A 144179-nucleotide genomic window follows, 5' to 3' on the forward strand; every position below is an offset into this window, starting at 1 on the left:
GCTGAATAAAAAAAAGGTAAAAATGACTGTGAAAAAAGGATCTTCGTACTGTTGCTGATAACGCTAAATGTAGAGGGGTGTTTTCACACTAGCAATTTTTGGTCCACACCCGGGTTCATTTGACGTCAAAGTATGGTACATTTAGCTAGTGTGAATGTGTCTTCTGAACTCGGGTGTGCACCCATGAACCATGAACCGTACCCGAGTCCACCTGAAAGAGATGGTCTGGGGTGAGGTTCGCTTCTGATAGGAATTCAATTGAACCAAATACAGAAGTGAACCGCTGTTTGATGACGTATAATTTGATTGACGTGTCGCGATAGACAATTCCAAGATGAGTGGGAAGAGTGGACATCGGAAGAAACGAAGCTTTAATAGAATTATAGGCAGACGATACACTACAAATGCAACTGGAAAACACGCAAATGCAGAGATTTAAAAATATTTTGTGATCATCTCAATCTAAGGGTTATACTCGAACAACGGTTATCAATGCCGCCTGAAGATAAGAAGCCCCAACAACAATCTAACATTATAATCTTGTACAACACAGTCTCATTTCCAAGTATTGATTCAATAATTCACTCATAAAACTTCATGTTTCATAAATAGATGTATCATTTTGACTAACTATTCAGTGACATATTTTTGATAGTTTGTTTGTCGCCACCTATTGGATAAACAGTGTACCTGCTACAACTATCAACAGCGTCAAGTAGCAATTAACAGGGATTTGAATCTTTATCTGTGATTTGAATCTTTTATCTGTGTTTATGTTTTAATAACAAAGTGTTATGCCCGTACTTCTGTGCTATTTGATTCTTTTTAACTTTGTAACAAACTGAAAAGTGCAAAAACTAAATCTCACTCGATCAAGCGCAGATTTGAATGCAGCACATGGAAGGAATAACAAACATATGCAAATCATCATCATTTATAATTTATGTTGCGTGGATCCCAATCTTTTAATTGTGCACCTACACTTATCAATCGTGATCCGTTACACCACCTACTATCACGCAAAATTAATTTTATATTGATATTTGGTGCCGGTTTATCTGAAAGTGACGATTTTGGTTCTCTTTGATTGGATGGAAACACTGCTTTATTCGCAAACATTTTATGCAATATTCCAGTTTTGCGCGTCTTTGGATGGAAACATAGCTATTTATCATTTATGCATATTAATGCACATTCACCTTTATCGTGCATGCTAGTCAAGAGGTCATCAAAGTCTTCCATTGTTCCAAAAAGAGGGTCAACATCTCTGAAATCCTCCACATCGTATCCAAAGTCCCCTCATAGGAGACTTGTAGAAAGGACTGATCCAGATCGCCTTAATGTTCAGGTACTCGAAATGACCCAGTTTCTCCTTAATTCCTAGAGTCAAAACATTGAATTATAAAAACATTAGCTACACATTTGTGCACCTTTGATCTGACGCTCAACAACCCACACTGATATTATCTTGACCAACCCCACTTTTATCATCTCAATCTTTTGATATCTACATGCGATCATTTATTATACTGCATGTAGAAGATAAGCATGTTTTTGACCTATCCACAGTGTTTGCTTTGTGATGAACATGTTTTAAAGTAAAACACTAACAGCCCTGTAATGTACCACAGTAAAATCTCATCATGGCATGTGTAGAGCCAATTACAGCCATTATATAAGAGCAATTAAATAACCTCCTCCACTTGCATGAAACTAAATATACAGCAATACAGAGCCATTATGAACGGAAAACATGGCTTTTGTGTGTCTGTCCAAGCCATCAACCAAGATACACGTCTCTCCAAGATACACTCACTTCTCAAATATCACTACAGCTTGGCTCAGTTATTAAGCAAGACTTTAGTCCTTGTTGTTTTTGATTTAGGCTCATTTTCTTATACATAATCTTTAAAACAACTGAAAGTATTATTTTTATTACATGATTACGCTTACTTTTACAGTATCCACCACCTAAGACAGTAATAATTCATATCAGGTTACTACATCGGTTTAGTAACTAGTCATTTAGCCAGTTAGTATAGTTGCTAGTATTTACATGTGGAAAAGAAATGTAAATATAGAACTAGCATTCATACTATGTACACTATACACTGCTCAGCATAACCGAGTACACCCCATTTTGAAAATGAATATTATTATCCATCTCTCAATGAACATAGGCAATGTTTTTTGGTGCATTTAAACAAAACAGATTTATTAAACAGATATATTTATTAAAATAATACTTAAGTCACAGAACATCTTTAGAAATTAAAAGATAGAATTAAATTCAAGCTAAATATTGCAAAAAAGAAATTACAACCTACAAAATTTCAACTAATTTGTTTAATTTTTTGATTCTCTTGATTTTTCCTCTTTTATAAATTTGTATTTAATATTTTTCTATAACATAAATTTGGGTGTACTAGTTTTTGGACCGTTATCGTAAGTTATTTTGCTAGATAAGCTCCAGATTTGTCTTCAGTACTGACTAATCTAATGTATATGCACAAATATAATGTTGTATAGCTTCCTATTAAAAATATTAATTTAAAAGAGAGATTTGTGAGGGATGTACTTGTATATGCTGAGCACTGTATGTATAGGGTCCGAAATGACACTAATAAAACAATCCAAACCATACACAAAAGTTCTCAATTATATTATGTCTATCTAGGACTAGAGACACATTTCCTTATTATAGAATTTTCCGTAAACATGCACAAAATAATGTTTATTGCTAAATGGATGTAGTATTTTAAAACTAAGTATATGCTACAAGAAAAAAGATAATAAATACACATATCTATATACACATTATATATATATATATATATAAAGGCATATCTCATTGTCGGCGCCATCTTGGATAATGTTATGACAGCTGTTTTAACATTAAGTTATGATTAAATTACCTCTTGTTACAGTTTGATAACAATCTGGAAATGTTCATAGGCCAATGATATCACCACATTGAAGTGGTCTATATATATAATTTTAAACTTAATCATTACTTACATTACTGAACTAAAGCCAAAATTAAAATAAAATAATTAATTGAATTCATGTTTTGGGGGCATTATTTAATATAAAATGCATAACAACAATTAATTAATTTTATCTAAAACAATTATTTTTTAGATAAAAGTATTATAATAAATAATAGATAATATACATATTCAAAAACATAATATTTAAAAACTTTTGACTAGACACCTAACTGCAATTAAGTATGCCACATAATTAATTGCCAATTTGCATATGTTTTGGGGGCATCTTAATACCAATTAATACGTAATACCAAGTACATAATACAAAAAATATTAATCAGTGTGTTTCTTCCTGAAAAACATGCATATTGAAACAGAAATGCTGCTTCGGCAAAATACATATAGTCACCATGCATGGGGCGATAACCGGTTCCAAGGTTTACCGCGGTTTCGAAAAGTCAAGGTTTTAAAACCGCCATTTTACATGTTTTTTAAAACTATTTTATTTCATTTTTAGAGCAACAGAACCCGCAGCAGGAAAAGAACCTCGTCATCAAAAGTTACTGGTCCAAAATATTTTAAATGTTTCTTAAAAATTAAATATATTGTTTTCAATGGGGGAAATTTTGTTTTTACCCAGACATTTGAAAAGAACTTAAAAAAGAAATGCATCAAGGCAATAATCATAATACCATGATACCGTGATATTTTCATCCAAGGTTATCATACTGTCGGAATCTTATACTGGCCCATGCCTAATAGTGACTGAAACTTCAGGAACCAGAATTTAAGTAAATAAAAGCTAAATAGACATATAAAAGAAGCAAGCGACATATGAAAAATAACTAACCACTAATCATATTTAAATATCTTTATTTAAAGCTTTTTGGAGTCTCTCCATAATTAAAACATACCTCTTAGATCTCCAACCCCATCAGCATTTGAGTCTTTAAATGAGCGTGGGTAAACCTGATAGACGGGCGACAGCTGCCACCAGCTCATGCACCGAGGCGACAGTGCCACAATAGCCGCAGTCATCGCAATGAGAGCCAGAGTGCAGGCGATGACCAGCCAGAAGATGACCTCGCGAGGGATCCGATAGCAGGGCCTGTTGGAGTACAACATCAGCACCTCTTTAGGCATCCCAGCATACGGCTTGATCTGCGTGTATTCGCTCTCCTCTGGCTGGCTGGAGACCCGCTGAATACACACAATATCACCATTATCATCATCATCCTCCTGAAAGGCTGCGTTCTGGATGCCTTCTTGCAGCTCCACCGCATCGATGTTGGTACTTCTGCTCATACTCATATTTCTTCAGCGCTCCTTGTGAGAACAGAAACAGTCGGAGTCCTGTTAAACAGAGGCATTCACAGGTTCATAGTGCACAATAGTCATTCAGTCTCCATCCCTCTCTCTCCCACACACACAATAAACCCCCACCCAGAGGAATGTGGTGGAGATTAGCAAAGCCAATCACACACTGCCTTGGCTACATATTATTGAAAAGGTAACTCATCATAGCTTTTACTGAAACAGTTTACAAGGTTTCAGTGTTGCTGACAACAGTATACATTTACACAGGATTGTCACAGCCCTCTAAAAGTGACTGTTAGAAATGATCAGTTAGTTCGGAAGCTAAAATAAAGAGATTTTCACTATATGACAAATGTGTTTGAAGGAATCTGGTGTACTATTAGGATGTACTCATTCATTCATTTTATTTTCGGTTTAGTCCCTTTATTAATTTATGCTGTAAAACCCAAAAAGTTAAGGTAACTCAAACCATTTGAGGAAACCGATTGCAACAAACCATTTAAGTTCAAAAACTAATACTAATGAGTACTGAACTTAATCCATTTGAGTAAATGAAGCAATTGGAGCACAGTAAAACCCAATAAATGAAGAGAACTCAAACCAACAGAGTACTGTAAAACCCAATAAGTTAAGGCAACTCAAACCGTTTGAGGAAACTGATTGCTGCAAACCATTTGAGTTCAACTAATCTATAGGAGTACTGTGAACTTACTCCATTTAAGCTGAAGTAATGAGGTATTAAATTAACTCTTTACCTTCATCACTGAGTTCAAAACTCTTCAAATGAGTAGAATTAACTTTCAGTAAATTTTGAGTTAACTACACTCATTTCATTTTATAAAGTTGACTGTTGGGTTTTACTGTGTAGGGTTGCCACAGTGGAATGAACCGCCAATTTAACCAGCATATGTTTCACGTGGCGGATGCCCCTCCAGCTGCAACCCATCATTAGGAAACATTCACATATAGACTCATTCACACACATACACTATGGTCAATTAAGTTTACACAATTCACCTATACCACATGTCTTTGGACTTGTGGGGTAAACCGAACACAGGGAGAACATGCAAGCTTCACACAGAAATGACCCAGCGACTTTCTTGCTGTGAGGCGATTGTGCTACCTACTGCGCTTCCGTGACGCCTCTTATAAGGTTGGACTCTGCAAGAATTTTTAATTATTTTATTTTATACATATTATTAACATGTGAATGGAAGTTGCTGAGACTTTTATTTCAGTATGTTGATGAACTTCTAAATATTGTGTAGGGGGGCGAGGCTTTCCTGCTTCGCTACTGTTCGGACTTCTTTGCCTACTGCTCCGCTCTCTACCCACCTGCTTTTATATCTTATACCCTAATTTTAACTTGAGCCTATCAGCACAGTGCTCAAACGACACAGCTCGAAGATCAGCATCGATTCTACAAACTTTCTGGAATATAGCTTTACTATCAAGAGGGGAATTATCGTCTAAACAATCCTCCCGCTACCAGCTATCAGCTGCTCACATTCCTGAGACGGGAAAACACGGCTGTGAAAATGCCTCTGGATCGGATTCATTCAGATTCTCACTGCTGTACAAACTGCCACAAACTTCTACAAAAGATTGCAGTTGTTGAAACAAAGTTACTTGCGATCCGACCAGAACTGCAGCGTCATTGTGGCACAGCAAATAGCCGGTGAGTACCATAAATCTATTCCTACCACTGTTTCGAGCACAGAAAAACAGAATAAAACTGTTGAAAATGAGCATTGGCATAAACAAGGTGCGAAACCAAAGGGTACTCATGGGGTCAGATCATACGCTGCCGCATTAGCGTCTTCTACCCCAAATACAGCTCGGACTCAAATACAGCTTGAGAACAGATATGAAGTTTTCAGTAATATGGGTGAAGAATCCCCAAATGCAGTCAGACAGAGATCACATGACTCAGCAGCTAACTCTGCATGGAACAGAGGCTCAAGGCTGACTAGACAGCGGCATTCTGCTCCGATCGCACCTGAGATAAGAACACTAGTTGTAGGAGATTCAATAATCAGGAATTTTAGGAGCAAATCTACAATGACATACTGCTTCCCACATGCAACAGTTTCTGATTTAAACAAAGAACTTGAGAAAATTCTGAAGAAGCACAAGACTGCAAAATGGATTATCATCCATGTGATGAAGAATGATATTCGGAAGGAGCAGTCAGAACTGCTCAAGAAAGATTTCTGCAAGCTCTTGGAAACAGTTGAAAGATTGAAAATTCAGCCGTTCATCAGTGGACCACAGAGGGACAAATATGTTTTCACGGCTTCTTGCTCTCATCACTCAAAAATTACTGTAACGATTACTGTAACGGCCTCCTCGCTGGCCTTCCCAAAAAGACAGTCAGACACTTACAGCTCATCCAGAATGCTGCGGCCAGAATTCTGACCAGAACCAGGAAATCAGAGCACATCACACCTGTCCTCAGGTCTTTACACTGGCTCCCAGTTACATTCAGAATAGATTTTAAAGTATTATTACTGGTCTATAAATCACTAAATGGCCTAGAACCTCAATACAATTTAGATATGCTTACTGAATACAAACCTAACAGATCACTCAGATCTTTAGGATCATATAAACTAGAAATTCCAAGAGTTCAGTCGAAGCAGGGTGAATCGGCTTTCAGCTACTGCACCCCTCACTGCTGGAATCAGCTTCCAGAAATGATCAGATGTGCTCCAACATTAGGCACATTCAAATCAAGACTGAAAACACATCTGTTTAGCTGTGCCTTTACTAAATGAGCACTGTGCTACATCCAACAGTTCGCACTATTATGTTTTTCTCTTCTTTTTTTCTCTTCTTTTTCATTCTTTTATAACACATTTTATCTGTTTTTCTTATTTATTTTATTTTATTTATTTACATTTTTATTATTTGTTTGTTTTTATTTCTCTTATACTTGTTAGGGACCGAGCACCAAACAGTGCAAGGCCCTATTGGAATTGCTCCGTTTCTTCTTATTTCTTTTATTCCTGTTTATGTAAAGCACTTTGAATTGCCACTGTGTATGAAATGTGCTATATAAATAAACTTCACTTGCCTTGTTGCATATTATTTCCTTGTAGAAAATTAACAGTAAGAGGGGCATACTTGCCAACATTCAGATCTACAAATCTGGGAAATTTTATGTGGGGGTGCGCTTGGGGACTGAACCAAAAGGCTAGCTGGACTGTACCAAAAAGCTGTGGGGGGGGGTGGAATTCCGGGAGTTTTCCGGGAGACAGAATACAAGAGATGGGTCTAAAATACGGGAGACTCCCGAGAAAAACAGGAGTGTTGGCAAGTATGAAGAGGGGTGTGGTTACGAATATTGTGGCTGAAGACAAACTGATTTCAACAAGAGTACCTCCATTAGAAACCCAGAAGACTTTGAAGATTACCAAAACAAACTTTTTTTTTTTGTGGACTTAATTGTTCACCTAAAGCAGGGGTGCCCAAACTCGGGAGTTAGAGGGCTGGTATTTTTTTGTGGATTAACTTCTATGGGTTAATTGTTTACCAAACGAATAACTTTAGCCCCGTTTCAGAAAGGAGATTAAGTGAAAACTCAGAGTATGTTAACCCTGAAATGAAAGAAATTCTAAGTTTTCCGTTTCAAAATGTCGGTTTTATCAAACTTGAGAAAGCAGGTAAGTCAAGCCTTTTTCTAAAAGAGAGGTAACTTTAACTCGGAGTCAGCTACTGTGGTGAACCTTACCTGGTCAGGAGCAGATTTTATTCTCTAAACTCTGAGTTTCTGTCGGTGCCTTTTTTAAAGACGAAGCGGTATTTCTTGCCTTAGTCTTACGTTTCCACCCACCTATTTTTATGTGTATTTTGGAGATGCGCATAAAAAACGATGAGATGCGCATAAGAAACGCCAAGATGCACATGACTTTTGAAAACACATAAAAAAACATGCGCATAACTGAGTAAGTTAACTTTTATTCGTTAAGGAAAAATGTGCATAAAATGAGATGGTAACAATGGAACAAATTCCAGTATGTGTATTAGAAAAGGTCATGTGATTTTGTTGTAAGTAATTAAACGTGTGTAAATGAGCACATTGTAAAACATCTGAAATGTTTTGGTCATTCTAAAATGCCTGAACCATTTCAGTATTAGTGTTATTATATTAATAACGAACCCCAGAGTTGTCAAGAGCGTCTGTGGTCCGATGACTTCAAACAGCACCACGCGTTCATTGAATGTCATCATCGTCTTCTGAGGCGCAAGTCATTTATTAAATAAAGAAAAGATTCATGCAGCTTCTTCTTTTCAGTTTTTACTGTTTATTTTTGGCGCCAGTTAATAAGGAAGTGATGTTTTTGTTCTCTTTGCCTCGTTAGATGGAAACCCTGCTTTATTTGCACATCTTTATGCTATATTCCAGTTTGGCACATACATTTAATTAGCATATTTCGATGTAAACAGCTGTCATCTACATTTCAGTCACACAAAGAACAAAGTCACGTACGAAAATGGCTTGCCCTTTTTTAATGAACAATTAGCTTAAATTCACCAACCTTCAACAGGGACGCAGGGGCGTAGCAACAGGGGGGATCCGTCCCCCTCACTTTTAGAGACAGACCATTTAGAAACAGGTGATTAATAATTATATGAACATATGATCTCATACAGCCGTCCCCCCACTTTTAAATGACTGCTACGCCCCTGGGGACATGTACTGTAATAATGGGATTATTACTCGTTCTAAAAACTATATTATAGTACTGCTTACATTCTAACTGTCATATCAACCTCCACTTGATCAATAAAAAGGCAGACGTACAAGTGCATTTTTAAATCTATTAAAAACTCAATTTTAGAAATTTTATCTTAAACTGATCAATGTGTGTAAAAATGGGAACCTTAAATTAAACATTTCCACTAAACATTAAGGTTATATTCATTCTTGTTTTGTCAAATATGCTGTAGAAACTTTATGCAGTAGCATATTTTATGTAATTTAATGCAATTACATCTGAAATAGCTTCAAAATTACGGCCAATTCCGCATTTTTTCAAGTGAAAAGTCTATAAACGACACGCATTACATAACCTATTTTATACTTAAATATTTTAAATGTAAACTTACACAGTAACTTGAGCAGCTGTTTTCCCATGCTGTCTCTGGTTCACTGATGCAATAGTGTTGCTTTTTTAAATATATGGTCATATTTGCTATAAATTTGCATGATCACATCACGTTCAGCTGGAGAAAGAAATGCTAATCTCTGTTTCATAATGACTCTTAATATCCGCGCTCCATTGATAATGCCTTTTTATAGTCGCGGTGTGCGCGTTTAACTCTGAGTTAGTCTACTCAACGTTGATTGACCAAACACAGTTCTGCTATTCAGTTTAGTGGCTAATTCGTATGAATTTGTACGAGTTGAGTCGTACGATTTTAAAAAGGAGGCGTGGCACCTAACCCCACCCCTAAACCCAACCGTCATTGGCGGATGAGCAAATCGTACTAAATTGTATGAATTAGATCGTACGAATTCGTACGAATTAGCCACTAAATCAAAAAGTTACGAATTGCCGTGAGATTGTGTTGGCTATTCTGAAACCGAAAATCAACATTAAATGCTAACAATTGATCAAAAAACAAAAACACACCTATAGACCATTTTGAGGGATGTAAACAATAACAGTGGTCCTAATGTATTTCCGGTTTTACATTTTTAATTTCTATAGCTTCCGAGAATCCAAAAAGAGCCACATATTGATAATGTTATGATAGCTGTTTTAATTACGATTGAATCGCCTCTTTACAGTTATGAAATTGTAATGAAATCAAGCAGGAAGTATTCATGGACCAATGACATCACCAAATTAAAATGATCTATATTACTAATTTCTTATTATTACTAGTGTACGCATTGTACACCATTGTTTATATTATAAATAATTATTTTACTTTTATTATAAAATTATTATAATATTTACCAACAGTACAAGAACAAAACTAGCACCCATGTCTTCTTTTGTCTCTTTGCTCACAAAACTTTTATTTATAACCACTGGCATAGGAGTTTAAAAAAATACTCCTTTGTTGACAAAAAAAACCTCATTCTTACTGTAAAATGGTAAGATGTTTAGTGTATGTTGCACATAGGCTACTCCAATACTGATTTGTCACTTTACAGGCAGTGTAAAATAAGCACAGAATAATACAAGATGAAACATCAAGTGTGTTGCCTACTCAAAGTGTTTTTGTCAGAATGATTGAACATGAAGAGCACGTCAGCGTTTTTTCCCCCCGTTTGTTTATTGTTCTGCTCAATATCACCTTTCAGGCTCTTGGGCCAATGATTGTGGTTATCCGCTGAAAATATATTAGAGCAAAACCAACATTAAACTTGCATGATGAATCCAAAAATCAGTTGTGAATTCATCACAAAGCTAGCATTCTCATGATCAGCTAACCAAAACAAACACAAAATAACCACCACTTTACAATATACTCTAAAGTAGGGCTGAACGGTTAGAATTGCAATTTGAACTTTCATTAGCTAGCTGCAAAGACTGCCATATGAATGCAATTTAATGTACAGTATACACATATGTATTCACTCCGTTAGAGCAAATGCCTGAGTGTCAGTGTTACTAGCCAATGGAGTGAGCGCACCTTCGTTCACATCCAGTCAACATAGTCCAAACCATCCAAAAATACTAACGCTCACCATTACTAACATAAAACAGGCAGCGGGATCATAAAAACTGTTTTACTAGCCACTGACTAGGGTTCCAATATTCTGTAAATTTTCCAAGATGGAAACTTTCCATGGGAATTAAAGGGAATACACTGGAAATGCAGATTGGTCTATAACTGGAAACGTAATCGTATATGCTTGAAATAAATCTTGAGGGACAATCTGGGTTAAAACAACCACATTTAATTCAATTTCAGTTCAATTTAATGCACATTCATCAATCAAATGCCCGTGGGAAGGAAAATTCTACTTCATAGCGAAGCCACATTCATTCTAAAGAAACTTCTATACACTTATTTTAAAGAAAAGTGCCAACATATCCCATTTGTGGATATATTTCATCTCAGAAAGTTTAAAATTCCAAATCGCAATTAAATCAAATAGAAAATGTCATTTTTAAAACCTTACAAACACAGATTTGTTAAATCTGTATAAGTTTGCATGCATGTCAGCTTATAACCAAACAAAATACAAGTACATATACAAAATACAGTTTATATACACACACATTTCCCCAATTTTCTAAATAATTACCATAAAAGCATGTAAATTCCCATAAACTCCTGGTAAGTTTCCACAATGGAAAATTTCCAAAATTTTCCAGATTTTTTTTTACTAGAAATAAGAATAAGTTTGGCACAGATACATTAAAACTCATCTACTCTTGAACAGACTGACTTGGGATTCTCATCACATCGCAGCTCATATCAGTGGATGTGCAGTGGTGAAGTCGGGTTTTTGCAGGGTGGGATGTCGGCAGACAATGTGATAAATATTCAGACACCCGACAGGTTATCGGTTTTTAGCAATAATAATCAAAAATATGTCAAGCTTTACAAAGCTGTCTCATAAGAAGAAAAAGTAGATTGGTTTGGTTGATAACATGTTAACGGTTTAGTTTTTATAATACTATAATATACATGTCAATCCCAAAATTGTTCAAACCCTTGGCAATATACATACACACAGACTATTTATAAAGTGCCCAGCATAAATGAGTACACCCTTCACATCTTTTAAACTTAAATGTTCTATAGGATGCAACACAATATTTTATTTGAGCATATCCATTAGATTAGTCAGTACCAGAACAAAATCTGGAGCAAATAAAACTAAATAACTTATGATAAATGTCAGAAACGTGTGTAAACCCAAATTAATGTTACAGAAAAATATTAAAGCAAATTTGAATAACGAGAATTTTTTTTTTTTAAAAATCAAGAGGCACAAAGTTTTTTGTTTTCAATATTTTTGAATATATATTTATTTAAATGTCATCTTTCTATGCCTAAAGATGTTAGGTGAACACTCAATTTGTTTAATAAAACTAATATATATTATCTATATTCACTGAAAGATGGATAAAAAATATTCAGAATTATGGTGTGTACTATATATAGTATGTATACTGTATGAGTGTGTTGTCATTCTATACATTGTGTGTTTGGAATCATAAAAATAAAATTATTAACATATTATCAACCAAACAATCAACCATGTAGTTTCTAAGCTTCGTATTTCTTTGTATTTCAAGTGTGTGCTGCAAAATTGAGCTGAAGCTTAGCTTTACAAAATCAAAATCGCATCGAAAGTCAGCAAAATCTCAATTAGATATTTTCCGCAAATCGTCCAGCCCTACTCTGGAGGAAAAAAAGAAGAAAGGACAGAAAGAAGAAAAAGGCATGTTTGCTGTAAGTTCACATCAGCGTTGTGAAAGTGAGAGAAGACTGGGATATAATACAAACAGGGAGTTGAGAAAAGCAGCGTGGCTTTGGCGGGCAGTTACAATCCCTTTTAGCCAACATCGCCCACAAATCCTGGGTGGCTGGGAAACACGAGTACATGAACAATCTCAGTAATTCACACAACGTGGCACGCTCATCCATTAGTCGCCACCAACGCAACTCTATTGCTTCACACGTTAAGCCACAAGAACGTCAAACTTGGGAAAAATAAAAAATATATATATATGAATTTATATATATATTTATCTCTATATATTCTATATTCTCTAAAACAGCAGGATTAAAAAGCTTTTTGACAACCACTCAAGTGATAACCTGCAAAACGAAGTCCGAGGTTCTACCTAAAGGTCAGTCAGAGCACGAGGAGGAAGGGAAGCTGCAAAAAAGCCGACAAGCTTCAATCCTCTCCACGCAGGTTATGTAGTAATGAAGCAATTTATGTTCCACACGCATTTGTCAGTCAATTATATTCCTCCATTAAACCCAGTGATGATTCGTAACCCCAGATGAGGGGCTGCAGTGGTCTTGCAATGCCAAGTTTTCAATTGTATCCTGGGCTCTGCGTATCCGACATTAGCAAACCACACTCAAATTCGCAGCCAACTTGAAAAGGCACCACAGCACATACATGGGTTCCGTCCCACAAAACATCCTCCGCAGTTTCAAAATGAACACCCACAGCCACCACAAAAAAAGTGAGAAAATTATTTTTTTCCTTTTTTTTTTTAATGTACAGTGTGTAGTTTTGTTATTTTTGTGTTTTGTTTTTAAAACAGGAATTCCCGTTCATTCCCTCATGTATTAGAAAAAAAGTTTAATGCTTTTGGTTGTACTGTGTTTTCATTGGGTTGTGACTCTTGAAAGACTGTCCGCTGAATCTCCTGCTTTCACTGGAACAAAAGAAAGACTGATGTCTTGTGTAGAAGCGCGGCTCTTTCCTCAGGTGGAATTGACTACCAGGGGTCCTCCAGATCAGCACCGCTCTGAAGAAAGAAAGAGACCACATAGAAAGCACAAACAGCTGGATTAGACATTAAATAAGCTCTGGAGAGTCTTTATACACCTAGAACTAATAACCGGATGTTAAAAGCTCAAATGTAACACTGTGATCCTTTAAAACTTTTTTATATACACTACCATTTAAAACCTTTATTCTTAAGTGTGCTCTGAAATTGGCAGAGATCAAAATACTTATTCATATTTAAATCAATCATTACAGAACTGCAATGATTCTGTAGCTGTGTACATCTGCATAAAATCTAATAAACATTCAAATCATGGATTAATACAATAAAGAAGAAAATTAATAATTCAAAAACTAATTATTACTAAGGGTACAATTCCTTATGCCAAATGCTTTTAAAATTCTCATGCAGTCACAGGCCTCAATCAATACAAATGATAAATTACAGTACAATGTAGATTTAACATTGCATGTCCTATTATGTGACTATTGCGAATGTTCACATTGCTAAAACAAAATATTGTGCTGTGCAGCTCTAATTATAATAATAAATATAAAATAAATTCGTGAGCACCAAATCAGCATATTGGAATAGTTCTTAAGGATCATGTGACAGTGAAGACTGGAATAAAGGGGCTCAAAACTTTGATTAGTCCTGTAGATTTGCTTCATGCCTAAATATTTTAAGATATTCTAAAAATTCTAATTATTCTAAAAATGTAACATTTCATACCACGATAAATATTGTACAAAAAATGTTACAGTGTGCGGAAGGAATAAAACTTCAAACCTTTAATGTAAACACTTTAAAAATACAGAATAGTTCAATACATGATTTATACTTGCCAAACTAAAACATTAAGTTAATCTCCAAGTCGTAATAAAAAGCTGAAGACTAGCTACAAGTGACAGTGTTCACACAAAAAGAAACCAACACCACTTGGACAAAGTGAACTCTTATTTAAATTGCCCCTGGTCTCCCATACTCCATTACAGTTAAGCATTGCCAAATCCATTGCCAAATCCACATAACACTAATATGTATCTGCCTGTCTGACAAGCCGTAAACTGTTTTGTGCAATCTTGTGACTGAATAATGTGGAAGTTAGTGTATACTCCATCAACCGTTTTCGTTTCTGTCAGCTTTGCGTTTAGTTACAGTATTAACTAGAGGCTCATATTCTTTTGTTTAGTGGGAAGTATCAGTGCAATAAGGGACAAAAATTAAATCCAGGTTGTTTTCAGAAGAAAGCTTTCAGTCTTATAGAATAGCCCTCCATTTTGCGCCGGGCAGATAAGTCTGTCAAGCTTTATTCTGCGATAACAACCTCCATGATGCACTTTATCCCACAAAGTCCCTGGCCGCAATACCATATTTCGAATGCATGGAATAAAAAAAATGTCGCAATTTGTGCAAAATGAAATGTGGCACCTTAAAGTTCTACGTTATAAAAAACACTAAGGCTATTACTAGGGATGCACGTAACTTTTTACGTGCTCAACGTTGCCTTTAGAACAACAATCACTTCATAATTTAAGAATCGCAGTGAAGCTTCAAAATATTATTTAATTTTTAATCCTCATACTTGTCCATTACTTTTCAAATCACTTGATTTTTTACATTCTTACTGATTTAAAAGACAACAAAGTTTATGATCACTAACTATTGTGTATGTTCAATAAGGTCAGAATAACTTGATTTTATTTTTTCATAAATGCATTTTACATTTCTTTTCACAAATTATGTCAAACAAGTAATCCGATTTCTATGCATATAAACCACATTGTAAGTTTAATTTGAAGCACTTGCCAAATGGAACATCTCATCTTTGAACCATGTGCAAAGTAGGCTTGCCACAATAGATGGTGTTGACGGTGTTACCGGTTTTAAGACGGAACACCGGCGACAGCACTTTTCCACCATGACACAGTCCCCAAATTTTTTTTTTTTTTAACTATTAGTTTTTTTATTAAATATTTATTTGAATTAAACGGAAAATATCATTCTAAAAAATTTACTTAAGACGAGAACATGCACTATTATTAAAATCTGAACATAGCTTCAATGCGTCATATTTCATTTATCACGTGAGGAGAACGACAGGAGTCGAATTTACAGAAAGAGAATGGCCGACGATTTAGTGTCAAAACGCAAAATGCAAAAGCGCCTATTTGGCAATAGTTTGGGTTCAACCAAATGCAAAAAGAGAACATGAAAACGTTAATGAGACAATCTGCAAGCTTTGCCTGACAAAGGTGGCAGCATCTGGAGGAAACACAACTCATTTTTACACGCACCTTGATGTTTAACTATGGGTGGGTCACGGGTAGATTCGATCAATAGCCATAAATACGCAACGCATACTCTCATTTTAAAAATCACGCGACCATCATCTCACAATGTTTAATAATGAATAATCTTATTTTTTATTAAAACAATAGTGATTTAGCAATGCTGCGCCAGTAATAAACCAACTGCAGGGAAACAAAGTAACCATCGCGGCAATCACAGTGATTACTTTTTTTCGAAGTTCAGCTGTTCTTTTTTGCACTTGATTATTATGCGTTTAATGTTAAAAAAAAACAATAATGAATAGGCCGACATGTGTATCCTGTGTGTGTGTGTGTGTGTGTGTGTGTGTGTGTGTGCGTGTGTGTGTGCGTATTTTATCACTTTTATCTATCTGGCAATATTTCGGCTTTTAATCAAATGAAAAGTTAATTTAGATGAGCCAATATTAAAAAAGTGCAGTAAAGTAACTGTGACGTGTGGCCACAAATCGAATCTGAGGTCTGATCTCCTCTCTCTCTCTCTCTCTCTCTCTCTCTCATCCAGACATTGATACAGACGCCACACAAGTCAAGTCACAAAACTGAGGCTAGTACCAGCTGTAAGGTAGAATAGCTGAAGCCTTTGCGAAATCTGTCAAAGTACAGCACTGAAATTAACAGGCATAAATGTCTTTGAGCCAAAAGTCTATCTGTAGGATATCTGTATAAACGCAATCAGAGCCAATATTATGTAGAAGTTGTATAACCTAATAATTATATCAATTCAAATAAAATGAAAACCAAAATAAACAATTCATTGCATTTTTTGTTTCACAATAATATACGGAAAAAATAATAAATTAAAAAAAAAAATCAAAGGGTGGCTAGTTTGTATTAATGTGTTTTAATATTGATAAAAATATGCTTAGCCTATTCAAGCTTAACGGTTGTATAAGCTGCCAATAGGCAAGCCATTCAAAAATATTATTTTACTGTGTACCGAGTTATAATGTAAATTGTACAATAAAAACTAAATGTATCATGTATCGCTGTCATTTAAACATGCAATTCATAACACTCCAGAAGTTAGTCTATGCAGTGTGTAAACTTACAGGAAGGTGTTGGTCAATAGTCATACTTCGCACCACATTATTGAACTCCAATATCTCGGAGGAAGATTATGTTACCAGATAGCCAATATTAACTTGAGATTTTACAAATAAAATGTATTTTAAAAAGGAACAACACGCAAATAACAAAACAAATAAAACTGGTCTCGTGGAGTTCAGCACTTGACATCTTGCCAGTGTATGAATATACCGATTAAACCAGTGACAAGATCTCATCTTGGTACTACAAATCAATTTGACCATAAAGTATTTTTTTTAATTTAAGACCTGCACACAGTCACATACATCTTTATCTTAACGGCTTTAGATATTCAAAGGCTACGTTCACACTGCAGCCAAATGTGGCCCGAATCTGATTTTTTTGCCTACATTTGACTCTGTAATGACAGTCTGAACAGCCCAAACCGCATGGAATCTGATCTTTTCAGTTCAGATTTGTGCCACTTTCATATGTAGTATTAAATCAGACACAGATCTGATGTTTTGCAATGTGACTGCAGTGTGAACGGTTTATGTCGGATTTCATGTGACTTTTACACAATCTTTAAGCGACATGCGTCATCATTCTGTGCTGCAAATATCATCTCCTCAGCTGTATAGTAGAATGGCACACAGGGCAAATACTTTACCACAGAAAGTTGGTTATTTATTTTGAAAAAAAAATAACAATAATAATAAAGGCAAAACTGGTGCTTGTTAACCAATCTGGTTAAAGATGGGCCTCCGGTTGATCGTGAAGCTAAAGACGGGGGTGTTGCAGATAGGGGATCCATTCGCAAAGGAGGGGGGGCACTATCCTTTTAAGGACAAACTTTCTCTCTGAGAGAAAAAAAGGGCAGGTGCTCAAACACCCAAAGCCACCTTCTGCACGTGCCTGCTGTTCATCACGAAGTAAATAAAAATTACTCTGCAAACAGAGATAAATCAACTCCGCCTTCACAGTTCAGTCTGTGGCTGCGCATTAACCTTGGATGAGTTGACTACACCAGTGGTCAGAAAGACACGCACTGCGGTTGTCATAAATCACAAATGATCAGTGTTTTTTTATCACAAGAGACTTATTTTAGGTTTCGAATGGCGAAATACACATTAGTAATAGCAGGACAACCTTTACAGTTCATGAAATACACCACGGTTTGTCTGTGAAAAGGGCAATAATCATATTAGCATAATCTGACAATGTGCTTCGTCCAGTGGCACGCATTGTATGCAGCAATTAGACATTTTGTGCTGTCCGTAACTGTACTTTGCGCATGCGGGGTCAGTTGATCTATGATCTGTTCACATTGCAAATCTGATATGGCCCATTTATAACAACAATGTGAACAGCTATGCAAAAAAATCTGATCTTGAGGAAAAAATCTGATTTGAGCACTAAGCCTTGCAGTGTGAATGTAGGCAAAGGTGTTTAGAAGTAAACCTTATGTGGTTTGGTCAGTTTTAGCGTGATCAACATGAAAGATAACCTAGTCTTGTAATGAGGTGTTGTTTGACAGTCTTTGCAATGTGCATGCACACGTTTACTAACATTATTCCTTTTCAAGAACACATCTAGGCAAGTCATATTTAAAGACATGAATTCAACTGCATTCATTGACAGAAACAATGCTGCTTTGTTAATGCAACACGCAAATAAAAAGTGAATTATCAACAGGGCTTGAATATTTAACAGGTAAACAGTTATGTAGTACTACTTCGACAATTTGGTCATAGTGCAAATCGCAAAAAAAAACTTACCAGCAAATAAACAACTGGATAATTCCTGTATTACTTCTGATACATTTATGAAATCAATATATATGGGATGTATGAAGTGAGATTCTGCCACAATGTTTTTAAAAAAAATCTCTAGTCTCTTCAAGAAATATTGGAAAAAATTAGTAATAAACTTACCAAATGAAACAGGTGGGCTGCATTAATCAAAGGGTGAACACATTTTGTTAATATCTTAACTATGTTTGTTCTGGATATGAACACCATCCTTATATTTGTATGTGCAAAAGTTCATACATTTATTTATAAACATATACTCCATAATACCTCCCAAAAAATGTTCATCTGGCTACGAAAAACATGTTTTGGTGTTTAAAAAAGAATTATTAACAAAAAAGAAAAAAAAAGTGGGATTTGGGATGGATTGATAATTTTATCATCACATATGGTCACTGGCTATCAGTGAGAAACACAAGGATATAGTCTACTCCTCACAACAAGCCAAGAAAACATCACACAAGTGATTAGACCTGGGAATGTCAAAAGTACTAAGTTACTAAAATCTAACTCAAATTAGAAATTACTCCAACAGAAATGACACTGTGTACAATAGTAAATAACTAACAGCAAAAGCTTTGTGTTTTCCTTCATTAATAAACAGTAACTTTACTAATATTCAACTAAAATACTGTTATTTTTTTAGATCATTATAGATCAAGAAGAATCATTGAAGAATTTGCCCTCTCCTGTGGTTTGTAATATAATGGGCCGCACAAATGTCTTGATACCTCTGGCTGAGTGCCATACACTCTGCAGATCTCTTGCACTCCCCATACTGAATATAACCCCAAACCATGATTTATCCTTAACCAAACTTGACTGATTTCTATGAGAATCTTGGGTCCATACAGGTTCCAATAGGTCTTCTGCAGTATTTGTGACAATTGGGATGCATTCAACAGATGATTCATCGGAAAAATCTACCTTCTGCTACTTTTCCAAATGATAAATCAAGTTATTGTTTGTTGTTCTTACAACCAACTGGGATCAACGACAAGACTTTTGTCAGATAGTGTATATCGTATGAACAAAATAAAGTCTATAGTTTCATATTATCCTTATGAGCGCAATATTACATGCCATTATGGGAAGTTTGCTATTTTTTTTTTCGCTACTTTATACACTGAAAAAAGTTGAAAGTACTATGACCCATTTAAATAAAATTAAATGTTCTATATTATAAAAAGTATTAACAATTCTGAAATCCCACGGCATTAGTATCAACAACTGGAACTTTTGGTATCATGACAAGCCTAATGAGGAGAGCCCAAGGGCATAACGTAACACACAACCCAGGACAATCTCCAGGATGTCCAGTTGGGGAGAGGGGAACATTTGGATCAAAACTTTAGCTTTGTCCAACTGGCATTCAGACCAACACTTGAGAATGTGTGACACTAATTAAACATACAAACCTAACCGACACGTTCTCTTGAGCTGTTGGTCCTCACACAAATTATTCTATTTATAGTAACAATCACAAGACAGATATTCAAACTGCAGGCTTTACAACATGCAGCGCGCACTTTCACCAGATCACACGCTGTGCAGTGACATCGTCAACATGAGACGTGGCTGAACATTTGATAATGGTATCTACTTATATGCGATTATATTCATTTAGTTATCAAAAACTGATGTTTAGCCGAGGAGTGTTTGTGAGGGGGTGATCTCAACCGCTGTGCTTTGGGGAAGAGGATGATTGGAATGAGCTCATTACAGCTGTGATTTGAGCAGGATGTTTTACTCTCAGCAGAAAATAAGTGAGAGAAGCTGCCAGGTGGCATGGGATGGAGAGAGCAAACGCACTGTGAGAAAATAATACTTGCTTGATGAACGCTAATACCAGGTATAAACAAGTCCATTAAGTGAGGTGGCAAACGCAAGGCAACGTCTCATGATGAGATGAACCCAACAGGTCAAGGGGAAGGTTATATTTCTACATTTTTATGGTAAGACCAGGGTCTAAACGCACACATGTCATTCTTCTAGGAGGTTCTAGACCAGTGGTTCTCAACTGGTTTGGCCACGGGACCCACATTTTTACATGGTCACCAAGCCGCGACCCAAATTTTTAGGAACTATAATATAATTTTAGAAATTATAAATAATTTTTTACTTTATTTGTTAACATACACAAGTAGTGACAGATAAATCATAGGAAAATCACCAAGACTTACAATTAAACAATATTTTATTGCTGTCATTTAACAAAATGTATGCACTTTTGTGATGCCCTCAGCTCTTGGAGTCGTGTTTGAAAATAGTCCACAGGTTTGTCCCTGCAACTGGGATGTTTGGTTTTTGGATGTTTTTGGTTCTTGTGAGAGCACCTCACTACATATGACACACTGAGGTTTTAAGCCTTTTTGTCATCTATACATGTAATTCCATACTTTAAATATTCGGGGTCATACTTGCGCTTCGACATATTTGTTGCTGTAATTAAATGTAATTTCACATGTCAAAAGGTATGGTTGTCGCGTGCATTACAAAATAAAAGTCCGGTATAAGCAAAATTTTACTTTTGCTGTTTTTTTGACCACACACTCCGCGACCCACTGAAATTGTTCCCGTGACCCAGTTTTGGGTCGCGACCCACCAGTTGAGAAACACTGTCCTAGACAATTAAAAGCATAACTCTGTTCATACTTACACCATCCTCTTCTCTTTGGGGGTTCAACCGGTTGTACACTGTCTCAATAACACTGTGTCTGTGAAGAAAATAAGATAAAAACTTTTTTTTTTTTGTGAACTGGTGTACAGGTTATAGAGCAAGATTCAAAGTCAAGATGGAATCTGTGAACTTTATAGCATTATAGATCATTAAAACCTAAGGAATAAAACAAGGACCAAAATCTTGCATTTGGCCAATGACCTGAGCAACTGTATGAGCTATTAACCATGAAACTGCATTATTTTAATTTAAAAAAGATCATTTTCTGCATATTAAATAACCCATTTTCACATTAGCCTGGGCAATAATCAAATTATATGTGTTCTCTGAGAGATTTTTCACTTGCTATATGGTGTTAGTGTTAATTTTATGAACAGCATGTAACCCAGGGGTCTCAAGCCCGCCCTCCTCCTCCCTCTGGCCAGCAACTGACGTCAAAAATACAACAAGATTCAACCTGCCAAAACATATTTCTGAACCACTATCATTGTTGTGCAGTTGCATGTAGCCACTTATGGTTTGGACCCGCCACCTAGTCGACATTTAAAGTACTGCATTCGGATTAGTTTTACTTTCATTTTCTCTCAGTGTACGGTCGAGAGTAGCACACATGCGTTTTAATTCTGTGGCTGATTTAAACGTTGAAATATATGTCGGTAAGTGCTCTTTTTACTAAAGCTATATTTTTGTAAATATTCAAGAGTCGTTTGATCACTATCAATTTTATACCACCTGTATTTTACTCTACAAACAATTCTATATGGCTTAAACATTATGCTAGCGGTGTTATGCTAATATTCGATTCAAATGGTCTCATTTAATAGATTTTCCTCATATGCTTATTAAGGTTTGCATAAAACTATGTACATTAGTAAGATTGTTCTGCTAGTTGAATTGAACATGTTATAATAGATGTGAATATGTACATACTCTCACCTCTTTGTTGTAGTTTTACAAAAAAAAGAAAGATATTGAGGAAAAAAAATTGCCAGTAAAGTCACTAAATTTTCCCTAACTGCTTTCAGCTGTTCTTACGCTAAAGTTACAATACAATTGGTTGAAACAGAATAATATTTATTATGCCTATTATTTGTAGTATTTTCATAGCAATTTAATATGTACAACAAGAAACAAAAAGCTAGTTTTGACTGCATATACTCTGTGGAAGAATGACTAAATGCTCGGGCATACACACAACAACCACAGATATATTTCTGTAGCTGATGTGTGACACAGTAAACATGCTTATTTGTATCATCACTGGTGACAGGTAATGCTTTAAATATAAACATCATTTCTGCTGTCCTAAGATGCATCAGTTACGTCAGGTTTCCACTTTGTTAATGTTAAAACGGCCCTCCTATGAATTGTCAGTCACTGAAATGGCCCCCGCCATTTGAGCCCCCTGATGTAACCCTTTACATTTGTGCACGTGTATAGATTTCGACTATAATTTTTAATTACTTGCTGGCAAGGCCACCCCCTGGTGGGAGGTTAGGGATGTTTTCTTGGGACAAGCTGCTCATGACATGTGCCAGTTCAGGCACACCATCTTCCCTGCTTTCTCTACGAGTTCTGAGAAAGAAATGACAAACCACAGGTTAAACCTTGTTAAATATTTAATAAACTAATTCACAATAAACAGAATACCATGCAGTAGGGCTTTATGTAAATGAGACCTCCTGTGCACGTGTACTGAGAAACAGGCAATACATTACTAGAGCACTGGTGTCCAATTGTATTCTTTTGTAAAAGAAAACTGCAAAGTAAAGACATATGAAGAAAGAAACAGAGACGCTGAGAGACAAAAGTGAGACTCTAGAAGAAAAGTCTGTGGCCCAGTTGGGCTGCACTGGGCTGCTCTGGGCCTGTTGCCAGTTAGATGTTCAGCCAGAACATTCCTCAACAGAGCAGCAGTGCTGATGACTCCCTCAGGCTCTCACAGCACCCAGCCAAACATTACAACAACGTTACCCCAACCTTTGCCCAAAGCTCAAGGCCAAGAGTTTACATAACCCCCAAATCCACACAAAACTAACAACCACTTGCCGGAATATGTTCAATGTCCAATAGAGAAAGGAAAGGCCAGTGGAGTTATAAAAAAAAAAAAAAAAAAGGAAAGAAAGAAAAAAACAGTGTCAGGCAATCGAGACATTCAACTAAGTAAAAAGAATAAACATTGGCAAAAGGATAGTAGGTGTAATTATTACTCTGGATTTGTATATGACAGCACAAAAGTAAATAAAGATATGGGCATCTGTCTGGTTTTCTCTCAGGCCCAGGTATAATTGTGCATGCATTCTAAAGCAGGGCTATCAAAATCACCCAAACTCACTTTCACTTTCCTAATTAAAAACACCTAATCAAAATAACGGTGTTCTTCAGGCATTTCAAAACCAGCCGGTAAAGTTTGTTGAGGCAGGGTTAGAACAACATCCTGCAGGGCTGCGGTTTGACACCCATGTTCTAAAGTGTCCATATGATAATTTTGTGACATGTTTTAAGAAAGCACACCAAAACAAAGCATTTGTACTTCAAACCACAACACAAAGATTAGTTGCCATCCACATCCTTGTTAGTTGCCTGCTTTACCGCTCTCAAGTGGTCGTAAGAGATGCAATATAAATAGAATTTTAGGGGCCGTTCACATAATCGCACTAGAAAGCTCAAGTTCACTATTTCAAAAGGAGAAGAGAAGCAAATGAGCAAGTGGTGCGTTGCACTAGCTTTATTCAGACACAACTACAACACAAGGAGGGGAAATACCCCAACTTTTTAAAATGCTGCATGAACCAACCAATCAGCTTCACCCTTATGCATTAGACTAATCACATCAGACGAACACAGAGCACCTAAACACTATAGCACGGTTTCCTTTTCTCTCTAAATCAAACCTTAATTAATTACATGCTTGCTTGAAACCTACAGATAACTATGATGAAGCAGGTTATGAGAAAAACTGCTGGGCTGCGGCCCTCCAGGAACTAAGTTTGTCATGCCTGCTGTAAATAAAACTTGTATCAGAGCTACAGCAAGAGTTTGTCAGGGGTGATTCCATGGAGTGCAGCTGATGGTACCTTAGCAATAACAGATGCCATATATATATATATATATTATATATATTATATATATATATATATATATATATATATAATATATTATATATATATATAATATTGTGTGTGTGTGTGTGTGTGTGCGTGTGTGTGTGCTTGGTTTCAAAGTTAAACAAGGGATTGGCATGCTCAGTGACACATATAAATGCTTTCAAAATTATGTAATGTAATGTGTATTTATATAGTGTATTTATCGTGTATGGCCATACACTTAAAGTGCTTCACAATCATGAACCATTACCAGTGTGCAGCATCCACTTGGATGATGTGACGTAGCCACAGGACAACAGCGCCAGTGCGCTCACCACACCCAGCTATTGGTGGAGTGGAGAGACAGTGATAGAGCCAATTTGGTGGATAGGGATGATTAGGAGGCAATGAGCTGTAGGAATTTGGCTAGGACACCAGAGTTACACCCCTACTCTTTACGAGAAGTGTTATGAGATTTCTAATGACCACAGAGAGTCAGGACCTCGGTTTATCGTCTCATCCGGCGCCCATTGACACTATAGTGTCCCCTTCACTTTACTGGGGCATTAGGACTCAAACAGGCCACAGGTTGAGTGCCCACTGCTAGCCTCACTAACACCACTTCCAACAGCAACCTAGTTTTCCCATGTGATCTCACATCCAGGTATGACCAGCCTCTGCCCAGCTTAGCTTCAGTGAGTAACCAGTCTTAGGCTGCAAGGTGATATGGCGTGATGGTGCAGAGACTGTTATTATGCGTTTAGCCAATGACCTTCTCTTTCTTACCTTCCACACGTGACTCAAGATACTTGTCCAACTCTGCATCTCTCTTTACTGCATCCTCTGACACCTTGGGTGCATTTGGCAAACAAACTAATACAATACTCATATTATCTCGACTTCCCTGAAAAAAGAAAGAACAACAGCAATTTCATTGGGAATAAAGTATTCAAGTCACATAAAAGTCACACACAATAGTGAGCGCTAGAAACTGTACCTTGTGTAGACTGGTATCCACCACTTCATTGCACACTCTCTCCAAGTCGTTCGTTACCTCCAGCCTCGATCGCACAAAAGCACACAGATCTTCGTTAGTCATCACATCCCAGATACCGTCACATGCCAGCACAACAAATTCATCCTCCGAATCCGACCGAGCAATCTCAAATACTTCAGGCTCTGGTGACACGAGCTGCTCCGTAGGGCCCTTGCCTTCTACACACTTGTAGTCATAGTCCCCCAGTGCTCGGGATACAGCCAGTGATCCGTTAACCCTCTGGATCATCACAGAGCCACCTGCATTCTGTATACGCTCCTCCTTCTCCCGAGGGTCGCAGGGCTTATGGTCCATGGTGGAGAAGCAGACGTGAGCGCTGCGGCAGAGAAGGGCCCGTGAGTCCCCGCAGTTAATGAAGTACAGATGTTCACGAGACAGCAGCACAGCCACTGCAGTTGAGCCGCTTCTGTCCATGCCATTCCGCAGGTCCGTGAAGCTGCGCATGTGTTCGTCAATTCTCAGGAAGCCGGCGCGGATGCCTCTTTTCACTGCCTCTATGGCTAGCGTCTCAGGTGCTGGAGCTCCGGCCTTACGCAGTTCATCTGCTGATCCTGCAGCGATGATGTGTTCCAATAAGTGTTTGGAGCAGTAGTTAGCGACACGCGAGCCAGCATGACCATCATAGACGCCAAAGAAAGACCAGTCGTCCAGACCATGTGGTAGGCCTACAGCAGCAGTGTGTGCATCTTCCATCTCCACCCTCCATCCCTGCATGCTGCTGAGGCCAAACCGCAGGCCGTTCCCCTCTCCGTGAGCATTGTGCTTTTCAGTTTTGGGCTTATCCAAAAACGCCCCCATGGCTCAGGCCACCTTCTGCAGAGATAGAGAAACAACCACTGAGTGACAGTATGAAAAAGACAAGTGGGTTGAAACACAAAAACAGCCATAAAACATAATCGGTTTCATTTAAAAGCTAAAAATATGATAGTGGTAGCTTAAATGAGTAAGCTAACATTCTAGTAAGCATTCCATTATATTGCATCAGTGTAGCTCCATACCAGCTGCTTTAGGCATGAAGATTAAAAATAAAGGGGGGGGGGAAGCCCAGCATATACAGTCTAAAAACTCTCACTGCAGAGTGAACACAAATGTGGATGGTTTAGTCTTAGTGCTCAATAGACGGATTTCTATTAACAACAAACTTTGAGTGAAATAAACATGTAGAGATTCTTGGCCCTAAAGCCAGAGAGTGGGCGTAGCATCTGAAAATCAACAAACTGCAGCCCAGATAATCCAACCGCTTCTACAGGGCTACTTTACTGCTATTGCAGCTCATTTTGCACTGCTATTGGAGTATTAGCCACCGAAAACTATATATTACACTGCTCTATGAGAAAAAAAATGTAGTGCAGCTTCTTTGCTGAAATAAATCAAAGGTCACACTTTATTTTGATGGTTGTTGAATTTTAGTTACATTGCAACTAACTCTCATTAGATTATAAGTAGACTGTTAGGTTGGGGTTGGGGTTGGTGTAAGTTGACATGTACTTGAAAAGTTTCTTAAAGTCCGTAAATGTCTGTTCAAGGAGCAGTATCAACATCTATCAAAATAAAGAGTTACCAAATGAAACAGCTGATTGATTGGATTCTTGTGCCTTAATAGTCACATTTTGTACCAGTTTTATGCACTTTATATTATTTCATCAGCATTATTTGTACATTTGGCATAAGCACAGACTAAAATTTTTGCTTCACAAGACATGTACAGATATGAGCAAAGTTGCTTTTGTTTTGACTGTATACGATTCAAATTGTCTTTGACTTGCATGAATGTGTAATCAAGTACAATGGTTTCAACTAAAACATCTACATTTTTTATTAAGTCACCGACACCATGGAGTAGGGCAGGGTGATTATCTGAAAAGTAATCAAAATCAACATTCAGAATCTACGTGAAAAAAATACTATAGTAATTTATAGAAAACATTGTGTTTTTGAACATTTTTTTTCCATATTAGTTATGAAGTCATTATTGGTTTCAGTCATTATGCGTTTTAATTTCAGTTGTTCAACGTTGATGTTCAATAAATAATCATAAATAGTAGATAGTGTGTTTCCTTCAAATGTTTTAAAATCACTTATTATTATTTTCAGTAATGCGCCGTTCATTCAAAAAATCTCTCACTTATATGTGAGCATATTTACTGTACAAAACTTGTCCGTGAACTATATATATGTAAATAAAATAATCGTTCATTAACTTAATAGAGTTAAAATGGTCATCAATTGAGATTGACTTTAGGCCATATCGCACAACCCTACCATGGAGAGTAACAGCAAATTAAATATTCTGTTGAACCATCCCTTTAAAGTAACCAAAATTAATCTGTGTATTTTGAAGGACTATTGAGAATTACCACAGGGTAGAATACTGGCACAAGCTTACCTGAATGCAAATCAAAATAGTCTAACCTCAGACACAGGAATTACACTTAAAATCTAGAGAAACTGTAAATACAATTCATTATATTCAGTTGCTAAAATAACTGGGTTCAAACCTTACCTTTTACTTCAACACAAATACTACAAATCTAACAACAAGTAAAGCATTTGGGATCCTTTTTCTGTGATGTCACTGTTCTGTGACAGTATAAATTCATTCATCACATCAGTAGCGTAAATGCAACTGAAGCAAAAGTACGGATTAAACTTCTCACCCAGCAGAAAGACAGGATTTGTTCTCCCCAGATGAACTCTCTTAAGACTTGAAGTCAAGCTGTGACATTCTGTCTGGGCTATTTTGAAGTGTCTTTAAGGAAAGTAATTTCACTCGGCGGGCATCATTGAAATGCATCTCGGCCATGCAAATGTGGCTCCTATCTCTTTAAATAGGGAAACATTTAATTCTCTAAAACTGTTTGCCAAAATAGAGATTCAATTTCATATTTGAAATCAATGAAATTCAACAACGTGTGTTTCTAAACATTAAAATGAAAAATACTAATTTTACATGTTGTTCAAGCTAATGCGCATACACACTCAAAGGTAATAAGATCATGACAGCATTTCATTGTCGTGCAATTGTTATAATATATAACAATCAACTATCCAGCCCCTGGTTTACGTTTAATTTCAACATTAATGAGTGCTGGGAAAAGTTACTTTTAAAAGTAGTGCATTACAATATTGACTTACTTAGTTACTTTTTATGGTAAGTAATGCGTTACGTTACTTTTGCATTACTTTTTATTACCTGGCTGAGGCTTGATCTCTTTCAGAACTTTTTTTTCCCTTTTTTTAAATACAGGAGCTTTGTAATTAACACACTATACAACCTTGATTTATCTTTAAAAAAATTGTACACATTTACAAAAAGAAAAATTAAGATAACGTTATCTGAGAACTTCCTGACCTCAGAGCTATACATGCTATATATACAGATTATTAAAAGTTTAAAGCAATGTGTTTGCTATTTTTGTACTATTTGTCTTACGTAAAATCACTGTCCATTGAGACAATCCCCTTTTCCTTTTCTTCCATGCCGAGAGCTGTTTGTAATCATGCCACAGTGGAGAAACAACTGTAACCGTACCGAAATGTTCCTAAAACGGTTTGGCACGATAGTGGAAAAGCAGCTTATGTTTAGAATTCTAAAATGCATGTCGCGTTGCCGAGCAGAGCATCCAGTGTGTGCGACCTCCTTAGGTGTCATACTTAAGGGAAAAAAGGTGCTTTATGCAACTGGGCACAAGGATTCCATTGCTAGAGTTACCAAACTGACTATTACTGTTTCCGCCATTCAAAACAATGAGTGACATATTGTGTGATTTATAGTCCTTTGGCCATTTCACCTCAACAATTGTTAAACACTCTGACCACTGGCCTTGTTCTGCTCCCACAGCTGTTACCACCAAGCCGACCCATCACAGATCTTGCCCTCAGCATGCTGACGTGTGGTTACATTTTTTGAGAGGTACGCGTCATGGTACAAGTAAAGTATATATTGGCTTTAACAAGAAAAAGGAAGCTCTGTGAAACCATACAGTTCTACATGAACTAGGAAACAGGTCAAATTCAGTTTAAAAGGAAACAAATCCAAGGATTGACAGGGTTGAGTGAAAGTGACCGTTCTCGTGGTGACCTCAGTGTCACGGGTTTAATCCAACAGTGCTAGTAGAGTTCTGGAACTCAGACCTCACAGCCAGCCAACAGTGAAATAAGGGTCAGCTGCACTGCCAGATCAGTCACATGACAGCTCCACTGGTTAAATTAGTTATTCAATTCTCAGCAAACACTACATGAGTACACAAATAAATGTATAACAATTCCAGGTCCTTTCGAAATGAGGACAAATAGGTTACTTCAATGGTGAAAATGTGACAACTTGTTCTGGAAAATAAGACTTTCAAGTACAGACTAATCAAACTAACATGCAAGAATTGCTTTTTCAACAGAGCAAACAACCTTTTATAAGGTAAAGCTTTAACAGCATGGTGTCCTTTGAATAAGCAGTCAGTAATTTAATTGATTTAAGCCTAACAAGCTTTAACAAAACACAGTTACAGCTCTCAAATTATGTCTAACATGACAAGGCAAAGGCTTACAGTGCATTCAGTTCATTCAATGATTTGTGAGACAGTAATCCTACATGAGACTTTTAGATTAAACAATTGGCTTTCAGAGTACTTTTTTTTTTTTTGTTTAACACAGGTGTTTCTTATCTTATCACACTCAGACATATCTGAATCTGTTTGTAAGGGGTGGAGGTGAGCGTGGTTTCACCTGGCATCGAGCAGGATCTGTCCTGCAGAAGCAGAAAGGAGTGGAAGATCTTGCTGCTTGCATTCAGACTCTTCATCATTTAGGAGTGTCTGGTCCTGATCTGACTGCCCTCACCGCTCGCAGTGCTGGAGCCATCCTAGCGGGGGCGCTGTGCAACCAGAACCCACAGCTTATCAGAGCTCTAGTTCTACAGGTAGATATATAATGCATACTTGAGTACTCATTGTGTGAGCAGCAGTCTTTCTATTGTGTTGGTCTTTTTTGACAGGCACCTTTTCTGGATGTACTCGGCACAATGCAAGACATTTCCCTGCCGCTAACTTTAGAGGAGAGAGGGGAGTGGGGAGACCCCCTTATAAGGGAACACAGAGATAACATAGCTTCTTACTGTCCCTGCCACAACATTCAACCTCAGGTAAATCACTCAGATGTTTCATATAGTACTGATGAAATGTCAGTACTTTTTAAAAAAGTATTATTTCAACATTTATAAACCATGAATCGTTCCTAAAGCATATTAGAATGATTTCTGAAGGATCATGGGACACTTAAGACTTCAGTACTGGCTAATTAAAATTAAGCATTCCAACACAGAAATAAATTACATTATAAAATGTTTACATAAATATGTTCTAAATATTAATATTTCACTATATTTTCAGCATTTTTGCTCGAAATTAATGCAGACTTGCTGAGTGTAGGAGTGTAAGTTTTTAAAGACCACAACAAGTGTGATAAGTAGTGTGTTTTATGATTCAGGGAGAATTTTGTAATAGTTTTTTTTCACAGCTTTACCCATCCATGCTGATCACCGCATACTCAGAGGACCACAGAGTTCCTGTATCTGGAGTCATAAAGTACGCGGAAAGACTAAAGAAGGCAATCCAAATGTGTACCACTCAGGTTGATGTTAACGGTGAGTGCATAAATGCTCCATTAAGCGTTTTTAATCATCTTTACACTTCTCAGATTCTCCTAGAACATAAAATAGAGCAATCTGTCCACAGTAGGAAGTATTCCTGGACACAAAGTGGACAATTACAAATCAATGTAGCACACAACACTGAATGGCATTTTGCCCCGTAATGATTTAAAAATCTCTATTATATTATTTCACATCTTTTTCTAAAACAAATCTCTCTTAAGGAAGACAAAAAAAGCTATCTTGACCTTGTAAAAATCATTTATTAGGTAAACAAGAATAGGATAACATACTTAAATGTTTCCAGTCTGTCTGAAACTAAAAAGCCAAGAATGTTTTGATTGTGGGGCAAGCACGGTGGGCGCAGTGGGTAGCACGATCGCCTCACAGCAAGAAGGTTGCTGGTTGAGCCCTGGCTGGGTCAGTTGGCATTCCTGTGTGCAGTTTGCATGTTCTCCCCAGTTCTTGTGTGTTTCCTCCGGGTGCTCTCGGTTTACCCTACAGTTTCAAAGACATGCGCTATAGGTGAATTGAATAAACTAAACTGGGCGTAGTGTATGTAATTGTGAGTTCATTTCGCTTGTGGCGACCCCTGATTAATAAAGGGACTAGCCGAAAAGGAAATGAAAGAATGTTTTGATTGTCCTGTGCATTGTGATTGGCCAAACACTTCAACAGTGTTGTAAATGTTGTTATTGTTTTTGCCATGTCAGTTTGAGCCCTTAACATGGCTAACATGAATTAGCATGTTTTAGAGTGTTTCAAAACATTGCTAACTTTTTTTTTTATTATCGTTATTTTTAAATATGGCTAACACATATTAGCAAGTTTTTAAAAACATGGCTAACTTGTTTGCTTGATTTTAACACATAAGCTGCGTCCCAAATCGCATACTTATGCACTATTCTACACCATTTTGTTGTATAATAGTAGTGCATTCACACTGAAATCTCTAAAAAGAATGAGTGCACTTTAATTACCCGGATGATGCACTCATTCAACCGGTAAAATGAAGTGTGTAATGATGGACAATTCACGCACTCAACAACCGCAGTTTTGCTCGCGTAGCGGAAGGGGCAGAGCTATCGGGTGCACATGTTGGATAACTTTATTCATTTTGGATGGTAAAAGAAAAATTCTCCTATGAGAGGGATTATAGCGCCTCCTGATGGTGAATGCGGTTATACTCATCACAGGTATTCTTTGGTAGTTTGGTCATTTTTTTCACTAATTTGGCAATCATGGAAACGGGTTGAATTTCCGATTAGTAAAAAACCATTAGTGTTCCATTTTGGACGACACTACATTGGAATACTATGCTGTTGAGTGTGTAAATGCATAAGTACATAGGCTAATGCATAAGTGCATAGTGTATAGAGTGTCATTTGGGACGCAGCTGTTGCTTACATGAATTAGCATGTTTTAGCATTTTCAAAACATGGCTAACTTTTTTAATTTTAGCACATAGCTAACATGATTTAACATGTTTTTAGCATTTTTTAAATGTGGCTACCTGTTTTTTTTAACCAAGCTAACATGAATTAGCATGTTTCAAAGTGTAGCTAACTTGAAACTTTCATTTTAAACGCATAGTCATGTTTCAAAACATAGCTGACTTGTTTTCTTTATTTTAACACATAGCTCACATAAATTAGCATGTTTTTAGCAATTTCAAAACGTGGCTAACATCTTTAATTTTAATACATGGCTACCATGAATTAGCATGTTTTTAGCATTTTCCAAATGTGGCTACCTGTTTTTTAACCAAGCTAACATGAATTAGCATGTTTCGAAACATGGTTAACTTGTTTCCTTTTTTAAAACATAGCTCACATGAATTAGCATGTTTTTAGCATGTTAAAAACGTGACTAACATCTGTAATTTTAAAACATAGCTCACATGAATTATGGGTGACACGGTGGCGCAATGAGTAGTGCTGTCACATCACAACAAGAAGGTTGCTGGTTCGAGTCCTGACTGGATCAGTTGGCATTTCTGTGTGGAGTTTGATTGTTCTCCCCGTGTTCGCGTGGGTTTCCTCAGGGTGCTCCGGTTTCCCCCACAGTCCAAAAACATGTGGTATAGGTGAATTGGGTAAGCTAAATTGTCCGTAGTGTATGTCCTGGTCCTCCAGGTTGAAGGTTAAGCTAACAATTCACCTCATAAAAACTAGATGTTATGAAACACCAAAATGGTGCGGCTAAATATCAACCTCGATATAAATGGTCCTGGGAGTAAGTAAGCTAACCTGAATTAGCTTGTTTTAACATGATATATTTAACATTATCTTAATATTAGTACTTAATAGGGCGTTTTACACTTATTAGGTTATCCTAAACCCTGTATTAACAGAATCATGGGTTATCTGTAATCAAGTTTCTCACTGCTCATACTATACCTGGGGTTAAGGAATAATCATGGGTAGTTAACAACTATAACAACTTCTTATATACAGTGCATATTTGTGGTGTCACTGATTGGACGAACAGCAGGCCATATTATATATATAATAATTATAGTCAGTTGCATAAAATATCGCCACATAGGTCTTTAGCTAAGCTTCACAAGATGAGCAAAGGCAGGAAATCAAAGACAAAATGTACAAATGAATGACAACAAGGAGCAAAGTAAGTAACCTTAGCATCTCCTGATCACTCCAGCTTACACGCTTTCCATATTTTAATATTTACTTACTTTCTCTCGCCGACTGATCAGTAGGTTAGCTTGAAAAAATTATTCAAGAATCCTAATAAATACGTTTATCACCAAGCAGACAGAAAACATGAAGCGTAATGGATAGATGAACATCAAACTATTCATAATTAATATCAGAAATGAATTGTTGACCATCCGTGTGTTTGATGAAGAGCGTTTTACAACATGACAGCTGTAATATGAAAAACTCCTCCTGATTCACGAGTGAAGTATAATGGAAATGAACTTGGAGGTCAGTGGCTGTAATCCCAGCTCTCAAACAAACCCGCAGGCTCAAGAGAAGCACTTACACTCTCTCTCTTTCTCTCTCCTTCCTCTGGAGAGAAGAGCACTGATCTGGAAACAGGTGATGTGCAGCGATTCCTCTCCATATCAGGCCGAGGTCATCTTGCATTGGAGCCACTCCGTGAGATATCCGCCATCAGCACGTCTTAAAGCAGCCTCCATCTGTCTGCCATTAATTACCTTTATTATATTAAATTCACCAACACCACACACACACACACACACACACTTAAAAAGAGAAAAAAAAACAAGGAAAGTTCCTCTAATCTCTCCCGTTCCTCTCCAGCAGATAAAACGCTGATCACACACGCTGGCAGCTCAGACGATTAACATGTTTATGAGATAGCGTATCAGGCGAGGAGATAAGAAACAATACACTGGGCAGTGCCAAGGTCAGGAGGAGGCTTGTGAAACACCGGCGGCCGCTCTGCAGATAACAGGCAGATGACAGAGTTTGTAGGATTAGACGTATGATTTTTTTTTTTTTTACACTCAGCTTCACTTCAGAGAGATCTCATCACCGTGGGGAAGCAAGGCAGCCAAGTCCACCTCCGCAGCAGCCTCTCATCGGCCACTCTGTTTCAAGAGCGCTCACTTTAAAGTGCTGCTGCTTACGCTGATGGATGTGATGTGATGCTCAGGTGTTGTGATGGAGAGCCAGTGTAACGGATTAGGCTTGGATGTTGTCCGCGTAGGCTTTCTTATTCAGTGGGTTTTGCCTTGTGATAAACTTGAGCTAGTATACTCGTGCTTTATTTATCTAGCTACTTTACTGTTTTTTGGGTTGTTTGCTGTATTAATAATAGTTTTTACTTAAATGAAACTAAATTATAGATTTTAGAATTGTTTTTAATTTTGGTAATGACCAAACTGAAATAAATATAGACACTAAAGCTAAAAGACACACAAAAAAATAATAATAATGTAAAGCTAAATTGAAATATCAAAAAAATGTACGTCAAACCCCATTAAAAATACAAATAAAATTGAAATGAAACTGAAAATCCATTAAAAGAAAAGCTCATCCAACATGTTATTTAAAAATTGTAAAATCAGTGTTTCCTCTAGGATTTTTTCCAGCTGTGGCGGCAGGCCTTTTTTTACACAGATCTACCAACTACCTGTGGCGTTATTTCAATGACAAATGTCGTGAGCGCAGTATTAGAAGTCGAGATCGCATTTATATAATAGCCTACGAGCATGCGGATCTCTTTGCTTGCGCGCCGATTTTTCTGCTCGTGCACAAAACTTCTTGCACGCCCACTCAAATATAAGCCGCTTTCAGAGCGCACAGATCTTCTTGTGCGCTCTCAAATAAACGCTGCTGAGGTGCGATTTAGTGCGTTTATGTAACGAGTACGTTTCCAGCATTTATTAGATATGCTAGGAATATTTCTGAATGGCTCTGGTATTAATGCGTCCTGAAATAAAGTAAAACGGCTATACGTCGTGTTTTCTGGCCTCACGCATCACAAAACAAATGACGCACAGCACTACTACGGTTACAGAAAAGTTTGCGCTGTTATAATTCACTTACCTTTTAATACGTTTTGCTGCGGTTATCACCCGCTTTAAAAAAATAGAATGTTTTGAATGAGAAGCTGCACCCCGCCATGGAAGAATGAATGTAGGGGAAACCATGTAAAATGTATTAAAGTACACTACTAGTTGATCATTTGGTATCAGAAGAGGTTTATATGAAAGGCAAACGCCTCTTGATTATGCTTACTTTACCAAAATAAAATATGATCATGCATTGATTTTTAATAATTTAATTAGGACAGTAAGGTTTGACTTTGATTGGACAAAAGTCTTGTCGCTTAACAGAAATAATGTACAGTTTAGAATATAAAGTCATGGTGCAGTGGAAAAAGAATTAATATTGTGTATGACTCCCATGAGCTTTGAGGACTGCATCCATTCATCTCTGCAATGACTCAAAATAACTCATTAATAAAGTGATCTGGAATGGCAAACAAAGGGTTCTTGCAGGACTCCCAGAGTCATGTAAGGGGATACAAGATCAGGTCGTTCTCGAGAGCTAAGTGAATTTGTTCGGCCTATTCCTTGATTATCAGGGGCAGCCCTAGAGGAATAGACTGCCAACCACACCAGCACATACCCACACGGTGAAAGCTCAGAGCTAAAGTATTCATATACTCTTCCTATTAGTTTATTTAATTCACGTATGTCGCATGGTTTTGGACTGTGGAAGGAAACCGGAGTACCCACGTGAGCACGGGGAGAACATGTAAACTCTGCACAGAAATGCCAACTGGTCCAGCCTAGGATTTGAACCAGCGACCTTCTTGCTGTGAGGCAAGAGGCCTAGCCACTTTGCCACTATGTCGCCCAATCCTGGATTAATCAAGAAAAGAGGAGGGAGATGGGGTGGATGGAGGGGGGTTTTTCAAAAAACATATATAAAATTTTCTACATTCTAAATTTCTAAATTTAGTCTTGTTTTAACCAAGACGTCTTTCAGACATCTATTAGACGTCTATTTAACACAAAATTGCTTGGTGGAAAAGCTTAAGATAATCTGCCAAGTGTCAAGATCTAGCTCTCAGAAGATGAAATCTATGAAGTTCTATGTGGACATAGCAAACTTTCATAATTAAGCACCTCTCAGAATGCTGAGAAACGCTGAATGAATTGTGACAGATGTGACTGACTTTAAACTCCATACGAAGCCTTGTATGATTAATTGACACTTACCTCCTTTCCTGTTGAACACCAGCACGTGTCCCATCGGTCGTTCTGGACATCCAGCCTGGAGCTGATCACTTCGGCCCTGAGGATTTTCATCTGTCCTTGAATGAGGTACATAAACAGTGATATTCATTACACACATTGCCAAACTGTTATGTCACTGCAGTGCTTGTGCTATAACAACTAACATTTGAGCATACTAGGTATTATTTGCATTAATCATTAAGGCTGTAATTATGATCATTTATGATCAAATGAGTGTATTTATAGCATTATAAAAATACTTTATCTGCATCAGAAGCTTCTCTCTTGGTTCGGCATCATTGACTTGTATTGTACTGTTATTATTGTGACTAACAACATATGGTATTTACAAATTTCAGAGCTATCATTTAGTTGCTACTTTATTGGGTTCAACGGTTCAATTGCTTGACAACGTAAAAATATTTCGTCAGCCAATCACATGGCAAGAACTTAATGCATACAGTAATGTGGAAGTGATCTAAGATGATTTGCTGAAGTTCAAATTGAGCATCAGAATGAACACACAAATATTTAAATTGATTCCCCCTTAAGTTGTTCTAAACCTTTACGCCTTTCTGTTCAATGCAAAGTAAGATATTTTGAAGAATGTTGGAAACCAGTAAAGTCTTTCAGCAACACAAGTCATCATAGCTGGGTAAACTTAAAGAGCACAGTTATTGTAATGTACCACTATTTGCATTCCAATTTGCTCAAACAAAACTCGACAACAGTGTTTTTTTGTTTTTGTTTTTTTTTACGACTTTTAAAGAGGGAAAAGAATAGTGTGTGACTGATAATGGCTGCCAGAGGAGAGAACAATGTCAAATTCGATTCAAAGATGATTTATTACAAACTAGTTCAGCTTTATAATTGTATGTACAGTTTTTCTACCTCTCAAACTCTGCGTATCCTGTACCAATTCCGTGACGTCATTTATTTCCGCATTCTTTTAATTTTAAAGGTCAGTACTGGCCCAATACCCCCATAAGTGGTTCCGTTCTCTTATCAGTTGGAATAGAATAACTTTTGAATAGATTATAAGAGACATTTTTTCCCTATGATTACTGACATGTGCAGGAACCACCAAAATTAATTACAGCAACCTAGACCACACAGAACCTAAAAGGTACACTTTCAAATTTGAGTTAGCAAAAAAGCGCCTCTTTTTTTGGAGGGGTTTATTATAACACAGACAACATGTAGAATTAATTTAATCACTTTCAACTGTGTTTTAGGAAAATTCTAATGGTTTTCTTTAAATGATACCAAACTTTAATATTTACACCTCTGCATGTGGGTTTGGGAAGCTTTTGAATTTGGGTAGGCAAATCCATTTGGAAACCCCAAAATAGCACTTGACTTTAAGTATAAGTATACTTTAAGTACTCTAAATATTAAAAGAAGGGTCCGTGGTTACAGGTTTTTAACATTTTTCAAGATAACTTCTTTTGTGTTCAACAGAAAAAAAAAGTCAAACAGGTTTGTGACAAGTAAAGGGTGAGTTAACGATTACAGAATTTTCAGTTTTGGGTGAACTAGAACTTTAGGTAAATGTACGGTGGCGGAGAGAGAGCTTAATGTGTGGTAATTTAATAAAGCACATGCAATGACAAAAAAAACACCAGCAAGTTAAGAAAAGATCTTTATCGGTTTGACAGCATACGTGCTGCTAATTCTCACAACACAAACAAATAAAGAAAACACCTGCATTTTCCTAAAACTCATGCAAATAGCATGGAATGAAACCGAACAGAAATGTTTCTGAGGGGAACCAAAAACATGACAGACCCGGATGGGATTTGCATATTGTGCCGTGACTATTGCTCAGTTAAGTTGTAGATTTAACATCCTGATTACACGATTCCCATGTCATTTGTAAATTATTAGCCTCGATAACCATAACCTAAAGTTCATCACATTTTCAAGTCTCCTTGAAAATATTTAGCATGTGTATAATATTGTGTTATTTTGCATGTGTTGTGAGAAAAAGCAGCACATATTTTTTATTTGTTTATGTTGTGAGAAATTGCAGTGCATTTTATTTATTTGTTTGTGTTGACAACATTTATGCTGTCAAACTGCCGAAGATCTTTTCTTATTTGCTGTTTTTTTTGTAATTGCATGTGCTTTCTTAAATTGCAGTACATTAAGCTCTTTTGGCCATCATAAAAATTGCCAGTGAGTGTGTATATTACAAGTGATTTCTTATTTTAATAATGTGCTGTTGGTTTTTCTCTTCCAGAGTGCCCGACAGTTAGCCTTCCTTTATAAAGAACTTGGACTGTCACTGAACCAGCTAAAAACTCGACGGAGAAGAAAATAAAAGTCTAATAAGCTGACTAGCGAGTCCCAAACATTGCTAGACTAAATTGGGTGAGGGGGGGGAAAAAACATCATGTTATCTGGTCATTTGAGGAAAAACAAGTGTGACTTTGCAAATATTTCTGAACATAAAGTTTACACTGAATACAAACGATATGACAGAAAAAGAAAGAATTGATAGCCTTTATCACTTAATATTTATTTTATTAGATAACACTAAACAAATTGAGACATTATCAAAGCAATTCAGAAAAAAAAAACATTTGGAGTCACCATTTTGTAGCAATGCTATTTTAAAGTGGACAGGACTAGCACAGAAAGATAAACCCAGGAGAGATAACCTTTATAGATTAACTGTGTCGGTCTGGTTGCTAAAAATAATCCTCAACACTGGTAAAGGATATCTAGTGCGGGTAGGTAGCAGGCTTTCTCAGACACATAGCACTGAGATTGATGGTTGGGGTGAAACTTCTGACTGCTGGAATACTCCAGAAGCAAACCCTGCCCTTGAGATGTTGGGATTCTTGATTTAGGGAACTTGGTCTGGCTTATTGACACTGTACTTAAATGCAGAGTGAGGGAGTCTGGCAACTCTTTAACTGAAGACAGGTCTGTTGTTGTGTCCTTGCCGAAGTTTAGAACCACCAGGAAGCCTTTATTGAGTCCGTCCAGCTCGCGCAAATAAGCGAACACATTGACATCACTCCAAACGTAGCAGAACCAGCCTCGGGACAGTATCATATTGGAACTTCTGAGCAAACTCAGAGCTCGGTACTGGGAAATGGTGGAGCTTGTATCGTCCTGCTGAACCTGAAGACAAAATCGTCTGGATGAGATGATTCTCTAATTTGTTGTTGTTGATATGGTGGTGTAAATGAGTGTACTGTACCTCCACATTGACCGTTCTGTAGTCAGAAGCAATGTCCAGCCATGTGCCATTCAGACTCTCGCTAAAACCAGCATTGAGCTCATTATTCCACTGCATTGGTGTTCGCTGCGGGTCCCGACTCTTGCTCTGGATGTTAGTTAATGCAAAAGACAAGATAACGCAGTAAATACGAGACAAAACGATAACGATAAATACGATAACGCAGTAAAAGCGATACAAAAATTGGTTTCGGTTTCAAATAAACGTGATAAATGTTCTTTTAAAACAGAATCCTGAAGAAAAATCACAAATCAGACATATTATTTCTATTTATTTTAGTTTTAAATCAAACTAAAATGTAAAAAAATTAATTCATGCAACTACAAGAGTTTTTAAATATCTAGTAAAATATTATTTACTGTCATCATAACAAAAATAAAATAAATCAGTTATTAGAAATTATTTATTAAAACTATTAGGTTTAAAAATGTGTTGAAAAAAACTTCTCCCCATTAAACAGAGATTGAGGGAAAAATATACAGGTGGACTAATAATTCAGGAGGGCTAATCAAAAAAATACAGTGGGTACCAAATTGTATGGCCAAGCCAGAGCCCTGATTTAAACCCAATTGAGCATCTCTAGAGAGACCTAAAAATAGCTGTCCACCAGCGTTTACCATCCAACCTCATAGAACTGGAGAGGATCTGCAAAGAGGAATGGCAGAGGATCCCCAAATCCAGGTGTAAAAAACGTATGGCATCTTTCCCAAAACTGCTCATAACTGTTTTAGACCAAAAGTGTGCTTCTACTAAATACTGAGAAAAATGCCTGAATACTTAGGACAATGTGCTATTTCAGTTTTTCTTTTTTAATAAATCTGCAAATATGTCAACAATTCTGTGTTTTTCTGTCAATATGGGGTGCTGTGTGTACATTGAAGTAAACAAACTGAAATGATTTTAGCAAATGGCTGCAATATAACAAAGGAAAAATTTAATGGGGTCTATATACTTTCAATACTCACTGTATGCATGTATATTTATAATGTATTTATATACAGTGCTTACAGAAAGTATTCATAGCTCTTCATTTTTTCCACATTAATTATGTTACAGCCTGATTCCAAAATGGATTAAATTCATTTACTTCCACTAAATTCTATGCACAATACCCCATAATAACAATGTGAAAAAAGAGTTTTTGAAATTGTTGCAAATTTATTAAAAATAAAAAAAATCACATGTACATAAGTATTCACAGACTTTGCTCAATACTATGTTGATGCACCTTTGGCAGCAATTACAGCCTCAAGTCTTTTTGAGTATGATGCCACAAGCTTGGCACACCTGTCTTTGGAAATGTTTGCCCATTCCACTTTGCAGTATCAGGTTGGATGGGAAGCGATGGTGTACAGCCATTTTCATATCTCTCCAGAGATTTTCAATAGAATTTAGGTCTGGGCTCTGGCTGGGCCACTCAAGAATAGTATTCACCGAGCCACTCCATTAATATTTTGGTCATTGTCCTGCTGGAAGATGAACCATCGCCCCAGTCTGAGGTCAAGAGCATTCTGAAGCAGGTTTTCATTCAGGTTGTCTCTGTACATTGCTGCATTCATCTTTCCCTCTATCCTGACTAGTCTTCCAGTTCCTGCTGCTAAAAAACATCCCCTTAGCATGATGCTGTTACCAACCATGCTTCACTGTAGGGATGGTATTAGCCTGGTGATGAACGGTGCCTGGTTCTCTCCTACATAACGCCTGGCATTCACTCCAATGAGTTCAATTTTAGTCTCATCAGACCAGAGAATTTTGTCTCTTATGGTCTGAGAGTCCTTCAGATGCCTTTTGGCAAATTCCTGGCAGGGTGTGGCTTCCGTCTGGCCACTCTACCATACAGACCTGATTGGTGGATTTCTGCACAGATGGTTGTCTTTCTGTAAGGTTCTCCTCTCTCCCAAGAAGAATGCTGGAGCTCAGACAGTGTGACCATCGGGTTATTGATCAACTACTTGACTAAGGCCCTTCTCCCCCGATCACTCAGCTTAGAAGGCCGGCCAGCTCTAGGAAGAGTCCTGATAGTTCCAAACATCTTCCACTTACGGATGATGGAGGCCACTGTGCTCAGAACTTTCAGAGCAGCAGAAATGTTTCTGTAACCTTCCCCAGCCTTGTGCCTCGAGACAATCCTGTGTCGAAGGTCTACAGACAATTGCTTTGTCTTCATGCTTGGTTTGTGCTTTGACATGCACTGTCAACCCTGGGACCTTATATAGACAGGTGTATGCCTTTTCAAATCATGTCCAATCAACTGAATTTACCAAAGGTGAACTCCAATTAAGCTGCTGTAACATCTCAAGAATGATCAGTGGAAACTGAATGTACTTGAGCTCAATTTAGAGCTTCACTGCAAAGGCTGTGAATACTTATTTACATGAGATTTGTCAGGTTTTTTATTTTTAATAAATTTGCAACAATTTCAAAAAATCTTTTCACATTGTTATTATGGGATATTATGTGTAGAAATTTGAGGAAATAAATGAATTTAATCCATTTTGGAATAAGGCTTTAACAAAGAAATGTGGAAAAAGTGAAGAGCTATGAATACTTTTCAGATGCACTGTATATATATATATATATATATATATAATGTTTCCCCATTCAGTTAGTTTTTTTTTTTTCATTCATTTAAATGCTGTAAATTTTGTTTTATGGCTTTAGTAACTAATTTAACTATTATTATAAAATCAGTCAAACACTCATCTTTAACTTACTGGATCATACTGTCCAGCGGGATCCTGAATGACAGATATGTTGACATCCACCATGCCGATCTCTTCTCCATAGTATGTTGTGGGAGTTCCAGGCAGTGTGAGCAGCAGCATGTTTATAGCGCGCACATATTCCTTACCAGCACTTGAGCCAATACGCGGCTTATCATGGTTTCCTACCTGTTGATGACAAACAGACACAGATTTATTAGTTCAAGGAACAAACCAAAGAAAATGCATTTGAAACTTTATATTTTACAATTCAAAATCATTTTAGAAAAGGTGCAGGGGGGGTTTGGGGGTGGGTTTTTAAAAAAAAACATTTTTAAAAATTACTTTTTTCCCCATTTAATTATTCTGAAGTGACACATTTGAGTTTTAGTACTATCTGACAAAGCTCCTAGAGGTTATCAAGATTCTTTGGATTCATCTTCAATGCCTCCTCCTCCATCTTACCCCAGACATGTTCAATAATGTTCATGTCTGGTGACTGGGCTGGCCAATCCTGGAGCACTTTGACCTTCTTTGCTTTCAGGAACTTTGATGTGGAGACTGAAGTATGAGCAGAAGCGCTATCCTGCTGAAGAATTGACCCTCTCCTGTGGTTTGTAATGTAATGGACAGCACAAATGTATTGGTGCCTCAGGCTGTTGATGTTGCCATCCACTCAGCAGATCTCTCGCACCCCCCATACTGACTGTAACCACAAACCATGATTTTTCCTTTACCAAACTTGACTGATTTCTATGAGAATCTTGGGTCCATGTGGGTTCCAGTAGGTCTTCTGCAGTATTCATGATGATTGAGACGCAGTTCAACATTGGAAAAATCTACCTTCTGCCACTTTTCCAAATGATCAACTAGAAGTCAAGTTATTGTTTGTTTCTCTTACAACTGGGATCGATGACAAGACTTTTGTCAGGTAGTGTATGTTAACACACAACATACTTTTCAATCAGATTTGTTGGGCTAGTGATTTCGTGAGCCCTGTGATGGATGATTGATATCCTGGGTGAATGTTGTTTCTTCAGTTGGCTCAACAACATAGTTGATGACTTTAATTAATGACTCTAGACATAACTTTGTGAAGATAATGCAGTGACATCATACATTTTAACTATATTAAAATTTTACCCACTGGAGGTTTTAATGTAAAACAATGTGATTCTTAATAAACAGACAAGCATCTGGTCCTTACCACCCAGTTTGGCCATTTTCCTTTCGGCATGTTCGACATCCATAAGTCAACTAGGCCTTTGGCATGATTTCCAGACAGAAGGTCAGGAAGGTAAAGTAGATAGAAGTTAAACGGGAAGTCGCTTTCTTTGGCGTAGTTTGTCCCGTAGTACCTCATGGTTTTATCGATCTCTTCATAGTCGTAACATTCTGTCACCATAAACCTGCGTGGGGAAAAAAGGGAGTTGTTATTGTGACAGAAGCACAGAGATGTTTAGTGTAGAAGTGGGTGAAGTGGAAAGACCTGTATCGGCCAGGCTCTCGGCTGTAGGTGTCCATCTGTATCCTCCAGTCTGTCAGAATCTCATGGAGTCCCTGCTTGTGTGTATGTGTAGTCATGAAACAGCTCAAACTCGGTGTCCACTGTCGACTGAACAAAGAAGGAATGTATTACATTTTAGTCACGCTGCACACACTAAAGGATCACCACTTTTATTTTATTAAGAATTAAGTTAGATATAACTTTCAAAAGATTTGTTTTTAACGTGGTTTTTTATTAACTAGCATTTGAATACATAAATAAAAAAATCTAAAAACAGCATTTTTTAGATGCTTCCTAAAAAAATGGAAGGAAACTTTGAGAGAGATTAAGGACATTCAAAATACATTTACTTTACTTCTGATTATGAACAATATTTTACAAACATTTTTCATGTTCAGATAATTTTGGAACCAGCAATGTATAAAGTAAAACTAGGTGTCAAAAAGTGTTTTTTTATTATTATTATTTATTTATTTTTTTAAACAAAGCTTAAATTTATGAACAGCAGTCTATTTAAACCTTTCTTAAGAAAAGTTTTTACAACATAAAAAAATTTAAAACAAGGTGAAGAAGAATAAAAAGAAATGAAGAAAAATCTAACAGAATTGAATGCATTATGTCCGTCTACTAACAACAGTAATACAACAGTATACAAGTGCATCCGGAAAGTATTCATAGCGCTTCACTTTTTCCAATTTGTTTTATGTAATAGCCTTATTTCAAAATGGATTACATTCATATATTTCCTTAAAATTTTACACACAATAACCCATAATGACAATGTCTTAAATTTTTTGAAATTGTTGCAAATTTATTAAAAATAAAAAAGCAGAAAAATCACATGTACATAAGTATTCACAGCCTTTGCTCAATACTTTGTTGATGCACCTTTGGCAGCAATTACAGTCTCAAGACTTTTTAAATATGATGCCACAAGCTTGGCACACCTGTCTTTAGGAATTTTTGCCCATTCCTCTTTGCAGTACCTCTCAAGCTCTATCAGGTTGGATGGGAAGCGATGGTGTACAGCCATTTTCAGATCTCTCCAGAGATGTTCAATAGGATTTAGTTCTGGGCTCTGGCTGGGCCACTCAAGGACATTCACAGAGTTGTTGTGAAGCCACTCCATTGATATTTTGGCGGTGTGCTTTGGGTCATTGTCCTGCTGGAAGATAAACTGTCGCCATGTCTGAGGTCAAGAGCACTCTGAAGCAGGTTTTCATTCAGGATGTCTCTGTACATTGCTGCATTCATCTTTCCCTCTATCCTGACTAGTCTTCCAGTTCCTGCTGCTGAAAAACATCCCCACAGCATGATGCTGCCATCACCATGCTGGTGATGAGTGGTGCCTGGCATTCACTCCAAAGAGTTAAATTTTAGTCTCATCAGACCAGAGAATTTTGTTTCTTATGGTCTGAAAGTCCTTCAGATGCCTTTTGGCAAATTCCAGGTAACGAGGGGTTTCCGTCTGGCCACTCTACCATACAGGCCTGATTGGTGGATTTTTGCACAGATAGTTGTCCTACTGTAAGGTTCTCCTCTCTCCACAGAAGAATGCTGGCGCTAAGACAGAGTGATCATCGGGTTGTTGATCACCTCCCTAACTAAGGCCATTCTCCCTGATCACTCAGCTTAGACGGCCGGCCAGTTCTAGGAAGAGTCCTGATGGTTCCAAACATCTTCCACTTATGGATGATGGAGGCCACTGTGCTTATTGGAACTTTCAGAGCAGCAGAAATGTTTCTGTAACCTTCCCCAGCCTTGTGCCTCGAGACAATCCTGTCTCAGAGGTCTACAGACAATTCCTTTGTCTTCATGCTTGGTTTGTGCTTTGACATGCACCGTCAACCCTGGGACCTTATATAGACAGGTGTATGCCTTTTCAAATCATGTCCAATCAACTGAATTTACCAAAGGTGAACTCCAATTAGGCTGCTGAAACATCTCAAGAATGATCAGTGGAAACAGAATGTACTTGAGCTCATATTAGAGCTTCACTGCAAAGGCTGTGAATACTTATGTTCAGGTTTTTTATTTTTAATAAATTTGCAACAATTTCAAAAACTCTTTTTTCACATTGTTATTATGGGATATTATGTGTAGAAATTTGAGGAAATAAATGAATTTAATCCATTTTGGAATAAGGCTGTAACAAAGAAATGTGGAAAAAGTGAAGCACTATCAATACTTTCCGGATGCATTGTAGTTGTATTTTTAAAGACCACTAAACTCAATTGATACATATTTTTGTAGTGAATTAATTTGAAAATTTAACAAGCTGCACATTTCTTTACATCTATTAGGAACACCTTTTGCCTTAGATACATCCTCTGGTGTATTAAATTAATAAATATTTCATGGCAATCTTACAAAATGAGGGACAAAATTTGTTAAAACCAGTTTTCAACAGTAATCGCCATCATTTAACAATTGAGAAAACTTGTTTATCCTGCCCCCCGGCTTTGGAACTCACTACCACCTGCCATCAGAAACATAGACTCTCTTACATTATTCAAAACAAGACTCAAAACTCACTTATTTAGGTGGCTTTTAATAATTAATTGTATTTATTTATTGCTCCTGTTGCCACCCCAATATGATTTTGCTGTACTTACATAAATTCACAATATTTCAATAAATAAATAAAATGCAGCGACTAAATTATTGTGGATGGATTGGCGCCACCGACATTGCTGATTCACTGCCCTTCACCCTTTAAGCATGCGCTAAATAGATGTTTTACGGTTATGCTATTCTGGCTGCACCTGGGGGATGAACCGCTGACATTCAACCGCAGCAGATAAGTTGACTTTACCACAACAGTTTCAAGTTTGCGTTATTTATTTATTTATTCAATTAAAGATAAAGTCCTTATACCATAATTAATTTAATATTGTTTGATGATGAGAGATGAAACACGACTTTGGGTTCTAAACCACATACTTCCATACTATATAGTACTCTAAAATCAGTATGCGAGCCGAGTAGTATGTCCGAATTCATAGAATTCGAAAATGCGAGAAGTACCCAGATGACCTACTACTTTCGGCGAGATTCTGAAGTGTGCATCCTATGCACCTTTCACTATCCTATGATGCCCCATTAGAGAATTCATGAATGGGAGTGAAGTGACGCAACAGACGCAGGTACTGTAGGTCACGTGACTATGACAAAACGGTGGATGTAGTACGTCCGAATTCCATTCATAGTGCTCATATTCATACTGTTTAGAACATACTATTCTAACGGCCGATGTAGTACATTTAAATTCAAATGCAGTACCTACTAATAGGCGGTTTCGGGCGCAGCCAGCATGGAAAATTGAGCTATTCTGAACCTTGATCGTGGCTTTCATGCTCTGCTGCTCTTGTGTTTTGATCAGTGCAACAACAAACCAGCAATTAAATGTTTCTATAAACTGAATGGGTTTCATAGCGCAGAGATTTCCACGTCTGATATGAAAGCCACTTCACATTGTGCAATGACTATAGCTGCATGGAGAGTGAAACTAGCACACTAAAGCAGTGCTGGTCACTGCGGTTCAACGTAAACTTTTTTGGCTCATATTGTAGGGCTCTCGACGATCGTCATGTGCTTTGGGTCATGACCAAAAGATAAGAAGATCTCAGATACAAGCGACTGAAATGTGTTTCCTTTTCAAGGTGGCAGGGCACACCCTTAAGATACTGCGTGGGGAGCTTGGAGCAGAACTGTTGCTCCTTGACATCGAGAGAAACCATTTAAGGTGGCTTGGGTATTTGTTTCGGGTTGGCTCCTGGACGCCTACCCAGGGAGGTGTTCCAGGCTTGTCCCATCGGGAGGAGGCCCAGGGAAAGACCCAGGGTATGCTAGACACAAGATTGTAAACTTTTTATTTAGATTTTGTGTTATATCTGTTTGAAAATCACAAATACTTCCTCTGGTGTATCAAATTAATAAATATTTCATGGCATTCTTACAAAATGAGGGACAAAATATGTTAAAACCAGTTTTCAACAGTAATCGCCATCATTTCACAATTGAGAAAATTCAACTTGTGTTGATCCTGCCCCCCGGCTTTGGAAGTCACTACCACCTGCCGTCAGAAACATAGACTGTCTTACATTATTCAAAACAATTTAAGGTGGCTTTTAATACTTTATTGTATCTGAACTATTGTTGCGTATACTTTTATATTATTTCTGTTGTTGTTTTATTGCTTCTGTTTTATTGTACCGTATCCTTGTGCTGCCAGAAAGGCGCCTTTAAATAAAATGTATTATTATTATCCTATAAAATTCCTAGATTAGTTAGTGCCAACAAGCACCAAAAGAGAATATGAGAATGTGTCAAAGAAAATGGCCATAAAGACAACAGAGTCATTCAACTGCCTTCGCTAAATCTACAATGACTTTGAAATCATCTAGAATTAGGATAATCATAATGACTTGCCAGTAAATCCAGAGAAATATGCACTAGTAATCCCTAAATGGCATAGTGAGAACAATGAAAAACACCCCTGAATGATATCAAATGATACTTTTGTATGAAATGTTTCAGTACGTCAGTGTGTAATGCAGTGTTTTTGTGAGGAAATATGATTGTCTTACTGGATCTTGCTCAGGGTCAACCTGAGGTTCGTCTCTCAAATGCGTGGCCTCCAGCATGTGCTTCACAGCGTCCATGCGAAACCCGTCCACCCCTTTCTTCAGCCAGAAGTGGATTACGTCCTGTTACACAGACATAAAAACGAAGATCAAAGAGGTCCCTGTTTGTGGTGAAACACGATATGCTATGGTGAATCGCAGATCTGCATGAAGGGCCTTTTTGTTAAAGAGCTTCAAGGCTAATGTTTCTGCTACATGTTATTTAAAAGATTGAACATCATTTTGGCAGGAGTTTACACCTGGAATCAAGATGGGTTATGTTAGGGAGGGACTGAATTTCTGGGCAGAAATAGAATTTCCTGCATGCACTTGGCTGAAAACTAAAACAAAAATGCTTTGTAATAATTATTCATTATTTTATTCAATAATATATTTTTGCAAGACTTAACTTAAATTATACTAATTTTAAAAAACACAAGTCCATAAAATAATCACATTTTATCTACAGTGAACGAGTTGAGAGGCATAATATTACCAGCGTTGCTGTGACTGCACAGTATCGCTTTTCAGAAACAAAAAATGTCTTGTCAGTGGCGACACATTATTCATGTGACTTAGCTTTTTCTGGACAGTGTGTGGTTCATGCATAGAGAAGTGTATAGGTTTATGAACGGAATAAACACAGAGGCTGCGTCCTAAACCACATACTTCCATACTATATAGTACTCTAAAATCAGTATGCGAGCCGAGTAGTATGTCCAAATTCATAGAATTCGAAAATGCGAGAAGTACCCAGATGACCTACTACTTTCGGCGAGATTCTGAAGTGTGCATCCCATGCACCTTTCACTATCCTATGATGCCCCATTAGAGAATTCATGAATGGGAGTGAAGTGACGCAACAGACGCAGGTACTGTAGGTCACGTGACTACGACAAAACGGTGGATGTAGTAGGTCCGAATTCCATTCATAGTGCTCATATTCATACTGTTTAGAACATACTATTCTAACGGCAGAGTAGTACGTTTAAATTCAGATGCAGTACCTACTGAGTAATAGGCGGTTTTGGGCGCAGCCAGCATGGAAAATTAAGCTATTCTGAACCTTGATCGTGTCTTTCATGCTCTGCTGCTCTTGTGTTTTGATCAGTGCAACAACAAACCAGCAATTAAATGTTTCTATAAACTGAATGGGTTTCATAGCACAGAGATTTCCGCGTCTGGTATGAAAGCCACTTCACATTGTGCTATGACTATAGCTGCATGGAGAGTGAAACTAGCACACTAAAGCAGTGCTGGTCACTGCGGTTCAACGTAAACTTTTTTGGCTCATATTGTAGGGCTCTCGACTATCGTCATGTGCTTTGGGTCATGACCAAAAGAACAAGATCTCAGATACAAGCGACTGAAATGTGTTTCCTTTTCAAGGTGGCAGGGCACACCCTTAAGATACTGCGTGGGGAGCTTGGAGCAGAACTGTTGCTCCTTCACATCGAGAGAAACCATTTAAGGTGGCTTGGGCATTTGTTTCGGGTTGGCTCCTGGACACCTACCCAGGGAGGTGTTCCAGGCTTGTCCCATCGGGAGGAGGCCCAGGGAAAGACCCAGGGCACGCTAGAGGGATGACAGTTGCATCCCAATTTGCATACTGTCCGTCCTAAATAGTATTTGAAAATACAGGGTGGGCCATTTATATGGATACGCCTTAATAAAATGGGAAATGTTGGTGATATTAACATTCTGTTTGAGGCACATTAGTATATGTGAGGGGCAAACTTTTCAAGATGGGTGGTGATCATGGTGGCCATTTTGAAGTTGGCCATCTTAGATCCAACATTTGTTTTTTCAATAGGAGGATGGTCATGTGACACATCAAACTTATTGGGAATTTCACAAGAAAAACAATGGTGTGCTTGGTTTTAAAGTAACTTTATTCTTTCATGAGCCCCCTCACATACACTAATGTGCCACAAACAGGACGTTAATATCACCAACCATTCCCATTTTATTAAGGTGTATCCACAGAAATGGCCCACCCTGTAGAATTGTCCCAAATCGTAGTATGTTGAAAAGACTATGCTAAAGATTCCCAGATGGTTTATTATTTCCAGTAAAATTTTAAGTGTAGAACCATCTATACTCTAACCGCTGATATTGCCCACAATACATTGCGTGTTACACGTGAATTTGATTAGAACTACAAATGCGGGTGATAAGTGTAAATAAAATACAAACATGACGGACACGCAAGTTTAACCATCAAGTAGAGAGACTTCGGTAAAGATGTTTGTATGACTGTTAATTAATATCTTGCCAACTGGAAAATGTTTTAATCACATTTTTTGTGTTACATTTCATCTACAATAACAGTACGGAACTTATATAAAGACGTGTTTGGACATCAACATCTGAATGCAGAATTATCCAAAGACCTGAGGAGATTTCTCTGCATGAAAGACTCATGGATGGAAGATTAACCTGCTGCTGCTTCTCCAACAAGGTAGGAAATTAAATATGAAAAAATTGTGGATGATGTGTGGATGATTAACAGGGCTCTTAACTAAGCAACACAACGATCTGTTAACGAAGAAGTAGTATTGTATGTCCCAAAGATTGCATACTCTTCTGTTACACACTCAAAAGTACATACTTTTATGGCGTGGTATAAATATGTTAATTGGCACGTAACTGGCTTGTGAACACCTCGAGATCCCCGCTGAGAAGCTGAAGAAATTGTTTGGGGAGAAGGAAGTCTGGGTTTCTTGTCTGAGAATACTGTCCCCATGACCCAGCCCTAGGTAAGTGGTTGAAGATTTGTCAATCCAAACATGAGTGGATGATGGTAAATATAGTTGTAAAAAAAATGTAAAACACATTTGAGTGAAATGAAAGTTTGAAAGTGAAACGAAAAAAGGTATTGTACAAAAACAGGTAGATTACGATCAACATTGGAAATATTTCCAAACACAAGTGTTTACAAGAGACGCGTTTGAACTCAATAGCAGATGGTAATGCATCTCATCTATACCTGGTGTTTTTCCTCACTAGAACAGGATTTCAACGTCCTGTGCAAATGAAAATTTTTGAATCCTCTCTAACTTTCTGCAAATGCATAACTTTTGGTTACCCAGGAGTTACGCTTTTACCAACTGCAGAACAGGACAGTTTAACCAGTCAAAAAACGTATTAGATCTCTTTATATAATAATTTTTTAAAAAACTATAGTGTTTAGATTGGTGATGACGTCATTTCCAGGTGGTCTAAAACCCTCTTGGATAAGATGTACATTCAAAAACAAGGTCAGCCATTTTGTGGCTGTTTAAACACATTCAACCACTTGAGCAGTTATACCACCATCCATTTTCAACTGCCTCTGCAAGTGGTCAAACATGAGTAAGTTAAAAACATAGAAAGACTTCAATTGCACTTGTATTTTAGTAAAGTTCAGTTGTGATCAAATTCACAACATGCATCTAATACAAAGGATAAACAAGGCCTAAAAGTTCACTATTGAAAATATGGCTCCAATAAAGTATAGGTTTGTACACATTAGATTGCATTATGAAATTTAGTGGGTTATTCCAATAGGAATTGGATCAATTGGGAGATTGAATGTGACAAATTTTACCACTCAGATATCTCTCTCAGTGTTGCTTGGTTTATAAGTGACCTATCTACTGTGTTATCTACTCTTTATGCATCTTGACAATGTGACATTTTGGACACAATCCATCGTTTTAGGAATGATTTACATTTTTTGTGGAATCTAAAATCGTTCTTCTGTGGCATCACTGCAAAACCCAACCTTTTGGAACCTCATGTTCATCTTCAGTGCTGCAGGTAACATCTTGTTTTTATTGATAATACCAATGCTTATTATCCGTCATACTGTATTAATGTAAGAACAGCATAAAAGTCTCATAGGACCATTTTCATAGTTCTTATAACTACTGCTCACACCACAGGAACTGGGAATTATTTTGAAAGAACAAAATGATCTACTACTTCAGAGTAGGCTGATCTCACACATCAACTACAGAACTACCAGTTCCTAAGTGTACAATGATTGACTGAACACCATACACTATACAACACTCTGGCACCTGATATTTTTAAAAGTTGTGTAACCACAAAAGGCATGGTTTATAGTCATAATGATTAGCCAAATCTTACCGTCATCTCCTGTAAGACCAGGGGGTTACGATAGTTCAGGTCTGGCTGTTCCTTGAGGAACTGATGGAAATAGCACTGCTGCCGTACTTCATCATACTCCCATGTGGAATTCCCGAAAACACTCACCTGACAAATTAAATAATTTGAGACTTGTCAACCAGAAGCTACCGGTTGCATGTTGATAATCAGTTTAATGAACTCAATAACCATAACAAAATGTGCAGAACATACAGTATTGGATCATTTATTAAATTTGTGGACAAACATATAGAAATGGCACTGATGTTGAACCAGAACAGGATGTCCGTGAATCCTTAAGTCTTAAATTCTTTAGTATAAAAATAAGGTCTTAATTAGTCTTAAATCTCATTCTGGGGTGCGTTTCCGAAAACCATCGTTAGCCAACTAAGGTCACAAGTTCTGTCGTTTCAAACATAGTTCGTTGATTTAGTGTTTCCCAAATCCATTGTTCCAATGAACATTCGCAAACTATATCGCAAACGTGTATGCTTGCAACTACACCTCAGGAGCTGTAGTTAGAAACATAGTTCCTGGTAGTGTTCTATTCCCAGTTATCCCCCTTATGCCCTATTTATTTTTAACATTCTAACATTTAAACTTGGAATTATTTTTGAAAAAAGTCATCTCTCTTAGGTGTAATTTGCTTTCAAACTATTTTTACAGTTCAGTTTTAGCGATCTTCATGTTTACAATTGCGTTCCCTTCGCAGTGCACTTTGAAAACATTGATGTCATTTTGAACACAGCCGTGGCTCATGACGAAATCTATAGGTGACCTATTATTTAAAAGCAGAATTTACCTTATGTCTCCAAAGCTTGTGAAAACAAAAATTATAACATACGTTAATGCTTTTAATTTATAGTAGGTTATTTATTAAGTATCTGTACGGTATATGACATGGGCCTGTTGGTGAGAAAATTTCTGCAGTGGTTTGCATGTGTCAAATTGTTGTAAAATAGACTTTTCAAAAAAGTAAATAAACAATATCCTACTTAATAATAATCATCATCATTATTAATATTATTATTAAAATAGGATTTTCTTCATTTTCTAATAAATAATAAATAATAAATTTAATTTCTTAATAAATAACCTCATTATTTATTTATTTATATATGATATTAGAATATATGTTAGCTTTTGTAAGTGATTTTATGTTTTAGAATAGAATATGTAATGTTCTCAATAATATTTGTAAAGGAAACACAGGCCCTATATGTGCCATTTACATATTTCAATAATATGGAAAACAAGTGCATGTTTTACCAAAACTAATGTAAGGATGGCTATATCTCTCCATAATATTAAACCCTGAAAACGGTTATGGAGCTCCACACGAGACAAGACCACGAGAATGGTCAAGCACTAAAACAATAAACTTTCTAATCTGAGTAGAAGATCAGCTAGAAAACCAGTTGTTCGGGTTGTCTCGATCATGCATCCTGAGCCCCCGTCTTTGCCCTGGACTTTACCTTCTCCACCAGAGCAGCTCACTCACATTCCACACAGAATGTCCAAGTTTTTAATATGGTGTATCTTGTGGCTTTATATTCATGTTTGGTGTCATTTTAAATGTCTCTGTGTGATTGGTAAAGTGGTCCTAATTTCAATGTAATATTTTACAATCTCCCTTATATCAGTTAATTTGGGTTTTGACTTTGATAAAATCTTTGCCAGATGCTCCACTCCAGGGAAAATGGTCTTTACATCAACTCATGACCAGGCAAGGGTCTTGGTGAAGCTTTTATTGTCTTGAATTTATGATGATTTGAGTATTTAGGCAAAGGGTGCAGAAGTGTCTGTGGGATTCTGTAGGCAGGATACCCCAATGCAGTTTGTGAGTCTCTGAGCTCTGCATCAGGACTTATATGCTGCAATGTATTTCTACACGGTCAGGTATTAATCTCTAACTTAAATGTATCTTCGAATAATTGATGTTGTACAATCTTGATTGGCTTATTTTGTTTAGTTATGTGAATTGGAATGGAAAATCTTTGCCTGACAAATAAATGTAAAATTCTTGTTTAACTCTAATATCTCCTAAAATCATTTAAATCTAGTAGATTGTTTAGGCTGATGTTTCCGCAGCCTACGACCAGGATTTGTCATACATTCAGGATCAATGGATGGAGCATGGGCACAGCATTAGAGACCTGATGATTTCTGACAATCACTGACTTAGTATGATATAATCTAGGGGGCTAAATCAAACTTCCTTTAAGTATGAGCAAGCATGGGGCAGCCTATTATTACTTAAAGGAAATTAGCTTATCGGCTAAGAATCGGAACTGGCGAGGATGTGTCCGTGAGCAGATGTAACTGGCCAGCATACTGACTCTAAGCGACTTCGGGTAAACGATGAACCATTACTTGAGAATAAGGATTTATTAGGTTAATCAATCTAAATTAGACCGAATCACAACCTATAAGGTGATCAGCATGAATTAGATAAATCTAAAATTATTATAAATTGGAGTCAGATTAAAATTCGGAGTTGGAAACAAATTAAAATAAATCTTAATGAATAAAAATATTTCTTTTCACATGTGCTAAAAGGCTTACATGCATTTACCCTTCACCCATGCTGTTAGTTCCGTCATAGGAAAAATAGATGGGCCCTTACACTAATATTGGATTTTTTTTTTAATGCGTTTGTGTAAAACAATATAATTTGCACAGATAAATTATGGGGTTCTTCTCTGAAGAAGTTGTTACCACCCTGTTTGGAGCATCATTATGGCTGGTTTATGTTATAACTAGCGTGGTTCAAATGATGGTATTTGCGACAGAGAAACTACAGGTTTTGGGAAACACTCGTCACTACATTGTTCTTTTCCTAAACGATGCATCATACTATGATAGTTCAGCTGCGAGTTACGTCATTGTTTGGGAAACGCACTCCAGTCTGGTATAAAAATATCTTTAAAAATCCTAACTATGACTCTTAGAAATCTTCAGATACCCTGCATAAAATTCAATATGCATGTAGATAACAGTAAAGCAAGTGTCACTATTTACTGATTTCTTTGCAGTGTGTGAATGGACATTCGTACCCAGTTGTTTGGAGGTTTATCTGCTGTGCAGTTAACCCAGATGTAATAGTCTGTGTAGGGCTCTACGGAATTACGGCTAAGCTGAAACCAGATGTGCTTGTCACTGGTGTGGTTCGGGATGTAGTCCATGATCAGCTTTAAACCTGGGTCAAAAAAAGCTGTTATCAAGCAGAGTGTTTTATTGTGTCATGACATTACAATAACAGGGTTATAACATTGTAAAAAGCTTGGAACGTTAATGATTAACAATCATGTTATTCATGAAGCTCATAACATGCTAAAATTCAAACTTTAGCCATAAATGCAGCGAGCAAATGATGACTGGAAAAGTTTGTCAGTTATTGGTTGGCAACAATGTTGATTGAAATAGCAGTAGCTATTTTTCCATCCATGTTTAGCAGATTTTGAAATATTGCATAATAAGCGCTTGATGGAAATGCCAAGGTGCACGTACATTTTGATAATCTGCATAACAAAAAGTCAATAGCATCTGGATGCAGCCTTGATGATGCAAGTTGAAACTGCTTATGTTAGTAATGCAATGTCAGATGTAATGCACTCAGTGGAGCTAGTGACGTCACTGTGAAGGATAGGGTTAGGTGAGCACATTAAAAAGCATTGGACAACTCCAATAGTATCTGGATGCTGCCGTTATGATGCAAGCGGAGATTGCATCACTCAGCGATGCAATGTCAGACACAATGCACTCAATGGAGTGAGTGACGTCACTGTAATGGATAGGGTTAGGGGTGGGGTTAGGTGAGTGCATTAAAAAGCATTGGATGCAGCTCAGATCGCACTGCACCAGGTCTGCATCCAGACCCCTCTCCACAACTCAGATTGCACTGCACCAGGTCTGCATCCAGACCCCTCTCCACAACTCAGATTGCGCTGCACCAGGTCTGCATCCAGAACCCTCTCAAAAAAGTAGGCGTACAATCACTGATCTACTAAGATGGAAACACATTTACAGATTAAACTCCAGCATGCGCATCAAAAGTCCTGTGGTTTTGTTTTAACAGATCATGAATTAACAAATATAGGCAGGATAAGATGCCATTAATAGATAAACCACTAGACTGGTCAAATGTTAATTTGGTCATCCTAAAATCCCCTAGCTAAAGTAGTATGTCAAAGTGGTTTGGTATTATTACCCCCCCTAAACTGTCCCAAAGAGTAGTCTCGCAACTCCATTCAATGGATTTCACCGCATTCTTCTGAGGCTTAGGTAATTTGTTATATACGGGAAAAAAAAAGACCCACAGTGGTTTCTTCTATCCAGTAGTGGTGTAACGGATCCCAAATCTCATGTTTTGGATCACACTGTGGTTTTTGAGTCATGGATAGGATCATTTTTCGCATAAGCAAAAAAGGATGCAAACAAATGTAATTTGCTTTCCATTTATTACAAAAACAGCACTGCAAGAAACTTTTGGTTTTAACAAACAGAACAGCGGAATGAACTGCCAACTTATCCAGCACATGTTTTACACAGCGGATGCCCTTCCAGCTGCAACCCATGTCTGGGAAACATCCATACACTCATTCAATACATACTCATTCAATACAGACAATTTAGCCTATCCAATTCACCTATAGCGCATGTCTTTGGATTGTGGGGGAAACCAGAGCACCCAGAGGAAACCCACGCTAACACGGGGAGAACATGCAAACTCCACACAGAAATGCCAACTGACCCAGCCGAGGCTCGAACCAGCGACCTTCTTGCTGTGAGGCGACAGCACTGCCTACTTTTTTTAAATAAAAATTAAAAATAAAGAAATAACCAGCTGAATAAAAAAAAGGTAAAAATGACTGTGAAAAAGGATCTTCGTACTGTTGCTGATAACGCTAAATGTAGAGGGGTGTTTTCACACTAGCAATTTTTGGTCCACACCCGGGTTCATTTGACGTCAAAGTATGGTACATTTAGCTAGTGTGAATGTGTCTTCTGAACTCGGGTGTGCACCCATGAACCATGAACCGTACCCGAGTCCACCTGAAAGAGATGGTCTGGGGTGAGGTTCGCTTCTGATAGGAATTCAATTGAACCAAATAACAGAAGTGAACCGCTGTTGATGACGTATAATTTGATTGACGTGTCGCGATAGACAATTCCAAGATGAGTGGGAAGAGTGGACATCGGAAGAAACCGAAGCTTTAATAGAATTATAGGCAGACGATAACATACAAATGCAACTGGAAAACACGCAAATGCAGAGATTTAAAAAATATTTTGTGATCATCTCAAATCTAAGGGTTATACTCGAACAACGGTTATCAATGCCGCCTGAAGATAAAGAAGCCCCAACAACAATCTAACATTATAATCTTGTACAACACAGTCTCATTTCCAAGTATTGATTCAATAATTCACTCATAAAACTTCATGTTTCATAAATAGATGTATCATTTTGACTAACTATTCAGTGACATATTTTTGATAGTTGTTTGTCGCCACCTATTGGATAAACAGTGTACCTGCTACAACTATCAACAGCGTCAAGTAGCAATTAACAGGGATTTGAATCTTTATCTGTGATTTGAATCTTTTATCTGTGTTTATGTTTTAATAACAAAGTGTTATGCCCGTACTTCTGTGCTATTTGATTCTTTTTAACTTTGTAACAAACTGAAAAGTGCAAAAACTAAATCTCACTCGATCAAGCGCAGATTTGAATGCAGCACATGGAAGGAATAACAAACATATGCAAATCATCATCATTTATAATTTATGTTGCGTGGATCCCAATCTTTTAATTGTGCACCTACACTTATCAATCGTGATCCGTTACACCACCTACTATCACGCAAAATTAATTTTTATATTTGATATTTGGTGCCGGTTTATCTGAAAGTGACGATTTTGTTCTCTTTGATTGGATGGAAACACTGCTTTATTCGCAAACATTTTATGCAATATTCCAGTTTTGCGCGTCTTTGGATGGAAACATAGCTATTTATCATTTATGCATATTAATGCACATTCACCTTTATCGTGCATGCTAGTCAAGAGGTCATCAAAGTCTTCCATTGTTCCAAAAAGAGGGTCAACATCTCTGAAATCCTCCACATCGTATCCAAAGTCCCTCATAGGAGACTTGTAGAAAGGACTGATCCAGATCGCCTTAATGTTCAGGTACTCGAAATGACCCAGTTTCTCCTTAATTCCTAGAGTCAAACATTGAATTATAAAAACATTAGCTACACATTTGTGCACCTTTGATCTGACGCTCAACAACCCACACTGATATTATCTTGACCAACCCAACTTTTATCATCTCAATCTTTTGATATCTACATGCGATCATTTTATTATACTGCATGTAGAAGATAAGCATGTTTTTGACCTATCCACAGTGTTTGCTTTGTGATGAACATGTTTTAAAGTAAAACACTAACAGCCCTGTAATGTACCACAGTAAAATCTCATCATGGCATGTGTAGAGCCAATTACAGCCATTATATAAGAGCAATTAAATAACCTCCTCCACTTGCATGAAACTAAATATACAGCAATACAGAGCCATTATGAACGGAAAACATGGCTTTTGTGTGTCTGTCCAAGCCATCAACCAAGATACACGTCTCTCCAAGATACACTCACTTCTCAAATATCACTACAGCTTGGCTCAGTTTATTAAGCAAGACTTTAGTCCTTGTTGTTTTTGATTTAGGCTCATTTTCTTATACATAATCTTAAAACAACTGAAAGTATTATTTTTATTACATGATTACGCTTACTTTTACAGTATCCACCAACCTAAGACAGTAATAATTCATATCAGGTTACTACATCGGTTTAGTAACTAGTCATTTAGCCAGTTAGTATAGTTGCTAGTATTTACATGTGGAAAAGAAATGTAAATATAGAACTAGCATTCATACTATGTACACTATACACTGCTCAGCATAACCGAGTACACCCCATTTTGAAAATGAATATTATTATCCATCTCTCAATGAACATAGGCAATGTTTTTTGGTGCATTTAAACAAAACAGATTTATTAAACAGATATATTTATTAAAATAATACTTAAGTCACAGAACATCTTTAGAAATTAAAAGATAGAATTAAATTCAAGCTAAATATTGCAAAAAAGAAATTACAACCTACAAAATTTCAACTAATTTGTTTAATTTTTTGATTCTCTTGATTTTTCCTCTTTTATAAATTTGTATTTAATATTTTTCTATAACATAAATTTGGGTGTACTAGTTTTTGGACCGTTATCGTAAGTTATTTTGCTAGATAAGCTCCAGATTTGTCTTCAGTACTGACTAATCTAATGTATATGCACAAATATAATGTTGTATAGCTTCCTATTAAAAATATTAATTTAAAAGAGAGATTTGTGAGGGATGTACTTGTATATGCTGAGCACTGTATGTATAGGGTCCGAAATGACACTAATAAAACAATCCAAACCATACACAAAAGTTCTCAATTATATTATGTCTATCTAGGACTAGAGACACATTTCCTTATTATAGAATTTTCCGTAAACATGCACAAAATAATGTTATTGCTAAAATGGATGTAGTATTTTAAAACTAAGTATATGCTACAAGAAAAAAGATAATAAATACACATATCTATATACACATTATATATATATATATATATATAAAGGCATATCTCATTGTCGGCGCCATCTTGGATAATGTTATGACAGCTGTTTTAACATTAAGTTATGATTAAATTACCTCTTGTTACAGTTTGATAACAATCTGGAAATGTTCATAGGCCAATGATATCACCACATTGAAGTGGTCTATATATATAATTTTAACTTAATCATTACTTACATTACTGAACTAAAGCCAAAATTAAAATAAAATAATTAATTGAATTCATGTTTTGGGGGCATTATTTAATATAAAATGCATAACAACAATTAATTAATTTTATCTAAAACAATTATTTTTTAGATAAAAGTATTATAATAAATAATAGATAATATACATATTCAAAAACATAATATTTAAAAACTTTTGACTAGACACCTAACTGCAATTAAGTATGCCACATAATTAATTGCCAATTTGCATATGTTTTGGGGGCATCTTAATACCAATTAATACGTAATACCAAGTACATAATACAAAAAATATTAATCAGTGTGTTTCTTCCTGAAAAACATGCATATTGAAACAGAAATGCTGCTTCGGCAAAATACATATAGTCACCATGCATGGGGCGATAACCGGTTCCAAGGTTTACCGCGGTTTCGAAAAGTCAAGGTTTTAAAACCGCCATTTTACATGTTTTTTAAAACTATTTTATTTCATTTTTAGAGCAACAGAACCCGCAGCAGGAAAAGAACCTCGTCATCAAAAGTTATGGTCCAAAATATTTTAAAATGTTTCTTAAAAATTAAATATATTGTTTTCAATGGGGGAAATTTTGTTTTACCCAGACATTTGAAAAGAACTTAAAAAAGAAATGCATAAGGCAATAATCATAATACCATGATACCGTGATATTTTCATCCAGGTTATCATACTGTCGGAATCTTATACTGGCCCATGCCTAATAGTGACTGAAACTTCAGGAACCAGAATTTAAGTAAATAAAAGCTAAATAGACATATAAAAGAAGCAAGCGACATATGAAAAATAACTAACCACTAATCATATTTAAATATCTTTATTTAAAAGCTTTTTGAGAGTCTCTCCATAATTAAACATACCTCTTAGATCTCCAACCCCATCAGCATTTGAGTCTTTAAATGAGCGTGGGTAACCTGATAGACGGGCGACAGCTGCCACCAGCTCATGCACCGAGGCGACAGTGCCACAATAGCCGCAGTCATCGCAATGAGAGCCAGAGTGCAGGCGATGACCAGCCAGAAGATGACCTCGCGAGGGATCCGATAGCAGGGCCTGTTGGAGTACAACATCAGCACCTCTTTAGGCATCCCAGCATACGGCTTGATCTGCGTGTATTCGCTCTCCTCTGGCTGGCTGGAGACCCGCTGAATACACACAATATCACCATTATCATCATCATCCTCCTGAAAGGCTGCGTTCTGGATGCCTTCTTGCAGCTCCACCGCATCGATGTTGGTACTTTCTGCTCATACTCATATTTCTTCAGCGCTCCTTGTGAGAACAGAAACAGTCGGAGTCCTGTTAAACAGAGGCATTCACAGGTTCATAGTGCACAATAGTCATTCAGTCTCCATCCCTCTCTCTCCCACACACACAATAAACCCCCACCCAGAGGAATGTGGTGGAGATTAGCAAAGCCAATCACACACTGCCTTGGCTACATATTATTGAAAAGGTAACTCATCATAGCTTTTACTGAAACAGTTTACAAGGTTTCAGTGTTGCTGACAACAGTATACATTTACACAGGATTGTCACAGCCCTCTAAAAGTGACTGTTAGAAATGATCAGTTAGTTCGGAAGCTAAAATAAAGAGATTTTCACTATATGACAAATGTGTTTGAAGGAATCTGGTGTACTATTAGGATGTACTCATTCATTCATTTTATTTTCGGTTTAGTCCCTTTATTAATTTATGCTGTAAAACCCAAAAAGTTAAGGTAACTCAAACCATTTGAGGAAACCGATTGCAACAAACCATTTAAGTTCAAAAACTAATACTAATGAGTACTGAACTTAATCCATTTGAGTAAATGAAGCAATTGGAGCACAGTAAACCCAATAAATGAAGAGAACTCAAACCAACAGAGTACTGTAAAACCCAATAAGTTAAGGCAACTCAAACCGTTTGAGGAAACTGATTGCTGCAAACCATTTGAGTTCAACTAATCTATAGGAGTACTGTGAACTTACTCCATTTAAGCTGAAGTAATGAGGTATTAAATTAACTCTTTACCTTCATCACTGAGTTCAAAACTCTTCAAATGAGTAGAATTAACTTTCAGTAAATTTTGAGTTAACTACACTCATTTCATTTTATAAAGTTGACTGTTGGGTTTTACTGTGTAGGGTTGCCACAGTGGAATGAACCGCCAATTTAACCAGCATATGTTTCACGTGGCGGATGCCCCTCCAGCTGCAACCCATCATTAGGAAACATTCACATATAGACTCATTCACACACATACACTATGGTCAATTAAGTTTACACAATTCACCTATACCACATGTCTTTGGACTTGTGGGGTAAAACCGAACACAGGGAGAACATGCAAGCTTCACACAGAAATGACCCAGCGACTTTCTTGCTGTGAGGCGATTGTGCTACCTACTGCGCTTCCGTGACGCCTCTTATAAGGTGGACTCTGCAAGAATTTTAATTATTTTATTTTATACATATTATTAACATGTGAATGGAAGTTGCTGAGACTTTTATTTCAGTATGTTGATGAACTTCTAAATATTGTGTAGGGGGGCGAGGCTTTCCTGCTTCGCTACTGTTCGGACTTCTTTGCCTACTGCTCCGCTCTCTACCCACCTGCTTTTATATCTTATACCCTAATTTTAACTTGAGCCTATCAGCACAGTGCTCAAACGACACAGCTCGAAGATCAGCATCGATTCTACAAACTTTCTGGAATATAGCTTTACTATCAAGAGGGGAATTATCGTCTAAACAATCCTCCCGCTACCAGCTATCAGCTGCTCACATTCCTGAGACGGGAAAACACGGCTGTGAAAATGCCTCTGGATCGGATTCATTCAGATTCTCACTGCTGTACAAACTGCCACAAACTTCTACAAAAGATTGCAGTTGTTGAAACAAAGTTACTTGCGATCCGACCAGAACTGCAGCGTCATTGTGGCACAGCAAATAGCCGGTGAGTACCATAAATCTATTCCTACCACTGTTTCGAGCACAGAAAAACAGAATAAAACTGTTGAAAATGAGCATTGGCATAAACAAGGTGCGAAACCAAAGGGTACTCATGGGGTCAGATCATACGCTGCCGCATTAGCGTCTTCTACCCCAAATACAGCTCGGACTCAAATACAGCTTGAGAACAGATATGAAGTTTTCAGTAATATGGGTGAAGAATCCCCAAATGCAGTCAGACAGAGATCACATGACTCAGCAGCTAACTCTGCATGGAACAGAGGCTCAAGGCTGACTAGACAGCGGCATTCTGCTCCGATCGCACCTGAGATAAGAACACTAGTTGTAGGAGATTCAATAATCAGGAATTTTAGGAGCAAATCTACAATGACATACTGCTTCCCTCATGCAACAGTTTCTGATGTAAACAAAGAACTTAAGAAAATTCTGAAGAAGCACAAGACTGCAAAACGGATTATCATCCATGTGGGGAAGAATGATATTCGGAAAGAACAGTCAGAACTGCTCAAGAGAGATTTCTGCAAGCTCTTGGAAACAGTTGAAAGATTGAAAATTCAGCCGTTCATCAGTGGACCACAGAGGGACAAATATGTTTTCACGGCTTCTTGCTCTCATCACTCAAAAATTACTGTAACGATTACTGTAACGGCCTCCTCGCTGGCCTTCCCAAAAAGACAGTCAGACACTTACAGCTCATCCAGAATGCTGCGGCCAGAATTCTGACCAGAACCAGGAAATCAGAGCACATCACACCTGTCCTCAGGTCTTTACACTGGCTCCCAGTTACATTCAGAATAGATTTTAAAGTATTATTACTGGTCTATAAATCACTAAATGGCCTAGAACCTCAATACAATTTAGATATGCTTACTGAATACAAACCTAACAGATCACTCAGATCTTTAGGATCATATAAACTAGAAATTCCAAGAGTTCAGTCGAAGCAGGGTGAATCGGCTTTCAGCTACTGCACCCCTCACTGCTGGAATCAGCTTCCAGAAATGATCAGATGTGCTCCAACATTAGGCACATTCAAATCAAGACTGAAAACACATCTGTTTAGCTGTGCCTTTACTAAATGAGCACTGTGCTACATCCAACAGTTCGCACTATTATGTTTTTCTCTTCTTTTTTTCTCTTCTTTTTCATTCTTTTATAACACATTTTATCTGTTTTTCTTATTTATTTATTTTATTTATTTACATTTTTATTATTTGTTTGTTTTTATTTCTCTTATACTTGTTAGGGACCGAGCACCAAACAGTGCAAGGCCCTATTGGAATTGCTCCGTTTCTTCTTATTTCTTTTATTCCTGTTTATGTAAAGCACTTTGAATTGCCACTGTGTATGAAATGTGCTATATAAATAAACTTCACTTGCCTTGTTGCATATTATTTCCTTGTAGAAAATTAACAGTAAGAGGGGCATACTTGCCAACATTCAGATCTACAAATCTGGGAAATTTTATGTGGGGGTGCGCTTGGGGACTGAACCAAAAGGCTAGCTGGACTGTACCAAAAAGCTGTGGGGGGGGGTGGAATTCCGGGAGTTTTCCGGGAGACAGAATACAAGAGATGGGTCTAAAATACGGGAGACTCCCGAGAAAAACAGGAGTGTTGGCAAGTATGAAGAGGGGTGTGGTTACGAATATTGTGGCTGAAGACAAACTGATTTCAACAAGAGTACCTCCATTAGAAACCCAGAAGACTTTGAAGATTACCAAAACAAACTTTTTTTTTTGTGGACTTAATTGTTCACCTAAAGCAGGGGTGCCCAAACTCGGGAGTTAGAGGGCTGGTATTTTTTTGTGGATTAACTTCTATGGGTTAATTGTTTACCAAACGAATAACTTTAGCCCCGTTTCAGAAAGGAGATTAAGTGAAAACTCAGAGTATGTTAACCCTGAAATGAAAGAAATTCTAAGTTTTCCGTTTCAAAATGTCGGTTTTATCAAACTTGAGAAAGCAGGTAAGTCAAGCCTTTTTCTAAAAGAGAGGTAACTTTAACTCGGAGTCAGCTACTGTGGTGAACCTTACCTGGTCAGGAGCAGATTTTATTCTCTAAACTCTGAGTTTCTGTCGGTGCCTTTTTTAAAGACGAAGCGGTATTTCTTGCCTTAGTCTTACGTTTCCACCCACCTATTTTTATGTGTATTTTGGAGATGCGCATAAAAAACGATGAGATGCGCATAAGAAACGCCAAGATGCACATGACTTTTGAAAACACATAAAAAAACATGCGCATAACTGAGTAAGTTAACTTTTATTCGTTAAGGAAAAATGTGCATAAAATGAGATGGTAACAATGGAACAAATTCCAGTATGTGTATTAGAAAAGGTCATGTGATTTTGTTGTAAGTAATTAAAACGTGTGTAAATGAGCACATTGTAAAACATCTGAAATGTTTTGGTCATTCTAAAATGCCTGAACCATTTCAGTATTAGTGTTATTATATTAATAACGAACCCCAGAGTTGTCAAGAGCGTCTGTGGTCCGATGACTTCAAACAGCACCACGCGTTCATTGAATGTCATCATCGTCTTCTGAGGCGCAAGTCATTTATTAAATAAAGAAAAGATTCATGCAGCTTCTTCTTTTCAGTTTTTACTGTTTATTTTTGGCGCCAGTTAATAAGGAAGTGATGTTTTTGTTCTCTTTGCCTCGTTAGATGGAAACCCTGCTTTATTTGCACATCTTTTATGCTATATTCCAGTTTGGCACATACATTTAATTAGCATATTTCGATGTAAACAGCTGTCATCTACATTTCAGTCACACAAAGAACAAAGTCACGTACGAAAATGGCTTGCCCTTTTTTAATGAACAATTAGCTTAAATTCACCAACCTTCAACAGGGACGCAGGGGCGTAGCAACAGGGGGGATCCGTCCCCCTCACTTTTAGAGACAGACCATTTAGAAACAGGTGATTAATAATTATATGAACATATGATCTCATACAGCCGTCCCCCCACTTTTAAATGACTGCTACGCCCCTGGGGACATGTACTGTAATAATGGGATTATTACTCGTTCTAAAAACTATATTATAGTACTGCTTACATTCTAACTGTCATATCAACCTCCACTTGATCAATAAAAAGGCAGACGTACAAGTGCATTTTTAAATCTATTAAAAACTCAATTTTAGAAATTTTATCTTAAACTGATCAATGTGTGTAAAAATGGGAACCTTAAATTAAACATTTCCACTAAACATTAAGGTTATATTCATTCTTGTTTTGTCAAATATGCTGTAGAAACTTTATGCAGTAGCATATTTTATGTAATTTAATGCAATTACATCTGAAATAGCTTCAAAATTACGGCCAATTCCGCATTTTTTCAAGTGAAAAGTCTATAAACGACACGCATTACATAACCTATTTTATACTTAAATATTTTAAATGTAAACTTACACAGTAACTTGAGCAGCTGTTTTCCCATGCTGTCTCTGGTTCACTGATGCAATAGTGTTGCTTTTTTAAATATATGGTCATATTTGCTATAAATTTGCATGATCACATCACGTTCAGCTGGAGAAAGAAATGCTAATCTCTGTTTCATAATGACTCTTAATATCCGCGCTCCATTGATAATGCCTTTTATAGTCGCGGTGTGCGCGTTTAACTCTGAGTTAGTCTACTCAACGTTGATTGACCAAACACAGTTCTGCTATTCAGTTTAGTGGCTAATTCGTATGAATTTGTACGAGTTGAGTCGTACGATTTTAAAAAGGAGGCGTGGCACCTAACCCCACCCCTAAACCCAACCGTCATTGGCGGATGAGCAAATCGTACTAAATTGTATGAATTAGATCGTACGAATTCGTACGAATTAGCCACTAAATCAAAAAGTTACGAATTGCCGTGAGATTGTGTTGGCTATTCTGAAACCGAAAATCAACATTAAATGCTAACAATTGATCAAAAAACAAAAACACACCTATAGACCATTTTGAGGGATGTAAACAATAACAGTGGTCCTAATGTATTTCCGGTTTTACATTTTTAATTTCTATAGCTTCCGAGAATCCAAAAAGAGCCACATATTGATAATGTTATGATAGCTGTTTTAATTACGATTGAATCGCCTCTTTACAGTTATGAAATTGTAATGAAATCAAGCAGGAAGTATTCATGGACCAATGACATCACCAAATTAAAATGATCTATATTACTAATTTCTTATTATTACTAGTGTACGCATTGTACACCATTGTTTATATTATAAATAATTATTTTACTTTTATTATAAAATTATTATAATATTTACCAACAGTACAAGAACAAAACTAGCACCCATGTCTTCTTTTGTCTCTTTGCTCACAAAACTTTTATTTTATAACCACTGGCATAGGAGTTTAAAAAAATACTCCTTTGTTGACAAAAAAAAACCTCATTCTTACTGTAAAAATGGTAAGATGTTTAGTGTATGTTGCACATAGGCTACTCCAATACTGATTTGTCACTTTACAGGCAGTGTAAAATAAGCACAGAATAATACAAGATGAAACATCAAGTGTGTTGCCTACTCAAAGTGTTTTTGTCAGAATGATTGAACATGAAGAGCACGTCAGCGTTTTTTCCCCCCGTTTGTTTATTGTTCTGCTCAATATCACCTTTCAGGCTCTTGGGCCAATGATTGTGGTTATCCGCTGAAAATATATTAGAGCAAAACCAACATTAAACTTGCATGATGAATCCAAAAATCAGTTGTGAATTCATCACAAAGCTAGCATTCTCATGATCAGCTAACCAAAACAAACACAAAATAACCACCACTTTACAATATACTCTAAAGTAGGGCTGAACGGTTAGAATTGCAATTTGAACTTTCATTAGCTAGCTGCAAAGACTGCCATATGAATGCAATTTAATGTACAGTATACACATATGTATTCACTCCGTTAGAGCAAATGCCTGAGTGTCAGTGTTACTAGCCAATGGAGTGAGCGCACCTTCGTTCACATCCAGTCAACATAGTCCAAACCATCCAAAAATACTAACGCTCACCATTACTAACATAAAACAGGCAGCGGGATCATAAAAACTGTTTTACTAGCCACTGACTAGGGTTCCAATATTCTGTAAATTTTCCAAGATGGAAACTTTCCATGGGAATTAAAGGGAATACACTGGAAATGCAGATTGGTCTATAACTGGAAACGTAATCGTATATGCTTGAAATAAATCTTGAGGGACATCTGGGTTAAAACAACCACATTTAATTCAATTTCAGTTCAATTTAATGCACATTCATCAATCAAATGCCCGTGGGAAGGAAAATTCTACTTCATAGCGAAGCCACATTCATTCTAAAGAAACTTCTATACACTTATTTTAAAGAAAAGTGCCAACATATCCCATTTGTGGATATATTTCATCTCAGAAAGTTTAAAATTCCAAATCGCAATTAAATCAAATAGAAAAATGTCATTTTTAAAACCTTACAAACACAGATTTGTTAAATCTGTATAAGTTTGCATGCATGTCAGCTTATAACCAAACAAAATACAAGTACATATACAAAATACAGTTTATATACACACACATTTCCCCAATTTTCTAAATAATTACCATAAAAGCATGTAAATTCCCATAAACTCCTGGTAAGTTTCCACAATGGAAAATTTCCAAAATTTTCCAGATTTTTTTTTACTAGAAATAAGAATAAGTTTGGCACAGATACATTAAAACTCATCTACTCTTGAACAGACTGACTTGGGATTCTCATCACATCGCAGCTCATATCAGTGGATGTGCAGTGGTGAAGTCGGGTTTTTGCAGGGTGGGATGTCGGCAGACAATGTGATAAATATTCAGACACCCGACAGGTTATCGGTTTTTAGCAATAATAATCAAAAATATGTCAAGCTTTACAAAGCTGTCTCATAAGAAGAAAAAGTAGATTGGTTTGGTTGATAACATGTTAACGGTTTAGTTTTTATAATACTATAATATACATGTCAATCCCAAAATTGTTCAAACCCTTGGCAATATACATACACACAGACTATTTATAAAGTGCCCAGCATAAATGAGTACACCCTTCACATCTTTTAAACTTAAATGTTCTATAGGATGCAACACAATATTTTATTTGAGCATATCCATTAGATTAGTCAGTACCAGAACAAAATCTGGAGCAAATAAAACTAAATAACTTATGATAAATGTCAGAAACGTGTGTAAACCCAAATTAATGTTACAGAAAAATATTAAAGCAAATTTGAATAACGAGAATTTTTTTTTTTTAAAAATCAAGAGGCACAAAGTTTTTTGTTTTCAATATTTTTGAATATATATTTATTTAAATGTCATCTTTCTATGCCTAAAGATGTTAGGTGAACACTCAATTTGTTTAATAAAACTAATATATATTATCTATATTCACTGAAAGATGGATAAAAAATATTCAGAATTATGGTGTGTACTATATATAGTATGTATACTGTATGAGTGTGTTGTCATTCTATACATTGTGTGTTTGGAATCATAAAAATAAAATTATTAACATATTATCAACCAAACAATCAACCATGTAGTTTCTAAAGCTTCGTATTTCTTTGTATTTCAAGTGTGTGCTGCAAAATTGAGCTGAAGCTTAGCTTTACAAAATCAAAATCGCATCGAAAGTCAGCAAAATCTCAATTAGATATTTTCCGCAAATCGTCCAGCCCTACTCTGGAGGAAAAAAAGAAGAAAGGACAGAAAGAAGAAAAAGGCATGTTTGCTGTAAGTTCACATCAGCGTTGTGAAAGTGAGAGAAGACTGGGATATAATACAAACAGGGAGTTGAGAAAAGCAGCGTGGCTTTGGCGGGCAGTTACAATCCCTTTTAGCCAACATCGCCCACAAATCCTGGGTGGCTGGGAAACACGAGTACATGAACAATCTCAGTAATTCACACAACGTGGCACGCTCATCCATTAGTCGCCACCAACGCAACTCTATTGCTTCACACGTTAAGCCACAAGAACGTCAAACTTGGGAAAAATAAAAAATATATATATATGAATTTATATATATATTTATCTCTATATATTCTATATTCTCTAAAACAGCAGGATTAAAAAGCTTTTTGACAACCACTCAAGTGATAACCTGCAAAAACGAAGTCCGAGGTTCTACCTAAAGGTCAGTCAGAGCACGAGGAGGAAGGGAAGCTGCAAAAAAGCCGACAAGCTTCAATCCTCTCCACGCAGGTTATGTAGTAATGAAGCAATTTATGTTCCACACGCATTTGTCAGTCAATTATATTCCTCCATTAAACCCAGTGATGATTCGTAACCCCAGATGAGGGGCTGCAGTGGTCTTGCAATGCCAAGTTTTCAATTGTATCCTGGGCTCTGCGTATCCGACATTAGCAAACCACACTCAAATTCGCAGCCAACTTGAAAAGGCACCACAGCACATACATGGGTTCCGTCCCACAAAACATCCTCCGCAGTTTCAAAATGAACACCCACAGCCACCACAAAAAAAGTGAGAAAATTATTTTTTTCCTTTTTTTTTTTAATGTACAGTGTGTAGTTTTGTTATTTTTGTGTTTTGTTTTTAAAACAGGAATTCCCGTTCATTCCCTCATGTATTAGAAAAAAAGTTTAATGCTTTTGGTTGTACTGTGTTTTCATTGGGTTGTGACTCTTGAAAGACTGTCCGCTGAATCTCCTGCTTTCACTGGAACAAAAGAAAGACTGATGTCTTGTGTAGAAGCGCGGCTCTTTCCTCAGGTGGAATTGACTACCAGGGGTCCTCCAGATCAGCACCGCTCTGAAGAAAGAAAGAGACCACATAGAAAGCACAAACAGCTGGATTAGACATTAAATAAGCTCTGGAGAGTCTTTATACACCTAGAACTAATAACCGGATGTTAAAAGCTCAAATGTAACACTGTGATCCTTTAAAACTTTTTTTATATACACTACCATTTAAAACCTTTATTCTTAAGTGTGCTCTGAAATTGGCAGAGATCAAAATACTTATTCATATTTAAATCAATCATTACAGAACTGCAATGATTCTGTAGCTGTGTACATCTGCATAAAATCTAATAAACATTCAAATCATGGATTAATACAATAAAGAAGAAAATTAATAATTCAAAAAACTAATTATTACTAAGGGTACAATTCCTTATGCCAAATGCTTTTAAAATTCTCATGCAGTCACAGGCCTCAATCAATACAAATGATAAATTACAGTACAATGTAGATTTAACATTGCATGTCCTATTATGTGACTATTGCGAATGTTCACATTGCTAAAACAAAATATTGTGCTGTGCAGCTCTAATTATAATAATAAAATATAAAATAAATTCGTGAGCACCAAATCAGCATATTGGAATAGTTCTTAAGGATCATGTGACAGTGAAGACTGGAATAAAGGGGCTCAAAACTTTGATTAGTCCTGTAGATTTGCTTCATGCCTAAATATTTTAAGATATTCTAAAAATTCTAATTATTCTAAAAATGTAACATTTCATACCACGATAAATATTGTACAAAAAATGTTACAGTGTGCGGAAGGAATAAAACTTCAAACCTTTAATGTAAACACTTTAAAAATACAGAATAGTTCAATACATGATTTATACTTGCCAAACTAAAACATTAAGTTAATCTCCAAGTCGTAATAAAAAGCTGAAGACTAGCTACAAGTGACAGTGTTCACACAAAAAGAAACCAACACCACTTGGACAAAGTGAACTCTTATTTAAATTGCCCCTGGTCTCCCATACTCCATTACAGTTAAGCATTGCCAAATCCATTGCCAAATCCACATAACACTAATATGTATCTGCCTGTCTGACAAGCCGTAAACTGTTTTGTGCAATCTTGTGACTGAATAATGTGGAAGTTAGTGTATACTCCATCAACCGTTTTCGTTTCTGTCAGCTTTGCGTTTAGTTACAGTATTAACTAGAGGCTCATATTCTTTTGTTTAGTGGGAAGTATCAGTGCAATAAGGGACAAAAATTAAATCCAGGTTGTTTTCAGAAGAAAGCTTTCAGTCTTATAGAATAGCCCTCCATTTTGCGCCGGGCAGATAAGTCTGTCAAGCTTTATTCTGCGATAACAACCTCCATGATGCACTTTATCCCACAAAGTCCCTGGCCGCAATACCATATTTCGAATGCATGGAATAAAAAAAATGTCGCAATTTGTGCAAAATGAAATGTGGCACCTTAAAGTTCTACGTTATAAAAAACACTAAGGCTATTACTAGGGATGCACGTAACTTTTTACGTGCTCAACGTTGCCTTTAGAACAACAATCACTTCATAATTTAAGAATCGCAGTGAAGCTTCAAAATATTATTTTAATTTTTAATCCTCATACTTGTCCATTACTTTTCAAATCACTTGATTTTTTACATTCTTACTGATTTAAAAGACAACAAAGTTTATGATCACTAACTATTGTGTATGTTCAATAAGGTCAGAATAACTTGATTTTATTTTTTCATAAATGCATTTTACATTTCTTTTCACAAATTATGTCAAACAAGTAATCCGATTTCTATGCATATAAACCACATTGTAAGTTTAATTTGAAGCACTTGCCAAATGGAACATCTCATCTTTGAACCATGTGCAAAGTAGGCTTGCCACAATAGATGGTGTTGACGGTGTTACCGGTTTTAAGACGGAACACCGGCGACAGCACTTTTCCACCATGACACAGTCCCCAAATTTTTTTTTTTTTAACTATTAGTTTTTTTATTAAATATTTATTTGAATTAAACGGAAAATATCATTCTAAAAAATTTACTTAAGACGAGAACATGCACTATTATTAAAATCTGAACATAGCTTCAATGCGTCATATTTCATTTATCACGTGAGGAGAACGACAGGAGTCGAATTTACAGAAAGAGAATGGCCGACGATTTAGTGTCAAAACGCAAAATGCAAAAGCGCCTATTTGGCAATAGTTTGGGTTCAAACCAAATGCAAAAAGAGAACATGAAAACGTTAATGAGACAATCTGCAAGCTTTGCCTGACAAAGGTGGCAGCATCTGGAGGAAACACAACTCATTTTTACACGCACCTTGATGTTTAACTATGGGTGGGTCACGGGTAGATTCGATCAATAGCCATAAATACGCAACGCATACTCTCATTTTAAAAATCACGCGACCATCATCTCACAATGTTTAATAATGAATAATCTTATTTTTTATTAAAACAATAGTGATTTAGCAATGCTGCGCCAGTAATAAACCAACTGCAGGGAAACAAAGTAACCATCGCGGCAATCACAGTGATTACTTTTTTTCGAAGTTCAGCTGTTCTTTTTTGCACTTGATTATTATGCGTTTAATGTTAAAAAAAAAACAATAATGAATAGGCCGACATGTGTATCCTGTGTGTGTGTGTGTGTGTGTGTGTGTGTGTGTGTGTGCGTGTGTGTGTGCGTATTTTATCACTTTTATCTATCTGGCAATATTTCGGCTTTTAATCAAATGAAAAGTTAATTTAGATGAGCCAATATTAAAAAAGTGCAGTAAAGTAACTGTGACGTGTGGCCACAAATCGAATCTGAGGTCTGATCTCCTCTCTCTCTCTCTCTCTCTCTCTCTCATCCAGACATTGATACAGACGCCACACAAGTCAAGTCACAAAACTGAGGCTAGTACCAGCTGTAAGGTAGAATAGCTGAAGCCTTTGCGAAATCTGTCAAAGTACAGCACTGAAATTAACAGGCATAAATGTCTTTGAGCCAAAAAGTCTATCTGTAGGATATCTGTATAAACGCAATCAGAGCCAATATTATGTAGAAGTTGTATAACCTAATAATTATATCAATTCAAATAAAATGAAAACCAAAATAAACAATTCATTGCATTTTTTGTTTCACAATAATATACGGAAAAAATAAATAAATTAAAAAAAAAAATCAAAGGGTGGCTAGTTTGTATTAATGTGTTTTAATATTAATAAAAATATGCTTAGCCTATTTAAGCTTAACGGTTGTATAAGCTGCCAATAGGCAAGCCATTCAAAAATATTATTTTACTGTGTACCGAGTTATAATGTAAATTGTACAATAAAAACTAAATGTATCATGTATCGCTGTCATTTAAAACATGCAATTCATAACACTCCAGAAGTTAGTCTATGCAGTGTGTAAACTTACAGGAAGGTGTTGGTCAATAGTCATACTTCGCACCACATTATTGAACTCCAATATCTCGGAGGAAGATTATGTTACCAGATAGCCAATATTAACTTGAGATTTTACAAATAAAATGTATTTTAAAAAGGAACAACACGCAAATAACAAAACAAATAAAACTGGTCTCGTGGAGTTCAGCACTTGACATCTTGCCAGTGTATGAATATACCGATTAAACCAGTGACAAGATCTCATCTTGGTACTACAAATCAATTTGACCATAAAGTATTTTTTTTAATTTAAGACCTGCACACAGTCACATACATCTTTATCTTAACGGCTTTAGATATTCAAAGGCTACGTTCACACTGCAGCCAAATGTGGCCCGAATCTGATTTTTTTGCCTACATTTGACTCTGTAATGACAGTCTGAACAGCCCAAACCGCATGGAATCTGATCTTTTCAGTTCAGATTTGTGCCACTTTCATATGTAGTATTAAATCAGACACAGATCTGATGTTTTGCAATGTGACTGCAGTGTGAACGGTTATGTCGGATTTCATGTGACTTTTACACAATCTTTAAGCGACATGCGTCATCATTCTGTGCTGCAAATATCATCTCCTCAGCTGTATAGTAGAATGGCACACAGGGCAAATACTTTACCACAGAAAGTTGGTTATTTATTTTGAAAAAAAAATAACAATAATAATAAAGGCAAAACTGGTGCTTGTTAACCAATCTGGTTAAAGATTGGGCCTCCGGTTGATCGTGAAGCTAAAGACGGGGGTGTTGCAGATAGGGGATCCATTCGCAAAGGAGGGGGCACTATCCTTTTAAGGACAAACTTTCTCTCTGAGAGAAAAAAAGGGCAGGTGCTCAAACACCCAAAGCCACCTTCTGCACGTGCCTGCTGTTCATCACGAAGTAAAATAAAAATTACTCTGCAAACAGAGATAAATCAACTCCGCCTTCACAGTTCAGTCTGTGGCTGCTCATTAACCCTTGATGAGTTGACTACACCAGTGGTCAGAAAGACACGCACTGCGGTTGTCATAAATCACAAATGATCAGTGTTTTTTTATCACAAGAGACTTATTTTAGGTTTCGAATGGCGAAATACACATTAGTAATAGCAGGACAACCCTTTACAGTTCATGAAATACACCACGGTTGTCTGTGAAAAGGGCAATAATCATATTAAGCATAATCTGACAATGTGCTTCGTCCAGTGCACGCATTGTATGCACAATTAGACATTTTGTGCTGTCCGTAACTGTACTTTTGCGCATGCGGGTCAGTTGATCTATGATCTGTTCACATTGCAAATCTGATATTGGCCACATTTATAACAACAATGTGAACAGCTATGCAAAAAAATCTGATCTGAGGAAAAAATCTGATTTGAGCACTAAGCCTTGCAGTGTGAATGTAGGCAAAGGTGTTTAGAAGTAAACCTTATGTGGTTTGGTCAGTTTTAGCGTGATCAACATGAAAGATAACCTAGTCTTGTAATGAGGTGTTGTTTGACAGTCTTTGCAATGTGCATGCACACGTTTACTAACATTATTCCTTTTCAAGAACACATCTAGGCAAGTCATATTTAAAGACATGAATTCAACTGCATTCATTGACAGAAACAATGCTGCTTTGTTAATGCAACACGCAAATAAAAAGTGAATTATCAACAGGGCTTGAATATTTAACAGGTAAACAGTTATGTAGTACTACTTCGACAATTTGGTCATAGTGCAAATCGCAAAAAAAAAACTTACCAGCAAATAAACAACTGGATAATTCCTGTATTACTTCTGATACATTTATGAAATCAATATATATGGGATGTATGAAGTGAGATTCTGCCACAATGTTTTTAAAAAAAATCTCTAGTCTCTTCAAGAAATATTGGAAAAAATTAGTAATAAACTTACCAAATGAAACAGGTGGGCTGCATTAATCAAAGGGTGAACACATTTTGTTAATATCTTAACTATGTTTGTTCTGGATATGAACACCATCCTTATATTTGTATGTGCAAAAGTTCATACATTTATTTATAAACAATATACTCCATAATACCTCCCAAAAAATGTTCATCTGGCTACGAAAAACATGTTTTGGTGTTTAAAAAAGAATTATTAACAAAAAAGAAAAAAAAAGTGGGATTTGGGATGGATTGATAATTTTATCATCACATATGGTCACTGGCTATCAGTGAGAAACACAAGGATATAGTCTACTCCTCACAACAAGCCAAGAAAACATCACATCACAAGTGATTAGACCTGGGAATGTCAAAAGTACTAAGTTACTAAAATCTAACTCAAATTAGAAATTACTCCAACAGAAATGACACTGTGTACAATAGTAAATAACTAACAGCAAAAGCTTTGTGTTTTCCTTCATTAATAAACAGTAACTTTACTAATATTCAACTAAAATACTGTTATTTTTTTAGATCATTATAGATCAAGAAGAATCATTGAAGAATTTGCCCTCTCCTGTGGTTTGTAATATAATGGGCCGCACAAATGTCTTGATACCTCTGGCTGAGTGCCATACACTCTGCAGATCTCTTGCACTCCCCATACTGAATATAACCCCAAACCATGATTTATCCTTAACCAAACTTGACTGATTTCTATGAGAATCTTGGGTCCATACAGGTTCCAATAGGTCTTCTGCAGTATTTGTGACAATTGGGATGCATTCAACAGATGATTCATCGGAAAAATCTACCTTCTGCTACTTTTCCAAATGATAAATCAAGTTATTGTTTGTTGTTCTTACAACCAACTGGGATCAACGACAAGACTTTTGTCAGATAGTGTATATCGTATGAACAAAATAAAGTCTATAGTTTCATATTATCCTTATGAGCGCAATATTACATGCCATTATGGGAAGTTCGCTATTTTTTTTTTCGCTACTTTATACACTGAAAAAAGTTGAAAGTACTATGACCCATTTAAATAAAATTAAATGTTCTATATTATAAAAAGTATTAACAATTCTGAAATCCCACGGGCATTAGTATCAACAACTGGAACTTTTGGTATCATGACAAGCCTAATGAGGAGAGCCCAAGGGCATAACGTAACACACACAACCCAGGACAATCTCCAGGATGTCCAGTTGGGGAGAGGGGAACATTTGGATCAAAACTTTAGCTTTGTCCAACTGGCATTCAGACCAACACTTGAGAATGTGTGACACTAATTAAACATACAAACCTAACCGACACGTTCTCTTGAGCTGTTGGTCCTCACACAAATTATTCTATTTATAGTAACAATCACAAGACAGATATTCAAACTGCAGGCTTTACAACATGCAGCGCGCACTTTCACCAGATCACACGCTGTGCAGTGACATCGTCAACATGAGACGTGGCTGAACATTTGATAATGGTATCTACTTATATGCGATTATATTCATTTAGTTATCAAAAACTGATGTTTAGCCGAGGAGTGTTTGTGAGGGGGTGATCTCAACCGCTGTGCTTTGGGGAAGAGGATGATTGGAATGAGCTCATTACAGCTGTGATTTGAGCAGGATGTTTTACTCTCAGCAGAAAATAAGTGAGAGAAGCTGCCAGGTGGCATGGGATGGAGAGAGCAAACGCACTGTGAGAAAATAATACTTGCTTGATGAACGCTAATACCAGGTATAAACAAGTCCATTAAGTGAGGTGGCAAACGCAAGGCAACGTCTCATGATGAGATGAACCCAACAGGTCAAGGGGAAGGTTATATTTCTACATTTTTATGGTAAGACCAGGGTCTAAACGCACACATGTCATTCTTCTAGGAGGTTCTAGACCAGTGGTTCTCAACTGGTTTGGCCACGGGACCCACATTTTTACATGGTCACCAAGCCGCGACCCAAATTTTTAGGAACTATAATATAATTTTAGAAATTATAAATAATTTTTTACTTTATTTGTTAACATACACAAGTAGTGACAGATAAATCATAGGAAAATCACCAAGACTTACAATTAAACAATATTTTATTGCTGTCATTTAACAAAATGTATGCACTTTTGTGATGCCCTCAGCTCTTGGAGTCGTGTTTGAAAATAGTCCACAGGTTTGTCCCTGCAACTGGGATGTTTGGTTTTTGGATGTTTTTGGTTCTTGTGAGAGCACCTCACTACATATGACACACTGAGGTTTTAAGCCTTTTTGTCATCTATACATGTAATTCCATACTTTAAATATTCGGGGTCATACTTGCGCTTCGACATATTTGTTGCTGTAATTAAATGTAATTTCACATGTCAAAAGGTATGGTTGTCGCGTGCATTACAAAATAAAAGTCCGGTATAAGCAAAATTTTACTTTTGCTGTTTTTTTGACCACACACTCCGCGACCCACTGAAATTGTTCCCGTGACCCAGTTTTGGGTCGCGACCCACCAGTTGAGAAACACTGTCCTAGACAATTAAAAGCATAACTCTGTTCATACTTACACCATCCTCTTCTCTTTGGGGGTTCAACCGGTTGTACACTGTCTCAATAACACTGTGTCTGTGAAGAAAATAAGATAAAAACTTTTTTTTTTTTTGTGAACTGGTGTACAGGTTATAGAGCAAGATTCAAAGTCAAGATGGAATCTGTGAACTTTATAGCATTATAGATCATTAAAACCTAAGGAATAAAACAAGGACCAAAATCTTGCATTTGGCCAATGACCTGAGCAACTGTATGAGCTATTAACCATGAAACTGCATTATTTTAATTTAAAAAAGATCATTTTCTGCATATTAAATAACCCATTTTCACATTAGCCTGGGCAATAATCAAATTATATTGTGTTCTCTGAGAGATTTTTCACTTGCTATATGGTGTTAGTGTTAATTTTATGAACAGCATGTAACCCAGGGGTCTCAAGCCCGCCCTCCTCCTCCCTCTGGCCAGCAACTGACGTCAAAAATACAACAAGATTCAACCTGCCAAAACATATTTCTGAACCACTATCATTGTTGTGCAGTTGCATGTAGCCACTTATGGTTTGGACCCGCCACCTAGTCGACATTTAAAGTACTGCATTCGGATTAGTTTTACTTTCATTTTCTCTCAGTGTACGGTCGAGAGTAGCACACATGCGTTTTAATTCTGTGGCTGATTTAAACGTTGAAATATATGTCGGTAAGTGCTCTTTTTACTAAAGCTATATTTTTGTAAATATTCAAGAGTCGTTTGATCACTATCAATTTTATACCACCTGTATTTTACTCTACAAACAATTCTATATGGCTTAAACATTATGCTAGCGGTGTTATGCTAATATTCGATTCAAATGGTCTCATTTAATAGATTTTCCTCATATGCTTATTAAGGTTTGCATAAAACTATGTACATTAGTAAGATTGTTCTGCTAGTTGAATTGAACATGTTATAATAGATGTGAATATGTACATACTCTCACCTCTTTGTTGTAGTTTTACAAAAAAAAGAAAGATATTGAGGAAAAAAAATTGCCAGTAAAGTCACTAAATTTTCCCTAACTGCTTTCAGCTGTTCTTACGCTAAAGTTACAATACAATTGGTTGAAACAGAATAATATTTATTATGCCTATTATTTGTAGTATTTTCATAGCAATTTAATATGTACAACAAGAAACAAAAAGCTAGTTTTGACTGCATATACTCTGTGGAAGAATGACTAAATGCTCGGGCATACACACAACAACCACAGATATATTTCTGTAGCTGATGTGTGACACAGTAAACATGCTTATTTGTATCATCACTGGTGACAGGTAATGCTTTAAATATAAACATCATTTCTGCTGTCCTAAGATGCATCAGTTACGTCAGGTTTCCACTTTGTTAATGTTAAAACGGCCCTCCTATGAATTGTCAGTCACTGAAATGGCCCCCGCCATTTGAGCCCCCTGATGTAACCCTTTACATTTGTGCACGTGTATAGATTTCGACTATAATTTTTAATTACTTGCTGGCAAGGCCACCCCCTGGTGGGAGGTTAGGGATGTTTTCTTGGGACAAGCTGCTCATGACATGTGCCAGTTCAGGCACACCATCTTCCCCTGCTTTCTCTACGAGTTCTGAGAAAGAAATGACAAACCACAGGTTAAACCTTGTTAAATATTTAATAAACTAATTCACAATAAACAGAATACCATGCAGTAGGGCTTTATGTAAATGAGACCTCCTGTGCACGTGTACTGAGAAACAGGCAATACATTACTAGAGCACTGGTGTCCAATTGTATTCTTTTGTAAAAGAAAACTGCAAAGTAAAGACATATGAAGAAAGAAACAGAGACGCTGAGAGACAAAAGTGAGACTCTAGAAGAAAAGTCTGTGGCCCAGTTGGGCTGCACTGGGCTGCTCTGGGCCTGTTGCCAGTTAGATGTTCAGCCAGAACATTCCTCAACAGAGCAGCAGTGCTGATGACTCCCTCAGGCTCTCACAGCACCCAGCCAAACATTACAACAACGTTACCCCAACCTTTGCCCAAAGCTCAAGGCCAAGAGTTTACATAACCCCCAAATCCACACAAAACTAACAACCACTTGCCGGAATATGTTCAATGTCCAATAGAGAAAGGAAAGGCCAGTGGAGTTATAAAAAAAAAAAAAAAAAAAGGAAAGAAAGAAAAAGAAACAGTGTCAGGCAATCGAGACATTCAACTAAGTAAAAAGAATAAACAGGTTGGCAAAAGGATAGTAGGTGTAATTATTACTCTGGATTTGTATATGACAGCACAAAAGTAAATAAAGATATGGGCATCTGTCTGGTTTTCTCTCAGGCCCAGGTATAATTGTGCATGCATTCTAAAGCAGGGCTATCAAAATCACCCAAACTCACTTTCACTTTCCTAATTAAAAACACCTAATCAAAATAACGGTGTTCTTCAGGCATTTTCAAAACCAGCCGGTAAAGTTTGTTGAGGCAGGGTTAGAACAACATCCTGCAGGGCTGCGGTTTGACACCCATGTTCTAAAGTGTCCATATGATAATTTTGTGACATGTTTTAAGAAAGCACACCAAAACAAAGCATTTGTACTTCAAACCACAACACAAAGATTAGTTGCCATCCACATCCTTGTTAGTTGCCTGCTTTACCGCTCAAGTGGTCGTAAGAGATGCAATATAAATAGAATTTTAGGGGCCGTTCACATAATCGCACTAGAAAGCTCAAGTTCACTATTTCAAAAGGAGAAGAGAAGCAAATGAGCAAGTGGTGCGTTGCACTAGCTTTATTCAGACACAACTACAACACAAGGAGGGGAAATACCCCAACTTTTTAAAATGCTGCATGAACCAACCAATCAGCTTCACCCTTATGCATTAGACTAATCACATCAGACGAACACAGAGCACCTAAACACTATAGCACGGTTTCCTTTTCTCTCTAAATCAAACCTTAATTAATTACATGCTTGCTTGAAACCTACAGATAACTATGATGAAGCAGGTTATGAGAAAAACTGCTGGGCTGCGGCCCTCCAGGAACTAAGTTTGTCATGCCTGCTGTAAATAAAACTTGTATCAGAGCTACAGCAAGAGTTTGTCAGGGGTGATTCCATGGAGTGCAGCTGATGGTACCTTAGCAATAACAGATGCCATATATATATATATATATATATATATATATATATATATATATATATATATATATATATATATATATATATATATATATATATATATATATATGTGTGTGTGTGTGTGTGTGTGTGTGCGTGTGTGTGTGCTTGGTTTCAAAGTTAAACAAGGGATTGGCATGCTCAGTGACACATATAAATGCTTTCAAAATTATGTAATGTAATGTGTATTTATATAGTGTATTTATCGTGTATGGCCATACACTTAAAGTGCTTCACAATCATGAACCATTACCAGTGTGCAGCATCCACTTGGATGATGTGACGTAGCCACAGGACAACAGCGCCAGTGCGCTCACCACACACCAGCTATTGGTGGAGTGGAGAGACAGTGATAGAGCCAATTTGGTGGATAGGGATGATTAGGAGGCAATGAGCTGTAGGAATTTGGCTAGGACACCAGAGTTACACCCCTACTCTTTACGAGAAGTGTTATGAGATTTCTAATGACCACAGAGAGTCAGGACCTCGGTTTATCGTCTCATCCGGCGCCCATTGACACTATAGTGTCCCCTTCACTTTACTGGGGCATTAGGACTCAAACAGGCCACAGGTTGAGTGCCCACTGCTAGCCTCACTAACACCACTTCCAACAGCAACCTAGTTTTCCCATGTGATCTCACATCCAGGTATGACCAGCCTCTGCCCAGCTTAGCTTCAGTGAGTAACCAGTCTTAGGCTGCAAGGTGATATGGCGTGATGGTGCAGAGACTGTTATTATGCGTTTAGCCAATGACCTTCTCTTTCTTACCTTCCACACGTGACTCAAGATACTTGTCCAACTCTGCATCTCTCTTTACTGCATCCTCTGACACCTTGGGTGCATTTGGCAAACAAACTAATACAATACTCATATTATCTCGACTTCCCTGAAAAAAGAAAGAACAACAGCAATTTCATTGGGAATAAAGTATTCAAGTCACATAAAAGTCACACACAATAGTGAGCGCTAGAAACTGTACCTTGTGTAGACTGGTATCCACCACTTCATTGCACACTCTCTCCAAGTCGTTCGTTACCTCCAGCCTCGATCGCACAAAAGCACACAGATCTTCGTTAGTCATCACATCCCAGATACCGTCACATGCCAGCACAACAAATTCATCCTCCGAATCCGACCGAGCAATCTCAAATACTTCAGGCTCTGGTGACACGAGCTGCTCCGTAGGGCCCTTGCCTTCTACACACTTGTAGTCATAGTCCCCCAGTGCTCGGGATACAGCCAGTGATCCGTTAACCCTCTGGATCATCACAGAGCCACCTGCATTCTGTATACGCTCCTTCTCCCGAGGGTCGCAGGGCTTATGGTCCATGGTGGAGAAGCAGACGTGAGCGCTGCGGCAGAGAAGGGCCCGTGAGTCCCCGCAGTTAATGAAGTACAGATGTTCACGAGACAGCAGCACAGCCACTGCAGTTGAGCCGCTTCTGTCCATGCCATTCCGCAGGTCCGTGAAGCTGCGCATGTGTTCGTCAATTCTCAGGAAGCCGGCGCGGATGCCTCTTTTCACTGCCTCTATGGCTAGCGTCTCAGGTGCTGGAGCTCCGGCCTTACGCAGTTCATCTGCTGATCCTGCAGCGATGATGTGTTCCAATAAGTGTTTGGAGCAGTAGTTAGCGACACGCGAGCCAGCATGACCATCATAGACGCCAAAGAAAGACCAGTCGTCCAGACCATGTGGTAGGCCTACAGCAGCAGTGTGTGCATCTTCCATCTCCACCCTCCATCCCTGCATGCTGCTGAGGCCAAACCGCAGGCCGTTCCCCTCTCCGTGAGCATTGTGCTTTTCAGTTTTGGGCTTATCCAAAAACGCCCCCATGGCTCAGGCCACCTTCTGCAGAGATAGAGAAACAACCACTGAGTGACAGTATGAAAAAGACAAGTGGGTTGAAACACAAAAACAGCCATAAAACATAATCGGTTTCATTTAAAAGCTAAAAATATATGATAGTGGTAGCTTAAATGAGTAAGCTAACATTCTAGTAAGCATTCCATTATATTGCATCAGTGTAGCTCCATACCAGCTGCTTTAGGCATGAAGATTAAAAATAAAGGGGGGGGGAAGCCCAGCATATACAGTCTAAAAACTCTCACTGCAGAGTGAACACAAATGTGGATGGTTTAGTCTTAGTGCTCAATAGACGGATTTCTATTAACAACAAACTTTGAGTGAAATAAACATGTAGAGATTCTTGGCCCTAAAGCCAGAGAGTGGGCGTAGCATCTGAAAATCAACAAACTGCAGCCCAGATAATCCAACCGCTTCTACAGGGCTACTTTACTGCTATTGCAGCTCATTTTGCACTGCTATTGGAGTATTAGCCACCGAAAACTATATATTACACTGCTCTATGAGAAAAAAAATGTAGTGCAGCTTCTTTGCTGAAATAAATCAAAGGTCACACTTTATTTTGATGGTTGTTGAATTTTAGTTACATTGCAACTAACTCTCATTAGATTATAAGTAGACTGTTAGGTTGGGGTTGGGGTTGGTGTAAGTTGACATGTACTTGAAAAGTTTCTTAAAGTCCGTAAATGTCTGTTCAAGGAGCAGTATCAACATCTATCAAAATAAAGAGTTACCAAATGAAACAGCTGATTGATTGGATTCTTGTGCCTTAATAGTCACATTTTGTACCAGTTTTATGCACTTTATATTATTTCATCAGCATTATTTGTACATTTGGCATAAGCACAGACTAAAATTTTTGCTTCACAAGACATGTACAGATATGAGCAAAGTTGCTTTTGTTTTGACTGTATACGATTCAAATTGTCTTTGACTTGCATGAATGTGTAATCAAGTACAATGGTTTCAACTAAAACATCTACATTTTTTATTAAGTCACCGACACCATGGAGTAGGGCAGGGTGATTATCTGAAAAGTAATCAAAATCAACATTCAGAATCTACGTGAAAAAAATACTATAGTAATTTATAGAAAACATTGTGTTTTTGAACATTTTTTTTCCATATTAGTTATGAAGTCATTATTGGTTTCAGTCATTATGCGTTTTAATTTCAGTTGTTCAACGTTGATGTTCAATAAATAATCATAAATAGTAGATAGTGTGTTTCCTTCAAATGTTTTAAAATCACTTATTATTATTTTCAGTAATGCGCCGTTCATTCAAAAAATCTCTCACTTATATGTGAGCATATTTACTGTACAAAACTTGTCCGTGAACTATATATATGTAAATAAAATAATCGTTCATTAACTTAATAGAGTTAAAATGGTCATCAATTGAGATTGACTTTAGGCCATATCGCACAACCCTACCATGGAGAGTAACAGCAAATTAAATATTCTGTTGAACCATCCCTTTAAAGTAACCAAAATTAATCTGTGTATTTTGAAGGACTATTGAGAATTACCACAGGGTAGAATACTGGCACAAGCTTACCTGAATGCAAATCAAAATAGTCTAACCTCAGACACAGGAATTACACTTAAAATCTAGAGAAACTGTAAATACAATTCATTATATTCAGTTGCTAAAATAACTGGGTTCAAACCTTACCTTTTACTTCAACACAAATACTACAAATCTAACAACAAGTAAAGCATTTGGGATCCTTTTTCTGTGATGTCACTGTTCTGTGACAGTATAAATTCATTCATCACATCAGTAGCGTAAATGCAACTGAAGCAAAAGTACGGATTAAACTTCTCACCCAGCAGAAAGACAGGATTTGTTCTCCCCAGATGAACTCTCTTAAGACTTGAAGTCAAGCTGTGACATTCTGTCTGGGCTATTTTGAAGTGTCTTTAAGGAAAGTAATTTCACTCGGCGGGCATCATTGAAATGCATCTCGGCCATGCAAATGTGGCTCCTATCTCTTTAAATAGGGAAACATTTAATTCTCTAAAACTGTTTGCCAAAATAGAGATTCAATTTCATATTTGAAATCAATGAAATTCAACAACTGTGTGTTTCTAAACATTAAAATGAAAAATACTAATTTTACATGTTGTTCAAGCTAATGCGCATACACACTCAAAGGTAATAAGATCATGACAGCATTTCATTGTCGTGCAATTGTTATAATATATAACAATCAACTATCCAGCCCCTGGTTTACGTTTAATTTCAACATTAATGAGTGCTGGGAAAAGTTACTTTTAAAAGTAGTGCATTACAATATTGACTTACTTAGTTACTTTTTATGGTAAGTAATGCGTTACGTTACTTTTGCATTACTTTTTATTACCTGGCTGAGGCTTGATCTCTTTCAGAACTTTTTTTTCCCTTTTTTTAAATACAGGAGCTTTGTAATTAACACACTATACAACCTTGATTTATCTTTAAAAAAATTGTACACATTTACAAAAAGAAAAATTAAGATAACGTTATCTGAGAACTTCCTGACCTCAGAGCTATACATGCTATATATACAGATTATTAAAAGTTTAAAGCAATGTGTTTGCTATTTTTGTACTATTTGTCTTACGTAAAATCACTGTCCATTGAGACAATCCCCTTTTCCTTTTCTTCCATGCCGAGAGCTGTTTGTAATCATGCCACAGTGGAGAAACAACTGTAACCGTACCGAAATGTTCCTAAAACGGTTTGGCACGATAGTGGAAAAGCAGCTTATGTTTAGAATTCTAAAATGCATGTCGCGTTGCCGAGCAGAGCATCCAGTGTGCGACCTCCTTAGGTGTCATACTTAAGGGAAAAAAGGTGCTTTATGCAACTGGGCACAAGGATTCCATTGCTAGAGTTACCAAACTGACTATTACTGTTTCCGCCATTCAAAACAATGAGTGACATATTGTGTGATTTATAGTCCTTTGGCCATTTCACCTCAACAATTGTTAAACACTCTGACCACTGGCCTTGTTCTGCTCCCACAGCTGTTACCACCAAGCCGACCCATCACAGATCTTGCCCTCAGCATGCTGACGTGTGGTTACATTTTTTGAGAGGTACGCGTCATGGTACAAGTAGAAGTATATATTGGCTTTAACAAGAAAAAGGAAGCTCTGTGAAACCATACAGTTCTACATGAACTAGGAAACAGGTCAAATTCAGTTTAAAAGGAAACAAATCCAAGGATTGACAGGGTTGAGTGAAAGTGACCGTTCTCGTGGTGACCTCAGTGTCACGGGTTTAATCCAACAGTGCTAGTAGAGTTCTGGAACTCAGACCTCACAGCCAGCCAACAGTGAAATAAGGGTCAGCTGCACTGCCAGATCAGTCACATGACAGCTCCACTGGTTAAATTAGTTATTCAATTCTCAGCAAACACTACATGAGTACACAAATAAATGTATAACAATTCCAGGTCCTTTCGAAATGAGGACAAATAGGTTACTTCAATGGTGAAAATGTGACAACTTGTTCTGGAAAATAAGACTTTCAAGTACAGACTAATCAAACTAACATGCAAGAATTGCTTTTTCAACAGAGCAAACAACCTTTTATAAGGTAAAGCTTTAACAGCATGGTGTCCTTTGAATAAGCAGTCAGTAATTTAATTGATTTAAGCCTAACAAGCTTTAACAAAACACAGTTACAGCTCTCAAATTATGTCTAACATGACAAGGCAAAGGCTTACAGTGCATTCAGTTCATTCAATGATTTGTGAGACAGTAATCCTACATGAGACTTTTAGATTAAACAATTGGCTTTCAGAGTACTTTTTTTTTTGTTTAACACAGGTGGTTTTCTTATCTTATCACACTCATCTCAGTCTGCAACTTCACAAATAAAATCTTACATTCAGGCTAATACATAATTTTTGGTGAACTAAACACTGGCTCTCCATCAACAATGACAGATTACAACTTCCAGAGTACATATAAGCTGCTTTTGCTAGAGTAAGAACATTGCAAACACAAGCAAAGATGTTTTCATTGCAGCTTCGAGCTCAAATTTAAAGGCACAGTTGAAGACTGTATGTATATTTTTTGAAAACTGCAATGCTAATGTATGTTTTAGTTACCATACCTACTCTCAGACAACTATTAAAGGTGTCATATATAAAAAAAAAAAATCTACATACAGATATAGCTAAATAATAAGAGCGGAGTATATGGAAATGACCATGCCGTAAGCATCAAACAGCATTGTTTCCTTGTTCTCGTGTAAATCCAACTAGCATGAAAACCCATTGAAAAAAACAGGCCTATCGGAACAAAAAACAGACTGTTACACTGCACTCAGAACTATAAGTTAGAAAGCCCTCAACGTTTGCATGTACTTGCATGTATATTCTACGTTAGCCAGACCTACACAAGCAGCAGAGTTATCAGATGTCTGGCAACCAAATACAGACTGTTACGTTAATTTTAGGTTGATCTAAGCTTCTATTAAACTTACTATGTGGGACACGTTTTTTGAAAACAGGAAACACAGGGAGACCAATAAAACCCAAAGACTATAGGCTAGCTCGCCACACCACGTCTTAACAGATTGTTTACTGTGAATTGCCAAGCAACAATGACAGAAGCCGAATGCAGTTCTTCACCAGCCAACTGTTTACCTGTACATCAGGATGTAAAATGGAAGATAGGCAGATTATGCATTTAATCAGCATTACCCGAAAGAGGCATACGGTATATTTAATTTCATCTTTTGTTAATGTATTGGAGAAAGCATAAGTGGCTTACATTAGGCTACCTTCATGGCTTTTGTTGGCTTTTAAATTATACAAAATATAGGGCACGCGCAAGATCGAATTTGGATTGGTACCAGCTGGCTGATTCCCGATCCAGAAAAAATATGCTGTCTCGAACCGATATCTGATACAAGTACCGTGATCGGTGCATCCCTAGTAAAGATACATCATCGACATTTAACATTCGGGTTTTCATCATGATTTACATCTTTCTTCATGAAAAAAGCTAATAAGTAGGGACTTCTGCTTGAGTTGACACAGATTTAAGAATACCACATGATCAAGCAGACCCAACAAAAAGCAAAATGATCTTGAATAGGAATAGGGGATGCTGGTTCATATACCACAGCAAACCCACTATTGCTCAGCAAACTGCAGTCATGTGGTATGCAATGGCATCACAGAACAGCATGTCTGAGTGTCTGGGCTGGCCACACCTCACGCCTACTGCACTATAAATAAACCCAGATAGGATTGCATACAAACCCCCATCCATTTACTCAGATCCTCAGCCTTTATCTTGGGCTCAAAGACTCAAGTCTACATCAATAGGAAATTGCCCTAACGCAGCTGAAAATCGAACATCTCACATGTTTTATCTCACTCAAACCAAAAACGAAATAAAAAGTTAGCATTTTCAATATCCATATAAAATTCTCAAACATGAAAATTACTGCACTCACAATTTACTAAACTAGACACCCCCTAAACATGGTACATGGCGCTACCTTTTTCTAACGAAACACTATGCACCTGTGCACATGAATTTGTTTAGTTTTCACAAACAATCTAGTTTCAAAAAGCTTACAAAACTGTCAAAAACTTTCAAACCCATTTTCAAGTTTGCTTTCAGCCCACGGAAAGGCTGTTATCTTGTAAATAGACAGCCAAATCACAAAGTTAAAAATTTTTGCACATAATACATAAACTAACCCTTAAGCAGGTCACACACCGGATGCGCCGCTACACGGCGCGCACATGACAGTTGGAAGTATCGCACACCAGACGATGCCAACCATTACAAAGGAAGCAGCTCTGGTTAAAAATAAACAAATCGATCAATTAAGGAAATTTTTGTTTTAATTTTTCAATGCATAATAGCTGGAACCTCTGTTGGAACAAAAATTTTCAAAAATTTGAAAATTAATAACTGTCAGGTAGGGCTGGGCGATTAAATCGGTATTGATATTTATTGACCAAACACCATTGTCAATATCAATAAAAAAAAGCATTCAGTATGTAGTTTCAGTATAAATCGCTATAGTTTTATTACAATGTGGCTGTTGAGTGCGCACCTTGGAAGGAATGCCAATAAGCTTAGGGTTTAAATTTGTCATTTCCAATGGAGGAGCGCACCTTGTACGGCGCGCACATGTTGTGCAAGAGGTGCACATGTGACTCATGTGCATTTTTCAGGCACACCTAGTTGAAAAACATCTCAACTTTTCCAAATGCCGCTTCATGCAAGTAGAACTTACCAATCTGCTTCACACTTTGTATGGAATATACACATTTCAGTAATAATGGCTAATTGTCTCTGAAAAACAGAGTGCATGCAAGCACTGCAGTTCTTTTTACTTTCTCCATGAACTTGTCATCCTCTGAGAAAAAGCCTAGTTACAAGATGGTCGCCTAGTTACGAGAGAATAAGCGCGAGAACAAAGCCCATTGTAATGGTCAAGGAAACAACGCGCTCGTGCTTGTCACTTCAGGTCACAATAACAACACATGCGAAAATAAGTGCGGTGGTTAGCAGCAGAGAGGAGATTGTAAATAAAACGGATGCAAGGATGTCGCCAGAGTGGCTTTTTGGTTTCTTTTCTTGTGCATCCCAGCCACTAGCTCCCCATCTGAAAGATTTTTTATCATAAGGGTAATGTAGTCATTCAACTTTACAATTTGTAATGTTGCAGTGTGTATTTGAATGATGATGGTTGGTTCCTTTACTTGAAAGCTCAGATTTGATTTTCAATTTTTTTTTTTTACAGAGTTTGAGGTTTCCTATATCATTATTGACACCTTACAGATGTTGAGCTACGTTAAAGTTTGCTTTGATTGTTCAGCATTTACCATTTCACACACTTTGTAACATTTTATTTATCAGGTTTAAGAGTCTCTTTAACACTTGTGTTTATTTTATTATAAAGAGATGAGATACTTTATTTTTGACAATTAAAACTATTTGCCAAAACTAAAATAAAGTGGCTAAATAATTTTTTAAATCCTAATATTCCTAAATGTATTGTTAAAAAATATTCAATAATTATGATATCTAATGATGTGAAACATGACATCATAATATTTTTTTGCAATATCAGCCCTACTGTCAAGCAACTTCAATTAGAACATTTAAAATGGTGAACAAAAGTGCATCAGCTATTTGAAAAATACATAAAATGTAAAAAGTGCACATAAACAGCACCTGTGCCCTGACTCCACATTAGCTCCGTTAGCTTTGATCGTGCGCTCTGTTTAGCATCACAGTAAACTAAAAAAGCCTAGATGATAATAACTCATTGCCTATGAATGCGTGCGCATCCAGAGGGCTCACTGTGCCAAAGCACTAAAACAAACAAATAAAACGCATCCTGTAGAGACAGGAAGTGAGCTAGACCTTTGAAGAGCGTTTCAACATTCGGAGCCAACAAAAGAAAAAGCAACCTGGTCCTAATCGACTCTCTATTTCAGACCACCTGTGCCTAATAGTGACTTTCATCCACCATCACACACGTCCCTTTATCATATCTTCATTACAGAGAGAAAAATAAGGCACTGGCCAATGGATTTCAAGACCAAGCAGGTTTAGGCTATCATCCAGAGTCCATTTTTTAATAACATCCACCTCTTATCAAACAGGAACATATCTAAAAACTAACAACAGTCCTAGTCCAGAAGTTCTATTAATATCCTACATTAGAAACTCGGTTTGCTAACATGGCGAGTCAGTTTATGACCATTAAAAAAACCTTACCTGACCTAACATTGGCCTGCATTCAGAGTTGCACGTCCAGATGACAGGTTGTTCATACAAGATTTCCGCATTCCAATGAAGTGAAGAGAGCAGTTCAACACACTCCTGAGATCTATGGCACTGCAGTGATGTAACCATTGGACCACTGTCATATGTTCCGTTTCCATGCCTACAGAGCCTGGAGTGGCAGCTAAGAGTGGTTTCTATGGTAACAGAGAGCTTCAACAGGGCACTTCAGTGCATCTTTCCTGTGACCAGTCCCTTGGAATTGCAAACGCAGTGAGACAGCCGACCAACGAGGCTCAAATCAGATTGTATTAATTGAACTGAAAATAGCAAATAGCAGGCAAAGTGTAATGTTTGAAAAAGTAAAGAAAAAAAATTTTCAAATCAACAATGTAGGCATGGCTCAATACCATAATTTTGGATACAGTTCTATAACCAGAATGCAATACCTCGGTATCGAAACTAAATCGATTCTATAGGTCAGTGGTACCCAAACCCCGGTACACAGATTAATTGGTACCGGGCTGCACAAGAAATCATTAATAATTTATTTTTTATTTATTATCTGTCTGAAAGGTTTTTTATTAAAACTGACTTGGTTATATCTCGGTCACTTGAGTGACAAAATTTAACCCACAAGCTAGCAAAATGAGAAAACAGGCGTCTTTGAAAAGTTTCTTTGGGAACGGGAAAAGGCCCATTGAAGGACCCAGGAACTGTTAAGGAATAGTTGCGCAACCCATTTGTCAACAAATCAGGTGAATCAGGTGTCTACGCAAGAAAAAGATCAACTGCTGGATATCGCAAATGATGATCTTTTTCACGCACAAGTTCGTTATTTTCAATGGAGGCGCGAAGCTTGTGCACTCATATTGGGAGCGACACACCCAGTTAAAAACATCTTCAGAACGCCACGAGTGGATATACTTATGTATAGGACATACTTATGTCATATATTAACATGCATATTATTCATGTGTCATCTACAATTATTTTGAAACACATTAATTTCTGTATCCCCGTTAGGTCAGCTTATCTAATAAATTATAATAAATGTTTCTTTACTATAAAACTGTTATTCTAACAGTCAGAATTCAAAATCACTTGCTCATCCTGGTCTTTTCTGCAAATTTAGATAGACAGGCCAGTACATTATTACAGATTTTACATTATTACAGAATTACTACATCTCCCATAAATTGAGATTTAATAAACTTATTCAATACCAATAAACGCAAATACTGTGCATGAGATGTGATGCGCAAAGACGAAATCTCAAAATTGTTATTTTCTCTTATGCACGTATTACAAGATATTTTTATTCAAATAATAATAAAAATATTTCTCTCGGTTGCTTTAGTTTAGTGATCAGCAGCACAGTAAATGCATTTATTGATATCTATTGATACTAAAATTAATACGGTAAAAAGTCTTGCCTTTTTTAAATTCAATTAATATTTGATTTTGAAACGCAAGTACAATTATTAGAAGACCAAAGTGTGTAACATGTACATTTGAGCTTTCATGTTCACAAAACATCTTATACATTGGCGTTGATCAGTTTTCTTAATCTTCATTCATGAAAAAATTAGGAAATCACCTGTCAATCTCTAAATTTGCAAAAAAAATTTGGGATGAGCATGTGCCTCCTGTAGCAACATGATTTATAGCAAAGTTTGCATATATGTGCATAAGATCTGTTTGTTTTACTTACATGTAGTGCCTTATATATTTTCAGGCACATTGATGGAGTTTCATCTGTTTGACGATCCATCGTGGAGATCTGTTGTGAAGTCTACTAGTTTAAGAAGGATATGTTGAGGCACCGATGGTGAACTACGGAATTGTAATGTGTGCAAATACCAAATTGAGAAAAAATATGACATTGAACCATTTGAAACGCAATATGTACCTCTCTTTTGCAGGTACCGGTATACAGTGCATCTCTACAGCATTGTTGCAAAACCATTTCAATAACATTTAAGTATATGCATTGCCAGGCTCCACTGACATCATGTGCTCAGTTTCTTGCATGAGAAATTTTAAAGGCTGATGTATCAAATATCAGAGACCTTAAATGGGCAGTAAGTTGTAAACTGCCGCACTGGCCTTGTGTTGTCTTGCTTATGAGCTCTAATTACGAAAACTTATTAGATCAATACAAGAGCAGCTGCATCATTACAGATGATTTATAGCCGACTGGAGGTGCATTTTGAGATGTAGTTAGCGACTCTGAAAAGACAAGTGCCTGTAATCTATGATAAAATCCATTACATTATAACAACAGGAGTAAAAATAGACGACTTTTACATCCACAAGTATCTGTGCACAGAAAGAAGGGTATTTTAAAATGTGAAGAGTGTTGGTATAGAATGCAGGCAGATCCTTTGACTCAGCAGTTTTTTGGTTTCTGCAGCACAGCGATTTTCCTTTAATTGTGCCACATGTATCAGAACGTTGTTAAGATGTTGATGTTGCAATTTGCAAGAAAACAAATCAATAAAAAGGATATGGATGGCAACTTAGATTTCAGTCATAATCTGAGTGTTTTGGCACAAACTGCTTTAGTGTGTTAGGTTGCTAGGCAGAGAAATGGTGATTTTGTGGCAATTTTAAACAAGAATTTACACTACAATGCCAAGATGTTAAATTCAGTTCTGCCTTTGAATGTAGTCATTAGAAGACAAGGTAAAATCAGCAAAGACAACTTGCGTTTAGAACTTTAAACTGAAAAACATGTTTTAGGGTTCTTTCACACTTGGTTGAACCCCGGTACGCTTGTGTCATCAAGCTGCTGTTTTGTGTACAGTTGTTGCTAGGTGACGGTCATTAAAGCAAAGGCGACAAAATGGAGATGTCCGCATATCACAGTCATTCTGCTTTTAATAATAACAATAATAATTCCTTCCATTTATATAGCGCTTTTCTAGACACTCAAAGCACTTTACACATTGGTGGGAATCTCCTCATCTACCACCAGTGTGCAGCATCCACCTAGATGATGCAATGGCAGCCATATTGTGCTAGACCTTACACCACACACCAGCCGATTGGTGGAGTGGAGACAGAGTGATGAAACCAATTATGATATGGGGACAGAGGCCAGTGGGCAAGTTTGGCCAGGATGCTGGGGTTAAACCCCTACATCCTGGGATTTTTAATGACCACAGAGAGTCAAGACCTTAGTTTAACGTCTCATCCGAAAGACAGTGTTCACTGAGCAGTATAGAGTCCCCATCAATATACTGGGGCACTAGGACCCACACAGACCGCAGGTTGAGTGCCCCCTGCTGGCCTCTCTAACACCACTGCCGGCAGCAACCTAGCTTTCCCATGTGGTCTCCCATCCAGGTACTGACCAGTCGCAGCCCTGCTTAGCTTCAGTGGGTGACCATGTGAGAGTTGCAGAGAGCTAGCTGCCAGCTTTTACTGAATGTTTTGGTTTTGTAACCAAAATAAAAATACGAAAAAGCCACTTCAGTCATTCTGCCGCAAAAAAAAAACAAAACATTTTTTTTACTTTTAGAACATCAGACGATTTCTGTAGAAGTCGTTTTTGGAGAAGATAAGCAGACATTATCACTGTTTGCACTAGGTCAGTCCCGCTTGTCACCAAGGTTGGTGATAGACAGACATACAGACACACGAATGAACGTTATGAAAGCTCAAGCTTGTTGTACAGATGGCGATTCACTTTCTTTATTTGGTACGATTGCATTCATATCAGAAGTGAACCGTCCCGGAGTTCGCACAAACCGTACCCCAGACCACTTCTTTCAGGCGGAGTCGACGGGTATGATTCACGGGTGCGTACCCAAGGTCAGAAGACACGTTCACACTAGCTAAACATATCGTACTTTGACATCAAATGAACCCGTGTGCGGACCAAAAGTGCTAGTGTGAAAGCAGCCTTAATAGGAGGCATAAACAGGACTAATGGCAGCATACCAGAAGTCAGCAGGGGACACCATAAAAGTGCAGAGATCTCAGCTTAAGCCAGAAAATCTAGATATACTGATGTTTTCTAAATACAATTTTTTTTAATCCGATCTAAGAAAAGCACAAAGTTTTAGTTTGTTTAAAGACGCATTTCATACAAGTCAGGCTTTTTTTAAAAAAGATTTTTAAATCTGCTTTACAACTGCAATTTAGTTTTGTTATTTTTACAAAATATTTTTCTTTAAAAAAATATGCAGCATTTGAGAAATAATAAAAAGGCATTTTTTTTATAAAATGGCAAAAAAAATTCATTTTGTAAAAAAAATCTGGAAAAAATCATTATAATCAGCAGTCGTGAGGTGAATGACATGTTACTTCTCTGGTGAGGACTAATTTAGTTCTTTATATATAATAAATTAACAGTTTTCATTTTAGGTGTAAACAAGCCTTGACTTTCCATTTCCTTTGAGTTTTAAAGGCACCTTGAGAATGCAATATATCATTATGCTACTTCACAATAATAACCGATTAACTGTTTACCACTTAATTTGACATCAAGTGTGTTTAAAAAGGGACAATTTTGACAAATTTGGCATTCCTGGGAAGGTTTGGCTAAGCTAACTTACTACTACAAACAAACAACCATACATTTGATGACAGTCTTAATGTTTAAATAATTAGCTGACTGAGCAGCTCACTTATCTAATGCCTTTGTTATATCAGATCAGTCTAATTAACCATGCCCCGTCTCTCAAACCTACAGGACTTGAATCTTTCCTAGGCCTTCATATAGCTAATGTCATATCAACCAGCAAGCATTTTTGGTAAAAGGTCACATTGGTTATGGATCCAGGATGTCCAACATGACTTTTAATGTAATCTTTTTATCATTAATCAAAGAGTTTGCAAACATCAGTATGTCTCTTAAAGGTTCAGAAGGATTCAAGAAAGTGAGGATAACAAGCTAACTCAATTTGTTAATCTACTCTAAGGCTTTCAAGATGGACAGATCCAGCAAACAATGATACTCCAACACAACCTATTAGAGAATAACCACAATCAAATCTTAGCAACATCTTATTTGTTGTTCAAACTGCCAACAAAAGATCAACCACAACTACACTTTCCTACAAGTTTCTAGTAAATCTGACTAGCAGAGATGCACTGATTAAATTTGTTTATTTTTATTTTTTTTGGCTGGCTTCAATTTCTTAGTAAATGTGAACTGTCAATACCGATTGTCTTTCTAAGAAATATAACTGACAGTATATTCCAGAATTATTTAAAATGAACTAAGAATTAACTTTTAAATTATTGACATTTTTAAATATCCATGATTAAAATAAATGTTAATTCCACAAAACTTCAACAATGCTGAAAAACAGTGTAATTTTCCACTGTTTATAACTTATAAACTTTGTAACCATATACTTATAAAACAGTTTTGATTAATATTTTTTTGTACTTTTTTTGACACTTTTCTGAGATTTTTATTTTTCTGGTAAAACACCTTCTGAAAACTGAAACATGACTTATGTTTACCCTCTCTCTCTCTATCTCTAAAAGCAATTATGTCTAGCAGAACTCACACAGCAAACATTTTAAAAAGAACAATGATTTAAAATACATTTGAACACTTTAAAATGATCGTATTAAGTCTCAATTCCAGCTATTGGTTGAGGTGTAACTGGTCAAAATGAGCATTAAAGTAAAGATCCAAGTTGATGCTTCAGTATGTCATCATGTTTTTACTTATTATTATTATTTTAGAGCCGGCTCTACTCCATAAGCCTTGAATCTAGCTCTGTGTATAAGAGATCGTGATATCAAACAAATTGGGCAGTCATCGTGAGAAATTTCAAACATAGTGCTGCTTTTACACACTTCCACAGCAACTACATATCAGGTTAATCATGCAGATAAACAGACGATCTGTGCAGTTTTACTGATTGGCTTGTTCAAGAGTATTTAATTGGTTGGATGTTAGAAGCTTCAAAATACATCAAATTCAAAGTATATGCCTTTAGCATTAAGTAAAACATATCCTGGGTAGCAAAGTTTCACACTAGTTGCATCCCAAATGGCACACCACAGACTTATACACTCAACCATGTAGAGTTTAGTGTCATCCCAAATGGAAATTCCAAGTGTTTCCTAAGCCATGTTTAAGGGTTGCCAAATTAGGGACATAAATACCAAATTTAAACTACCAAATATTACCTGTGATGAATACAACCTAACTCACCATTATGGAGGGGGAATAATCACTCACGTAGGAGAATTTGCCATCACAATTGAAAATAAATAAAGAAACTTCAGCGCCAGATAGCTCCTCCCTTCTGCTACAGGAGCAAAACTGCAAGCCTTGGGTGCACAAAGTCTCCAACATTCCACACTTATTTCTAATACACTTTTTAGAACTTTTCAATGAATGCACTGCTTATACAACAGAATAGGGCTGGGCGATAAAATCGGTATTGATATTTATTGACCGAACACCATTGTCAATACTGCTAAAAAAAAGTTTGGTGTGAAGTTTCGGTATAAAGCGCTATGGTTTATTAAAATGTGGCTGCTAAGTGCAACTTACATGAAACGCACACAGTGTGCATTTTCCAGGTACACCTAGTTAAAAAACTTCTGAACTTTTTCCAATACCTCGAGCGCACTGCGATTTAAGCAAGTAGAACTAACCAATTTGCTTCATACTTTGTATGGAATCTCAGTAAGGGCAGAATAATTACCTCACACAAACACAGTGCACGCAAACACTCCAGTGCTTTTAACTTTTCTCCATGAACTTGCATCGGAGCTGCAGCAATGATTTGGTCGCCCAGTTATGAGAGACGCCATGGAAAATGGTGAAGTAAACAACTTCAAACTTGCGCTTGTCACTTCAGGTCAGAATAACACTTGCGAAAATGAGTGACGTATAGCTGCAGTGAGGAGATTGTAAATAAAAAAAGGATGTAAGGATGGCGCCAGAGTGGCTTTTTGGTTTCTTTTCTTGGTTATCCCAGCCACTAGCTCCCCATCTGAAAGATTTTGTAGCATAGGGGGTTATATAGTCATTCAACTTTACAATTTGTAATGTTGCAGTGTTTATTTGAATAATGATGGCTGGTTCCTTTACTTGAAAGCTCAGATTTGATTATTATAATTAACTTTACAGAGTTTTTGGTTTACTGTATCATTTTTATTGACACCTTACAAATGTTGAGCTACCTTAAAGTTTGCTTTGATTGTTCAGCATTTACACTTTACCATTGCACACACGTTGTAACATTTTATCAATGTTTTATTATAAAGTAATTACATTAATGTAATGTTTTATTATAAAGAGATGAGATATTTTGTTTAAATTTTTTTTGTTTTTGACTATTAAAAATATTTGCCTTAGTAATGTTGGTCAATTAAAATAAATTGGTTAAATAACAAAAATACTGATATTCCTAAATATATTGTTAAAAAAATATTCAATAATTATCGATATCGAATGATATGAAACATGATATCGTGATAATTTTTTTGCAATATCGCCCAACCCTACAACAGAATACCATAGAATAGTCCATAAGTATGCCATTTGGGACACACTATTCATTTCTGAGAAAATAAATACAAAAATAAATCAATAAAAAGACTACAGAATGTTTTTCAACTAAAATAAATGTTCACATTCACTACAGACAAAAGAAAGCCTACAAAAGACCAACAATCCTCTAAAAACTAAGCCCCAGCATACTATAAACTTGCAGAGTTATTTTAGGTCTTCACATCATCTGTGCCAATGCCAGTGTCTATGTAAAGTGCCATCAGGGAATGAGGTAGGTGAAGACCTTCATGTGATGCATTCTGCATAGCCCATAAACTAACATGGAATACAAAATCCCTAAAAGCCTTTTTGATTAAACCATTAGCACACACAGCAGGCAAAGGTCCAAAATCCCAGCGAAAAACAAACTTTACTGCTTGGGCAAACATGAAAGGAATTTAACTTCAAGCATGGAGCAGCACTTATCAGTAGAAGTATATTCTACGAAAATTAAGTATGTCATATGAGAATAACAACTGCCTATAATCATACAGGAAATTACATGCTGATTCACCATTTCCCACTTAAACTTAGTTCAATGCATTCAAAATCCCCCCAGAAATAGTGCCTGCAGGTTTCTATTTTGAGGCTGTGGATATTTGATGCATCTGTCACTATAAGCTTGAAATTATTGTGCAATTATTAAGATCCTGAACAGGTGTTGAGTACAACAAGCCAGAAGCTAAACATAACATTGACAATCAGTTCTAGGTGTCCAAAGAATCTGATCATTTATCAAATCAGCAGAAAAAAAAATAGCCTAAAGCCCCGGTTACACTGCACTTTTCACCCTATAGACTTCCATTCATACGCATTTGAATACAGTAGACTGGAAATGCAAGATGTGAAATTGTAATAAGACATGTACCTCTCTGTACAAAAATTTGAAATATGGAGAAATTGCTTGCTTTATCAACATATTATCATCTTGTTTTATCCTGACCCTTTTTCACAGCCCCAAACAACAGAATATTGCATGCTCAAACTATATTGTCTAGTTACCACAGCTTTTTAATATAGATTTCAAAAATGAGTACAGACAAGAGTCAGTAATAACAAAATAAATTTCATATTTTTAGAATCACCAATAAAATTAAACAACTGTCTCTTGATTCATTTCTAAACATTTTAAATTGCACTTAATCTGCCTTTTTAGGCTAATGGGCACGCGCAAGCGAAGGGAATGAGATCACGACACTGACCACCTTTATGACTGTTTCTGTTTACGTATTACACAACATCATCCTCGAACAAGCCTGAAGTACTCAATTAATCTGATAAGGTGCGTTTAATTAGGTTTGGAACTGAATTTGACACCCCTGCTCTAAATAATGCCTCATCTGATCACACTGGTCTTATGAAGTAATTCCGAATTTAGTCTTGATGACAAATATTGTCCCAAAAAGACAGCAACCTCTTTGTTTACTAGTTTGTGGGCGTTACTGTTGTTGCTGTCATGTGACAAGCATTTAACGTGATGGACTGTACCCCACATTTGTTTCATACAAATTATAAAACCAGAAAACATTTGTTTTCAAGTGTAGTTGGTTCTGTTTGTGAAGTATTCACTGATATTCCAGTGCATTTGCTGACGTAGGCATGGGCCGGTATAAGATTCTGACAGTATGATAACCTTGGATAAACAATTTCATGGTTTTACGGTATCACGTTATTGTAATCACTGCTCTGAAATATGTTGTTTTTAAATGTCTGGGTAAAAAAAAAAAAAAAAAACATTTTTACCCATTGAACACAATATAAATTTAGTTTAAGAAACATTTAAAATATTTTGAAATAGTAGCTTTTGATATAGAGTTTCCTTTTCAGCTCAAGATACTGTTGCCTGCCTTAAAAAAAATTTAATAAAATAGTTGTAAAACACATAAATTAAAAAAGCATACACCGTAGGAACGGTAAAACAAAGTTTTGGCAGTTTTAAAACCTTTACTTTTCCAGACTGCGGTAAACCTTGAAAACGGTTATCGTCCCATGCCTACACCAGTAAATGAAATAGAATATTTTAAGTATTTAAGAAGGAGATAGAAAAATGCTAATCATTGCATGGTTTTAACTAGGGCTGCTCGGTACATCAAAAAAATATGCAATATCATAAATCGCAATAATAGTAAATGTGATCTGCATCACAGAGAGCCAAGATCATTTAAATATATTTTATGTGCAAAGCATTTGTGCTGCATGCAGAGGCTGTCCAAATTTGACCAATCAGATGGGTTTTTACTATCTTTATACCCTCCTCCCTAGTATGTGCTGTTCTGCTATTGGCTAGAAGATAAACCTAGTGCCTCAAAGCAGAGAGTAAAAGTGGCAGGAGTAGCAGAAAACAAAAAAATTACAGCAGTGACAAACTTGTGCATGAAAACAATGGTACATCTGAATTATTTTGGTTTTAAGCAAGAAGACGTATCACAAGTGCAGGTACAGTGTAACGTAGACCAACGTTCTACACTGTTTGGAAGATGATATGTGTTAACACTGTTCTGTACATGATTAAAATATTGTTCTGTACAGGGTGCATAACTTAAATTCACCAGCAAAAATGGGAATTGTTTAAAGTCCTATTAAAAACCTATGTCTGAATATACTATTATTGTTTATCACTTAAGTTTTAATTTTAGATTTAACAACGTATGATAAGTTGGCAATGAAATAACATTACATGTTATTTAAAGAGCCCCTATTATGGGTTTTTGAAAATGACCTTCCATGCAGTGTGTAACACAGCTCTAAAGGAAGTGAAATATCCAGCAAAGGCTTAAATCTGAAAGCGTGCCGTGTTTAAAACTATTAATTCATAAATAAAAAAGCTGACTCAAATCGGTTCGAATGAATTGCCACTGTAACGAGTCTTTAGCCATGTCAGCGTGATGTTGATACTGAACTTAAGCCCGCCCATTTGTTGTGCACGCAAAACCTGGGAAATTGGAACCCTGTAGAACACTGAACTGGTACACTGTAGAAAGAAAAGGAGGAAGACAAACACTGTAGCAGACCCCGGTTGAATCATGTCATGAATACAATGTGCTCTGAAGTATGAGGGAAAGTTAAGTGTTATTTTCCCTACCCAAAGATGAGGCTGTAAAGAGTGGTTAATGTTTATTTTTGCAAAAATACCTCAGCATTATAGCCCCAGCCTTGTGCTGCATTCCTGTCCTTTTTCTGACGAGTGCTTCAGCAATCTACACGCTTACAACAGGGGATTCATCAGCCGTTTGTTAAAGGAAGGATCAGAAAAGACTATTGATGTATGGGACTTTATTAGAGCTTGACAGGAACTTTACAGTGCACAGTTTATGGATCAATTTCTTCCTCCATTTCACAAGTCTAAGTAAGTGTGATTAAAATGGTTGCCTCCTTGTTTTCTTTAGCTTGCAAATTATGCATTTAATTGTGTTTTGTTACTTGTAACTGCTTGTACTGTATCTGGTTAACACTTTATATTCACATATCGTGTCAAAAGCCACAAGAGAAGTTATTTTTGGGTGAACTATTCATTTAAGAAAAAAAAACAAGTGGGTTTACTCACCAAAACAGGAATTTTGATAAAATGGTGCGTGTATTTCTCCGTCCGAGCCCTAGAAGACATGAAGGAACGAATTTCAATATTCAGAAATTAGTGAGTCTTGTTTCGTGGTGATTAAACGGAGACAGAGAAAGGTAGTTAAGTTGATTATTAAAACAGAAATTAATACAAATTTAAATTTTAAATTTCTACAACTATTATTGTATAAAGTGGTTACACTGCTCTCTGACATATACATGCAGTCTCTCTCAAACCACAAAGTCAACTTATTTGACTTATTTTTGATGCACAAGTTTGTAAATGTGCAGCAACAGACTGTTATTCAGTGGTCTTCTGGATTATGCTCGTTGTCTTCCACTGAGTACCAATAATATATACACATCACTGGACTATTAGCAGATCAATCTCTGCAAGAGTGGGAAATTCTGACTGAGCTTAAACTAAAGTCTTAACAGTTAACAATGTTTTGTTTTTATTATTACAAATGTCTCAAGGTTTAAATGTTTATTTCCTAGAGCAGATGCAAAAGAAATTGCTAATTATTACTGCCTACTTGGTCATGCTGGTTGTCAAGTCATGGATAAACAAACTGAATTTCACTTAGTAAAAGAAAGAATAAAATACATAAGCAACAGACTGATTTGATCCATGTACCGTCTATAGAAATAACCTTAAAAATTATCGGATACAAAGAAAATCAATGGGGCGGTGTAGTGGCGCAGTGGGTAGCGGTGTCGCCTCACAGCAAGAAGGTCGCTAGTTCGAGCCTCAGCTGGGTTAGTTGGCATTTCTGTGTGGAGTTTGCATGTTCTCCCCATGTTCCGATTTCCAAAGACATGCACTATAGGTGAACTGGGTAAGCTAAACTGTTTATAGTGTATGTGTGTGACACTGTATGGGTGTTTCCCAGTGATGGGTTGCAGCTAGAAGGGCATCCACTGCGTAAAAAATATGCTGGAAAAGCTAACGGTTCATTCCGCTGTGGCAACCCCTGATTAATAAAGGGACTGAGCCAAAAAGAAAATAAATGACTGAATGAATGAATGAAGAAAATCAATTTAACGCAGTCTTCAAAATCAATTAGGCAACCCAAGTGACACATTAAGGGGAAAGAAATATGATTTTGACAAACAGCTTGACAATAAACTTTATTGTAAAATTCACTAATAAAACCTGCATTGTTCTGAGCAAATTTGTCGATGTGCTACCAGGATCTGCAAATTTGCTCTAGTTAAGTTGTGCCACAAGTAAGTAAAACTGTTAAGATATTTAAAGCTATAACTAACACAGTTTATGTTTAACACTAAAAACTTCTGTAGATTGCTCTGTACTTTTGTGGTGGGAGAATGGGTGAAAAATATTTAAGAATGCATTTTGAATGACTAGATCACAAGCTGCCGCACATTTAATCAAATCACCATATGAACAATTACCTGTAAATGTGAAACTGCAAGAGATTATTTAAAGAAAGTCTGCATGTTTAGTGTGAATGAATGATGTGGTTTTGTTTACTACCTACACACGCACTGACACACATGACCAGGCATGGGACGATAACCGTTTTCAAGGTATACCGCGGTTTGGAAAGCTCAAGGTTTTAAAACAGACAAAATTCTGCTAAACCATTCCTAATGTATGTGTAAGATTTTTTTTTCAACGTTTTTTTTTAAAGACAACAGTACCTCCCGCAGAAAAGATATCCAAAGATGCCGTTTTAAATAATAATTTAAAAAAAAAACTGTGTTCTTGAAACTAATGAATTATTTAGCCTGACATGTTTACTGCTGCAAAATAATTAAATTGTTTCTCAAAACAAAATATATTATGTTCAATGAGGAAATAAGGTTTTATTTTTTACCCAGATATTTAAAAAGAACATATTTTAGAGCAGTAATCACTAAACTGTAAAACATTGATATTTTTATCCAAGGTTATCATATCGTCAGAATCCTATACCGGCCCATGCCTACACATGGCACATGGCATTTTGAGCCTCTGCCATCTCACTAATTGAGAACATGAACTAAATTTAGATTTTTTTTTTATTTTTATCTAGCTACTCATCATATTTTACTTTTATTTTCAAAAACATATTGTCAAAAATTATTACGTAATTGTTAATTATTTTTTGCCTTTTCAATATTGTCACGATTTATGTTGTGTAGTTAGTATATATCATGTCACAAAATTATAAGATATACAATACTACATTTAACATTTATAACAAAGACTACAGAATATCTTAAAGGGACTTTGTTTATCATCACCAGTTTAAAAATACGAATAATAATAATAATAATAATCACCCACCAGAGTTTGCTGCAAATGTCCCATCAACAGTTACTATCAAATTGCTGTCAAAATTCAAAACAAAACAACAACAAAACAATCCACATCGTTTAAAATTATATCCTAGCCCAAGTCATTCATATTTACAGGGAATTCAATGCAAGTATAGCACACTGTGAAAATACACAATAAGAAAATTACATTTAAAAAGTGCTCATATTTATTACTAACACAGATAACGTAACCAACGCGCATTTTATGCACTGATTGACATACAGGCCTAACGTTATTTAGTTTTTCTCTTTAGATTATAAAAATATAACCCACATAAGGCTTTATCAATTAAACCCCAGTAGTGCTGCTGTCTATGAAAGTAACGTGTTTATTGCAGAAATAACAGATTGTGTTTTAAACCCCCAGGCGCACAGCACCTGGCACATAACAGACACCATTTAACCTTCAAATCGAGCACTAACGATACCCTAAACCTTAGACTGAAAAGTCGTTTAGTTTTGCGACACTAGAAGCCATTAACAGGTCGTTTTCTTGGAGCAGGCAGCGACATAGGCTAACAAACTGCTCTGAGCTGCAGTTACAAAACACGTCCAGCCCGGTAGATAACGACTAGCTTGCTAACGTTAGTCAAGTCTGACAAATGGGATGTAACTTACGTTTTCCACGTAGAACTTGATCCTCCGGAAAAACGCCACGTTCCGAGCAGCCGTCAATGTGTCTTTTTTCTTTTGAGCCCACTCGTTAAACATGTAAATATTTTGACCGTCTTTGATATTAGCTTGTGTCAACTAGCTCAGCTAAAGGTAAACCCAGCTAGCCGGCTAGCTAATGCGCTTCAATTCACACGGTCACTTTTGCATTCAGCGGCTCACGGCTGGGATTACGAGCTGTAACAAACATCTTTGAAATGCAGTTTCATTTTGACTAATCGAAAAATAGATGCGACCTCAATGCTGGTCGTCTGAGTTGAATTTCGAGCTGTGTTAGCGTTTCTAGCTACATGGTAGAGACAGGTGACGTGCACGACTAGTGCCATTGACGGCCGCGCGCGCTCGGCTTCTGTTGGATGGGCGGGGCCATCGACTAACATGCATCTTGCCAATAACTGCGCGGGTGCTGAATGAGGCTGAGAATTTATTTATCAGATATTATTAATTTGCTTTTTATAAACAGCTATAGGCTGGGATCTGTTTCTTTCAATTGAATCTTGAATGTTTTTTTTTTTATTTTGGTTAATGCTCAAATAAAATCTCAATACCTTTGAGAAAAGCACACTACCTATAGCATTCTTTTGGAAAAATATGCACAACTATTATGTAGAACTAAATAAGGTCTACATTAAAATTAAATAAGGTCTACAATCATGTTTACTTTAACCCATGGCCTGCCCAAACGTTCATACAATCACTTTTAAATTGCATGTGGAACAAGTGGAGCACATGTGCAATACAAATGAAACAGTTTTTCATTCATTCATTAGTCCCGGATTTATCAGGGGTTACCACAGAGGAATAGGAATGAACCACCTTGTTGTAAAGGTAAATTAAGAGTAAATTTACTAAGGGTAAAATTAACAGCAGATATTCAATTTTGAATAAACTGTCTCTTTTCAATAATTTATTTAATCATTCATTCATTTTCCTTCGGCTTAGTCCCTTATTTATCAGGGGTCGCTACAGTGGAATGAACCGCTAACTATTCCAACATATGTTTTACGCAGCGGATGGCCTTCAAGCTGCAACCCAGTACTGGGAAACACCCATACACTCTCTCATTCGCACATTTATATACACTACAGTCAATTTAGTTTATTCAATTCACTTATAGCGCATGTATTTAGATTGTGCTGGGAGCACCTGGAGGAGATCCACGTGAACATGGCGAGAACATGAAAAAGTCTACACAGAAATGTCAATTGGCCCAGCCAAGGCTTGAACCAGGCTTGACCTTCTTGCTGTGAGGGGACACTGCTAACCACTGAGCCACTGTGCTCCCTTTTATTTATTATTATTATTATTTTTTAAATTCCTTATGCAGGATTGAAGTAAATATTTATATGTATATGTTCATTCCTCTGTTATTCCTCTTTGAAATACTAACGACATTGGAAGACTTGTTTTTGGCTATAGATAAAAACTGTAGAGACGAATATGCTGTTATACTTTATGAATTAAAACTCATATAAACTTAAATTTAACTGTTAACCTGTGGATTGGTGACATCTTCTTAGGTAATTTTTGCATTTTCTCTGTAAGCTTGTCCATTACTTCACAGGTCTCCTCATCAATTATTAGTACTGGTAACAGAACCTGGTTCTCAGTGGTAATCTTACCTAGACGACACTTTGGTTGGTTACATCTGTGACAAATTTAGAACTGCCTTAGCAGCAAAATTCCATCTAACATTTTAATTTACAGGATTTTTTATTGTTCAAAATGAATAAATAAACAAAATATATCAAACAGTTATCATCTGCAAACTGTAAAAAAAAAAAATAATAATAATAATAAAATACAAATAATATTTTTTAAAAAGCTGGCAAACAGACTAGATCCACTGACTTTGCCCTGGTTGTTGATGTAGCACTTTAATTTTCAAGGTTGCTTGGAAATCTGGAATTTCTTCCTTCTGGCATATTCTCCAGATTTTGAGGTGGCTGACCACAATGAGTCTTTTCAAGTTTCAAAACACCCACAAACAAAGTATTAAACATCACCATAACAAATTTGTTCAGATCTGGGATATTTCTTTACCTCAGACTCCTGGGAGATGTTATTCTTTGTTAACTGATAACCTGCATGTTGCATAGCCTTTTATATATTCCATGAAAATGGAATAAAATGCAATCTGTACTATAACTACAAAACTAAACTAAACTAAACTAAAAAAGAACATATGGGCTATATCAAAACAAACTAATTAATCAAGCAAGAAATGATAGACATAGATAGTATTTAGATGCTAATTTCTTTATTAATGAAGTAGAAGATTTCCTTTTTTATTCTATACTTTTTACTTAAAAACATGTTATTTCAGTTGATTTTCTCTATTATTCTCTCAACTCAAGACACGTTGTCTTTTACACATCTGTTGTTGAGCAATACTAATAATCCTAAATGATAAATAAGCTGGGTTTGAAAGGTTACAAAACCTATAATGCACCCCTTCTAAGCCTACATAAATGAACATTCGACTTTTATAATATATAAACTACGACCTCACTGCTGGAACCAGCTTTCAGAAATGATCAGATGTGCTCCATTAGACACATTCAAATCAAGACTTGAAACACATCTGTTTAGCTGTGCCTTTATACTGAATGAGCACTGTGCCACATCCGACAGATCACACTATTATGTCTTTCTTTTCTTTTCTTTTCTTTTCTTTTCTTTTCTTTTCTTTTCTTTTCTTTTCTTTTAAAACCCGTTTTAGCACATTATAATATGTTTTTATCTGATTTTATTCATTTTTAACTCTTTTTTGTTTTTATTTTCTTATTTCTTTTATTATTCTTTGTGTAAAGCACTTTGAATTACCATTGTGAATGAAATGTGCTATAAATAAACTTGCCTTGCCTATAATACATACAAAAATAAATATATTTTCCATGATATTTATATTTTTTCCAATGTATGATTTCTTATGATTTTTCAAAATGATTTTTACTTCATAAGCTGGATCTGTTTGTGTGTGTTTTGCATCAAATTGAGCTTCAGCTGTGTTTTGAAGTTATAAAAAACGACTCACCTCATCAGTGTACATACTTATTGCCTTTTTGATGACATCACTGATTAGATCACTGCAGAACCAAAGCAGACTGATTAGATTATTTTAGAGGCAGCTGATGAACACAGAGAAATGATCTCATCATTCTGCCATGAGTTTAAATATAGGAGGACAAGGATAGGCACTGTTGTCAGACGGGCTTAACCCATCAACTGCACTCAGTAAACAAAACATCCAACTTGAAGTACAAAACCTGCATCTATAAGTGCTGATGATGCATTGAGATGGAGAGTGTTTCTTTTTCCAGAATGGACAGAAGATTACAATCTTATTACTCAGAAAAAAATGTTAAATAGTTCACCCAAAAATGAAAGTTTTTTGAAACTTGTTTAAGTTTCTTTACTCTGTTGAAATCATTCATTCATTCATTTTCTTTTCAACTCACCGGATGCATTTTCTTTTATGCACCGGATGCCCTTCCAGCTGCAACCCAGTACTGGGAAACATCCATAAACTCTCATTTGCACGAATACACATACACTACAGACAATTTAGCCTACCCATGTAGGTCACACCACATGCCTTTGGATTGTGGGGGAAACCGGAGCACCCGGAGGAAACCCACACGAACACAGGGAGAACATGCAAACTCCACACAGAAACAGCAACTGGCCTAGCCAGGGCTCGAACCAGTGACCTTTTTGCTGTGAGGCGATCGTGCTACCCACTGCACCACTGGTCACTCCTGTTGAAAACCCAGATATTTTAAAGAAAGCTAGAAACTGGTAAGCATTGGCTTCCATAACAATTTTTATCAAAATGTTTCCATGGTTACCCTTATCCAAATTTCTTTGTTTGTGGTCACCAGACACAAATAGAAACTCATAAAGCATTAGAACCACTTGAGGGTGAGTAAATGGCAAGTAAAGTTTTCATTTTTGAGTGAACTATACACCTTTAAGTGGAACAAGAAGAAATAAATGCTGCTACATTGTAAAAATATCCGGAGTTTTCCGTATTTTGTGATTCATGATTTTATTTTTTATTTTTCCCTGTTTATTTGCTTTTGAACTGCATCATGGGACCCTGATTTGTCATCCAACCACCTTTAACCTTGAAAAGTTAGAAAAAATTACTTTTTTATTAAAAATTGTAATCCTTTAAAGTGATTTTTTTTGTGTGGGTTGGTCGTATTATGGTCTAAAAATCTTGTAATAAGCTACTAGTACATTTTTTGTTATTTTACAAACTTATTTCTCTATATACAGTTGAAGTCAGAATTATTAGCCGCCCCTGAATGATCAATTATTGGGAAATATTTAAAAAAGAAGCTGCTGCTCAGGATACGGCCTGGTCCAGGATTATGAAAACCTTGGGATCATCTCGTTGCTGTTCTCTGATCGAATCAGTGGCACTGCATAGTCTCTGAGGGCCTCGGGATGAGTATCCCCGGGTGGAAATTGAGAATAAAGGGAATAATTAGCGTAGCTGCTGTTCATAATGTATATAAACGAGATGCAAAAATCTGCGTGGGCCACATTCATGTATCATACCACATTCAAGTATCATATAGCTAAGTGATGCACTTGTATGTGAGTGTATGATTTACTAAAAAGATAGGTCTTTAATCTAGTTTTGAACTGGGAGAGTGTGTCTGAGCCTCGGACATTATCAGGAAGGCTATTCCAGAGTTTAGGAGTCATAAACGAGAAGGCTTGACCTCCTTTACTCTACTTTGCTATTCCACTTCCAGAAGCCCTAAGTTTAGAGATCTTAAAGAGCGGGTTGGATTGTAGCGAGACAGAAGGTTGGTTAGATAAACAGGAGCTAAATTATTTAAAGCTTTATATGTAAGAAGCAATACTTTAAAATCAGTATGAAACTTAACAGGCAGCCAGTGTAGGGAGGATAAAATTAGGGTGATATGATCATATTTTCTAGACCTGATAAGAACTCTGGCAGCTGCATTTTGTACTAGCTGGAGTTTATTAATAGAGGATGCTGGGCAACCAGCAAACAGAGCATTACAGTAATCCAGCCTAAAAGTCATAAAAGCATGGACATACATGGGACATTTTATGAAAGATTAGATAAATTTAAAAATAAGGGTGAAATTGTCATTGTAATCTCACTAGAAAACACTGTAGCCAAACACAGCCTGGGGGTGTGCATCCTGGTGTTGTTAAAAATGGTCTTTTTTTAGAGGTATTTTGGTGCAGCAATGCTGTTTGAGGAACACAGTATGTAATTTCCATGTACTGAACTCTTATTATTCAGCCTGATCTCATGAAGAAACATAACTATTTTACATTTTGTCAGTTTAGTTGCTAATTCGTACAAGTTCAGTCATATGAAAATGTACGATTGTACAATGTACCCCGTTCCTAAACCCAACCATAATTTGAAGATGAGAAAATCGTACTAAATTGAACGAATGAGAATATTGTACGGATGAGAAAAATTCATATGAATTAGCCACTAAACCAAAAAGTTCAGAATTGCCGTGAGATTTTGTTGCATTATTCAACCTATGCCTAGGTCTGTACAGATTTTTATTCTGTGTTACCTTAACATAACGAAACATAATTTATTTTAATTACTCATCTTTCCACATGATGCTTTTTTGTTGCACTTATTTTATTGAGAGAAAAGCATACAGAACATATTTATATATTTACCTTTATATATTTTAGCCATGATGAGTATGTTGGGGTCTTCAATTGCATTCCATCTCTCATACATTACACTCTTATACATCTCTTGAGCAATGAATTGCTAACTGCAGTTCACATAACACCTGACACAAGTGTCGCTATTAAAAAAAGTTTTCTGAATTCCACCAAATCCAATACAGCAATTAGTTAATTTTGAACCTAGTAGTTTAATTCATATGATCTAATTTGTACATTTTAGTATGACTTGGTTTCAGTGACAGTTATGTTTATGGGATTATGAGTTAGTTACAGTATGTTTTCCTCAGAGAACGAGCTGATTCCACATTCAGATATATGCAAAGGATTTTGATGACGTCCCACTGTATTTCAGCTTCTCATTAGATTTACTTCATATGACAAGTAAAGTTGTTTACACTTGCAAAATTGTGTACATAAAAACAAATACAATAAATATTTAAGTCATTTAGTCAAGACTGTGATATTTACTTGCAAATATTCTTAAAGATATATAAGAATATTCATTCATTCATTCATTCATTCCTTTTCTTCTCAGCTTAATCCCTTTATTAATCAGGGGTTTCCACAGCGGAATGAACCGCCAACTTATCCAGCACATGTTTTTCACGCAGTTCATGCCCTTCCAGCAACCTAACACTGGGAAACACCCATACCCACTCTTTCACACACATAAACTACGGCCAATTTAGCATATTCAATTTACCTATACCGCATGTCTTTGGACTGTGGGGGAAACTGAAGGAAAACCCACAAGAACACGGGGAAAAAATACAAACTCCAAACAGAAATGCCAACTGACCCAGCCGGGTCTCAAACCAGCAACCTTCTTGCTGTGAGGTGATCGTCCTACCCACTGCGCCACCGTGATGCCAATATAAGAATATATCCATTTAAATACCACATTCTTGGTAATACACCAATAAATTTAGTTTATTATTTTAAAACGATTCTGACCCCTCAAATAAAAGGCGATTCAGGCAAACTAATGAATGACACTTCAGAAAAGACCATGTAATCAACCTGTGTTTGTGTTGTTTGCTATTATTATTGCCACATTTGTAAAGAACTATTTCGAATGACGTCTTTGAGGTTTCACTGAAACAATGCAGTTAAATGAGATATCAAGAGGAGCAATTTGAAGTAAATTATCAAGAATTACAAGAAAAAGGTCAAGATGGAGAAGTAGTAATTGATTTAAGCACGTCTTGATGTAGCCGCAATACAAATCATGTTAGGAGTTAGTGCTTTTTGAAAATTATTGTATATAATGCAGGCCCGTAGTCAGGGGAGTTTGAGTGGTTTGAAAGACCCACCCCTCAATAACAAAGGTCCAGAATTAATCCCATACATGAGCTCATTTTTCCTATTTTGATTGCTACACCATCATAAATTGTAAAAAAATAACCCATTGAAAAACGTTTTGAGACCAAGCCAAGTCATCTGCTGATCGTCACACCAGTGTGACTTCAGCTAATCAAATATGGCCAATGCAAACTATTATTTTACAACATCCAGCCGTGCAAGAAAACATACAGTCAGATGTAAGTGAAGTTATTTTTTGTTTCTGTATTGTTTTTAAATAGAGAAAACATTTTACAAGTAACTTTTATTCTAAATCTTGTTTTCTTGAAACAAAAATGACTGATAAAACGGTGTGAAGCACCAAAAGTGGCCCCTATTAAAATTTATTTGAATTAAAAATTGCGCTTAAAATGTCACTAAAATGCAGAATTTAAATCTCATAATTAAATAGAAAATGAGGCGAATAACTGCAAAAAGGTCCACATTTTGAGAAAAAAGAACCAACCCTTACACCAGGCTGGCTATGGGCTGGCTACAGGCCTAGAACGTATAGAATTGTGTTAGGTATTCAATTCAATTCATCTTTCTTCACATACATAGAAGATTATAGTAAACTGAAACAGTGTCAGTCCAGTTTTCAGAGTTTAAGTTCAGTTTAGTTCAGTTCAGTGTGGTTTAATTTTCACTGCTGAAAGTCAAAACACTGACGAGCAAGTCCATCGATGCGCAGCTCCACAAGCCCCAAACCATGCAAGCCAGTGGCAACAGTGGCGAGGAACAAAACTTTACCAATTGACAAAAGTGAAGGAAAAAAAAACCTTGAGAGAAACCAGGCTCAGTTGGGCACGACCATTTCTCCTATGGACAAACGTCTTGTGCCGAGCTTCAGTCTAGATGCTGGAGGCTGGAGAATGCTGGACGTCCGTCGTGGAGAAGCTGCAGGTGGGAGAGGTCACTGTCTGGTGTACAGGCTGGCCCTTCAGAATCAATGCGAAGACTTGTCTGTCACTGGGTCTCATGCTCTCCACTCCTCCATGACCACCACAGCAGCTGCTCAGGATACAGCCTGGTCCAGGATTACGGAAAGCTCAGGAATAATGAAAAAAAAAGAACTAAGACTAACATAAGTGCAGATGCCATTCAAATTATGTCTTTTTAGACATTATAATTTACGTACTAGAGTACTTTAGCACTATAGAGTAAAAATGTATGTGTGGTTTAACCAGGCAGATTATGTGTTCATCTCAAGACTCAAATAATAAAAATAAGGTTTTGAGAGTTTATTGGCCATGGGATTTGATCTGTATGCACTGCAATGCAATTTCTGATATTAGCTAAATTAAAAAAATCATCGCATCATTATCATGCATCATGCATTGGCCTGCAAATTCATCAACAGAACTTAAACGTGCATCAAACGGTTATATTTAGCAGTTTACATGTGTTTTTTGCCTCGTTACAAACATGTGAGACAAATTTCACAATACACACATTAAACAAACAAAAGATACATTTAAATAGAACCTTATGCCTCTTTGGGGTGCCACTGAATAAATGTATATCCCGTATATCCCATATTTTGTGTTCTGATGAGCTATAAACAGGAATGGGTGCCCATTTTGCAGAACTGCTCCTTCCCAGCAAACATTTTTTTGTTTTTAAAGGTGTCTAATAGATGTCTAATAGACATCTAAACATAGTTGTCTTTGCTAAAATAAGGCTAAATTTGGGCTGACATCTAAGAATAGGCCAAATCTAGACTAGTCATCAAATAAACTAAAATTAAGGACTACACATATAAAGTTTGTCTAATCTGTCTATTTGACGACTAGTCTAGTTTTGGATTTTTCTTAGATGTCTATTAGATTTTCACTGACAGCTCAAATGTAGCCTTATTTTAGACAAGCTGTCTACTTTAGATGTCTATTAGACGCTTATTAAACACAACATTGTTTGCTGGGTTTAGTCTTCCTACCCATATCCTTTTTATAATGAGAGTCCCACATAAATTAAATGTGTAATAAAAGTCTAAACTTACAAATAAAGGGAAGAACAAATCCATCAACAGACCGCAGAACCAATAGAGGAATATCTTTTTTTTCTCTGCATACATGCAAATGCAATGTTGCTCTCTGTAATTCTCTGTAATGCATTCATTAAACAGTTGCCTCTCTCTCAAGCCTGTTTTTCTCCACTGTCATTCAGAAATGTTTAGACTATTTTTGATTTGTTGCAAACAAGCGCAACATAAGAGCCAGGTGGGGAAAGGATAGTGGGAACCACCCCAGCTGGAGAGAGACTCTGTCTGATGAAGACTAACCCACATTCAGCTCTACAAGACAATGCATGGCTTATGATCATATCTAAACACATGCCTGTGCGTTCTGTATAAATTATGTAAAAAAAAACTAGCGTCAGTTTCTATTATTAATGGATGTAAAATGTTACGTGCACACATTTAGTTTATAATACATTATATCATTAGAGTTTTACATATTACAGAAGCCATTTATTTTGTTTGTTTGATTTTAAGGTCAATTCACACTGCACAGACAAATGCCAACAAACAAGCTGGCTCTTGTATTTAGAAATGTTGGGAAAAAAATATTGTCATGTTCACATTGCTCCAACAATTGCCATGCACAAAAATTAATAATTAATTAAATGATCCTTGCACAATAAATGATTTGTGTAGATTTATTTGAACATTTAAACATTCTATTTTAATCTAAATCGTGTTTATTTATTTGTTTGATTGAATAATTTAGTTGATTGAGTTATTATCATCTGAGGCGACATAATGGCTCAGTGGTTAGCACTGTCACCTCACAGTAAGAAGGTTGCTGGTTTGAGTCCGGGCTGGGTCAGTTGGCATTTGTGGAGTGTCCATAGTGTGGAGTTTTGGCATGTGTTGAGTTTGCATGTTCTCCCCGTGTTGGTGACAGTTTCCTAGTTTCCTAGTAATGGGTTGCAGCTGGAACGGCATCTGCTGTGTAAAACATATGTTGGATAAGTTGGTGGTTCATTCTACTGTGGCGACCGCTCATGAATAAAGAGACTAAGCCGAAGGAAAATGAATATTGTCATCCAACTTTGGAAAATGAGGTCACCCGAACTATATTATAATAGTAGTTTTAATCAGGCCTGTTAAAATCATTTGACTTTTTCTACACAGTCTGTTTATTTTTTTAAAATCTTAAATCATGTTAAAATAATAGAAATTTTTGTATTATTGCAATTATTGTAATTGTAATTTTATCTTTACATTTTAAGCATCTATATACGCATTAAGTTACATATTTAAAAAATTTCCATGTCCAACCAGCTAACTAAAACACTCGTGAGGGGCTGCAATTTTTTACGTAGTAACGGCTTAAATTATAGTCACATGACAAAAACTAAGTGGCTAAACCGATTAGCTCATCTAACCCCACTTTCCCCTGCCGTGTGTTTTTCCAAAATTATTGAAGTCAGGGGTATTCTCTCTCTCTAGCTTTCTATGTGTGCGTGCGTGCGTGTGTGTGTGTGTGTGTGCGTGTGTGCTTTAGAAGCTAATAGCACCATCTAGTGTTTTTTCTTGATCCAACGGGTATGAAACTCAGTAGGCCTACCCACTACCTTTACTTCCTGTGCTACACTTTGTGTCTCACATTTGAATCACATTATAGATAAATTAATTGTATAGTATATAATTAATCTAAACAGCTACTTTTGCTTGCAATTCTTATTTGTCCACAAAGACAGAATTTTTTTTTGATCTATGCCACTGTCTGAAATAGCCTATATAACATCTAAATAATAACACTGCTGAATTTTTAATCACTATTTTTGTAAGTCAAATTAAGTGATTTTATTGTAATTTTAGTCACATACAGTTCAGTATACAGTGAAACGAAACAATGTTCCTTAGAACCAAGGTGCAGTGAACAGAAAATTAACTAAACTAAAAACAAAAAAATGAATGTAAACAACAAGATTTATTTTATTTTAGGTTTAAATTTAGTTAGTTGAAATGAAGTTAGTTTACTATATTTTGTGTTACATCTGAAAAAAAAAGTTGTAGGTTAGCAGTCATGTTTTTTAGAGGCTGACAACTTAAAAGTTTTTTCTTCAATCCTCTTATATTTGTAAAAACTAAATTAATTTCTTCATGCTGTTCATTATTACCCAGCATTTTTACAGTGTGTTTTCCTACACCCTCCCTTAATATCAAATACCAATAACATTTCCCTCCTGGAATATTTTTTTTAAAATTAAAGACTTGTCTCAGACATTAAAGACTTGTGTTTGTACTTTATACAATTACCACTTTTTTTTTTTCTTTTTTTTTACCAAATACCAATCATAAGAAAATTACAAGGCTGCATATTAAATTAACAAATCCTGAGGCTAATAGTTTTGATTACTAGAGAATTCTTTGAATTTGACAGGAAAGTTTAATTTAATAAGAATACATTTTTAAAGATTAATCAAATAAATCTTATCTTCAGTACATGGGTTAATATTAACCCATGGTCTAACAACAACATTTAGTTCAAGTGACATATGGAATCTTATAGGGATAGTTCACCCATAAATAAAAACTATTGTACTATTTACTTACCCTCATGTTGTTTTTAAGAACTTTATGAGTTTGTTTTTCTGTTGAAGACAACAAAACATTATTTTGAAGGAAGCTGAAATCCTTTTAACGTTGATTTTCAGAGTAGGAAAGACAAATACTATGGAAGTGTGGAAGTTACAAGTTTACAGCTTTCTTCAAAATATCTTTTTTTTCTGTTTAAGAGAAGAAAAAAGTAAAAAAAAAAAAAAAGAAAAAGATTTAAACAAGTGAAGGGAGAATAAATGAAGACAAAATAATTTTTTTTGGTGAACCATCCCTTTAACACTAACAATGCAGCTCACCAACAAACACACAGAGCTGAATATGAGTTAGTGCAAATACATTTTAATAGGAAGCTATACAATATTGTATTTGTGCATAGACATGAGATTAATCAGTACTAAAGCCAAATCTGGCTAAGATAATCAAGCTTATCTATCAAAATAACTTACGAAACGGTCCAAAACTAGTACACCCACATTTATATGTTAAGGAAAAATATACAAATTTAAAAAAAGAGGAAAAATCAAGAGAAGCAAAATAATGGAAAAATTTGTTGAAATTTTGTAGGTTGTGATTTATTTTTGCAATATTTAACTTGAATTGAATTGTATTATCTTTCAATTGGTGAATAAAATATTATTTTAATAAATATATCTGTTTAATAAATCTGTTTTGTTTAAATTTACCAAAATACATTGCCTGTTTTTACTGAGCAATAGAAACAAATATTCGTTTTCAAAATGGGATGTACTCAATTATGCTGAGCAGCACTGTATATTTGTGTGATAATAAATACCGCACATGTAAACATTTGGTGATTTAAGTTATTCTGCAAAAACTGAGAATAATAAAGTTCTCATTTGAGTGCAAGTGGATATGAAAAGTTGAGATGGTCTCTGAAATTTTCTTCTAAAATGAGCATCTTTGTCAGGCTCCTTTGTTAATGTTCCTTTATTTCACTTCAAGGCAATAAAAAGAAACAACACTACATATTGCCATAAACATGAAATTACAGAACCCACATATAGGAGACTGAAAAAAACACTAATTTCAGAAGAAAAAGTTTTTGAACTCTTCATATATAATAAAACAGCTCATTTAAAATGTAGTATTGAAGCTAAAACACAACTCAAATGTTCTCTCTCTTTAATACATATTTATACTGTAATATACTAAGAAAAATAAATAATGCTCATTGTTCCGAAATAATAATGCACTAGGAGTTCTGTTGCAAGTTTACCAGTGACTCCTTTTAAATATCCAGTTTAAGAAATGTCCATACTGTAAAAAAAAACATCCACAACTCCATCAAAGTGACCTCCAGAACAGCGTTTTGAACCCATCATCCTTGTATCACATTCCTCAGAGTGTTTCTCAAAAGCAGTTCAGCCAGAAGAAATGATTTAATGATTGAATGCTGCCTCTTGCAGGAGCAGGAACCTCAGGCTGCCATTTAAAGCCCATTGATTTGCACAGGAGAACAAGCCAGATTTGTTTACTGAATGAACACAGCTTTTTAAAATTGGGACGGCAGTGTTGAGGGTTTGTCCTGAATGTTTATTGTCACTGTTAAAGAAATACACTTTAGTTTGTGTTCAAGAAGATTGAAAATTGCCTGAAGTTTATCTTTAATTTGAGCAAAAAAAGAACTTCTAATCCTCAACCTCATTGCATATATTTGTGCTAGCTAATGAGGCAAACTGGGTTAATGAGGCTCGTCTTTAAATTAGTGATGCAAATCGCAGACTGACCCATAAACGCTGTGTGTGTGAGCTTATGGCTTATAACAGTATAGCATTGGCAGTATCTGAGACGTTCCCTCTGGAGCTGTCACTGATATTTACTGTCCATAATTGATGATGTCATTTAAATATGCAGCAGGACAAAAGAGGCTACCAAGTGTCAGTAGACGAGTGTGTCATTATTGTTTCATTACAAAGTTTGCAAAGTCTAGACTTAAAGAAAGTTAAAGTAAAAATGAAGTTTTTTTTAATTAGAGTGCAGTCTAATCCATGATTGGTCAAATGAGCAGTTTAAAAAAAATTACATATGTTTTTTTGTTCAGCATGCCTGTGTTAAATTGATTAAATGTTACATTAAACATTTAAATCTAATGACATGTTTATATATTCAAATAAATGCCGTTTTTAATCTATTCTTTAAACACTCATGAAAACAGATTTATGGTGGTCAGAAAGATTTTACTACCTCAACCTCAGATAGCACACGTACGTCTACAAGACATATTTTATAGAGCACTTGGTCTGAAAAACATCTACTGTGTATATTAAGATCTCATAAACATCTTTAAAATGTGTTTTACCAACATTTTAAATGACAAACATCTTAAAGATGTCTGTTTAACACCCAGCAGGAGAAGTCTAACAGTCATATTGCATTAAAACGGTCAAATTGCATATTGCTTAAAATAATCTGAAACAACACAATCTTAAGTGTTTTTAACAGTTTTATGTTTAATCTGGAGGCAGCATGAAAGCACGGCAGCTCAGTGGTTAACACAGTCGCCTCACAGCAAGAAGGTTGCTGGTTTGCTTCTCGGCTGGGTCAGTTGGCATTTCTGTGTGGAGTTTGCAGGTTCTCCCCGTGTTTATGTGTGTTTCCTCTGGGGTGCTCCGGTTTCCCCCACAGTCCAAAGGCATTGGCTATAAGTGAACTGGGTGAGCTAAATTGTTCATAGTGTACGAGTGTGTGTGTGAATGAGTGTTTGTGGGTGTTTCCCAGTACTGGGTTGCGGCTGGAACATCCTACGATGGCTGAGAGAGCTTAACGTGCTGCAATTTAATTACAAAAAATGGCAGCAAATTAAGAAAAGATCTTCATCGGTTTGACAGCATACGTGCTGCATTTTCCTACAATACAAACAAATTAATAAATTGCAATGCATTTTCTTACAGCACAAACAATTTTTAAAAAATGCTTGCATTTTCTCCTAACACTTGCAAAAAGAACGGAACAATATTGAAATGTTTCAAGGAGATCCAAAAACATGACGGACGTCGCTGTGCTGTGACCATGGCTGCGCCCAATATTGCCTACTACTCAGTAGGTACTGCAATTGAATTTAAATGTACTACTTGACCGTTAGAAATGTACATTCTATAGAGTAATGGAATTCATGCCTATGGCTACGTCCGAAACCGCATACTTCCATACTATATGATACGCTAAAATCAGTATGCGAGGCAAGTAGTATGTCCGAATTCATAGAATTCGAAAATCAGTATGCGAGAAGTACCCAGATGACCTACTACTTCTGGCAAGATTCTGAAGTGTGCATCCCATGCACCCTTCGCTATCCCATGATGCCCCACAAGAGAATTCATAATTGCGAGTGAAGTGACGCAACTGACGCAGGTACTGACGCTGTGCTCACATTCATACTGTATCGAATGTACTTTTCTAACAGCCGAGTAGTACATTTAAATTCCAATGCAGTACCCACTGAGTAGTAGGCGGTTTCGGACGCAGTCTATTGCTCAGTGAAATTGTAGGTGATCTTTGAAAGGTGAGTTTTTTGTTTGCTTATTTTAACATCTAGACTCCCTTGTCTTTTGTGTTTTATTAGCCTAAATAACCATAACCTAAACAGCCGGTCCCTCACGTTTTAGGGTCACATTTAGACATTTCCGTTGTGTTCCGAGCTATTTGAAAGTGTTGTGAGAAAATGCAGCCTGTTTCAGTTAAATGTTTGTGTTGTGAGAAAATGCTGCATGTTTTTTAAAAATGTGTTTGTGTTGTGAGGGTTTGCAGCAATTCGCTGGCATTTTCTGTAATTCCACGTGGTCCTTAAATTGCAGCATGTTAAGCTCTCTCGGCCACCGTAGTATCTGCTGCGTAAAACATATGCTAGAATAGTTGGCATTCCGCTGTGGTGACCTCTGAAATAGAGTCTAGGTCAGAGAAAAATTAATGAATGAATGAATGTTCGATCAGCTTAAAATTTAAGTTAACTTAGTCAGTTTGCATTGGGACGATATGAAGGGATTGCGTAGAAGAACCCAGCATTTTTTACAGTGTAAAAAAGTAGTAATGATCCAGACGTAAACGAAAATTAATTCATTAAAAATAAATCTAATTATGTAACTTGATCGAGACAATTTTTTCCCTCCAAATATTTTAGACTCAATTACAAAATATATATCCGTTGCATCTAGCAGAATAATAATTATAATAATAATCTAGCAAAAACCTCTGGCCTGGAGCCATGAATATTCATTCATTCATTCATTCATTCATTCATTTTCTTTTCGACTTAGTCCCTTTATTAATCAGGGGTCACCACAGTAGAATGAACTGCCAACTTATCCAGCATATGTTTTACACAGCGGATGCCCTTCCAGCTGCAACCCATCACTGGGAAACACCCACAAACACTCATTCACATACACTCTCATACACTATGGTCAATTTAGCTCACCCAGTTCACTTATAGCGCATGTCTTTGGACTATGGGGGAAACCGGAGCACCCCAAGTAAACCCACGCCAACATGGGGAGAACATGCAAACTCCACACAGAAACGCCAACGGACCCAGCCGAGGCTCGAACCAGTGACCTTCTTGCTGTGAGGCGACAGCGCTACCCACTGCGCCACCGCTAAGCCTTGAATATGTTTTATTTATTTACTTTGTGATTTTCAAAGTTTTAAAAAAAGCACCCATTTCAGATTAAAAAAAAATCTTTAATGCTCTATTGAAGAACGAACATCACCTACATCTCAGGATTCCCTGAGGGTGAATAAAATCAACAATTCATTTGAATAAAATATATAAAATTGCTCATATCTATATAGAAAGTCCCCAAAAAACATGAAACCCAAAATGCTAATGTGTGTGTGTGTGTGTGTGTGTGTGCCAGTTAGTGTGAATGTTTGGGTTAGTGTGTCTCAGTCTGTGAGCATGGATGTGTGATCTAACAGTAGCTGACAGGGAGGTTGGAGGGCACTCTCTAGGGTCCTCAGGCTGAAGCACTCTAGACCGCATACAGCAGAACTGCTCTCTGTCCCACCGAGATAACAATTAGCACACATACACACACACACACACACACACACCCCATAATGCAAGGCCCGAGCACCCAAGTGTTTCAAACAACCTGCGTTAAATGTGTACGATGTGCTTGTCCTCGGTGCATGCTGATTAGCGTCTGTAGAATATTGTTACATATGAGGCGTATTTCAAACTGTGCCTCCACCCATGTGTGCACGCGCCTATAAATGCCGCCCGCTGGTGAACTGGTGGCTGGATCTGTTAGCCCTTTTACATTTAACATGAGGCCAGTCTGCCTCTTCCTGACTTATTCATCTAGTTAGGAGCTTACTAGTTCTAACGTGAATGGACAGCTGTGCGTCTGGTGAAGACCTCTCCATCTCCCCTCTGTCTCAGAGGAATCCAGCCCAGAATTCACAGCTTCCGGCCCACGCACATTTCACAACATGATCCGCTGGCTTTAGCAAGTGTAAGTGTGCTTGTGAAGATCTGCCCATTTAAATGGCGTCCTACTGCATTCATTAAAGAGCAAAAAGTGGAGGGTGTTTTTAAAGTTGAAGGGAGTGGAAGGAAGGAAGGTGTGCGTGTGTGTGCGTGTGTGTGTGTGTAACCAAGGTCAAAGGGTGGTTGAGAGAGATCGATGCCATGATTGCTGGTGTGTGAGATGGATATTCACCAGTGACCCTCTGTCCCCAGACGTCTCATGCTAGAAAGTCGTCCGTCCCCTGAGACACTCAGACTGTCTGTACTGTGAGCATGACATGCTTTACCCAATCGCTCGGTGTGTGTGCGCACATTTGTGTTGTAGTCAAAGTAGCTGAAAGGCACCGCAGTGAAAATAAAGTTTCGTTAGTTTATTTAAAAACAACAAAAGGTCCAACCAAAGTCCTGTGCAGCGGACATTAAGAACAGAATAATACCAGAAAGAGAGAATTAAAACAAAGGTATATCATTGATTCATTTTCCTTCAGCTTAGTCTTTTTTTCATTGGTCGCCACAGCAGAATGAACCGCCAACTATTCCAACAAATGTTTTAAGCAGCAGATGCACTTCCAGCCACAACCCAGTACTGGGAATCATGCATATGCACATTCACTCTCACACACATACACTACGGCCAATTTAGTTCATCCAATTCACCTATAGCGCATGTCGTTGGACTGTGGGGGAAACCGGAGCAACGCCCAGCTGGGCCTCAAACAAAACAAAAGGAATGCAGATGTGTTTTTATAGAGAGAGAAAAATGAAACATTTTAGCCTTTTAGAGGCCATTCAATCCAGTATATTGGTTATTCTGTTCTTCAGTCAACTATTAATAATTTTTTAGCTGAAACTATGGTCGTTACATTATAACAGGGGTGGACTTCACCAATAAGCAAGGTAAGCAGCTACTTAGCAATGAAGCTGCGGTCACACTGGACTTTTCTCCCCATAGACTTCCATTCATACCCATGCGATCCGGAAACGCAAGCTCATGCTGCAAGTTTCACAGTTCGCTGCATTGCAAAGTTCAAGCTTGGTGAACTCTGATGTGCGAAATCGCATCACTTGACTGCGTGAGACCAATAGAGGATCAAAACATGACCTCTCTGGACAGAAATTTTAAATATGGACTAATCGCTTGCTTTTTTTAAATGTTTAATCATCTTGGTTAATGCCGCCCCTTTTCGCAGTGCCGTACTACAGAATTTCGCAAGCTCAAACTCTAGTGTGACTGCAGCTTTAGGGGGGCCTAACCAATGCCAAGAAGTCTATATTCATCATAATTGTCTTTTATAAATCTTATAAATCATATGTTGTATAGACAGTAAAATCTGTCTATAACCATTAAGATTTTTATGTTATTACTTCTTTTCAAAACTGGGAGCCCTCATGAAAAATGAAATGTTCCTTCCGTACTGCACATGCAAATATTAAAATCTAATCACAAATATGGCTACTTAACTGTACAAATACTTGTTTTATTATTTGTGAATTTATTGTATTTAATTTACATTTTACCATGGAGTATATTTACAAATATATATATATATATATATATATATATATATATATATAAATAAATAAAAAATAAATAAAAATCTAGAGAAAGAGAGTGTTTTGAGTTTTAATGCTAAGACCACATACCTGGAATTGCTTAGGGCCCCCAAATCTCTAAGTCCCCCCCTGCACTATAATGTACATTTATGGAATGTATTTATTATACAGTGAATTTATTATGCATGTTATACACCCAAAGCACTTTATAATTGTATTAAGGGGTCTCTTCACACCACTATCTAAAAAATGCTGGGTTGTTGTACCAAAATGTGGGTCCAATATGGACAAAACCAGACAGTGGGTTACAAAGTGTCATTTAAATTTCATTCATTCATTTTCCTTCTATTAATCAGGGGTTGCCACAGCGGAATGAACCGCCGACTTATCCAGCACATGTTTTACACAGCGGCTGCCCTTCCAGTTGCAACCCAATACTGGAAAACATCCATACACTCTCATATTCATTCACACTAAAGCCAATTTAGATTATTCAATTCACCTATACTGCATGTCTTTGGACTGTGGGGGAAACCGGAGCACCCAGAGGAAACCCACGCCAACATGGGGAGAACATGCAAACTCCACACAGAAATGTCAACTGACCCAGCCGGGGTCCCGCAATTTAAAAATTTGCCCAACATTTGGGTTTGCCCATATTTCACCCAATGTTATAGGTTATTACAACCCATTAGTTTTTAGAGAGTAGTAATTTATAATTGAAGCCAAAGTCTACTGCCATTTTAAAAGTCAAAAATCATACAGACAAAATCAAACTGAAAACAATGACCCATGATATTACATTTAAGGTCTTTTTAAGTGAACCAATCAGTATGCACAAGAAACTGAATATTAATTTAATCCACATCCATTAGTTTAATCCACAACCTCAGGAAATGTTCATGAGTGAGTTCATTAAATCCCAGAGCACAAGATTTTTGTTGTGTTATAGTAGACAAGGCTGCTGGAGACAAACTGAAGAATTTGCTGAAGGTACAAACAGATAAGTAGTTCACAATTCATAAAGTAGACAACACTAATAAGTGTGTGGGTAGTGTGTGCTAGTTTTGTGTCAGGACAGAAGCCCTTCACAAAATAACTGACAGGGCAGAGCTGACAGTATTGCTGGAGACTATAGTAGAGTTGACAGAACTGTAGGCCACCAAGTCTGAGTTGGTAGAGTTGGAGACCCCTATGGCAGAGCTGAAGACCACCATGGTGGAACTAGAGGCCACCAACATGAAGCCAGAGACCCCCACAGTGAAGCAAGTGGAGCTGAAGGCCACCACAGTGAACCAAGTGGAGCTGAAGGCCACCACAGTGGAGTTAATGGAACTGGAGGCCAAGGTGGGGTCAAGAGAGCTGAAGACCCTGCAAAGCTGGTGACCACAGCAGAGGGCTTACACGGAGCACTCTGTCAAAAATTACATTATGTCCCTTTGACTTTTATTGAATTATATGCCATCATTAATTTATCCCATGTATTATTTAATAGCAAATGGAACAAATACATATGATTCTTGTCATATTTACTCAAAAGTTTGTAAAACAACCCAGCAGGCACAGGACGTGAGGCCAGATTAATGTTGTACCCTAATGTCGTGCATTTTGTTTGGAAATGAAAATTGGGTTGACGTCAAAACCCAACATCAGGCTGACCTCAATGTCCAACTTCCAACCTAAAATCAACCAAATATCAACGTCTAATGGTGTTACAGCTTGACGTTGTGCGAACGGTACCACTATGACGTCTATCAGATTTTAGATTTTCTATCAGATTTTATCAGATTTCTATCAGATTTTGGTTGCCATACCTGACTAATAAATGTCAGTATTTGACGTCAATATGACGTTGGATTAAGATGTTGGCATGATGTTAGATTTTGGTCACTTTCCAACACAACCTAAAATCAACCAAATATCAAAGTCATTTGCTGTCGTTATTGGACTTCAAATTAACATTGTACTTAGATGCTGGCTAGACATTGAATTTTGGTTAACTGATGTCATGACCTAAATCTAACCTAATATTAAAGGGGTGGTCCAGAGTGTATTTTTAAGGCTTGGTTGTGTATATATCACGTGATTTTTTCATATATCTTACTTTGCTTATATACTGTTACTCAGCTAACATGAAAACGACTGTCATATTTTCTAGTTCCTCCAAAAGGCCCGCCCTCCAGAGGCTCTGATTGGTCAGCTAGCAAAATATGATATAATAATGCTGTGATTCGCGAATTGGCTCCACGTCACCAGGAAAGTTTGAGCCTGAATCAGACAGAAAAAGAAAAGGAAACAGCTTAATCTCATGTTACTCTCTGAAATAAAATCTGACAAGTGTCTTTCCCATATATTTAGATTATAAGCATGTGTAAGTAATATGAAACTTTCACATATCTTTTGCAAGTTTGTTATTTGAGATGTAGACGGAAAGAGGCTGCTTAGAGAGACACTGCAGCGCTGGAGAAGATTGTGGGTGTATACAGGAGTTTGACGGATAAATATGAATTTGTTGCTAATGTGTCAAACAGCATTTCTTGTTGTTTACATCCTTGCTACAACATACCGTTACCTCTAGACACTACAAAATAAAAATATTTGCAGGTTGTGGCTAACAATCCACAGCTTCTTCTATTATGGTTGAAGCTGCTCCTTCTCCAACCTGCTCCTTGAGATGTTTTTAGCCAAATCCAGCACTAAACTGAGCCTATACTGATATATATGTAAACAGTATAGGTGGGCATAGATACATTTTTTTTTATCTAGATTAATCTCGGAATTAATCTAGACTAAAATGGCTCATTTGAATTCTGGCGAAGTCATTCAGAATATGTGTGCTACTTTTTATACAGTCATATTGTGTGCTACCCAAATAATAAGTCTTTGAGAACGGGTTTCTCAAGTCAGGTGGCGCATTAGACCAGGGGCTCGTCTCCTGTTTCCAAAATGAATCACAAACTGCTTCAAAAACTGTTCTACTATGATAATTGGTGATGAAAATAAATGATGTTAAATAAGATGTACTTGTGTTTGTTGACTGTTTATTCAGTTAAGCATGAATTTTGAACTGTAGGCCTACAAAAGCTCGAAACAGCGTTTTTTGATTACCTTAATCCGACTAACGTCATAACTGAACTAAACAGAAATGAAATTAAGACGGAGCATGCATTTATTAGTGGCATTATTGAAGTAAACACCGCAATCAAACTTTTACCATCATGTAGGACTTTCCGCCAAATTGTCCGACAAGATCCACACACGCGGCTGTCAGTAAAGGACCGCACACACACACACATCGTGAAATGCGGAAGTTTTTTTTCTTTCCATTTGGTGTGTGCTATTAAATTCCATAACACTCTCACCAGGCCTTACTCCTTATTTGCGTCTAATACCCCATTTTGTCACGACAGCATGAATGAAATGTTTATGAGTTAAAGTGAAACTGCCGAACTACAGCTAAAGTCAGGTTCAGGCATCCTGCTGATTTGATTCAGAAGGGCACTTTTTTGTCAGACGGCTCACCGGTCAGGAATACATGCGCACTAAAATATCAAGGTGAAAGTCATCATAGCTTGTGTAGAATAGAGACAGTCTATGGATGACAGTCATCATAGCTTGCGTAGAATAGACTCAGCTCCCAACCCAACTTTGAGAATATATTAACGGCTATATATTTTTTAATGCCGCGATAAGAGTCTCGCGTTAGCGCAGCACATTAACACCGATAATGGCCCACCACTAGTAAACAGCCATTTTTACAATATTTCAATATAAATGTATGTATATACGTGTGTGTGTGTGTGTGTGTGTGTGTGTGCGTGCGTGCGTGTGTGTGTGTGTGCGTGCGTGCGTGCGTGTGTGTGTGTGTGCGTGTGTGTGTGCGTGTGTGTGTGTGTAAAATCCAAACATGAACTACAGATGTAAATTAGCTTTATAACTAACTCTGGCACAACATGTTGAACAATGAACTTGTATAAATAAAGGAAAAAAAACTTGTATGTGATATAAAGTTGAAGACTTTATTATTGTTGTTGAAGTCTTATTAGCCCCCCTTTGATTTTTTTTCTTTTTTAAATATTTCCCAAATGATGTTTAACAGATCAAGGAAATTTTCACAGTATGTCTTCTGATGTTTTTTCTTCTGGAGAAAGTCTTATTTAATTTATTTTGGCTACAATAAAAGCAGTTTATTTAATTTTTTAAAAACCATTTTAAGGTCAAAATTATTAGCCCCTTTAAGCAATTTTTTTTCTTGACAGTCTACAGAGCAAACCATCATTATACAATAACTTGCCTAATTACCCTAACCTGCCTAGATAACCTAATTAACCTAGTTAAGCCTTTAAATGTCTCTTTAAGCTGTATAGAAGTGTCTTGAAAAATATTTAGTCAAATATTATGTACTGTCATCATGACAAAGATAAAATAAATCAGTTATTAGAAATGAAAACTATTATGTTTAGAAATGTGTTAAAATCTTCTCTCCGTTAAACAGAAATTGAGGGAAAAAATAAACAGGGGGCTAATACTTCAGGGGGGCTAATAATTTTGACTTCAACTGTATGTAATTTGCATACTTTTTCATGTATGAGATTTCTATATGGGAATGAAAAAAAGTTTTCTTGTGCCATCAGTAACTGTTTATCTTTTCCCTGATTTGAACTAGAACTAGCGTGTATCTCTGGAATTAAAATCTCCTGACCTTTCTGACAGAGCTGAAGAGGCTCCAGCTGAAGAGTCCACTAGTACATTTGGGAGCGTGTGACTGAAGGTTTTGCGTTGCTCAAGGGCAGTGAGAAGGTGACACCCAGCATATGATCCTGAAAGCCCGTGACGGCTTCCGCAGCTCCCCCTCCCCCTGCCCTGACTGACAACCGCCCGTCATCAACCCATGGCCCAGTCCTTCAAACAGCCAGGGGCTACACAAACGCAGAAGTCCTGCAATGGATGGATGGATGAGTGGATGGATGAACTGCAGGCCACCGCACAGACAGATACAGAGACAGACAGAGCACCAAAGGGCAGGTGGCTTAGCAGACAGCTGTCCACTGTCGAGGCCAAGTCACTCAACTCAGGGGTCAAGAGATCTTTGTGACAAATATGAGAGCACGGATGGAAGGAATGAAAAAGATGAGGGCTGATAAGGTTTGAGACTTCCCTTAGGAGAGGTTGATGGAGTGAGGAGAGGCTGTGACAGATGAAAGAGGCTGTTTGGATCGACAAAGCCCGGTCCAGGCCCTCAATCTAATGTGATTCTTGCCACGAGAGCGATACGAGGATGGGGTAATGAAAAGAGAGATATGGTAGAGATGAAAAACTGAAGAAGAGTACATGACTTCTGACATACAGGAGTAGACAGGAATCAAGACACAGAGATGAAAGCATGACCTTGGTTACAAGGAACACAAATATCATTTGGTTTTCAAATATTGCATTTAGGATTGACTCATTTTACTAGTGATGAATGCAGATTAATTTCCCAGTGGGCACCTTGATGTCAAAATGACTTCAAAAAACATGTTAAAAAACAGGTCAAAAATGCAAATCAATGTAAAGTCAATTGACTACCTTGATGTCAAAACGACATTAAATTAACGTCTAATGCCAGCATCAACAAATCACGTCAAAATTCACGAGTTCACACTTACAGATGTTTAAGAATAAGGTGTATTTGGCATGCTGTCTGGGGAGAGGGCTCTGAGTTCGGGGAAGACACCCCAACTCGTGTTATTCCCCTTATCAGGGAATAGAGAGGAGTTGGGATTTGAGCGAAGTATCTAGCCCGGCCCCAGAACGCTCCCCCCGGGAATGTAATGCTTAATAGGTGAGGTGTCGGGGTGGTGGAGGGATGCTAAAGTCGTGAGATACTGCAGGTAAGACAGCTTTGGTATATATAGAGGTTTGGTCAAGAACTGATTGGATAATAGAATAATTGTCAATGACATATTTAATGCTGAAACATCTGCACGTGCTCCTCCTGAAATTTGTTTACGAAACATCACTTGATTAGAGTACAGTCCTGTAATTGTTTTTTTTTTGCCAATGTTAGATGTTAATTTGATATCATTTTGACATATAAGTAGTTTATATGCGTTTTACGGATACAAAATCCAGTGTAACTTTGTCATTTGTAGTTGAAGCTTTCAGATGAATGAAATCTTTCTTATAATGTTTTTTGTCTTATTATTTTGGTGATAAAAAGGGCATCAATATGTGGATGTCAGATGGACGTCAAGGTTTTGACATCAAATCGATTTTCTTTCTTTTTTTATTATTATTTTTTCGGGGTTTTCACCTTTAATGAATAGGACAGTAGAGATTATTGACAGGAAAGCATGTGGAGCAGAGAGAGGGGAAGGATTGGCACAGGACCGCGAGGTGGGAATCAAACTCGGGTCGCTGTGAGCTCCAGAGTGCATGTGTCGACACACTAACCACTACACCGACTCGATCTTCATTTTTTTTTTGTTTTTTGATGTAATTTTTATAACACATAATGAGAGACTACACACAGATCACCCATGTGTAGGCCAGGGAAGGATTTATAAGCTTGTCGCAAAGCATTTGAATTGATTGCCTCAGTATGTGTGTGAGTTACAGTTAATTCATATTTATAAATAACGACTTTGTTTAACAGTTTCTTTTTCTCAGTGTCTGTATTGCAACATACAGTAGGGTCATTCTGAAAACGTATATACGTTTCTGGAGATTGCGAATTATGTAGCCAGAGCTACGTACGGCTGCATTTCATTTTTAAAATGAACGCTATGGGGCAGTATGACGCCGTTCCTTTTCGCGCTTACCAGCTAAACGCTTACCTTCGTATGGACTGCTTTCCCGCTGTTACCAGTTCATCCAGTAGCGTCGGTGGACTTGAGACATAAGATGACCACAACGACGGGTAAGCGGGTAAGACAAAAACAAAAGCCAAAAAAATTAAATAAACAAGTAAATAATGAGGTGAGAATGAGGTAAAATCTGAAAACGTGGTAAAAATCAGACAAGGGCTTTTGTTTTTCTGGATTGCTTTTGAAAATTGTCTCCAGAAATGTATATAGAGGAACATTTTCAGAATGAGCCTGGGTTGCTGTATAGTGTGCGCATATTAGAGTATGCTTATTCTTTATATGTGTCGTGCATGGTTGCGGTGCTGATGTTTACCTCAGATGCATCTGTTTTATGTTGATTTAAGTTGTGTGCAGTCATTCATACATCAGTGCACAGTCCTCCTGGACGTGCCCCCTATACTGACACTGAGTAAAAGAAGCTGTTGAATAAAGTTGTCATTTTTGTTTTACAGTATGTGTACAAAAAAGTATTCTCATACCTTCAAAACATTCCAGTTGAACCACTGAAACCGCATGCAATGTTTTGAAAATGTTTTTTGTTAACTTTCTAGACCTTGAATGAGATCGCACTATTGCTGTCTATGGAGGGAGCTCTCAGATTTGGAACAACATGAGGGTGAGTTGAAGTGCAACCTTTCCCTGGATTAATATCTTCTGTATGTCGATCCTGGAACCACATTCCAATCAACCAATCAGATTTAGGGAATGAGCTTAGTTTATGTAAAACTTAGGCTTGCAATCAGGGTGCTGACCCTACGTCATTGGTATTAACCTATTATTCAATCTGATTTTAGCAATAATTTACAGCTGAGGTTTAGTTCAGATGTATAAATTAGGTTGTAGGAATGACGTTTGTTGTTTGTTCAAACTACTTATATAAATTTAACCAAAATAACACAATTCTTGAATTTTTTTTAGGAAAACTTGATTGTTTTACGTTCAATCTACTTAAATTTGTTCAATCTACTTAAAAAAAACTAACAAATTAAGTTAACTTAATTTTTTATGTTGCCCCAACACAAATCGATTGTGTGGAACACAGCATTTTTACAGTGCTTCAGGTCCCTAAACTTGTCACTGAACTTTAGATGATTGTTTTACAGTCAGTCTGCCTCTGGGTGGTCCTGCTATAGAGTCTAGACCTCCTGCTGTCGGTCTGAAATTTTGACTAGGATAATCTAGTGTTTGTACCCCCCTGCTGTTAGATGCTGTAACTACACTTAGTTCTAAACATCATCTTTCTCCATGACTTATGCTTAAAATGACACAAAAACAAGGAAAGTAACACACTAAAATAACACAATCCTCTCACACCCCAGTGATAGACCCAGGGGCTGCTGTTGGTGATGTGCAGGAAGGTAGCAGCATCATGACAGTAATCTCTCTCCCTCGGGACACGCAGACTCTAACTGATAAGTGCCAGGGACCAGGGGGAACCCATTTGGTTAGGGGTGTCTTCAGTAGAGCGCGAGGCCATTCGCCATCCCCTCAGAGCTCAGGCCGGTAATCTGACACGACATGGCTGACATTACACACTGACGCCAGTGATGGAGAGCATCTCCGACTATATTGCACGAGAGAAGAGCAGGAGTGTTTTAGGTGCCCTGGCATCTTCTGAGGGATTGTTGCGTTTGGATTATTAACCTGAGATCTAACAGAAGATGGCAGCAGGTCTAGTCTTTCAACAGAACTTAAGTCATACACCCTTGAAGACAAAACATTGCCTCCTAGTATTTTTGGTGATGGAATGGACTTCTCTTTTTCAACAATTTACCTGGGAAATAGTAAACTTAATGGTAAAAGACAAGTATTTATTAAAAATACTTATAGCAACCAGCGAGAAAACATGTAACTCGAAAGTGGCTACAACTCGAACCTCCTACAAGATCCGAACTGATGGATATTTATTTCGGATCTTGTAGGACAGTTAAAGGTTAAAGTATCTTTAAAGTCCCACTTGTGCTACTGATAATCAAAAACTACCACGCTTGAAACAAAATGGAATCTAAAAACTAACAAAAATATTTGGCACTGAAAGGCAAATAAATTTTTACTTGAAACATTTTTTTTCTGATTCCAGCAAAAACATTTATAGTACGGCTGTGATTTTAATTATTATTATTATTATTATTATATTACTATTATTTTTACAGTAAAGTTGTTTTCAGAAATAGTGGAGCTCAGAATTAGAGATCTTTTTTATGTCACTACTTATTCCTATTTAGAGTTCTCATTAGTAAATGGGCAGTTTTAAAGCACACTTATTAAACTTCAGAAATGTATGAGAGCTGTCACTGGGATAGTACACATTTGTACCCAAAATGTCCATATTGGTACCTTAACAGTACATTTAAGTAACTAAAAAAATAATGAATTCTAAAAGTATACATTTGTATACCTACAGGGTCCATATTGATACTTTATAAGACTACATATTAATACGTCTCAGAAAAGGACTGAGACCTGAACTGTGTGTATGAATGACTGAATGAGTTTATGAGTTTAATGTATGAATGAGTTTATTGTAAGATGAGGAAAACGGGTAATATGGCAACAGGTAAAGTCTTTATCTGGCAGGTGTGTGAGCAGTGGGCCAGGAAGGAAAATATAGGAGACTGATGATGAATGGACACAGGGGAGATTGGGAGACAACACCAGGAGGGAAACTACACTGAAAAAAAAAAAAAATTGTACTGACAGCATATGTTTTTTTTTAACTCAGTTAATCATGATCTAACTTAATTTTATAAGCTACACGAGCTGTTAGAAGTCAGTTTAACAAAAGTCCAATGAACTCATAAGGTTAATTTGATTCAAGTTAAAAATGTAAGGCAACCAGGATTTATTTACAGTGCACACTAGGGGGAGAGATGCAGACAATGTAGATAAACTGGACCACACAAGGCAAGTATAACAAATTGCTATTCACCTTATTCTCCGCGTACGAGTGGGCGCAGCCATTTGAATCATTTTGGAACGAGACTTCCGGTTTCATTCACTTCCATTCATTTTTAGACGTTAAAAACAGCTCGTTTTGCTGCTTGGTGTTGCAAACTGATATTTTCTTCTTATATTATTCTATTTTTGTCTGTATTGTCATGCAAATACTTGTTTGTAGAGTAAGTAGTTCAACCGTTTTCTACAGTTTATTATTCCTAGTCATTTCTCCCATTGGCAGCTGAATCGGAAGTTCTAAAACGATCGCAAAAACGAGCGCACTTCCGCATTGAAGAATAAGGTCAATAGGAATCACTGCCCATGTGAGTTTGTCCTTCTCAGATGCAACGAAGTTGGACACTGAATAAAACAGAGTGCCAGGTTTTATGGGGCTGAAGTAGTGACAGAGGATGGCATGCAGGTGCGGGCGTGATTAGTACTCAGGTGATGGAGATCATGCTGATTGGGGTGACCGTGAGCAGGGTGAATCATGTGATTGGGAGTGGGGAGAACCTGGCCTGGCTGTGACAGTACAATAGTACACATTTGTGTTTTTAGATTTTAAAATGTAACGTTTAAAATTGACTTTAATATGTACCCCTGCTGAAAAATCCAGCTTAAACCAGCCTAGGCTGGTTGGCTGGTTTTAGCTGGTTAACCAGCCTGGTTTTAGAGGGGTTTTGGCCATTTCCAGGCTGGTTTCCAGCTATTTCCAGCCTGGTCTTAGCTGGTCAGGCTGGAAAATGACCAGCTAAATCCAGCTAAAACCAGCTTGACCAGCCTGGTTTAAGGTGGACATAGCTGGTTTAGGCTGGGCTCCCAGCCTGACTAGGCTGGTCAAGCTGGTTTTAGCTGGTCGTCTCCCAGCCTGACCAGCTAAGACCAGGCTGGAAATGGCTGGAAACCAGCCTGGAAGTGGCCAAAACCCCTCTAAAACCAGCCTGGTCGACCAGCTAAAACCAGCCAACCAGCCTAGGCTGGTTTAAGCTGGATTTTTCAGCAGGGACCCGTGTATACTGCTCCACTAACTTTGAAAATGATTATTGATCAAAGGTATAGAAAACTTCAACCCAGTTATTGGTGTTATTCTGCCATTTGATTAGCAATTTCTTTAATTATTTGACAAAAATAGCATCTTAACTTTCTAGTTCTCAGTGAATTTTACAAGATGGTGGGCCTTTGATGGTGAGACACCCTCTCATCTCTCGGACTCTTGCACCAGGTTGCACATTTGCATTATGGACATTTTCTTAATCACTTCATGTCTCTTGGAAACATTGTGCATTTTAAATTGTGCTTCATACAGGTGAGTGGGCTTGACAAACCACCTGTAGAAACACTATTTTCTCGTATGCACCTGACACTTTATCTAAACTCCAAGGAAAGCGATGTTTAATAAAAATGTACCACAATCATGTTGCACTGCTTGCTTCAACCTTAAATAACTCTGACACAGTATTGAACCTTAATTACCTCTTTTGCACAATATTCACCTTTAATGCCTCTAGCACAATATCCTGGACAACATTGTTCAGTCTCATGTAAAAGTACTTGTTTAGCTTAGTCTTATGTGTATAGTTAGGTATCTTATAGTATATAGGTTTTTTAAAAATAGTGCTGTGTTGTACTTATGATTAATTTATGTAGCACCGTTGTCCTGCGAGACATGACATTCCGTTCCTCTGTATGTCCACACATGTAGCGGAATGACAATAAAGCTTGACTTGACTTTCTGAAGTGACCAAAACTCTCAGACAGCAGGTTGTCCATGCAGATGAAGTGATCTTGTCAATGTAATCTTTTAAACCTAACAAGAGATATTGGTTGTTCCAAATCTGTGATTTTTAGAATATTGCATCTTTTTAAAATGTCAGTCATTCAAGTCTCATTCTCATTCAAGTCCCCTAAAAAGGCTGGTCATCTACAAAAGACAAATGCATAAGAGGACAGGATCTCCTCATACAGTGACCAAATAGTTCATTTCATTTTCCTTCGGCTTAGTCCCTTTATTTATCCGAAGTTGCCACCGCGGAATGAACCGCCTACTTATCCAGCATTTGTTTTACACAGCAGATGCTCTTCCAGCCGCAACCCAGCACTGGAGAACACCCATATACTCACAAATACACACTCATACACTACGGTCAATTTAGCTTATTCAATTCACCTATACTGCATGTCTTTGGACTGTAAGGGAAACCGGAGCAGACTAACCACTGAGCCACTGTGTCGCCTCTTGACCAAATACTGTAGTACATTCATTTAAATGAAAAACTTACTTTAACTTATAAACACATTTCAAGAGTTCACACTTAGCTGATGATTGATTATAAAGCTTGTTTGGCATGCTGTCCAGGGAGAGAGCCCTGAGCTCATAAGATCCTCGAGCCCGGGGCTCCCTCCCATTTGCAAGGCGAGAGGGGAGTTTGAGCTCAGGCAGATCTCGAGAACTCCCCTCCTGTAGTAGCTAATGAAGAGATAGTGATTGCTCTTAAGAGATAACTACTTACTAGTAGCATGTCTATGGTGTTGGATTAGTCAATTAACTTAAGTTGCATGTTTTTGGACGGTGGGAGGAAACTGGGAAACCCACATGAGCACGGGGAGAACGTGTAAACTATGCACAGAAACGTTGGCTAGATTGGTAAGGACTAGAACCAGTGACGTTCTTGCTGTGAGGCAACAGTGCTAACCACTGAGCCACCGTGCCACTCATCTAGGAAAGGAGGAGGAGTAGGGGTGGAAGGGGGGATTCTTACAACGAAGATGGCTGTTATATGGAATTTAGGGTATTTATAGTGGCTTAAGAATTGTCTGATAGGTTAATAATGAACTGAATAATGCAGGGCCAGCTGCAAGCAATCATAAGCACGAGATCCTCTCGATTACAAATAAACTTCACTTAGAAAAAAAGGTCTTTGTTTAAGAATATGTCATAGTCAAACATTTGGCACTATTTAACATATTAATGTCAAATGTCATGTTTTTACTTGTAACTGTCAAATCAACACACAAACATCAATAATGTCTTCTTAATGCAGACTTTCAAATAGTGCAGGAAGACTTGTGCTTGGGTAAATGTTAAACAGCCGGTCTGTGTAACCTGCATTTATCTCACGACAGCACCAGCCCGCAGTCCAGAAAGTGATGAAATTGGAAAGGGCATCATTTGTGATGATGGAGGACAGAAGACGTGTTGCTTCAGGCTGTAAAGTAAAGAGGAAAAGGTCAGGTCAGATTGAAGTCTCCTCACCTACTCCTGCTGTTGTCATTACCGAGATGGAGGCCAGACAGATTTTTGAAACCCCCCTTTAAACATCATGCACAAAAAAAGGGGGAATCAGAGAGGAAATACAAAGAGACATTTCCAAAATGTCATGTGGCTTAAGGCAGCTTGGGTCAAACGGCAGAAGAGTTGGGCTAAACCTCTCAGGATTGGGCTTTGACGAGGTGGACAGAGGTGAGGAAGACCATGCAGCCAGAGGATGAAGGTCATGAACGTCTGTCTCGGTTTTCAGCACCTGCTGTTTGGTTTTTGGCACTCAGTGTCAACAGTGTGGAAGTTTACTGAAGCTGGGGAGATTCAGGACAGGTTAGGCAAAAGCATTCTGCAGAAAGTTTCTCTAATTAACCATGGCTAAAATGAATATCAAATTACTGTATATGCACTGGCAACGCAGTGGCGCAGTAGGTAGTGCTGTCGCCTCACAGCAAGAAGGCCGCTGGTTTGAGCCTCAGCAGGGTCAGTTGGCGTTTCTGTGCGGAGTTTGCATGTTCTTCCGGGTGCTCCGGTTTCCCCCACAGTCTAAAGACATGTGATACAGGTGAATTGGGAAGGCTAAATTGTCTGTAGTGTATGAGTGTGATTGAGTGAGTGAGTGTGTATGGATGTTTCCCAGAGATGGGTTGTGGCTGGAAGGGCATCCTCTGCGTAAAATGTGCTGGATAATTTGGCGGTTCATTCCGTTGTGGTCCTGGATTAATAAAGGAACTAAACCGAAAAGAAAATGACTGAATGAGTATATGCACCTTAAAAACTGACATGTATGTACAATTCCTAATAATGTGTAATGTACTTATAAATATTCATAAATATATATAAACAAACTTCCCTCTGGGCACATGACGTCATATTGACGTTGTACTCCAATGTAACCCAAAGTCATGGGTACGTTGAATTTTGTTAGGAAATGAAAACCAGGTTGACGTCGGAACCTAACGTCAGGCAATGTCAATGTCCAATATCCAACCTAAAATAAACCAAATATCAACGTCCAATAATGTTACACCTTTACGTTGTGTGGACGTTACCTCTATGGCATCTATCAGACGTTGGATTTTGGTCACTTTCCAACACAACCTAAAATCCACCAAATATCAACGAAATATGACATCATTGGATGTCAAAATAACATTGTCCTTAGACTTCCCTGAAAGTTTAATGTTTAAAATCCCCATTTTTCTTGGTTAAAAAATCATTTAGTTTAAATATTCTGCAATAAAGATATGGAAATGTAACTTCAAAAATAAGAAAAATGTTCAAATAAACATTTTACAATATAAAACATCCATAAAATGATGTAAACAAATGGAATGTGACAATAAAATGAGTCAAATGTTGTTTTTTTCCCCAAAGATCCTTCCATTATTTTAGGTAGCTCTTAGCATTATTTATATAACAGACAACTGTTATAATCCCTCTTGAGGTGGCGTTGCTTAAAATGTCAATTAAGATCCTGTGAGAATCGCATCTTGATGACTCTGTAAAAATCCGCTAAAGGGCAGCCATACATTTCGGAAGACATCTTCTGTCTCCGTGCTCAATGTCGCTCTCAGGGTTTCCCCGGCTGTTGACACGCTGTAGAATATGCTTGACTGAACACTTGAATCCTCCGATGCCTTGCTCGTAATTGCTTCTTTAGTAATCAACTCCATTACAGTATTATGTTTATGCAGGGAGTGAACTGTGAGATTCTGTGAGGACATCTGAAGATGTGATGGTGCTCAGTGTTTGTCAAAACACATGGGAATATGGGATTTCCCTCCATCCTATACACTACCTTGCCATTTTATTAGGTGCACCTATACATCTGCTGTGCTAATGTAAAAATCTATCATCCAATCATTTTGGAGCAGACTGATGGATTTAGGTTTGAAGATGGTAGAAGGTCAAACTGAGCATCACAATTGCGAAGAAAGTGTTTTAGGTGACTTTGAACATTCTTGTTGGTGCTAAAATTTGCTGGTTTGAGTATTTCCAAAACTGATGGTCTACTGGATGCAATGCATAGCATTTCTTTTGGATAAAAACGCTAAACTATAGTGGCCCACTGAGCTCAAACATGCTGAAAACATATTTAAACAAAAAAACAGTAACAAATTGATAAAACATCTCCCATTTCTAATTTGTGATATGTGTTTAGGGGTGCCACTAAAAGTAAAAGAGATACTCAAATACTCTTCATTACAACCGTGGTCTGTAGAAGAGCATCTCTAAAACACACAGTAGGTCAAATCTAATGCTATATTAGAAGAAGAAGAGCGCACCAGTGATACTTCTGTCAGCTATAAGAATTTATTCACACATCAGTTCACACAGGCTCAACCAAGCGTATAGTAGATCCACTTACCTGGATCTGAATTTATCTTCAGCCAGATAAGACATTTTACATTGTGTCCTTTCATCTATGTAAAATTCCAGGTAGTTCCATTGGTAAAGCTTTATTTAATAGTCAACAATTAGGGGTTTGTTCTAAAAAATGCATCGTTGAAATGTGTACCTTGAATAGACTGTAAATCGTTCTCCTCTGCTAAATTATTACACATAGATTTATTAAACATAAACTCCTTAGTACCAATTGAGCAATGTACATTGTTTCTGACCATGTTGGTTTAAGCCTTCAGTGAATTCATTCTGTGATGGATACCTCCAGCAGAATAACCCATATTGCAAAATTTCTCTGATGCAGCTCTGGCCCACTCAATCAGGTTTTGCTTGACTCACATACTGCAGTGAATTACAGTACATGACTGGACCAAGTCTGGCTTCCAGACAAGGGCCAAACATGGACCACATCTGGGTCAAGTATCAGCCAAGTTAATAACTCATAACTAGGCCTGAACTGGGCCAGATAGGTTGGTGTGTCTTGATTGCAATGAAATTGATTAACCCATGAAGCATTGCACTTTAGGCACACTATGGGCATATGCTTATTCTCAAAGCGACTTGATTGGTAGAATTGTTTTCTTTTACTCAAAAATTATTTTAATGTTTTTTACATGTGGGTCAAGACAGGACAACCTTACATGGCCCACATATCATTTTTTTACATCTGGGCCAACTACTACATTTTACATCTGGCCCAAATCTTGTCTGCCGCCTTAAAGACAGTGCCACCTCTTCCAAACCATGTTTGGCCCACATGCTGTATGCCAGTGCTGGATGAATGGCTTTATGCCAAATCTGGGCCAGAATTCTTTGCTACCTGGAAATGAACTAAAAGTGTCACTTCATCCCAATCCAGTGTCCTGAACATGACAAATGAGTTCACTGTACTCAAATGGCCTCCACACTCCCCAGATCATTGCACACTCACCAGAGGAATGTTTTCATCACCTTGTTGATTTGTGCTTAAAAAAATTAGGTGGTTATCAATACATTTAAAGTGTTAGTTCACAGTGAAATGCAAATTATGTTATTAATTACTCACCTTAATATTGTTCCAATGCCCTGAGATCTGAAATCCAGGAGCTTTCTTACCCACCATAGACAGCAAGGGTACAGAGATGATCGAAGTCCAGAAAATGAAACAAAAACAATCCAAGTGACTTCAGTGGTTCAACTGCAAACATACAAAGCTCCAAGTACATCTTGTGTGCCAAAACTGTAAAAACAGCTTTGTTCACCAATATCTTCTGCATCAGATCAGGGTGAGTTTACTACAGGCAATATTCCACTTGCATGTTATGCTGCTGACTTCAATGGCAATGATTTGCGTTCTGAAGATGAACGTAGGTCTTGGGAGATTAGAACAACAGAAGAATGTGTAGATAACAACAACATTTTTATTTTTGGGTGAACTAATGCTTTATGGGAGAACTGCAAATCTGCCTGCAAAAGAACTACATATCCAGTCATGCACCACTCACACACCTGGCCTAGATCCCCATGATTGCAAACAGACACAGGTAAAGCTGTTCAGGACTAATTACACATTTATTTATATACCTCTAAAACACACACATTGTTAAGTCTTGTAAACAGTTTTGTGAAAATTACGATGCAGTTTCCTTGCTTTGCTTTGATGTGTTTTGACCCACGCCTTGTTTGTTTGTTTACATTGTCTGCTGCATGCCTGTACTGACCAATCGCCTGTGTATTTGTCTATGACTATAGATTTGCCTGCATACATCTCTGTTTGCTCCTGATTGTGATCGTTGCTTGCCTGACCATTTCCAATAAACCTGCAAATGGATCCGCACCTCCCTTGTCAGCATCCACTTCACACACAGATATTTTCAAAATTGCACTTTTTTCTATGGGGTTAAATTGTCCAGCTCGCCTGTGTTAAAACCAGACACGGAAGATGCAAATGAGGCAAATTCAATAAGTTTGCAGTAAATGCATCGCATATTTTGCGTAGTTCGAACTGCAGGACATAATCTGCCGCCTATTGTTTCACCATGCCTTTAACATGCATCACAGTGTGTTTTTGCATTTCATGTGAATGGAGATCTTTTTTAAAAAGAAAGCAGGAAAAACTCTGTTTATAAAAATACCCTTGTACGTCGGGACATGGACTTAGCTTAAACTAAAGTGATAATTAATACATTAATTAAAAAAACATGCACTAATAAGTAATTAAGGTCGTTATTATTCACAAATGAACTCATGTGACTCTGAACTGATGTTCTTGGTTCTCAGTTAGTGCATGCATTAACTCATCATTAGTTCATAATTAAGTAATGGTTAGTTTACATATTGGTACATCATTATTCATTTAAGGTATTGTGAAGTGTTACCCATAAAAACATACAAACCAAACAGTAAAAATAAAGAACTTTACATATAAAAACCATATCTAATGCAACAAGCCTTTTTTATGATATTATTATTTGCTTATACAAGACATGTGCATCTCATTTAGGATGACAGCCTGCATTAAGGCACACTTCACTGCATCACATATAGGATGAAGATATAACCCTGGGTGTGTGTGTGTGTGTGTAGTCAGCAAACACATCCCAAACACTCCTGTCACTGATCACAGAGGCATGTATAATTCTCAGGTGATTATTCCTCATCCCGAGGCATCATTACAGCGGTGTATCACATCATTCCTGGCCGGCACACGCGCGCGGATCTCCTCCACCAAAGTCACAGGATCCCGGCCTGTCATGAGATCAGCCAGGCAGTCTCATGTGAGGGTGTGCAAATATATGATTTCTCCTTCACCCTCACGCTTGAGCAGGTCAGCGGAGAGATGGAGATGAAATGGAGATGCAACTGGACAGGACTGGAGTCAGGAGGAGTGCAGAGGGAAAGTGATGATGATGCATGAAAGGCCCTGGATGACAATAACAACATAATGAATGAAGTAATGATACATGGATGATGGCAATGTAGTCTCATCAGTCAGATTACGATCACTGTTTTAAACATGCACGTTTGTGAATAGAGAATACGAGATGATGCGAGCTTATGAGTAATGCTCAGATGGGAGAACAGCAAAGACTTGCAAGGGAGGCAGAAGTGTTTTTTTAATAATCATGTTTTACAATATTCAAAGTGACTTACAGTAAGTTGCATTAAAGTCAGCAAGTTTTGGTCTGTTTATTTATTTGTTTGTTTGTTTACAAATTCTGGATATTTGTAAAGTGTAACCAAAGAAGGATTTCACAGAGGAGCGAATCCAAATGCAGATTTATTCAACAGAACGGTCAGGCAAGCAACAGTCAACACAGGAGCAATCGGGTTCATACAGATAATCCAGAAGTCGTCATTGATGAACAGCCAAATGGTCAAAACCGGTGAAAGGTAAGATAAACAATTAACAATGCT

The 144179-nt window shown here is 37.0% G+C and overlaps 4 protein-coding genes and 1 pseudogene across 6 annotated transcripts in view; 1 reads left to right on the forward strand and 4 right to left on the reverse strand.

Moving 5' to 3' along the window:
* Positions 1 to 4593, reverse strand: part of slc3a1 (solute carrier family 3 member 1) — a 23182-nt gene extending 18589 nt beyond the window's left edge. Inside the window, 3 exon segments of the mRNA XM_056470676.1 lie at positions 1200 to 1296; positions 1298 to 1380; positions 3905 to 4593. Of these exon segments, the coding sequence (XP_056326651.1) occupies positions 1200 to 1296; positions 1298 to 1380; positions 3905 to 4301 (577 nt within the window). The 5' untranslated portion in view covers positions 4302 to 4593.
* Positions 4594 to 12712: 8119 nt separating this feature from the next.
* On the reverse strand, positions 12713 to 26559 carry LOC130239460 (protein phosphatase 1B-like; annotated as a pseudogene).
* Positions 26560 to 29671: 3112 nt separating this feature from the next.
* LOC130240059 (prolyl endopeptidase-like) lies at positions 29672 to 39498 on the forward strand. The gene is made up of 6 exons (XM_056471476.1): positions 29672 to 29680; positions 30425 to 30664; positions 30740 to 30886; positions 31261 to 31387; positions 37135 to 37217; positions 39373 to 39498. The coding sequence occupies exons 1-6, from the start codon at positions 29672 to 29674 to the stop codon at positions 39451 to 39453; spliced, it is 687 nt and encodes a 228-aa protein (XP_056327451.1). The 3' UTR covers positions 39454 to 39498.
* Positions 39499 to 39685: 187 nt separating this feature from the next.
* LOC130239614 (neutral and basic amino acid transport protein rBAT-like) lies at positions 39686 to 62495 on the reverse strand. Its single transcript, XM_056470885.1, is given in 12 exon segments — positions 39686 to 40262; positions 40342 to 40467; positions 43095 to 43271; positions 44290 to 44491; positions 44572 to 44645; positions 44647 to 44697; positions 49179 to 49298; positions 53349 to 53474; positions 56423 to 56565; positions 59414 to 59593; positions 62118 to 62171; positions 62174 to 62495. Coding segments are annotated over 12 exon segments (1851 nt in total). The 5' UTR covers positions 62346 to 62495; the 3' UTR covers positions 39686 to 39836.
* A 6930-nt stretch (positions 62496 to 69425) lies between these two features.
* On the reverse strand, positions 69426 to 107003 carry ppm1ba (protein phosphatase, Mg2+/Mn2+ dependent, 1Ba). Of its 3 annotated transcripts, XM_056470411.1 has the most exons (7): positions 106618 to 107003; positions 103661 to 103709; positions 83942 to 84811; positions 83731 to 83848; positions 81303 to 81414; positions 79816 to 79873; positions 69426 to 71989 (listed from the first exon to the last, which is right to left on the reverse strand). In XM_056470411.1, the coding sequence occupies exons 3-7, from the start codon at positions 84794 to 84796 to the stop codon at positions 71960 to 71962; spliced, it is 1173 nt and encodes a 390-aa protein (XP_056326386.1). In that variant the 5' UTR covers positions 84797 to 84811; positions 103661 to 103709; positions 106618 to 107003; the 3' UTR covers positions 69426 to 71959. The 3 variants fall into 3 exon arrangements, with proteins under 3 accessions (XP_056326386.1, XP_056326387.1, XP_056326388.1); XM_056470412.1 differs by lacking the exon at positions 103661 to 103709; XM_056470413.1 differs by lacking the exons at positions 69426 to 71989; positions 79816 to 79873 and having other exon boundaries at positions 81299 to 81414.
* Between the last annotated feature and the right edge of the window lie 37176 nt (positions 107004 to 144179).

The sequence above is a fragment of the Danio aesculapii genome, chromosome 13 (genome assembly GCF_903798145.1).
Source record: "Danio aesculapii chromosome 13, fDanAes4.1, whole genome shotgun sequence".
Taxonomy (NCBI): domain Eukaryota; kingdom Metazoa; phylum Chordata; class Actinopteri; order Cypriniformes; family Danionidae; genus Danio; species Danio aesculapii.

Excerpts from the sequence above, each read along its gene's own strand:
- LOC130240059 (XM_056471476.1), top strand. Across the intron at positions 30,887-31,260 it reads GCCACAACATTCAACCTCAG|CTTTACCCATCCATGCTGAT; the intron begins GTAAATCACTCA and ends TTTTTTTCACAG. Across the intron at positions 37,218-39,372 it reads TTCATCTGTCCTTGAATGAG|AGTGCCCGACAGTTAGCCTT; the intron begins GTACATAAACAG and ends TTTCTCTTCCAG.
- ppm1ba (XM_056470412.1), bottom strand. The coding sequence starts at position 84,796 with ATGGGGGCGTTTTTGGATAAGCCCAAAACTGAAAAGCACAATGCTCAC. Across the intron at positions 83,849-83,941 it reads TGGATACCAGTCTACACAAG|GGAAGTCGAGATAATATGAG; the intron begins GTACAGTTTCTA and ends TTCTTTTTTCAG. Across the intron at positions 71,990-79,815 it reads CCCAAAGAGAAGAGGATGGT|AGCGGTGCTGATCTGGAGGA; the intron begins GTAAGTATGAAC and ends TTCTTTCTTCAG.